This window comes from Halichoeres trimaculatus, unplaced genomic scaffold, assembly GCF_033239565.1.
Source record: "Halichoeres trimaculatus isolate MK-OKI-2021-1 unplaced genomic scaffold, fHalTri1.1 fHalTri1_scaffold_14, whole genome shotgun sequence".
In the NCBI taxonomy this organism is placed as follows: Eukaryota; Metazoa; Chordata; class Actinopteri; order Labriformes; family Labridae; genus Halichoeres; species Halichoeres trimaculatus.
This window is the reverse complement of record NW_027437192.1, coordinates 27,358,322-27,502,500: the sequence shown is the minus strand read 5'-3', so window position 1 is coordinate 27,502,500 and position 144,179 is coordinate 27,358,322. Positions and strand designations below refer to the sequence as shown.

Below are 144,179 nucleotides of genomic sequence, written 5' to 3'. Positions count from 1 at the left end.
GGAGCAGATTCCTTGCAGTGGATGGTGATAAAGTATACAGGACATTTCCAAAACTCCAATCATCTCAAAGGTTATTTGAAAAGCTCACACAGGGAGGCTAACCTAGCTCACCTGGTCAAGGTAAGAGAGAGCGTCCAGCCCCCTTCACCTGAAACAGAAGCTGATCTCTGCTCAGGCAGCACAATGGAGCACATGACAACCGTAGGACAAACAACACTGATACAGAGCTTTCTGTTTTATGTGGTGAGTTTTTCATCTGTCCTCAGAGAACACTTTATTCAAAATGGTATGATGTTTAACGTTTTTACTACACAATGCTTTTTTGAAGCTTTTGAACCCTGCTCCTGAGAACGACCCATATAACAAAAAAGACCAAAACTGATTCTAAAACTAATAAAACTAAGTGTTTTCAAAAAATAAAACTAAACCTGCCTTACAAACTAAACTGAAATTTAAAACAAAAAAGAATAAAAACTAAAGAAAAAGGTAAAACTATAATGATCTTGATATGCAAATGCCCCAAAATCAGTTTGAAGACTTGAACCATTAAACAGTAAAATATTTTATCAAACAATATATTGTGGCTCATTGTAAACACTTCACTACCTTCTCCCATTTTGGGGGGGGGGGGGGTGAAATTCGTCATTATGTTTTAGTAGAATTGAAGCTGTTAAAATTGCCTCCAACCTGGACAGATAATGATGTTATAAACATCATCCTGAAGTTTATTTTAGTGCGGTGAAACAGCCACAAGGCAGGGTGTCTGACTGCTGAAATAAAGCTTAATCTGGTGAAGCAGAAGCAAAAGAAACTGTCTCCGAGGGGCCGTAAACATCATAACAAACACAGCTGATTAATGAATGGTAGCATCTACGACCAGGGAGTGAACACACACATCTCCTCTCATCTATCCACTCTCCACAGGCTCTACAGCTCAACTGGCCCTGCTGATGAAGGGGCTAAAAATGGCCTGCCTTCATCCAGCAATTAAAAATGAAGAGGGCATGATTATCCAACCATTTCAGCCCCGATCCTCTCATCCCGTCCCTGTGGGAAAGATTCTCACATTCCCCCTCTGCAGAAGTTCAGTGTGAAAGAATGAGGAACACATGCGCTGCCATTTACAGTTCATTAACACTGCATATATACAGTACCATCTCTGGGTCTGCAAGAAACACTGAAATAGATCTCTGAGGGGGGAACTGTCAGGCTATTTTTAGAAACTCGTTCCTCCTTTGTTTCGAGATTTAATGCTCATGAGGGATGAGAGCTTCCTGAAGGTGTACAGGAGGGAGGGGACAAAGGTTACACTGAATCAAACTGATCAGCTTTGGTTAAATGACAGGTGTGTTTGTTGTGTCTTCCTCAGCTCGAACTGACATTAATGTTTAGGCTAATCATCAACAGGGTTATAGGGTCATTCTCCCCTCGAGAATTGAGCGCTGAGCGATTAAGTATTTGTACTAATCCACTGAGCAGTTAACAAGTTATTTATCACTCCACTTGTTGAACAAGCACACACAGAACATGTAAATTGAATTTTCAACTCCTTTAACAAGTCTGCCGCTATGTTTTACATAAACACAGCAGGCTTGTAAAGCTAATTCATAGGGTCTTCATTGTTAAACTAGAATAAAACTTGTAATGGATCTGTGAACTGCCTTATCACATTTTGCCGGAGTCTCAGGCACACTATCATAAAGATGTGACTTTCAACAAGGTGTGTGTTTGTTTGAGACCAGGTTTTCTTTGGATAGCTTTTTACCTCATACAGCGGGATGAGGTAAGGTATTTATAGCTCTGCTACTTGTAGCGTGACAACAAGCAAACTTTGTAAGTTTGTTCCATACGTCAGTAGTCAGTAGCGCTACTAGCAGCCCGGTGGTACATCGTATCCATAGACTAGCGTGACAACGAGCAAACTGTCAGTTTGTACAGTATTATAGTGACCCTCCACATGTAGCGCTACTGACGGCCCAATGCTGTGAGACATGTCTGTAATGTGTAACGTCAGTAAATCCTGGTTATGTCCTGCCAGTCATCTACCAAGCAGAGCTAACGTAACCTCACTCTTCATTTTATTGATAGACTCTCAAGTTTGAACAGACCACTGCAGAATAACTGCTGACCGTGGGTTGGAATCAACATTATCACAAACAGTTTAGCCTCTGTGTTAGCCTTTAGCTTGGGCTGTATCAGTCTCCTGTTTATCTTTCTTCTGGTGTTGTCATAGAGACTCAGCCGTTGTCGTAAATCAATCCTGTGTTGCTTGACCCAATCAGGAAACTAAGAAGAAGCATTTTGGAATAACCTGTAACCTGTAATATTGGCGCTGCTAATCCCATTTTAAAACGAGGATTACGACCAGGCATATATCTAGAAGGGAGACTTTTTCAAGATCACTTAGAAACTCCTCACAGCCCCTTTAACTCATGTAGACTATAATTACTTTGAGTTTGATGCTCTAATCTAGATTTATTGATTTAAAAAGAAAGTTGTTTTAACTTTGATGGTGTTGTAGGAAGATGCCATCCTTGAGAAGATGGATGGCTGTTCAGTTCCAATAAATTTGCATATTAAAGGTCTGTGCATTCTGAAGTTTTGTAGAATATTCAGATTTTTTATTGCTGGTTGTTGACAGTTTGATTAAAAAAAAAAAAAAAAACATACTTTTGAAGAAGGAACAGACAGGAATTCTGTTAGGAAACATATACCACTCTTGGAGTTGCTGGTTGAGCACAAACAAACCTGTAGACAGGTAGGATATGGACTTGAAAGGAACAATGACATAACTACAGTTATTGTTTCATACCACTATTTTGAGAAAGAGTCAGACAACACAAGCAAAAATGAAGCATCAATTTTTGTCCCCCTAGGAATTACTGTCACCCCCAACAACGAAAAGGGATTTTTGCCTCTGAACATTGAGGTTTCAAAATTCCACTTTACAAACCAATGTGTGACGTTACTGAGACAATGTACATTTTTAGTAACAACCAACTGACTCAACGTTGTCCGGCTCATTACACAGCTTCCTTCTTGAGAAATCAATAATTCCTCGTCAACACTGATGTGAAATACTTGGTCGTTATCACCGCTGTCAGTCTGTGACATTTCCATCTCCATTTATCTCACCGTGCGTGAAGTGCTCACTTCAGTCACTGAAGATTTCTCTGCTGACGTCTACAGCGTGTGCATCTTCGATTCCTTCTGTTTTCTCTGCAGTTTTTTTATTTTATTTTATTTTCTGCCGCATCTCAGGCCACAGGGGTTGAAAAAAAAAGAAAAGAGAAGAAAAAAAGATAAGAAAACAGAAAATTTAGGAAAAAACAGATGGTTGCATGTTTCATTTCTATATCGTTAACCAGGATTAAGTATACTTAAAACATCTGTGTAAGAAATAATATTTACTGACATAAGAAAATTCTTTCCAGAAAGTTCAGGTTGTTGACAGTTTGTCACCCCCACCCTCTCTGCAGTGTTTGGTACTGAGCAGTTTTAAAGAGTTAGAGAAGGCAGGTTTACAAAAATGAGAAATATATTGATTGGCAAGTTTCAGAAAAGCTGATGGTTTTGGTGTTGTGTTGTGTTTTTCTGTGCTGTTTGTCCTTATGTTTTGGGTAAGGTCCCGGAAAAACACAATTACTCTTACAAATTTGGAGAACCATCAAAAGCAAATTTCCTCCTCTCCAGGTATGCTGGCAAAATTATCACTGGCATTACCACAGAAGGTAATGTCCCTGAAAAATAACCACTACAGGTGTTCTGTTTTTCTCTTAAACCTCTGCTGATTGATTCCTGAAAATAATTAAGCCTTAACTGCTTTTCCATTTCGCAGCCTATCCTGGCTGTTAATGGACAAGAGATTGGGTACACTGAGATAGGTCACCAGCCAATCACAACATGAAGGAGATAACCGTTAAAGCAATCTCACTGCAAAAAAAAATCTAAACTAAACAAGTTTTTTCTTCTCTTTAAAGAAACCTGTGGAAAACTTTTTGTGCTAATACTTACAACATATTTTTTAATCTTTTTGTATACTGAAAATAGCCAAATTCACCTTAAAATTCAATGAACATGTATTATTTTAGGACATACTAAGCCAAAAATCAGACTTGAATGTCATATCCCTGATCTCTGTGTTTTTATCGTGGTGTCTTCATAGAGATTGGAATCGGAAAGCTATGAAGTAGCATTTTGAAATAACCTAGGCTGATGCTGATAATCTCATTCTAAAGTGTGGATTACGACCAGGCATATATCTAGAAGGAAGACTTTTTCAAGATCACTTAGAAACTCCTCACAGCCCCTTCGGGTAGGGTGGAGGAGGCCAAAGTGTGTAGAAAAAGTTCAACATTATGAGACGAATTTGAACAAAGTTAAAATACTTTGTCATGTTTTTGCAACGTGGACGAAAAATAAAAAGAAGTGCATTTGTTGTCCCAGTTGAAGTCTTAAGTCATGCAGATAATGGAATGACATGAATGACTGGTTGCAAATTCATGGAGTTAAATTTTGGTGTAATTTTGTAGCCAGAAGATTTCATCACAGACAACTAAACAGCATCCTCTCTGATAGTTTTGACTGAATGCCAGACATCTGTTCCTTTGGATTGAGCCTTGTTTTTAAAGTTTCTTTATCAGTAGTTACTTTTTTTCGTTGTTCAGCCACAGTAACCAAACCCTTCCTAACTCAGCAGAGACCAGAGATAACACACGATCCCCCCTCTCTGAGGCACCGACCTGCTGGGTGTGGATGCTGTGATTGTGATTCCTTTTCAGGACTTCATACTCAGTTCACAGCACCAAAGAGTATTGAAGAAGGTTTTTATCAGTGGGGGAAAGGCTCAGTCACCATTTTGTTAACTAATCCCACTAAAACACCAAGTCTGAAGAGGCTCAGAAATGCTTGAGTCAGGTTACTTGCGGGTGAAAGTCAGCCAGGAGCGCGAGCATGCAGAGCAGATTCAGAGTTGTGGGTTGGGGTCAGCACAGACCAGCTGAGGGAGGTGATAATAAAATCTCTGCTTGCAGCCCTCCTAATGAACTCATTAGTTAAAACAATGTTGATTAAAACAGGCTGTGTTTAATTGAACAGTCAGTCATGGTTTTCCCAGAATCCTTGAGAGCACAGGGTTGATTAGGGTCACTACAGCAGCCATGTGGATCCTCTCGGCTGGGTCAGGACTGACAGATTCTCGGTACCAGCGAGGCGGGATGTTTCCCACAATGTGTGCCGCAATAACCTCGACATCTCATTCGCTGACAGCTGCAGCTGTGGTCTTCTTTCTGCCATCAGCAGCGGACAGTAATGACACTTGACACGCTCACACACCACGGGCTACGCACTCCCCACGGAGAGGTCGCTTTGCTGTCAAATGGCTCCTGACGCAAGGAGTCAAAATACTGAGCTCAGTGCTTTAACCTCAGCAGAGGACTAGATATCTGAAAAAAAAACTGAAACTTTTCTTGTTTTTATTTACTTTCAGCCACTATGACCACACTATCATACCTGCAAAAGTTACAGACAGGACTTAAAAAACCATTCTGACAAACTTGGAGCTCTGAAACAGGAGCTGTTTTTGCTTCAGGATTCACTCTACTGTCTGATTTAATTACCTTATGTGTTCATTTCCTTTCCCTCTGTGTGCCTGAATGACCTGAGATGATCTGTGTGGTTAAGTTTAGGAAATGCTGTAAGGTGTGAATTAAATTTTAAAAACACAAGTTCATCTGATCACCACATCTGCTCCTGTGGATGTCCTCTCTGTTTGACTCCAACAGCTGCTGGGAACAAGAGAGAGCTGCTGTTTTAGAGAGTGTACATGTTGTAGAAAACAAAATAAGAAACTAAGCAGACTCTTCTGATTGTTTCAAGGGTTAAAGTCTAAAGAGCAGATTAACACAACCACCTCAGAAACAAGACAGGCTTTGTTTATATTCAGTTGCTCTTCACCCTGCATGCTTTGTCTGTCATAAGGTCACCACAAAGACAGAGCACATATCAGTGTGTGAAGAGTCTATTTGGCGTCTCATTAAAATACATTAGTTACATTTTTGTCTGATGCAGACTGAAGGAGAGTAAAGGGGAGAGCAGTGTCTCTTTGTTTTCTCAAAGGGCTCAGTTCAGAGGCATGACTGTGCTCCCTTCCCCGTCCACGCCTGGCCTGCAAACACTGCTGCAGGCTGAAACCTGTGCCACAATATGACACAAACATGGCTTCACATTAACTACAATGAAGAGCAACAGCAATTTTACTGACTTAATCACTTATATTCATTCCCTTTTTCCACCATTTTTTAAAGTTACTGTCCCATAAATATACCATGTTTCACACCCATACTTGTGTTCAGGCAATTACATCTGTACTGTACAAATCCCACCTGTTCTGATGGTGGCAGTGCCAAAGTACAGAGCACTCACAACAAAGTGAACTTTTGGTCTGCAAAGTGCTCATACATGGTACAAGATTCAGAAGCGTGTTCCCACAGTCCAATGTTCCTATGTTTCTTTTTTTTCTTTTTTTTTTCTTTTCTTTCTTTCTTGTTTTTTCAAAATCAGGACCTATGTTACCACAGTTCCCACATTTCTAAAATGTATTTTCCAAAATCTGGTTTCATTTATCTGACTTTAAGAAATGAAAAATAAGTGTTGGGCATCCATAAGCTCTGATTCAGCTGAAACACTTTTCAATCAGCCTTTTTAATTTAATTTAATTTAATTTAATTTAATTTAATTTAATTTAATTTAATTTAATTTAATTTTATTTTATTTTATTTTATTTTATTTTATTTTATTTTATTTTATTTTATTTTATTATTTTATTTCTACTTGTAAAGGCTGTGATTGTGACAATTGCTGCTGCTGCTGATCTAAATAAAAGTACTCATTAAGACCTGATTTTAAAAATGTCCAAGTAATCCGGGATCAAGGGCCTTGAGATCAATGGGAGTGGGAACAAAGGGCTGACCCCCTAGATCTGGTGTTCTGTTTTTTTTTCTGCTACCCATCAAAAATTGCTACTTTGTGGTTCTGGGCATGCGCTCTACGTCATTTGTGTCTCACCTATAATATTTTGGCTCCCTAAGCACTGGAAGCATTATTTGATGGGGGGGCAATTGAACGATCAAAATATGCTCCCTCTACAATTTTGATTAAAACTAATAGAAAACACAATAAAGTTATTTTTATAACATGGTAACTTTAGCTTGATTAGACAGACACAACTATAATGGACGCAGCTATAGGAAAAAGCATTGGTAGCAAAATCAGACAAGGCAGCAAAATCTGGCAGAACACCTGCTCCCTTCAAAGAGCCATTGAACCCATCCCTACATTGAAATGCAGTTTTTGCACTTCTCCATTGTCATTATTTCTCACATCCAGAGGTTACCGCTTGATTGGGACATGTAACATGTACTTACACACCGCACCACCACACCTCAAGGTGCAGCGGTGGTTCAGTGTGTCAGATAGGCTGCTACGTGTTCAGAGACTCTGTGAGCAGGTTGATACGTTCACGACTTTAGTTATTGCTGTACTGAAACAGTTACCAATAGTATCAGATTCTCTTTTTTTATCAAAGATTTAACATTTTGATGTCAACCCTGTGCCTATTAAATTCAAATCAAAAATCTGAATTAAGGAATCTTGTCTTATTTTTACGGTGAGTTACATTCCTCGCTTCACTTTTAAACACCAGCAAACAGCAAATGATGTAATGCTTTATTTAAGTAGCCGTCCTTTGAGATATGTTTTCACTTTCTTCTTAACTGTGCAATTTGGTCTTCAAGAGCTGCTTACACACATCTGGCTCTTTGGAGACTCTGGCTCTCAGAGTTTCTGCTTTGCTGACTCAATTTGTCCTCTTTGTTGTTATTTGACCTGTGATACTGAAAAAAAGCTGCTTCCAAAAAATAATGACGCCAAAACCAGCTCACCCTTAATGATAATTAGTATTTAGAAGACTAAGCTTTACAGAATTAATGAGAGCATAAACTCTGGACCACTCTTTGTTCTTCATTTTCAGTTGTTTAAAGATTCAGATTCAGAGTGTTAAATATTGATAAAAGTTATCTGAGACCACAGGAAGCAAATAAAAAAACGAGTCTCCCCTGAAAGTCTGTATGAGCTGTCAAAAATCTATTTGGAATCATGATGATGGAGATCAAGAGGTAGAGACACCTCAACCTGACATCTAATTCATATGACACATCTGTCATCTATCTACCTCTTAACCATAACTCATACCACTCAGTCATTCCGCAGATTTAAAATCTGAGCTCTTGACTGTACTCCTCAGATTCACCAGCGATCTTCAATAATTGTCTATGAAGGACTTTTTCTCAGATTGTATCATGCTTCAGATTTCCCCTGAAGAGTGTGACTGAACAAAGGAGCAAATTGAAACCTTAAGGATGAATAAAAACATGGCGGGTACAGAGTGTACGGAGTGGCTCTTGTGACACAGCATCAAGTGGATTTGCGTCTCAGCTGAAGGTGTCTTATTTAGAGCAGATTGTTGGCTGCTCGCACAGAGATAGAAATATCACATTACCCATGATAGGGTGTCCTGCCTGCTTTTGCCCTCCATGGGAACTATTTTTTCTTCAAACACCAGAACCTGCAGATACCCTGCCACTCAAACTATGCATATGTTTATCTCCAGTCCATGAACAGACATTACCTGAACGCCATAAAGCAGTGAAGTGCAGGAGTTTGAGATGAAATGTGAAAACTGGTGAGTTAAAATGCAAAAAGTATGATGTGATAGAAATGTAAATGAGCACATTTTGATCCCCTCTGCCGTCTTACCCTGAGCTCTGAGGTGAATAAAGTCTCTGATCTGGTTTTAAAGCAGAGTCTGTATCTGTATACAGACTCAGAGAGGAGACACTGCAGTTAATCCTTAGTGTCACAGAGGGTGGCAGCAGTGAACTAATTACATTATTGATGGCAGCATCTCATTTCCATCCATCTTCAGAGGAAAGAGAAGACGTGTAAGTGAGGTTTGATATTAAGCTCATGTAGATGGACCTTTACCTCAAACAACACCGCTGGGTTTGACAAATGGTCCAAAGTCCTGGTCCATTAACTTTACCAGATTACAACTGGAGCTCATCACCATCACAACTTAATAACCTCTCCTACTCAAAGCTAGGCAGATATTTGAAGGTTAAGGTTGTAAATTTAACTTTACATGGTTAATGAAGGTTTTTTTTTTCTTTTCATTTTCAAGTGTTTTTTTTATTAGTTGAAGTCTTTGCAAGAGCTTCATAAAACAATCTAAAATGACATGATCAGTGCCACAATTGGTTGTTTCTATGGGCTAGTTTTCCCAGGAGAATATGATTCCAATTACAGCATGAAGACCAAAAGTCCCTTTGTTGACAGTACACTGGCCGAGTTAAGCAATGAAAAAAAGGATTTCTCGGATTAACTTTGTAATAATGGTAGACCCAGGAGCTGACCTATCAGAAAGAAAAGGACATAAGAGCAGGAGAAAGCTGTAAAAAAGCGGTATATGCACTGGCAGCAGTTTTTTTTTTTTTTTTTTTTTTTTTTTACATATCTCTATGTTACATTTTTTCATCTGGAAACTTTGCTGCCATTTTTTTTTTTTGTTTTTTGTTTTTTTTTTTTGAATAGATTTTTATTTTTTACAGTGGAGTCCTGTATTTTTACAATTATTTCATGTTGTTCCATGTTTTTACAGTGTTTGACTGTAATTTCACATTATTTGTCTGGAAACTTTGCTGTCAGTGCTTTTACAGTTTTTTACACACACACACACACACACACACACACACACACACACACACACACACACACACACACACACACACACACACACATATATATATATATATATATATATATATATATATATATATATATATATATATATATATATATATATATATATATTTATTTTTATTTTATTTTTTTTTACAGTGAATTGCAACCATGAGTGAGGAGGGTACAGGGTCCAGCTGGCAAAAGGCCTAAAAAAATCCAGGATGTCATTGTACAGATAATTTCTGTAGTTTTGCAGTTTTGTATAATGTTTTTGAAAAACAACAACAAAAAAAAATATTTTAAAGATTAATTAAGGGTGAATAACTAAAATTCAGTTTTTTTTCTGACTGTGTAAAATTACTGAAAATATCTGTAAATATACTAGCATTTTGATGTTTTATAAGATACCATGAAAAATCTGTTAAAAATCACAGACCATTTCCTTAAAATTAAATTTTTTTTTAACAGTGTAGAGTACGAGCTTAAACAGGAGCTAATCTGTTTCTGATAATGTTGATTCCAACCCACAGTCAGCAGTTATTCTGCAGTGGTCTGTTCAAACTCGAGTCTATCAATAAAATGAGGTTACATTAGCTCTGATTGGTAGATGATTGGCAGGACATAACCAGGATTCACTAATGTTACACATTACTGACATGTCTTAGAGCACTGGACTGTGAGGAACACTAAACAGATCTGCTCACCCTCTGGACACTAAATTACATTCGGTGAGAGTCACGTCTTCATAACAGTGGGTGACGGTGCTCATGGGATAGTAGAAAAACTCAATATTTGGGGAGTAGAAAATGTGTATTGACAGCATGAAAGGTTTAAACGAGTATAGACACCAACAGTGAGGTAAGCATGCCTCAAATCTGTAAAACAAACAGGAGAAGATGGGGACAAGTCCTCGTTAATCCGTCTTCTACCTTGTCCTGTTGTTGGGTAAAAAATATGAGCTCAAACACTGTAAAATTTCCAGGCTATACAAGGGTTTATGTTTTGTTGCTTGTACAAAATGTCTTATAAGACTTTATATACGTGCCTCATTTATCTGACAAGTCAAAGAAATATCTTATTTCAAGATATCTAGAGCAAACAAATAAAAGACTGTCACTGCCACTCAGGTAAGAAAACAAAAGTATTTTAGCTTCTTGACTTAAAACGTTTTTACTTTGGGAAACTTGACCAGCATTTTTCCTCATCCCATTGGCTGACTGTTTTAATGTAAGAAATTTCAGGAGGCCTTATTTTCTTTTCATGTTAAATGAAGACATTTTTTCTGGATATGTAAATTGATTATGGTTTATAATGAGTCTAATAAGATGTAATTACTGAAACTAAGATGAAAACTTGTTAATATGTCAGGTTTTGCAGTGTGGTGTCAACCTGCAAACAGTGGATATCTCAGAGATCTCCAAACTTTTTTTGGCCTCTATCCTGTTTATCTCTGCAGCTTTGAGTGGTTCTCTGCAAAAGGATATAGATACATTATTAATCTCCAAATAGCGAGATTCTGTCAGCCAAAGATGAATGATTTCTGTCCCCTAATTGAGGCGTCAGATCAATAATGTTTGTTGCAAATGATGCACATCATATCGTCGAGTGGTTCAGCTGACTTGTTGAGCTGGATGTACAGCACAGGGCTCATGGGTGTTTACCTGTCAGCAGTGAAACTGTGCAGTCCTCTGATCATTTACAGAAATACATAAAAGCAGCAGAGCCTTCACTTTAAATCTGGCACTGCTATACTTTGAGGATATATCCAGGATTAGGATGACAAGGACAGATCCAGCCTCATCAGCTCTGAAGTGTATGAGAGCTCACCCAGGCTTTCCTGTCAGACTCTTTATAGGAGCTGCTTCAAGTCGCTGCAATCAGGAGGCACGATAAGTCCTTAAGATCAAATAAATCACCAGTGACCAGAAAGACACACAGAATAAAATGTAGACATGCGATGTAAAGTCAATATAAACATGTCATGACTGAACATCTTCCTCACCTTACTTGATACAAATCTAGGATGCTCTCTTTGCGAAAAGGTAGCTTCATTTTCCAGCAGAGTCCTCAGATTAATCTTGCTTTTATAATGATCCCACTCTGTGTGTCAACCACGGTCCTGATCTTTGGGCTACCTGAGGGCAGCATGACACGCTGTAAACACAAGGGAGCAATAAGCCAAGTGGCCCTTCATCATGTCCAGCAGACACAAAGCATCATTAGCTTTCATTTCTCCTCCTTAAATAGAGTCAGCACAGAGATAACCTGTGACAGAGGGCTCCTAGTTCTCCTTTTAGACTTATTCAGTGCAGCTGTGTTTTTGTGGGTTGTGTGCAGGGAAACTGTAGATGTGGGGAGTGAAAATAGCTGCCTGAGTTGTAATATTAGAACCTGTCATCTAAACGGGTATTAAGATGCATGAAAGTGCCTCTAACCATCTGCTCTGTGCAATATGTTCTTTTGATTTCAACTCTAATTTCACTTCTCAAGTTGCTTGTTGGGCCGTTGACAATGTCAACACTGGAGTAGCACTCTGGTAATTAAACTAACACGCCAAGGATTATTGTTAATCATTTACCGTGATAACACTGATCCCTCGACCATTCCTGTGCATGTTTGGAGGAATTATCCAAATGTTTTCAGTTACTCACATTCATTAGTCTGTCAGCTGTTGTCCTGGTTGAAGAAAAAGAGCAGTAAAAAAAGAAGAAATTGGGTACAGCAGCACAGACAGAAGGCTGGCTTTCTGAAATACTTGAGATTACAGGAGCTGCAAATTCAGACGACTGCTGTATGGTGGCACACCGTAATCAATCAGTCAAACTCTTTGTTTATAAAGCGCCAAGATCACAACAAATATTATCTCAAAATACTTCCCAAAAAACATTGAAAGGTCTAGGCCTTAATGTTAATAAAGTTTTATCTTATTATCTTATGCATCGACTCTGTCTGCAGACCTGCTCTGCAACACTGGGCGCCTTTATGGTTTAAGGCTAAGGAGATGTGGTTCAGACAGAAGATGGAATTAAACTGTTTGAATTGAGCAAAAAAAAAAAAAAATAGACAAAGAAATAAGTGAACGAGTGAGAGGAGGTCCTGAAAAATAGAGCTAATAATAATCTAGCAAAGGAACCTCTGGGTCTATATTCAGGAGTAAGGGAACCACAAGCCCCCGGAATGATGTAGTGTGCTCATCTAAATGTAAATAGGAATAATGTAGGTGCTGGCCTCGAGTGCTGTGATGCAAAATGTCATGAAATTTGGCTCTATGTCAGAAAAAATGATTATATTTCCACAAGTGTGAACATTTTTGTGATTTTCAATGATTAGTCCGACCATTGAGACTCATAAACTCTTCTTATTACTCAACTTATTTCTGGCACCACAGGGCTGGTAATAAAGAAAGGGCGCCAAAGAAAGAAAGGACATCCAAAATATAATCCTCATGTGTAAAAATGGATTTACTTCTAAAGTTTATAAACCAAATTTCTCTACAGGCCCAGAAGATTGAGGTTGGGTTCACATTTTATGGTCCAGAAACTACCTCTGTGCTCTGAGGTAGATGTCACTTGTGTTGGACCTCTCAGGGAGCTGTGATCAGGACATAGTGTCAAAAACAAAGTGAAGGAACACAGTGATGTTATTTCTCAAGTGTAGATAGAAAAAAGATGATGGACATGGTCTTTTAAGAACACCATGTTTGTGTTTGTGAGCTCAGTAGACCTGATACTTGAGCTCTGAAGGTGAAATGTTGCCTCATACTGATGACTCTGATAGAGAGTTTAACTGCTCAGAAGTTTGTTTTTCCATTTCATTTCAGGATGAACCAAATGACTTCAAGGGTCACAAGTCAGGACTGCTCACATGTCAGTTTAGTACTTGGACTGTGTTACTATGGAGCCCTGCAGTTGAAATATGTGCAGAGTGTGGTTTGGCATTGTGTAACTGCTAAAATATGTGAGGTTTTTCCTGAAAAAGGCATTGCCTGGATGGCCGTATATTTTGCTTTGCTTTATCCTTATACCATAGGGGATGTTGTCTGTGACCTTCTCTTTGCATGGTACAGTTTTGATCTGTATTCATGGTTGCAGTCATAATCTGTGTTCACAGGGTAGTTTTTAGTAGTCAATAAAGGATTTACATGTCAAGACAGTTGAGAGTTCAAAAAATGTGGTCTTTAATAAAAATAGAGGTCTGGACACAAAAGTCAAGAAACAGTGAAGACAGAGGTGAAACAAGGGCAGAAAAACAAGGTCAAACACAAGGGTCACAGTGCAGGAAGACTAGGATCTAAGGATCTATCAACTAAGGAGGCTTGTGATAGTCTGAGAGGGAAGTGAGGAAACACCAGGGCTTCGAAAGAAAGGGGGCTCAGGCTTAGTACACACATAGCCAGGTGTTTTAAAAAATGAAAATATACTGAAAAGTGAGGCGTGGTTTCATGTGGATGACAGGCCTAAAAGTAAAAAATATATGGGGTTTCCAAGATACCAAGCTACATGTGGACATGGCCTGAATGTATCAAGACATGAGTGAAACACATATGGGAAGGACACATTGGCTGTTTCCAAACTACTTATCAGTATGTCAGCGTAGTGTGTAGTATGTGAAAATGAGCGAAATCTGCAGTATGGCAAAAAAATCTCTGATGTCCTACTAATCTGGGAAAAATTTTCAGTCCTACCCAAATTTTGTTTCCAAAATGCAAGACACTGATGTTCTTAGTCTTCTTTTTCTGTTTATTGCAGGCTGCACTCAGGTTTAGGTGAATTACCACTACCTACTGGAATGAGTCGGCATTACAACTACAATACAACAACACTAATGTTGTACGGTCCATGAGATAGAAGTGAAGTGAAGTGAAAAAAACAACAGTAAATCTTCTCACTTCTTGTTATAAAAAAGGTGTGTACTTCTACAAAATTTATCAAAGTACATGTAAACCACTTCTTAAACTTCATCACACAGTACATGGATTATACAGTAGCATTTTCCATCAGCAGTAAAAGTAAAACGTCAATCCATTCCACATTTATTTTTGAGAAATGATATAACTTATGATGTAAGATTAAAAAAAAAACAGTTACAATGATGTTGCTGTTGTATAATTTTAACGCCTTTTCAAATTTTTTCGATTCATAAAAACAGGGCTCTGAAATGTCTCCCTAAATTTGTTGTTTTTCTAAATGAATTTAAAATGTACCATACTTTCTTTAAACACCATCTTACACAGTGCCTAATCTTTTTTTATGTGTGTCCTTTTTTATTGTGTGTTAATAGCTTCTATTTGGCTGAAAGCATGAAACCTTAGATCTGTGGCTAACGGCTAACACAAAGCAGCTCCTGGTGTGGGCTGCATCACCATCACAAACAGCGATACTTACTGGGTAAAGACAGGATGAATTAGGGCTGTGCTCCAATTCAGCTGAGTGAAGACATGAGTTCTGTTGAGTCTGGCGCGTGGTTCACTGTTTTGAGAAATTTTTCCATCTGTGCCGCATGAGGAGCGTCTGTTGAATTCCTGACAGCTCATGGAGGCTGTTTTTTTGCAAACTCACAGCACAATGGTGCTGCTCCAACAGTTTGTGCAGTGTTTTAAGATCGCCAGAAGGCTGATGTCAGTCTCACTTGTCTATTTGTAAAAAAGGAAACTGATATCTTGCTTCGGTGATGCAAGCCGTCAAAAAATGCGATTAAAGGACAGAAAATGGAGCTTTCGAATTACTGAATTGGGATGCAGAGAACAAGGCAGGTGCTTCAACCAGATGGCTGCTGTTTAACAATCTCATTAGGACTCAAACTTCCATAGCATGCCATGAAGCGTCAGCTGATGCAGATTCAAACGAAGTGCAGGAGAAAGGCTTGTTAGGATTCATTAGGCTGTGTTTACAGAGCTATCTTTATCATAAAGAGAATTCATCCTGCAGCTGGTTTGTAGTGTTTTTATCATTGTTCTGTAATAATATGACAAATAGGTACTCCCTTAGTGAAGGGATGGAGATGGAGGATCCATGTTGATGCATCTATTCACAGCTGAACAGATGGCGATCTTTACCTCTACTTTGGCTCTCTGATATGGTTCAAATAATCTGACACGTGATATAAAATACACTCAAACTACCATCTGCTTCTGTGAAATTGAAATGCATCTCACACTCAAAGCTGGTGAATAATATTCTGCTATTTACAAACACTATAGCCATTTCAAAACACCAATATCAATACAAACAAGCCTTCACCAACAAACACAGTCACTATAAAGTCCAAAATTCAAGACACAGTGGTTGTAAAGAGGAATGTGTCGATTCTATATGCACCAACTATAACCAAACTAATAACTGACCTATGAGGTAATAGAGCTCAGTAGTGTTGACGCTTATTAAGTACAGAAGAACCCAAATCCTGCGACTAACTGAGCCCTGAAAACAGACTTAAATTATCATTAAATACTCTAACCTGATGAGCCGTATCTATATGTATGTAAAACTGAAAAAGGATTCATTCCCGAGGACTTAACTGGCTGTTGTAAACCAGATATCCACTGACCCGTTCAGCTGAAGGTCTCCAGTTTACAGGGTCACTCTTACACTGGGAAACACTGGGAGCTGACAGACACATTCACACTATCAGACTCAAAGAATACCTTTGTTTCAGAGTTAATCAATTCCCCTGGAACTAACTTTAGACCAAAGACTGTGACAAATGGATGTAGTCTCCATGATGTTACCTGTCTATTTTGGAAACAGAGTTTTGAAGCAAATTGATAACACTCTCCACACTAACAGCAACAGGGCACCCACCTGTCAATCAGCTGAGCTGTACCTCTGATTAGACAAACTTGATTTAGACAATATTTCCTGCTGTTAAAGAGCAAAAAGTCCCCAAAAAGACTTAAGTGAGGTGTTTTTGTCACTGTCCAATAAAAAATGTGTATCTCCACTATTGACAAATATGACTTTCTACAGTATATAGAGTGTCCACAGGCTCCCCTGCCCTACCCCACTAGTGCTGGGACCTAAATGACCCATGGAAAGACATTTGTTATGTTATCTAAACATATATCCACATCAGTGGCGGCTGCTGGTCAGTCAAGGAGGGGAAGCTCTACATCATAGATTTGTTAATTTAATTAAACATAAAGTCTACCCTCTGTTCCTTTTTCAAGAAAATGATCTGTGACCCTGTCGTACCAACAAGGTGTTTTTTCCAGGGATTTTACCAGTGTTCTCTCAACGCTCATCGTTTTTAAGAAAGGTAAACTCGCTGGGGATCCATAAAAGCCTCCAGATCAGTTCAGAACAACTGAGAAGATGCTCTGGTGGAGGGTTATACTTCAAGATCAATGACTGGCTCATTTTACTGTCAATCAAAAAAGGATTCGGCCTCAGATAGATCATCCAATCATCATGCAGAAGCCCAGCGTCCAGGCCAGCCCACTGCCTCATAGACCACCAGAGACGCTCAGAGTCCGATGGGCGGGACAAACCCCAGCGTTTATCCAACAACAACCACTCTACGCTTCCCCGCTGAAGTCAGAAGATGCCCAGTGTCCAACTGTGTTAAAGCGCTGAGACGCTGTGGGGATGAATGAGAAGGAGGTGGAGCCAGTTACCTGTGATAGGTAGCTGATTCTGAACAAAAGATGAAGGAATTCTAGCGCAGATTTTGTCAATAAAATGTATACTCAGTAGTACATATCACCACTTTTTTTAGGGACATTTTAGGGGAAGCTGAGCTTCCCTTGCAGTCTTAGAGCAATTGCCACTGATCCACATATGTCATATATGTACTAAATACATCTCATCCTGTTGTCTCTGCATAGCAGGAGGGGAATTGTATGTTGTGCTCTGTGTGTATCAGTTTTTCAGGAAAACACAACATCATTTCTTGCAGTAAAGTATCCAGTAGTCCATTATTGCACAGGAGTGCTGAGGTTTCTTCAAACTGAGACCGACTGGCTGATGTGTGCACATCAGTGTTTGACCACTGGCCTTTAGATGATCATGGTTCAGGGTGAAATCACAAGAAAAGCATTGATTAGGGTAATGTGATGTATGGAACCGTAGAATGGTCCAGTATCACTCATTTACCAATGTAATGGGACATAAACGTCCTTTTAGGGCTCGTAAGTACCATCACTCCAGCGTTTCATTACAATCCAAATGTCCTTAACCACTTACAGTTATACGCATAAGGCAATCAGAAATATTAAGTAGTTCATGCATGACTCTATAGATGTAATGGCTTCATTTTGGGTCATATATTTTAAATCACATTATTTTCAGTTTATTTTGAAAGTGAGTGTATGAGTAAAAAACATTTTTCTTTTATGTCCCTGGAAAAAAAATGTATTTTTTTTTTCTTACTAAAGAAAAGAAGTTTTTTTTTCATGCAGACAAAACATGTGTTACATTAGATTCAACTTCAGAATGTGCTGATGAAAAACTTTTTGACCGACTTGTGTGATGCTGACTGCATATTTTTTCAATCTGATGCAAAACAAGAGCAAACTACACAGATAAGAGAAACGGTATGTGCATGTTTGGGCCTAAAAGTCACATGTGGGGATAAATGAGAGGGTTTCATCATTATAAGAACCATTCCTAATTGTAAAGTATTTCTACGTGTCTCACTTTGTTTTCCATTGTGTTGGCAGTTGATTAAAAAAAAAGACAGAGCTTAAGTTTGGAAGCTGAGCAGCAGATGGTTGAGAGAAATTTCCGATGATTAAATGAGAAGTTTTTCATTTCCTGTTTTTCATCCACTGCTATTGTCAATGCCACATCATGAACCTGTGCTGAGGATGGCACCTAAGATTGGTGCGATTATAAAAGAGGAACTCTCTGTGCTTCTCTGATGACTTGATTTTTGGAGCCAGGCTGCAGAGACTCATCACATTATGCAGAGACGCCGCAGCAGTCCTCCGACATAATTGTGCTCAGCAAAAACTCTCCTTTGGAAGATAATTACAAAGACTACGGCAGAATGCAGCACATTACTGAACACTTTTTAATCAGCTTATTACCGTGCATATTGTGCGTTATTATGACTGATAATCACCATTATGTTTGCAGCTTGTAAACAGCTCATATGAATGTCATTAGGACTGTAATTGAGGTTGTAATGATATACACAACAGCTGCTAGGGTTAGACGAATAAGCTCTGAAAGGGTAGAATAAAAGAGGACTTATCTGACTCCTGAAAGCAGAAAGTTTCTCTGTGCCATTTTTTTTGTCAGCAGCACTCGGTGTAGAATCCTTTTAATGCACATTTCAGAAGCACAGCTCCGATCTCAAAGGGAGCAGAAGTTTTAAAAATGAGGCAGAGAAGGTATGTCAGCTTTTCTGTTTGCAGCTCAAAGGCTCCTTTTGAGATTTAGGATCATGAATAAAATTTATTCAAGCAACCCTTTGCTTCAAGAATGCCTGAAAATAAGAGCAATAAAAAACCTTGTCAGGAGCATGTTGCTGACTTTATGGAGGAAGACACCCACTGCCCGACAGCTATTGAAGTAACTATTTCACCTTTTCCCCAGTTTTTCTGTCTTAAAATAAGGTATGGTCAGTCGCTTAAGCAGTATGTTGCTATCTCCAGTATGCAGAAAGCACCTTAGACCAAGGAAAACCTGATCCAAAGTCTGGAGTTCATGGAGCTGTGCTGTCCTGATATTTAAAGGGGTCATTAGAGAGATGGTGAGATGATGAAAGAGCTCACAACAAGCATTTCTCTGCTTTTCTCACACATACAAATACACATAGATGTGCCCCAACTCCCAAATATCATTGTAATTGAGTTTTGTTTTTTTTTTCCGTTGCTAGGCGCTGCCCAAGTAGCTGCCTGTTGCAGCAGCTCTCTCGTCTTTGTCCGTTTTTTGTATTTTTTTTTCTTCTCTTTTTCGTAATCTTTGTATTTGGAGTGGATCATCACTTTGTATGGTTCATTGTTGGCCACGGACACCAAACTTTTTGTGGCTTTAGTGATATTTTTTACTACTTTTCTCCTGTGTTTGTCTGGAGATCCTACATGTAACCATGGCTGCATTGTTTACATGCGAAATTAGCTGTTAGCAGCCTGTAGCATGTCAATGCTAACTAGTGTATGGCCTGATGATTTCCCTCGAGCTGAGGAGGAGGAGGTGAGGAGGACGTGCTGGCTCTCGGATGTGAGCTGGGAGGTGACGACGTGGACCTGTCCTTCCATTCATCGTTGTTGGGAACGTGGGATCTATCTCCAGTGGGATGGATGAGCTAGCCGTGCTAACCCAGCGGCATCGTGCTGTTCACGGACGTGGCTGACGGAGCTGACATTGGACGCCGGCCCCACATTAAAGGAGCTTCGCCTGCTGTGAGCAGACAGGATCCAGGAGACAGAGACTGAACAGGCTGTTGGGGAGGCTCAGTCCTGGACCCTGTGGAGGTGGAGACTGGCTGGGCTGGAGAGTGGTGGACGAGTGGTGGACGGGCTGTCGTCATCTAATTTCTTATGGACCTTTTTGCACTTTCTATACTCTTTCTTACTTTTGTTTTCTTAAATGCTGCGGTGACTCCTGAATTTCCCCTCGGGGATAAATAAAATATTTTCTATTCTATTCTATTCTATTCTATTCTATTCTATTCTATTCTATTCTATTCTATTCTCCAATATGTTTCACCTGGTGTTCATTTGTCAAGTTACAGTATGGAGCTGGTCTTTGTAAGCCAGAGGATAAAACCTCTCACTACTTATGTATTCACTCACACCTGCTTCACCTTCACCTTGCCCTGCATGGCTAGAATAAACTAATGACAAAGATATCAGCATGATCTTTGTAGTGTGAGCCTTTAAGTACATCCAAAAACAGATCCAGACCCAGGCCCTGTTTCATCCAAAAGCACTAAAATGCAGTGGAAAACAATCTGGCTTTGCACGGAAACGCTAAGGAAATGAAAATGCTGTAGTTAGCATGCCAGGCCTGTAGGTGGTGCTATATCTGTCTTGTCCAGAAGCAGCTTTTGTAGATCTCCACCAAAGCAGAGTTGAGCCGATCATCTGGCATGTTGGAGAATACTAAGAGAAGAAGTGATGTAACAGATGCACATTTTGTTAAAGACAGTCAGCAGATTCGGTAGATTCAGCAGCACAAGCACAACATGATGGTCTGTGATGATCATGACAAGGGTATTGTTGTGCTGTTGTATGCGCTTGTGCAAAGCGGGGCGTAATGTCAGTGTTTCCACTGAAAACGCTGGCTTGCTGTTTACATGGCAACGGTGGCAGCGGTGTTTCTGAAAATTTCCAGGCTGGAGGCAGTTTTTTAAAAGTTTGTGTTTTAGGTCAGCTAAAATGACATTTCTGTGTAAACGCAAGGCCAGGACGCAACAATACTTTTGCGTTTCACCCTAAAACTGTTGACATGCAAACGGACCCTCGGGCACACACACACACACACACACACACACACACACACACACACACACACACACACACACACACACACACACACACACACACACACACACACACAAACACACACACACCACACACACACATAAATGCAAACCCTAGAAGCAACTAAGGGGCCGTTTACACAACAGCTGATTAAGGATGAAATGCAAAAACTTTGTCGTTCAGCCTTTCGTTTACTGGAAAACAGTGTATTAGCCGAGCTAATACAGAAACTTTTGAAAAATGGCCTCCAGAGTGGGATTTTTCTAAATCGCCACAACCCCCATTGTCGTATTAACAGCAAGCCAGAGTTCTTGGTGGAAACACTGATGTCACGCTTCACTTTGCGCATACAGACTGCTGTGATGAGTTGTGCTGCTGAATCTGCTGACTGTCTTTTCACAAAATGTGCATCAGTTGCTTTACTTCTGCTCTGAACATTCACCAATACATCAGATGATCGGCTCAACTCTCCTTCGGTGGAGATCTACCAAAAGCTGCTTGTAGACAAGATGGTTATAGTGCCAACTACAGGCCTGGCATTCTTACTACAGCATTTTCAGTCCCGTTTCTGTGTAAATGCAGATTTTTATCGCTGTGTTTTTGCATTTTTGGGTGAAACCTTCTTGTGTAAATGGGGCCTAACGTTTGAGGTCACACGGTCAGTTTTGCACCAGAAGAATGGCCAGGGTCAGTTCGGTGAGTTAAGAAATCCAGATCTTGTGAAGCTCCCATAATGAGCTTGTGCTATTTTTAGGACAGGACAGTTTCATACATTTACAGATAGATCCAGGGATTTCTACAACACATGAATGAGTAGAGGTTTGAATATCTGGCCTCATAGTCTGCGCACCCAGCTTTGTTACTTAATATCTATTTTCAAATAATGGGATAGCTGAATCTTCAATTAATATTCTGCATCTAAAATGTAATAAAGATGGTCAATTCTTACAAACATTTTATCTGATAACTTTCTATTTTGCTGACTGAAAGTTAAAAGACTATTTTATTTGGTGATCCAGCTTCAATTTCTGATCGTTTTCATTTAAACTTACCCTGACTTCACACTGGGGCTCTACCAGGAGGCCTGCAGAGAAGTTTGAGCAGCTGTCATGGCCTCCTTTGAGTTTTGCAGATTCACCAGAAAACGTCTGTTTCAAGTGTTTCTTCCTTTCTATCACACATTTTCCGTGAAGATGGGTTTGGTTAGATTATCATAATGATCAAAGCAAATTTCCCTGTTAAGCAGGAATATCTAACAGTGACACAGATCAGCCTGACTTTGCCAAAAAGAAGACAGTTCACCAGCTTTTGTATCAGCATGGCAGGAAATCGTGTCTTTACCTCCCGCTGAGGTAGACTGAGGACACTGAGGCAGATGATCTAAACAATGAGCCTTGTGTAGCCGCAGAGGATGGAGGAGACTGCGGCTCTTTTAGACTGTCACACAGTGACCAACTTTTTTTCTTTTCTTTTCATTCTCCGTGTCTTATCCTTCCATAAAAGTTATGCACTCAGGAGTGGCCTCTGTGTTGTTTCCCTGCAGAGAGCACAAAACATCCTCCCAGCATCCTGGAGCTTTCACAGAGGTCCATTACTCCATGCTGGAAATAAAGTAGTTGCCTTTAAGTGGGCCTTTGACTCTCTCAGATACTTTCTCCTCCAGAGGGAATTCACTCTGGAGACTGGAGATAAAAACCTCCCCTGGTTTAAAAGAGTACAGAGAGTAATGGGAGAATCAATCTCTAAGAGTTGCTCTTAAGGTTCATCATTTATCTCAACTAATTCAAAGACATGAATATTTCAAACAGCCAACATGGTTTGATTTCACTCACAGTGTTTTAAGACATTCATTTTTCCTGACAGATTGAGCACATTTAGTTCAATTTATAGCATAAACATTGAATTCTTGTTATTTAAAGTTTCAATTATGTCCTCTATCCCCTAATTACAGCAGCGCTGTGAGTAAACAAGGTGGAAACCTCCACTGATTAAAAATAACAACAATGCAGAGGTGTTTAAACAGAAGTTCCTGTGTCTGCATGAGGCTCAAAAAGCAAAGAAATCCACATTATCAGTCATGCTAATGTGCTAATTTTTAAATCAGATATAGAAATCAGACACTGAGAGCAAAATGTTGCTTTGAATCAGGCTGTTAAAGTGTTTATATCTGCTGTAAAGGCTGCTCTTCTTTGAACTGATGTGTTTGAGGTTTCTGGTGCTTCTACAGACAGCCTCAAAAAGCAGATTTCAGCACTTCTGCACACACTTCATATTTACAGACTGGAGGTTGTCACTTGTAAGAAACCCAGGATTTCCCACTTAAACCACAGAATCAATGCTTTTTACCTCCATTGCGAGGGTCTCTCCATTCATGTTATAACTGGTCCTTGAAAACATCCATCCTGTTGACTCAAGGACTCGCTCTGCTCAGTTAAACACAATCTAGTGTTAACACTGGATATTCTGAACATTAGATAGATCTTTTCAGGGGGTTTTTTGTGTTCTTGCCTGACTTCCTGTTTTGCTCGAACTGCCCTGTGATGACTTGATGGGCTGCAGAAATAGGAGGGTGGGCTGAGAAGTTAATAGCCTGACTAGGAAGGAGTTGTGCCATATCGATGAAGCATGATTAAATCCAACATTTTCCGACACTTAAGACACGATTTATTTCTAAATATGGTCAATGACTACTTGGGTTGTTGCTGTGGTAGGACGTCCGGACCTTGGGTCATCTTCAAGACTCTCCCTACCCCTCTTGAATTCAGCTGCCTACTTTTTCACGGTTGATAAAGCTGGAGCATCATCCCCTGATGTAGCAACCATGTTGGCATCAATGTCCTTAGAGGTTAACCTCTTTTTCTGCAGATATTTGATGAAACCACGGTACCAAATTTTATCCATATTCACAAAATGTCTTTGGTTCTACTTTTCAAAGTCCTCAAACATGACATCAGCTTTAGTTATTCTGAAAATTAACCAAGCTGTAAATGTCAGAAAATGTTGTATTTATGCGCGCTAAGTTTCATCGTAATGGCATAACTCCTTCCTGGTCAGGCTATGATCTTTTCAGTCCTCCCTTGTAGAGGTCTTCAGAATCTGCTGCAGAGGGCTCCAGAATGCTGGAGCTGAGAATCAGAGAAACATGATGACCATAGCTGGATTTCTTTGACATGTTTCTGTTTCAGGTTTTATTAAATCAAACCTCACCTGTCCCTCAGGTGTCTCTTGATACCAGATGATCAGTGGTCAGTTTTCTGCAGTGTTAAAGTGCTGCATAAACATCATCAAACTCTGCTTCTGACCAAGGAAAATGTTGTCCATCCGGTAGAGATATGAGGAAAACGCATCAGTTTTTTTTTAATGGCAGGAGTCGGATCTGGACTTTATCAGGATTGTTTTTCATATTTAGACACTTTTGACCTGAAAACATTTGAGCCCAAAATGTTTATTATATCCTGCATTCTGAATAAGTTTTATGCCCCATTTTTGTCTTTTCTGCTACATTTCACAACTATTATCCAGACTTGTGCCCTACACTGTGTTTTTCTGAACACTCCTAGGATAAATACATCCATTGTTAAGTTTCTGCAGAATGTACAGAGCTGTAGCTGTATACAAATAGCCTATGCACAGTCCACATGTAGCTTAGTGAGACCTTAGTCTTTGGTTATGTTTGTGACCTTGACAGAAAATGTAAACCTACAGATAATTGTTAGTTATTCTTCCATAGGAGGTCTGGTCAGCTTGGCTCTTTTACTGGGAAACCTCTGGAGACAGAGAGAATTTGTATCTTGTGATAAAGCTAAATTTATGACAGTTTGACCTGAACACCCAATGTCAGTGCAAGTGTTTCATTTCACAGGAAAATTTTGTTTCACTTTGCTGTGAGAACACCTCAATGTTTGGCTCTGTTGCAGAATTGAACACACTAACATGTCCCTTCAGCTGCTCTGGGCCCTGTTCTACAAAGCAGGATTACTGCCTAGCGAGGTAGCTTTGAGGATAGGTCCCAGATTCCCTGTTCCATGACATGGGATCACTCCTCAGCAAGGCGAGTCTCCATGGCAACATACTCTGAATGGCTAACCTGCTCCGGGGCAGGTTAGGTTCCAGATTGAACTTGGGGACTATAAAAACCCCGCCCACTGACCAATGAGCCCTCACGAAAAAAAGGCTTGTCCGTTCTTAGAGGATCCCGTGGACATCGGAGCCCGCATTGTCCAAGGAGCACTCTGGCGCGCCAGAGTTTTCAGGGACCACACCGACCCACTCTCTTTTTCGGATGTCCACCTTTATGAAAGTTACCGGTTTTCCAGGGAGGGGTTGGTAGTACATGACACTTTCTACAGGTAGTTAAAGGGAATGAAGAACTCTCATTGCCGTAATAAGATCTTCAGTGCCAACACTTCTGTTCCATGACAATATTTTATTGCTCGTATTAAAATTGTGACAGGAATTCATGTAGGGCTCATGTGGGCTACATATCACACAAAAAATGTAAACACGATAGGAATGAACAAATGAATAAATTAATCTAAGAAATAAATTAGGTATTTTGCGTGTTACAGTAAAAGTGCATGGTGAACAGGATGATAATGACACAAAATATTTTTTTTGCACTACACTTACGCATTTAGACTGTCAGCAATTTTCTGCCAGCACTCCTTCCCTGCTTTAGCTGCGGCGACGGTGTTGCTTTATATGTGTGCACGCGCTCATTGCCTAGCTGGATCCACTTATGAGGTTGATAACCAGCGTCGTAAAACCGTGTAGCGAGACCGCTAGCTACCGCGCTCAGTTCAGCGAGGTAGCTCCAAGGCTATCTCGCTAGGCTGAACTTGCTTCGTAGAACAGGGCCCAGGTCTACACAGCCCAAGTTGAGTTTTTCCAGTAATTAAATTATGAAGTCTGATATTGGTGCAGTGGTGGACACAGCAATGTGTACAGGTTGTTAGCTCAGCTCAGTCTTCCCCAGCACCAGCAACTCTTTTAGTTTGGGTTGGAGTTTCACAATTTTAGCTCAGTTGTGCTGTAGATATGACCCCCTGCGTTTTATAAGCCTAATAGCCTCAGATTTACAATATGACTTCTCATTTTATTGACTAAGTTTTTAAGTAAAACTGCAGACACATGATAACAAATCCCCTCAGGCTTCAGACACTGTCAGGGTTCAGACTGCTCTCAGGTTTCCATCAGTTTCCTCAGTGGGAAACGTTCTCAACTGGCTGATGTCAGCTGGTCATAGATTTCTTTACATCTGCTCCAGGCGCAGCAGCACGTGTGCAGGCCTGTCAGACTGCTGTGCAAGAACATTTCTCCGTTTCCTCCAGCTGATTCAGTCCTTCACACTGTTCATGAGATTATGAAAGTGCCCTGCTTTAAAAAGGAAACTGATCATCAATACCTGAAGGTAATCCAAAAGCACATTCCTGTGTCTTTTGTGACCAACCTTGATTAAAGTCAACCTCAAAGTCCCTTTGAGGGCTTTGACAGGGATCTTTTATACATTAGTCTCTTCATATTCCACATTTAAAATGAGATTATTTGTGCCAAAAAGTGATCTCTAAGTATTATTTCTCTCTGACTATAGTCAGGTCAGAGTTTCCACACTGTAAACCTGGAAAAAATGAGTTTCCTTGAAAAATGCTTCTAAACCGGTTACCTTAAAAACCTAAGTGATGAAATAAGTTAAAACTCAACATCTTAGGGAGTTATGATTATTATGGAATATAATTCTACTGAATGTCTTTAATCAAATAAATCTGATGCCTATTTGTTGAATTTAAAGTATTAAGTAATATTAAAAAATTGTTGCATATAACTGTAAAGTATAATGAGTTGACCTTACTCAAAACTGAAAGATGTGATATCAATAAATAAGCCTTATGAATTAAGTAAATGTAATAGTAAAAAATTAAAACAGATCTGAACAACTAAATTTAATAACATTTTAAAGAACAGTCGGGTCTCATATCCACAGCACTCCCTCTTCACTCATGGTTACAAACACTGTCACAACAAAAATCAGCTCTAATTTCATAACTTTAGTAACCGTGAGTGAGGAGGGAAGGCAGTAGATATGAGACCCTGCTGTTCATTTAAATAATGTTCTTCAGAGGGCACAGGTTGTCTGAGTCCCATGGCACTGACTGGTGGTCGGTGCTCTATGGCGTGGGGTCATCTACCTACCAACTTTTACAGTGTGCCGAAATGTTAATATATTAATAAATGAAATGCTTGACTGAACCATCATGCTATCAAGGCCAATTTTAAGATGAAGAGTAAAAAGATATATTATTATATATTTACTTTTGACATAGTCATAGAGCATGGACAGCTGATTAATGCAACAAGGGACACAGACAGCTGGTCCATGCTGTGGCGCACAGACAAACAGTCCATGCCATGTCAAGCACAGAAAACCTATGCCACTGCTGCACGTCTAAAAGTTCAGCAGGGTCTCATATGGACTGCGTCCCCTCCTCACTCACGGTTACAAGCAGTCACAAACTAATGATTTTGAGTTGTGCTTACTTCAACAGTAACCAAAGTTAAATCTAGTCAAAAATCATCAGTGTCAACCCTGAAAACTCAGATATTTGAGTAAATTGAACTTACTAACAAATCTTAAGTTTTCATAGCTTAATTCAATGGAGTAATTTGAAATTTGGGGTTTACAGTGCACCAGATGTGTCTCCAGCCTGGCTCCGCTCTACTACAGCACAGGATCAGATAGGTTGATATTCAAATCAGTGTCAGTTCAAAAGTAGGCAACATAAGTGGCAGTGGGTGCACCTGTGATTTGTTTCATTTATGTGAGGCGTAAAACATATCTGTAAATAATCTAGGCTGCTTAATCCAACCTCTTTGCGCTCTGTCCCTCACTCAGGACCCAGATTGTTTGCTGCTTAACCAAAATATGTCATCAGACACATCCTAATTCACTTTAAAACAGGGCCGGAACCAGGATTTCAGTTTTGGGTGGGCCAGACAAATTTTGGCAGGGCCTCAAGTTACAAAAGTTTTTAGATCATTAATCTGATTGATAAAAAATAACTGACATTATCCTACTGTTACTATGTGTGGTTTTGAAGTGGATTTGGTTGCTTTTTTCACCTTTAATTTTCATTTTTACATTAAAAGCTGTAAGAGCATGGACATTAACCAAGGTTAAATGAAATAAATAAAAATCTACTGTCTTTCCCAAAATAATGTTCTGGTCCCACCCACATGAAGCTGGGTGTTTCATAGCTTCTTTTTTCAACACGCTAAAAAACATGGCTCATTTTTACAAAGACCAAGCATCTAACGCTACCAAACTGACATGAATTGAGAAATTTTACCATGCTCTTTCCAAACCAATTTAAAAACAAAATAAATGTAAAGATTATTCAAAAAAAGTTTAGGGTGGGCCTGGGACCTTTGGGCCCACCCATAACTTCGCCCCTGCTTTAGACTGCATTTTAGGTCAAAAGTAGGGTCCTCAAAGTCTGTAACAGTTGCAGGTTATAATTTTGATTTTTATAACTTCTTTCACATTAACATTATCCTCATTTTATAGATATTTATGCATGTTTATGCCACATCCGGCCTATCACACTACCACTCTGTTTTTATGATGCACATTTATTATGAAATGTGACACTTAGTGTGGACTTACACCAGGGTGTGCAGTCACGAACACAAACATCCATGACCCATAACGTCCTGACTGGTCATCATCGTACAGTTGGCCTGTTTACAGCCTGATGTTTGAGTGTTAAAAAGGGCACACTTCTGCAGTTCTCACTCCTGTTTACATTTTAAAAACAGAAATGAACAACTGACGGAGCAGCTCTCTAAGTTTTGTTGCTTTTTTCAGCACAGTGTGAAGCTTTTTGCGTTAAACTGCTAAATCAGACGTTTCGTCTGAATAGTTTTCACACACTCTCAGAGCCTGAGTGATGGAGGAGACACAGCTGTTGAACCTTTTTAGATTGCAAAATAACTTGTTTTGAATTTTAATGAGTGTAAATTTATATTCAGTTTAGTTAGTGTCTCTGTTTGTTGGTTTTCTGCCCTGTCTGGAGATGGGTTTGAATAAAAGAGGAGAAATGATAACAGTTATTAGCACAAGCTCTTAAGAGATTAGAAACCTCTGTTTTTTTATCAAGGAAATTAGATAATCATACATCTGTCAGCTAGAAAATCACGCTGGAATTCTGACTTAAATGTCTTTCAGGGGAGAGCCTAAGACTTCAACAGATATGAGAAAACATGGTACTTGATCAGCAAAAGGAGCTCAGCATCGTTTTTTTTTTTTTTTTTTTAAATCTGAGAATTGAATGCGATGAATGTGACATGAGCTGTATGTTTGCACCTTCTTTTGCTCCTCCTGTCGGCACCATGCCTCTCATTACTGCTGCAGCACTTCACTCTGTGACAGGACCATTCTTTAGATGCCTCTGTACCTTCATTAAAGATGCAATGGCTCACAGCAGAGACAGGAAAAAACAAGGTACAAACTGTTTATTACTCAGCTTTAAATGAAGACTGCAGGTATGTGCAGATACCATTATTGGTATCTGTTTTCAGGGTGAAAGTGGATTTGGATTATGTTGTTCGTCTTTGCCAATGTTGTAGCAGTTATTATAAGATATGAGAACAGACTTTATCAAATTATAATTGTACATTAGATTAAACTAAGTCATCTTACCTATGGCGCTGCAGCCTGTGAAGCATCACTTTTCCTGTTGCCACATCAATAATTACGAAGAAGAGTTCTGTTTCCTCATGTAGCCAATAAATCTGTCAGTGCCCTCCTCTGGTTGTGTCTCCTTCCCCTGGCCTCTCTCTTTGTTTGAGGCTCTTCCTGTTTTATTCAACACAAGCAGATAAAACATAAAAGGTTTAAGCTTAAATTTATTGTATAGTCATTAGTCTTTTACCGCCACTCTGCTAATACCTCCAGCTCCCATGCAAAAGTGTGGTGAATGGCAGTGTTGTACATGGATGAGTTTGACTGGATTTTCACAGTGTGGGTCAAAATGACCGGCAACATATTCAATGTAATTTCTTTTTTGACATGATACAAGGGTTAAATAAAGGACTCTTCAGCTGGTTCAGAACACTGCTAACCTTGCAGAGCAGATGGACCTGCCTGATTCAGTTTCTGAAATCCTGCAGATCCATCTTGCCAGGCTCCACTGACCAACGATTTCACTCGGCTAAATTCTAACTGGCCCAATCAGGGAAGAGAGGCGGGAGAGGCGGGAGCTGCAGGAGCAGCGGAAGTGACAAGCAGACATGACGTCAGCAGACTTTCGTACTTGTCGGCGTTCCTTCGATTCTTAAGTTAACTTTGCAAAAACGGCTGCAGTCGTCTAACGCCATTATCACAGCTGTTTCTCGTGTTCCTGTAGTTGTTCATCTATTGTTTCTCATACCGTGGCTTGATGTGGATTGGTCTGTGGTGAGTGTGTCAATCAGAACGGTCATCCAATCACCAGCTGCTGATTTTTTTGAAGGTCCCACCTCTGAAAACAAATCCAAAGAGCTGCTACCCAGATGGACTAGTGAAATATTTCCATGGCGGGTATATGAAACTCTCCGTCTGGTGCGTCAGGTCAGAACGCTGCAGCTCAGGTACTTATGTCTCTCCAGCAGTGGCAATTGCTGTAAGACTGCAAGGGAAGCTGAGAAGTATCTATCTATCTATCTATCTATCTATCTATCTATCTATCTATCTATCTATCTATCTATCTATCTATCTATCTATCTATCTATCTATCTATCTATCTATCTATCTATCTATCTATCTATCTATCTATCTATCTATCTATCTATCTATCTATCTATCTATCTCAGCTTCCCCTAAAATGTCCTCAAAAAAGTGGTGATATGTTCTGCTGTGTGTACATTTCATTGTCAAAATATGCGCTAGAATTCCTTCATCTTTTGTTCAGAATCAGCTACCTATCACAGGTAACTGGCTCAACCTCCTCCTCATTCATCTCCGCAGCGTCTCAGTGTTTTAATACAGTCGGACGCTGAGCGTCTTCTGACTTCAGAGGGGGAGCTTAGAGTGGGTTGTTCCACTGTGGAAACTGGACAGTCATTGGATAAATGCTGGGCTTTGTCCCGCCCAACGGACGCTCAGTGTCTCTGGGGGTCTATGTGACAGTGGGCTGGCCTGGACGCTGGGCTTCTGTATGATGATTGGATGATCTGTCTGAGGCTGAATCCCTTTTTGAGTGACAGTGAAATGAGCCAGTCAGCGATCCTGACGGTTGAGACTCTGTTTCCCTCTCTATCTGTCTGTCAACTTCTCATCTTAATGCTCCATTATAGTTGCTGACCATACATCTCTCCGGGAGTCCCTGAGTTTGTTTCTCTCCTCCAGGCTCATCTCAGGGCACCAAATCTGGTCAGAGCAGAGGAATGAAGGCTGTCCGGTGAGATCCTCAGACACAGACTGGAGGTCTAATTTTAGAAAATGGTGATGAGCTTTGCTTCATGTGGGACGGACTGATTTCAAAAGGAACACATGCTGACTCTGTTACCATGGTGACCATAATTCAGCCTGGATGTCCTCTCGTTAGACAACATTCCTATTAGAAGAGGACGAACAGATGTTAGGAATCAATTGTTGTGGACTAGTAAACGCTGCTTTGATAGAAAGTGTAGAATGAGGATCAGAGAGAGCTCAGAGAAGAGGGTGGGTCACCATAGCTGAGCTCTTGTCCTCCTGTCTGTATATTTAATGCCGTAAAAACACACTTGTTTGATCCCAAAATCAATAAATCTGATAGTTAATCTACGTACAAATACTTCATAAGATCTGGCGTCGGGTATTTTATATAAACCATAAGAAATAGTGATTTCTACATATTTGTTTGTGAATTCAAAGAGCAGCAGAACTCATATTTCTATCATCTCTTTGGAGTCGTTTAGGTGCAAATGATCCAGTGTTAAAAACTGAAGTAATTATATGTTAGTATTGGTTCGAGTTACAATTCCAATATTAATAATTTCTTATGGAAGCAGAAAATGATAAAACAGTAAAAGAGGGGAAAAGCTGTGAGGTGAAAGATAAGCATTTAAGGGAGTTTTCTGAATTTGAGGCATTTTATCACTGTCATTGAAGCAGAAAAACACTGAGATGACACGGAAATATGATGTGTGGCATTAAAACACAACATCAGGCATGTTGTAATACTTTTATATGTACATATTCAGATAGTATAAAGTGATCAGAGAGACTAGATCTGCTCCAGATGTTACATTTACTACATAATATCTGATGTAATCCTGCGAGGATGGTTTGAAATATCTGGCACAAACATCTCTGGTTTCTGAGTATTTTGCACTACAAATTAGCTGGTAAAACATAGCCCCTCTTCATTTATTTCATCATCTCTATGTGAACAGAAATGAGCTCTGAAGAAAAATTGCAGGCGATAACTTTCTCCTAAATTGTGTTTTTTATTTAAGCTAAGCGTCCAACTCATATCTCTAAAACTTTGTGTATAATCCAGGTCTGTGACTCTCCCTGGTCAGATAGATTTCTGCAGCTTCATAATGAACTTTTATCCAAACTTTGCCTCGAGTAAGTCATTCAAAGACACAAGTCTCAGTGCATTTGCTCCCAAATTGCCATCTGCAGCCTGATAGATAACAGAAATATGGTGCGTGTTGGTTTCAGAGCTGCAGAATTTGCTGTAAGTTGATACTGAAAGATACACACTCTCATTCAGAACATCAAGGCAGGAAACTAAAGTGAGACGGACAGGATGATGTAAAAGTCCTGAGGCCAAAATATTCCCATGTAGATGCCGGGCTTTCCTTCCTAACACTCCACAAAAAAAGCTGGCCCATTTGTCTTTGTCGGGTTATTTCAAATTAAAAAATGGATGAATAATTGATTTATTCATTAGCAGGATGTGACACGCGGTAGAGTTAATAATACGTAATCTCTAAAAATGGGTCGGACAGAAATTCCCCAGTACAGTAATTCATCATGTGGGTCAGGCTTTACATCATGCTATTAATTCAGGAGGGACAGAACAATTGTTCATGAAGTGAAATATAGAACAAAAGGTCCAGGCAGCCATATATGAGGCAGGAAATGAGGTTCACGAGGTTCAGGAGGTTGGGTTTGGTCAGAGTTTGTTTTCTGTTCTGTGTCCAAGGCGTCAGAACAAAAAGACAGCATGAGCCAGCTATGTTCAGATATTTGAAGATGTGCAGAAGAATTTGTGAATTGAATTTAAAGTAAATACAACTTAATCATTTATTCTAATTGATCAAGAGACTTTAACATCAGTGATTCTTCAGCAGAAATGATGCCTGGAAATAGTCAATCCAAGAAGGAAGTCCAGCTTGTCTCAGCTCTGACTGTTGACACTGTGGCAAAAACACAAGATTCCATTAGCTCTCCTGAGAAGAATGTCTGTGTTGTGTCCAGAGCTGTTAAGAGCATCTCTAAGCTGACAATTTGATCTACAAATTCACTTCAACTTTAAGTGGTAGTGAAAGCAGCAGGAGTGTTCAAAGTTAAGATATAAGAAGGGAAGTTAAGGTCACAGAAGAAGAATTGGAAGAGGAATGAAAATTCAAAAGATACATATCTGAACAAGCCTTGCTCACCTTATCAAAGGATGCCTTAAAGCTATGGTCGAAGATCTGAAACTCAGTTTGGCTGATGAGACACATTTGAACCCCCCCCCCAGTAATCCAAGATCCCGCCCCCCTCCGTCATCTTCCTTGTAACACACAAGGTAGCTTTTTCAATTGGACCGGCACGATCAAAACTATGAATTAGCGGGGTGAAGCGGGTCTGGTGTTGCCACTGCCAGCTGATCACAGCAGAGCCGACTGTGGGCAAGGCTTTACCTTTCTCAGCATGTCTTCACCAGCTCAGTATACAATGCTAAAGATGCATGGCTAACATATACTAATATCTATTGACAGAGTCTTCAGTCCCAAATCCCTCTGCAGCTTCTTCCACCGGTCGTACATTTCTCCAATATTCAGTCTCCGTTAGCACCTGCATCACTCATAAATCTTCCCTGCTTCAGCCTTTTCCTAGCAACTTATTTGTTTTCTTCCCTTTGCTGTGGAGGGTAACAGTGACAGATTCCCGGTTTTGGTCTTCTCCGGCTCCATGACACTTCAGTAGCTGAGCAGCTAGCTGACGTGAGAGGGGTAGTGGGGAAGGACGAGGCAGGACCATGGGTGGGACGGTGTGGAGCAGGGGAGACAGGGGATTGGATGGACTCACGCACAAACTCGAAAATATGGGGAACAGCGGTTTGGATTGGTCAAATATTATGCTGTTTTGCAGATGATGTACTGAATGGATTTTTTTCTTCTTTTTGCTTTTTATACTGCGTAGATCTGACCATCGGACTATAACGGTCTCATAAATGGTGTTATTAATAATTACCAAGCTTCCAAATTGTAGACCATAGCTTTAACTATCAAAGCGCTCGGGCTACATCTTGGGAAGTTACAGCCCATTTGGTGAAAGCTGAAAACAGGCCTACTGTTACAGGAAAAATGCCCCCCCCCCCCCCCCCCCCCCCCCCCCCCCAAAAAGGGCTTTTTTCCAAAAGTTGGACCTGAAACCTGGTTTTGAGAAAACCCACTGGGGATGCTCCTAGGGATCTCACAGACACACCCAGAAGTATCGGTACCCTCGGGCTATGTCTTGCAGAATTACAGCTCATTTGGTGAAAGGCTCAAAACAGGCTTATTTTTCCCAGGAAAATGGCCTGGTGAAAAAGGCTTTTTTTCTGAAAGTTTGACCCGAAACCTGGTTTCCAGAAAACCCATTGGGGACGCTCCTGGGAACTCACGGATGCGCTCTTGGAGTTTTGGAGCGCCCGGGCAACGTCACACGTAGGGTTTGTTTTGTTTCCAATTTGAAGCTTTTAAAAACTTTCAAAGGGAAAGTTAAACACAGGTTAATTCTCCATCCGTTGTATAAACGAGTTTAAGTTTCCACTTTGCTCTTCTTCACATTAATCATATGTCCCCTCAAGGACGGCAGGATGTTTCTTCTGCTGTATGAAGGAGAAAAGTAATTGCTGTTTAAACTTTGAGGAAAGGTTAAAAGTCAGACAACTGTCCCTTCAGGAAAGTGTTTACCCAGTTACTATCATTTTAACCTCAGCATAATGGCACTTTGTCCCAGACTGACCCCTCTTACTCATCCTCTCTGCTGTAGTCATCCCAGGATTGTGGTCTTGACAACAAAGTGAAAGACCACAGTAGGCTGACTCACTCAGGGTCAGGAGTCTCCTGAGTGAACACAAAAGGCTCTGAGGAGAGACCTTGCCTCATTTAGGATGTTAAAAGTCCTCCTCAAACCGAGACAACGACCCATTTCCAGAATGCAATAACTCAGCCAATCTTTAAGGCTGAGTCAAAAGAAACCCCAAACTAACACAGGAATCCGACAGCAGAAAAAAACAGTGATGATTATCTTTAAACATACCAACATGTACATGATTTCCCCTCTGCTGACTCTGAGGATGTTAAAGCCTCTTGTGTCCCTGTTATCACTTTAGATCACTTCAGTCCTTCCTGACTGCTTTGCTTTCAGATAATCAGCACTGATCCTTGACCTCTGACCTCAGTCAGTTCTGATATTTGTTCATGCAGTGGTGCTTTTGTTGCTCTTGGATGTGAAAACTGTTCTGGAAATGTGCTTCAAGGCAGAATGCATGACTAGCTGTGTACTGACACCACCTGCTGGCAGAAAAGTGAACTCCAGCTCCACAGTTCAGTTTTCATTCCAAGCTGAAGAGTTTCTCATTAATATAATACTTTGAAAAGGTAGTTTTTGAAATAGATTTTATTTATGACATTTTGCTGCTTAATCACATTTCCTATGAGAAGTGAACGCATCATGAGCTGCCATTCAATCCAAACACCTGAGTGAAGCAGAAGTTCTCTGAAGTTATTACTCATGACTCGTCATTTTCAGCTGTCCAACTCATAGATGGTGTGGTCGAACTAAAAGGAAAATTATACATGTTTTGTGTATTTATAGAGTAGAATATATTATTACTTGAAAAATAATTCTTGTTTGTCATTCTTTCTGAGAGTTGCTTATTAGCTTGTCTAGTCCAACCTCATGTGAGGAGCCTTCAGTTTGTGTCAGCTTTAGCGACCCCCTGTGGACAAAGCAGAGTATTGAATCTTTCCCTTCATGTGTTGTGGTAATATTTCTGACAAAATTCTCACCCGTCGCTTTTAAAAGTCAAATGTTACAGTTATTGTGAGTCTTTACCGTCAAAAAACATAAAACAAGACTGTATTCATGAGTTTTATCTATCACATGGTGTTCAGTGCAAACTATAGAAACACCAACTCATGACTGCTGTAGTACAGCAACTCCTATGCTGAAAGGGGTAAAGGGTAATTTTTGTGAGATTAGACATTGGGAATAAACATTTCAAACCAGTGGCTGACAAAATAAAAACACTTTGATTTGATCCGTTTTAATTAGGAGCAGTTGCCTCCAAAAATTAGTTGCTGCCTCTTTAACTCCTGTTAGATAATTACCTTGGATCTGCATAAAAGCTTTTTGTAGCCAGAAGCCATTCATAATGAGAAAATGTTGAAATGGGGCCTACCCTGAAAAATATCACAGGTGAGGGTTAGTTCCCTTCACTCAATTTGAGCAACTGTGTAAATAATTTCAACATGTTGGTGAATGCTCAGTGAATATAGATTTCTCGATTTTGTGGAACAACAAGCATCATAGAAACATGAAGAGAAAACTAGATTACTTTTTTATTTAATGTTTGCCTATTGAATTCTAAAGTTCTTGAAGAGTTTTCCACAAACAGGAGATTAATTATTCTACTAAAAAAAATCAGCCAGTGAAACTCTGTCGTTCCAGAGGCTGATCTTCAGACACTGGCCAGGCACAGCGAGGCGTTTGTTCCTCCAAAGCCGAATGAGTTTGAGACAGCGATACGCCGACCGTGAGTCTGCCATGTCTGTGCCGTGCACGGGACATAGTTCAGGTCAAACTCCGGCTCCGTGCGGTCCAGGTTCAGAGTCGGAGGCAGGATTTTGTGGTAGCAGGCTAAAGCAGTGAATGCTGCCTCCAACGCCCCTGCCGCCCCCAGCAGGTGTCCTGTGGCCCCCTTTGTGGAGGAGACAGCCAGGTTCTTCAAGTTGTCATGGAAGAGCCTCTTGATGGCAGCATTTTCAGCAGCGTCACCCAGAGGTGTGGAGGTTGCGTGAGCATTTAAGTAGGTGACATCGGTAGGTGAGATGCCGGCATCTCTGAGCGCTGCAGACATGCATCTGTGGAGAGAGGAGCAGGAAGTTAAGTTTTGTTAAATTACAGGTTGCTTCAATGTGTATTTAGATTGGACTGCAAAAAGTTTAAAATCCAAACAGATAAAAACCTGCACTGGAAAACCTATATCATACCATTTTAAACAAATTAAAAAGTTTTTAAATTATACGATTTTTGTTATTGTGACTAGCAGTAGAAGTATTCATTCACTGTCATAATCAAAAGATAGACTTGTTCAAATCTCTTGCTTGTTCGTGAAGTAAATGAGCCTCAAGATTTAAGTTATTTTGCTGAATTATATTTCTTAAAATCTGTCATTATATGCAGTGGGGGAAATAAGGATTTGATACATCACGGATTTTGCAAGTTTTCACAGTTACAAAGAACGGAGAAGTCTGTAATTTTTATCCTAGGTAACCTTCAAATATGAGAGAAAAACAGTAAAGGACACTGTATGACTTTTAAATAATAAAATTTGCATTGTATTGCAGATCTCCTCCAGATCTTTCAGGTTTTGGGTCTGTCGGGGAGCAACATAGAGTTTCAGCTCCCTCCAAAGATTTTCTATTGAGTTCAGGTTCAAAGACTGGATAGGCAACTCCAGGCCCTTGTAATGCGTCTTATGCAGCCACTCTTTAGTTGTCCTGGCTGTGTGTTTCAGGTCATTATCATGCTGGAAGACCCAGCTACAACCTATCTTCAAAGCTCTTATGGAGGGAAGGAGGTTTGTTGCCCGAAAAAACTTAGGATACATGGCCCCATTCATCCTACCTTCGATACGGTGCGGTTGTCCTGCCCCCTTTATTTCCACCCCCATGTTTCACAGCTGGGATGGTGTTCTAGGGGTTGTATTCAGCTTTCTTCTTCCTCCAAACATATCAAGTAAAGTTTATACTAGAAAGTTCCATTTCGGTCCCATCATACCACATGACCTTCTTCCACTCTTCCTCTGGATCATTCTGTTTTACCATTTTAAAATTCATACACTGAGTTTTTTCTGGATTTTTATTTATTTATTATTTCTCTCATAGTCGAAGTGTACCTAGGCTAAAAATTACAGAATTCTCCGTTCTTTGTAAGTGGGAAAACTTGCAAAACCAGCAAAGTATTAAATACTTACTTTCCCCCACCGTAGGCTGGAGCTTAACAAAAGCAGATATCTCCTGTGTTTTCCCAGATCTTACAACTTGTGTCATTTAACTCATTGTTCTGTTTATCAGGTCTGCAAACTTTGCTCTCACAGCAGCTCAGTTCCCAGCTGTTTTCAGATTAAACACTCAGATAAGCCCACACAACAATTATATCTTTTGAGAGCTTATCAACTGCTTTGGTGCACGACCTCTTAAAAGCAACATCATTATGCAAAGTCAAGAGGAAAATTGCCTTTTTTAATCAGGTTGAATTATTTTAGTGTGGTTTCATTTTATTAAGTACTCTCTAAATAATATGGATTCATTGTAATCATAGATTTGAACAGACTGCTGAAATGTATCCAGACAGAAAGCACTCTGATTTGTATTCTGTGAAATTGAAGCCCAGTGTTGCCTTTTAGTAGGGAGGTTCTAAAATATAACCAGTGGCTCAAATAAGCTCCACTTAACCAACGAACACCAAGTCCAGGGCTTATCAACACTGAGCAGGACATCAGCAGCCAGGACTGTTTGTTTTTAAAGAGACTGTGAGGAGGATCTCTTTGAAATGGATTGACACCTTTGGTGTGCACACTGCCTGCTCCATCACTCTCCTGTTTATCTTTCTTCTGCTCTTCTGTCTTTTTTCTGTCTGACAGTTAGGCTCCAGTGTCCACCATCACTACAGAATTAATCACAGAAATTATTTTCAGCAGGCCGGCATTGTCATAGAAACTGCAACATGCTGTAAATCAATCCTGTCCTCCCTGACTCAACCAGGAAGCTAAGAAGTAGCATTTAGGAATTATCTCTTTCATAATCACTTAAAATGGACTTTCCCAAAGTGGTGCGTTCACCCCCTGCGGTGTGCTAGCTGCCACTAGGGGGAGCTCGATGTAGGTTTAATGGCAGCTAAGTGGCATTATTTATTCATATTGTACCAATAAATGAATACATAAATAATAAAATAAATAATTCAAGCACTTTTTAATGGAGGTTAACAGTTTATGGGCAACCATACTTGACTTTCAAATATTATTATTGTCATTATTATATTCTTCCTTACTGTTATTCTCCCCTCCGTTTCTAACGTGAGAGATCATTAGGCCCATTATTGTACATTCTGTACTGGTTAATAGTAGCTTATTTTATTAGACTTGATACTGTATACAGGGTATAAATACTTCGCCTTTTCTTTTTTTATGTTTCGAGCATTGGTGGTGCGTCGGCTACGCTGGAAGGTAAAGGGGGAAAAGTTTGGGAACCACTAACTTACAAATTCCTCATAGTCCCTTTAACAGTAAACTTATCATAATGTAGCTTCCAATTTTGGATCATTTACTTTCAGCCCTGGACTGAATTGTACTTATCTTAAATCATTTCATTGTATTGTTTTCTTTTGTTCATTTAATGGCATTTATCAGATCCTGTAGTATGGGTTTATTGTACTGGTTTTATTTTTATATTAAAGTTATATACTACCCTCTTTCCACCCACTGCTGTGGTGCTAAAGGTGCTGAATGAAAGAAGAGTTTGAACTTGTATGAGTCACACACACACACACACACACACACACACACACACACACACACACACACACACACACACACACACACACACACACACACACACAAGTGTAATGAGTTATAAACTTATAATGGAGATGGTTACGTTTCGAAAATTGGATGCCACAGTTAAAATATGTCTCAAGAACATCCAGCAATCTGGTGTACATCAACCAGGGAGCGTCATAATAACCATGACTTGAAAGTGGTTTTGTTACTGGTTGAATGATCGTTGAATTGAAGCAATTTTTTCCAGACATTTTTTTCTTCATTTTGCTGACAAAAGTTGGTTGTAAGTTCAAAACTTCTCAGAATTTTTCTGCATCCAACAAGACTCATGTGCACTGTCTGTATTTGCAAACAGTACACATTTGATAAACAAGTACTTCAGTGTCTGGACCTTTTGAAAAACAAATCTGGATAAAAACTTCACTTTTTTGTGCCAAGCATGAATATTCTTCTGCCTGTTTTACATGCTGATGATCCTTTGAGTGCCTGTTAATTGCTTTTTAATTGCTGTTCTTAACATGCTGAGGAATAGAAAAACCCAGATGAGTCACCTGAACGCTCCGTCTCCATCCTCAGTGGGTGCTGTGATGTGACTGGCATCCCCTGAGAGTCCATACCCCAGGATTTCTGCATACATCCTGGCACCTCTCCTCACTGCGTGCTCCATCTCCTCCAGGAGGAGCACTGCTGCTCCCTCTCCCATCACAAAGCCCTCCCTCTCCGGGTGGAAAGGCCTCGACGCCTGTGTGGGGTTGTTGTTCCACTTAGTGGCCAGGGCTCTTGCTCTGGCAAACCCGGCTATGGACAAGGGTCCCACACAAGATTCTGTTCCCCCTGCTACCATTACATCAGCATCTCCATGGGCTATGAACCTAGCTGCATCACCTAAGGCATGTGCACCTGTGGTGCATGCTGTGGACACTGCATGGTTCGGACCCTTCAGCTTGTGTTTGATGCTGATGTGACCAGCAGCCATGTTGACCAGGATGCGAGGCACAAAGAAAGGGCTGACTCTTTTGTAGCCCTTTTCTTTAAACGCAGCAGATGTTTGAGCTATTTCATCCAGAGACACCATGCCCATGCCAACAGCCACCCCAGTGCTGAGCTGCTCCTCAGGGGTTTCTGGGTACCAACCTGAGTCCTCCAGAGCCAGCTGAGCAGCTCCAAGGGCCATGACCGTGGCTGGTGACATGCTGTTGATCTCCCCACGAGAGGCAAACCTGTCCTCTTTAAACTGACCTGGTTCATCTCCTCTTGGCACCAGTGCAGCAACTTTACAGGGGACAGTGTTAAACTCCTCTGAGTCCAGAGCAACAATCCCACTCTGACCTTTAACCAGGCGGTCCCAGGCCAGAGCTGTCCCTGTCCCCAGAGGACAAACCAACCCTATTCCAGTGATAACAACCCTCCTTCTGTGCTGTCCAGAGCTGTGGGGTCTTCTTGAGTCCTGGTTTGAACAAAAAGAGACGCTCTTTAGAAGAGCTGGCCTTATTGATCTCAGATGAAATTTAGTCCATAAGGATAGAGACAGAGCAGACATGATGTAGTCTTCCTGAAGTTTGACAGCGGTTTCGCAGCTTTGTTGAATCCTCTTTTCAAGTTTAATATTTTCAAAAAAAGAAAAATTAAAATATAATTCACTCCAGGTGTCCTAAAGTTTGTTATTGCTTCAAACTGTGCCATCAAAAGTCAACACGACCCTGCAGCGAGAAAAACGACTCCATCATTGAATCGGCATGTTGACATGTTTAGGCAGCTCCTTGGAACGCCTGATTGTTTTCAACCTTTTAATGACGAATAAAAACTTTTATTATTTGTATCATTTATTTTTGTATTATTTAATAAACGGTCGGTTGTCAGGGCCAGTGATTCTCCCAACACCAGAGTGACGGGTAAGATGCTAACTTCAGCGTCTTAATAATTTTTACGCTCCGAATATGAATCAGGCGCCCGAGAGGCAGCTGCTGCTCCTGTGGACCCAAAACAACTAGCCATAATAACACTGTTAGCATTAGCCATTATAGAGTAAAGTCTCATGATCTTGAGTTTGAACAAGAAGTGCAATTATGTCTGAATCCCCTGCAGTCACAGCTTTGTTTGAGAATCCAAATGAAGAATTTCTCGACGCTTCAAAGTTGTTATTGACGTACGCAGACAACATTTTGAGGTAAGGCTGTGAGCTTATGGACGCAGTAAAAGAGAGATGTGTGGGAATTTGTTTGCCTAACTGCTGTGTTTCACGATCAAATGCATGTGCTTCAGTGGATGAGTTAATAAAAATAACAGAAGTTAAAACTGTTCACCAGTGCATGTTAACCAGCTGTGCCCATGCACAGATAAATGTCATAGTTTCTTTTGCAAACAGCGCTGAACCAAAACTCCTTCACATGATGTGGCACTTCTCCTTTTCTCTCTGTGTTGTGCAAACATCTTTCTCATAATCGTCCGAGATAATTGTTGTTCCAATCCCCAGGGTGCTGTGGTTAATACGGCACTTAATTGTCAATAATAATGTGCACCTCTGATAACATCTTGATGATAAGTGGGGTAATTATGCTACTAGTACACAAAACAAATACTCCAGGTGCCTCCAAAAATAGGAATATCGCGGTAAAGTTTGATATTTCCCCTCAGTAATGTATATATAAACAAGTTTTTAACATGCAAAAAAAATTCTATGTCAATTCTCAATTCTTAGAATAATTTATGTCGAGTATGAGTCTGTTTCTTTTTGAAGAGACTCTCTTTTTGAACAGGACAAACAATGAGTGTTCTTTACTCTAGTTAAGAAAACGTGCAACCACAGCCATGGGAAAAGATGCTCATATGATAGTTTATTTTCTAGCTGCTCTAGAAAATGATCTTAAACATCCTCAACAAGAAGGAAAAGCCACACAAGCTTATTGCTGAAAAGGCTGGCTCTTAACAGAATGCTGTATCTAAGGATATGAAAGTTGACTATGAAGGATAAATGAAGGTGCACAAGCAACAGAAATGGCTGCAGCCTTTTGAGGAGTGCCAAAAATAGTATAGAACTTCGGCTTCAGAAAAAAGTGAAGTGAGACTGATGCCAGTGTCAAAATAACTGCTAAACGGTTTTCTGACATTGATACTAGGTGCTTATTTGGTCAGAAAAAAAAGACAGACTACTATCAATGCAGTCTGGGATTCAATAACAATGGCAGTGGTCCAAGTTAGACATTTCTGAATTTGATAATTGGAAACTCTGGGCTTCTGGTTTTCATAAGCTTTACGCTTCGATAATGTAAAAACAAAAGCAGACTTGAGACATTTAATTTTACTTACCACAGATAGAAAAAAATATATTTGAAAATATTTCACCATCTCAAATTAAAAAAGAGCAAACTTTTTATCATATTTGTTTTTAATGAGATTGACTCTAATGATGTTGATGGAGTTAAAGTAAATATTAGTTTCTGATTTTTTTGGCCCATAACTCACTGATTTGAACAAAGCCATATGCTCGCTTGCCACAGAGGTTTGAAACATGTATCCAAAGCCGCACTTTCCTATTCGATATCACCTTCCTTCAGGTATCCCAATGAGGAGAAGTACAGATCAATCCGTATAGGAAACCCTACTTTCTCCACCAAGCTGCTGCCCATCAAAGGAGCTGTGGAGGTCCTCTTTGAGATGGGATTTGAGGAGGTAATAAGTGTGTAACTGTCATGTAGCTGCAGCTGTAATCTGTACTTGTTCTTTGTCTAACACCCAGGGTCTATTTTTTCCATCTGTCATTGACTGTGGATCAATATTGACACCTCTGTGCCACCTCCCAGGCTGAGACTCACCTTGTATTCCCCAAGTCTGCATCAGTGGAGCAGCTGAAGCTTATCAGGGAAGCCATTGCAACAGAGAGAGATCAGAGGCTTCGGGGAGGGCAGTCTGCACAGCCCTCTGCTCAGGCTGCAGCAACCTCCTCCTCAGCTTCAGCACCACAGGGATTAGCTGCTGCAGCCCCCAGTTACCCACCTGTTGCACAGCCATCATCCTTGGTAAACATGTGCTTCCTTTTTTTTTTTTTCATAAATGCAGCCTATCTGAAGTATACTGCAGTGGTTTTATATAAGTTGACATACTTCAGCACATTTATTCATGTCCGTCCTTAATCTATGATACATTTGACCTATTTTATGCTGCTTGTTTGTAACCCTGGTGCTGTCTTTCTCTAGGAGAACAGTATGAGCTTCTTTGTGACTCTTCAGTCCAACTTCCAGCATGTGATGCTATATGAAAGCTTTGAGATGCAGCAGAAAGCCCTAAACCTCATCCCTCACCAGCAGATATCTTCTACTGCTGAAAATAAGCTAAAAGAGGCAAAAAAGGCAGATCCAGGTAACGTCCTTTGACTCAATGTGAACATTTGTTTGGCCAACACTGAATGCCTGACCCTGTAAAACAAGAGAGGAAATCCCCTCTAGATGGTGGTTCAGAGATACCAGCTAACTTGTTTTCTTGTTTTTAGGGTGTAAACTTGGAAGAGAAGACATGGTGGTGCTGGAATTACTCAGCTGGTTCAAAAAGGACTTCTTCTCCTGGGTGAACTCTCTGCCCTGCAGCCGCTGTGGAGGAGAGACCCAGAACTCCGGCTCTCTCAGTCCCACCACAGAAGACCTTCGATGGGGAGCCCAGAGAGTGGAGAACCACTACTGTCAGAGCTGCCAGCTCTCCACCAGATTTCCCAGGTGTGTGTGTAACTATAGTTCTATGGAGGACTCTTGAGTTAGTTGTTGCTAACACATTCAAAAAATGTTCAAAAGTTTGTCCTCAAACAGTCCAAATGTGTGCACATAAATCTCACTGATAATGACAGCTGCCACTGATTTTTCAGTTATTGTTCATTTCAGGTACAACAATCCAGAGAAGCTGCTTGAAACCAGGAGGGGGCGCTGTGGGGAGTGGGCCAACTGTTTCACATTATGCTGCAGAGCCATGGGCCTCGAGGCCAGATACGTGTGGGACAGCACAGGTGAGTACGACACTGACGGATGTGGCTTCATACTGGTTTACTTACCTCTGTGGGCTTCTGTTTGGCATGTTAGGAAAGATTAATAGATGAAGTGAATATTTGTCTGTCTCAATAAGGTAAAACAGGTCTTCCTTTCCTTAGAAATAAATAAAATGTCCTTCAGTTTGTTCATTATCCCTTCTAAAAAAATATATCCCACTTTAGATCAGTGATGTCTCATATCTATTTTTGATACACAATATCTTTAACACAACCCTACAGTTTCACTGAGTCTGCATATCCAATTTTGTTTCTATAAACCATGCCACACATTTTGCCTTTTCTAGAGGAGTAGCCATTTTTTAGGCTTTCATTTAACAGAACCCCTTTTATCAATTCCTGAAATACACAAATGTAATCTGATTAAAAATATTGATGGCTACTGAGTTCAGAGAACAAGTCTGATTAATATATCTCATCAATTGCCATTGTGATATACTTTTAAACTGTAGAGACTTAATGCACACCCCATGTTTCTGAAAAAAAGTCAGAAGTGTTTTTATATCCCCTCATATGTGGGTATTTCATTATTTCTTTGGATGATCAGTGGTTCTTTGGACTTTAGAGTAACAAATTCAGTCTTTTTTGGTCTGTGTCCTGTATTAGAGGTTAAACCCAGATTTGATTGCAGTTAACAAATGAGCAAACACTAAAGATGAGTGAAGATTCAAAGAACTTGTGTGTGGGAGAATTGTTTTAGTTATTGTATTTGTAAATTTTCCTCATTGTGGTTTTTATGATCTCCATATTTCTCACATTTCATCCCTCTGTTTGAGTAGATTTCTGCATTTAGCATAGATTTAATTGAGGTATTGTGCAGTTGTGATAAAAAAATAAAGTGCAGGAATAAAAATCAGGTTTCTCAGGAGTTTTTAAGGGTGATGACAGGTTTTCTCTGAGCTAATGTTTGGTTTTCTCCCCTCTTTTTTCAGATCATGTGTGGACAGAGATTTACTCATCGTCTCAGCGTCGCTGGCTGCACTGTGACTCCTGTGAGAACGCCTGTGATAAACCTCTGCTGTATGAGGTCGGCTGGGGGAAGAAACTGGCCTACATCCTCGCTTTTTCTAAGGACCAGGTGGGACACATCTCACTGACTCAGACTCTCACACTTCTGATCTGTACCAGCATGTATCCATTTCAGCTTTAAGTTCAGAGTTTTGCATTTGTGCTTTTTAGATATCAAGTGTTTAAAGTGTATTTTTTGGTTGGTTGCGTTTATTGCTGTAACATCCCTTAAGTTAATGTCTGATATACATTGTATTAATCAACAAATATGTTTTCTCATTGAGCCAATTATCAGAGGGAGATGCTATTCATTTTTTTGTGTAGAAATAAAATTTCTTTCCAGTCAAAAAATCAGTTTATGCACAATGTTTTTTGCAACTGTGTGTGTCTTTTTGACTCAGGTGGTTGATGTGACCTGGAGGTACTCCTGCAAACATCCAGAGGTTTTGACAAGGAGGACCAGGGTTCAAGAGGCCTGGCTGCTGCACACCATCAATGGTCTCAATGCCTCTGTAAGTGAAGTTGTGAAGTTTGAACTTGCATGTCAGACTCAAGTTCTGCAGTGAATCTGATGTGAACCACCTCTGATCTACTCTGATCCCACAGAGGCAGCAGGCTCTGACTCCAGAAAGGAAGAAGGAGCTGACAGAGAGGCTGCTGGTGGAGCTGGTCGAGTTTATCTCCCCAAAGAAACCAAAAGCAGGTGAGCTTGGTGGACGAAACTCTGGATCTCTGGCCTGGAGGTTAGCCCGAGGGGAGACCAAGGCGGCTGATACAGACACCTCTGCACAGGTAAAGTCTTAGAGCTGAGCTTAATCAACCGTTTTGATAAACGCTCATAGAGGATGAATATAAATCAGTTTTGAACTCAGTAATTTTACTCATCCTAGCAACAGACCACATGAACTTTTGAAAATGAAACACCAACACGCCTGACATCCTTTGTAACTGCAAACTGTCTGCTCCACAGGACTGGTTATTTCAGTCGTGAGGAGCAGAAATTTCTTTTTGATGTCAGAAAATCTGACATCCGATCAATAAACATCTAAAAACCATTAAAGAAAAGCATCGAGTGAGAGCTTCACAGCTGTTGTTGTCATGTGTTTGGCTGATAGACATGTCGCCTTCTTTTAGCTGATGTCATACTTTGCCTTAATCAATCATAAAAAACATCACTGTTAGATTATAGAAATGTTTTTTCCATCAGCTGTAAAAATAAAAATCCCTTTCAGATTTATTTTCAGTAAACAACATCACTTTGGTGTCAAATTAAAATTTAAATGTGGTGATTCTGCTGTGATATGATTAAAAAAAATAATTAAAATGCAAAGATCTACCTAAAGTTTGTTTTGTACATTTGTAATAAAGGCAAAATATAAGCCGTCACCTGTAGCTTCATTATATGAAACTGAAAACCAGAGTAGTATACTACAAAACAGACTCAACCGAACAGCCAGATTACATACTACATGCAAAAGCAGTAGGCAGTATGCAGTGACTACTACATACTTTGGAAACCAGCCTATGACAGATGACTAACATGGTCACTGATCTCCTGCATTGAATTTTTCTGCATTTCCCAATTTTTTTTTTGATGTTAGTGAAGACTGACTTCTGTGCATCTGTTTTTTTTCCCAGGCGGCAGGTTTCGTATTTACTCCCACCGAGAAAGAGAAGTGTGACAGGTTACTGCACGTGCGCTACAGCTCCTCCAAAGACCAGTACTGCCGAGTGTCCAACAATTGTGAGCTGGTTCAGAGCTGGGATCAGTGTGTGTGGAGGAAGAAGTCTGTGTTCAGAAAGCTGGAGAGCGACTGGCAGATGGTGTGTGTGTGTTACTGTTTCATAAACAGAGCCATATTTTTGAGGTTTTCTTTAGAGTGACATAATAATGTGCATTATAATCAATTAAAAAAGATTTTAGTGCTTATAAATATGCTTACTAGCTTGTTAGCTTGCTGCTAATAAAACTGACTGGGTAGTTTTGCATGGGTGAAAGTATTTAAAGAGAAAAAGAAAAACAGTAGTACAGAAAAAGAGCAGTTAATTCTTAGATGTGAGAGCTCAATTTTCTGACATGATGTGCTAAGAAGCTAATGTCCAAGTTGTGGAATAAACTAGCCCTGCAGCTTTACTCGTCACCAAGCCACTTTGATTTTCTGAGCCCAAGATGAATAAATCATGTAATTTACCCTTATTGAATACAAAAACACTCTTATTCTATTTCCAATCCTCATGAAAAGTTGACTTTTCTGCATCTTAAGAATTTGACTTAGAACATTGTTCATATGAGGGTGGTGGTGACAGTTTTGTAAAGTGACAAACAAACACAAATAAATGAAGCAACCAGCAGCAGATGAGTTTTATCCAGATTTTGTTTCACCCCTAGGCGTACATAGCCCGAACAGAAGGCTCCTCTCAGGGAACAATCAGCTGGAAGTTTGACTTTGCTCCAGCGGGAATGAAGATAAAGTCTGCCTCCATCATGGCCAGCAGCCAGACCTTCCACTCTGGGAGTGTCTGCTGGCGCGTGCAGGCTGGACCGGTTACCACAGAGTTCTCTGGAGGTGAGCTTATGTTACAGATCATCTTGATGTGATTTTTGAAGACAGCTCCTGTTTTTGAATTCCCTCTGTGTTTTTGATCCTTCAGACGGGAAGATGCAGCCGTTGCAGAGTCTCACTGGCTGCTCAGAGTTTACGGTAGAAGCAGGACTCAGTGGAGGAGAAGGGGATGCAGCGTGGCAGCACTCTCAGCTCTTCAGACGGAGCTTAAAGGAGACGGAGGAGTCTTCATTTGAAATCCTTGTCCACTTGGAAGAGGTTTAACAGGTTTTTCTCTTCAGGAGTGGAGCCAATAGTTATTTCCCCTCTGTTGACTGCTTTGACAAGTTCAAAGCTCAGTGTTAGGGTGATGGTTTTGTTTTAAGACAAATCAGTGCAATATTTTATTTACACTTGAGTCAGGTCTCCAGGGTTAGGAAAGGAAGTGTTCTATTTTTTAATCTTACAGCAAGGTTTTTTTGGTGCATTCACGTATCCCTTTACAAAATTCAAACCAGTCAAGGTGGTAGCCAACGAACAGCTCTGGATCTGATACACTTGTTTTTGTTTTGAGTCTAATAGCTTTGAAAAACTTGATTTTTTTGGCTGTTGGTCTGTGTCTTTAGTGATTAGGGTTGTGACAATATTAGATTTTCCCCTCAGGATTATTCCCCACAAAGATTCATCTCAGTCTTCATAGAAAACTAGAAAGAGATTAACTTACAGTCAAATCAAAGAACCAAAGTCATGCCTTCATCCATTTCAAAGTAATGTTTTATCCGTGCAGAAATAGCTCCCAAAATGGCAGTTACTTTTGTTGACTGTTGTTGGAGCACCTCACTTTTCATTTGACAAGTCCTTCCTCATGATTCCTGATTCGATATCAGCCACACACTGCAGTGAAAACTAGCTACCTGGTTATTAAATCCTCTTTTGAAGCTGCTGCTTCTTTGTCTATCCTTATTTTTATGGTGGGAGGCATTTAGAGTGAAGAACCACCACTCTGAGCCAGTTAGTTTCAGGGTATTCGCTCATTCTTATTTATGACGCTATACCATTAGTTCTTGATTTAATAAGACTGTTAACATCAATACCAGTTTGTTGAGACAGCATGATCAAGAAGCTTTCCTGGAATCTGAGCCCAACACAACACTGCAGGTCAATGTTAAAAAAACACTTGAATTACCCTTTAAAAATGTAAAACCTGATAATACATGATTCAAGTCCTTCATCTCCTTCGTATCACCGTGGACAGATCTCTGCTGCACTGCTCTGCACTTTGACTAAAGAGCCACGATAAGCAGACACATTCGGCACAGGGTGAGCCTGTAAGGAATGGTTTCCCTCCACTGTGAACGTGTGTCTGTGAGTTTTGATGCTTGAAGACTTTCCACACCGTGACGACGTCTGTGTCAGGCTGCTTCAGCTCTCTCAGCTGTTTGAAAACTGGAGCTCAAACTGTAGTTGGCTTTCTCACTCACTTTTCCATCCAAACACCAGGCGAGATCTCTTTGCTGCTATTTTGTGAATCTCACACACACACACATAAACACCTAACATTGAGGTTTTGGGGCATTTTGACTGAGTAACGTTTCATGTAAATCTTTATTTTCTCTCACCGTGATTAATATTTTTTACAATCCAACACTTATTAAACTGAAAGGTACCAACTTTTAAACCTTGTTTCTGCTAGCCAGAGAAATCTGGATCAAGAATTGTACTAAACCTGCTCTGAAATTAATAACTCAGCAGCAGAAAGGAGACCAAGATTTAAATAAAGTCGTATTTTTATTTTTTGAATTAGTTAACTGCTTTTTGATTGGTCGATGAAGGCTGTGGTGAATTCAGGTTGAACAGTTCTGAAAAAATAAAACCAGTGATCATCTGATTAAAGAAGCAGGAAAAGAGATCATTTTTTTCTTTTTTAATTTTTCTGTTAAGTGAAAACCTTTTAAAGGATTGAAGATTGTTAAAGAGTAAAAATCAAACATTTACTTATTAAAAAGTTGATAAAGACAGGAGTTGTGCTTGTGTGTTTGTATTATTTACAGCCTGCGTGTCTCTTTTAGGATATACAGGTTTCACCCCCAACCACACGTCTCCTCATCTTGGCAGAGGACGTTTGGTCTCTAGCTGAGTGCAAAGCTGAAGCTGCTTCTTAAGCCCTCTTCCTCTTCTGAGGCTGGTCGACCTGAGTCAGGCTGCTTCTGGGCCGCTGATGATTTCTGTGACAAAGAGCGTTTGGTTAGTCATCCAACGGATACTGCTAGAACCAGTGTTGGGCAAGCTACTTGGAAAATGTAATGAGCTAAGCTTCCAATTTTTGCCTGATTGACTCTGTATAATATAATAACTGTGAAATTGATATAAATCGAGGTTCAAGGTAGTTGTATTGTCCATTCTGTCAAACACATAACACATACAGAGGATTGAAACTGTGATGCTCAAAAGCCCAAGGTGCTGCTGTTAAAAAGAGTGAAAATTCTGTAAAAAATTAAGAATATGGAATAAAAAATAGATGGTATTTAAAAATGTAAGAATATCAAGGATAAAAGAAACATCTGTTAAAAAAAGGTCAGGCAATAGAAAACAAAAAGGTAGGAATACAAAGGCACAGAAAAGGTAACTTTTTTAACATTGTAATTTCTGAAAATGGCTGGATGGAGTTGTGTGTAAATCATAACCACAAGGGTGCATCTGCTTGGTCCCTAGGGTCATCCCCAGTGGATTTTCACAGAATTGGGTTTGGGTCCAACTTTAGGAAAATATGCAGTTTTTTGCAGGCTTTTTTTCAGGGCAAATTAGGCCTGTTTTTAGCCTTTCAGCAAATGGGCTGTAACTCCCTAAAATGTTGCACGAGGGCTCCAAAACTTCTAGGGTGCGTCTGTGAGGTCACTAGGAGCGTCCCCAGTGAGTTTTCTTAAAACCGCGTCGAGGGTCCAACTTTTGGAAAAACGCAGTTTTATTTTGGCTTTTTTTCAGTGCAAGACGGGCCTGTTTTTAGCCTTTCAGCAAATAGGCCAGAACTCCCCAAAATGTAGCCCGAGGGCTCCAAAACTTCCAGGGTGCATCATGAGGTCTCCAGAAGCATCCCCAGGGGGTTTTCTCAAAACCTGGTTTCAGGTCCAACTTTTAGGAAAACACAGTTTTATGCGGGCTATTTTTCAGGGCGAATGAGGCCTGTGTTTAGCCTTTCAGCAAATAGGCTGTAAATCCACAAAACGTAGCCCGAGGGCTCTGAAACTTTATTTATGCATTCTGCACAAAGTGGCTAAGTTGTAAAAAGTGACTGATGTAACCCTGGGTGGTCATCGTCCAGAGGCAGAGAGTGTAGAGAGCAGAAGTGGTAAAAGCGGCAGAGCAGGCAGTGTTCAGCTTCCTGACAGCCTGGTGGATAAAACTGGCTGGTCCTGGCTTGCAGACTCTGCAGTCCCCTCCCAGATGGAAGCAGGCAGAAGAGGCTGTGTGATGGGTGGGAGGCGAGAGGGGTTCAGATCTTCTCAGTTGCCCTCACTGAGGGATGAAGGGTCTTGCAGCAGGATGCAGCGCAGGCTCTGTACCACACAAAGAAGCAGCTGGTCAGGACAACCTCTAAGGTTCCTTTATAGAACGGGTGTGTGCTCTCTGGAAGTCCACAACACTCTCCTTAGTTTAGTCCACATTCAATGAGAGACTGTTGTCTGTGCACCACCCGTCCAGGCAGCTCTCCTCACTCCTGTAGTCTGCTACATCTTTGTTGCTGATGAGACTCACCACAGTCATGTCATCTGCAGACTTGATGAAGAGATTGGAGCTGTGTGTCGGTGGGCAGCCATGAGTCAGCAGGGTGAAGAGGAAGGGGCTCAACACACATCCTTGAGGAACTCTAGTGTGATATGGTGTTGGATGTGTCAGTGCCAACCCGTCCTGCCTGTGGTCTCTGTCAACTGTGTCGTCATAGCGATGGAGAACTTAAATCCCGGATATCAGCAGCCACTAGCCTCCCTACATCTCCTTAAAAAGTTGAAGCCCCGACAAATTTTCCAACCAAACCATCATGTATCATTTTAAATGAATGTAAGACATTGTAAGGCCTTAATTTTAGAAACATGAATGTGCTCTATGAGGATGTGCGGACATCCTGTATATTATTCTTCACTTAAATATGAATATTAGAGCTGGGACCTTTGTAATAAGTGTTTATAACAAAATTTAACTCCTTCCTTCTGAATCATCTATCCAGCATATAAAGCAGATGAAACCTGTGAAAGTGAAATTTCAAAGTAAACAGTTCGTATTCTACTTCTAATTTCCTTAGCAGGAAGTGCAGTTTAGTTGGTAATCATCTAGTTTAGCCTGAAGAGAAGTGAAATCAAAGATAATGAGGAAAGATGAGAGGCAGTCATTTCATTTTTATATTTTTTTATTGAAAAATGTTACAAATACTTTTAAGTGTTCAGTGCTCTGTTTCACCAAAAATGAAATGATTTTAAATTGAGACTGGCTTTAAGCTTCCCTTCCGTTATCATCAGTAAAATGAAAGACACCATGTGGACATAACATTCCCACTCTCCTAAGAATGCACAGATTCATCTTTTCACAATAACTCTCTTAAAGTTGCATAAGACTTGAGGATAGTAATTCTTCTATAGACACAATGGTGTATAGTTTGAACATATCTGATTTTATTTTAACAAAATTATTTAAAAAATGTGTTACAATGTGCAAACTTCAACATCCTGTCTTCAGTCTGTTTTGGCTGGTTCCTGTTCTCCTGAGGGGATCTGATAAAACCCCCCACTGCAGGACAAGGAGTTAGCGTCACAGCTTTGCCGATATGGACAGCAGTGCTGACCATCCGCACAACACTGACCCTGCATCATGACAAGGGTTGATGTTAGGAAAAAACTTCAAGAACTGAGGGCTAGATTTCTGTTGTAAAGGTGTAAGGTTAGTTTGTGATACACACCAGTTGGTATGGACAGCAGTTCCACTGGCCATTGAGTCCTCTGCAGCAGGACTTCCCTGGAGCACAGTAAAACTTGGAATCACAGCGAATGACATAATCTTCACCGACGCCGACCTCGGCTTCTGTCAAGGCTGTCATTGGTGTCTGTGAACAGTCAACACAAATTGATCATTATTCTTTAACAGTTATTGAAATTACAACAATGAGCACTTATGTTCTACTGAAATTAAAGCAACAACAACATTTTTCTTCCAATATTTGATATTTTACTCATTTTACTTTTTTACTTTTCCTTGACTAAATTCAGTCCAGCTGGGCTTTACATGTGAGAATTATGGGGTATCTGTTTCAATGCTTTGTTGAGGAGTTCATTCTCTATCCCAGGTTTGACAGGAAAAAAAGATTCCCCAAGACTGATTGCCTTTCTGTTATTTCTTTAAGCTCTGTGGGTTCAGTCAACAAACAGAGAGTAGGTCTGCAGCAGAAAGAACACAGAATCAATGGGTGTCTTCTTCTTGTGCTTCTTCAGGTAGAAGCAAACAAAAATTACTACATGCCCATCTATGGCATTAGCCTGAGATCATCTGAGGGCTCTGAGGTCTGGATTAAGCTTGCTCTACATGTGGGGGCACAGAAACAGGAGCAGATTCCGGGTGTTTCTGACAGAGGAACAGATACTGGGTGTTTTTAACAGCACATGCTGATTGAGCCACTTTGTTATAAATTAAGAAAAGTTATTTAACTAAGTTACACAAGCAGACAAGAGATGAAATTTTCCATCACAGCATGTAGACAGATCCCAAATGAGGTTTATGGTTTTCTTGTGTCCTGACATCACTACTTTTACAAAACCATAAAAGAAAAAGAAAAACAAAATATACAGTAACTTATATTTTAGTGACCTTGGTGTGACACATAACCTCAAACATGAAACTGACATATTGTCAGTTCCTTTGTAATTCTTTGGACTCTGATGAATCTACACCAAATATTCTATTTCATTTTTTCCCATCGATTCCCAAGCAAATTATTCGACCGAACTGCTTTATCATTTTTCAAATACTGAAAAAAAAGGACAAGTGCCCAAAAACAGTGATGTAAAAGTATTTTAAAAAGTCAGCTTGGCACTGAAATGAAACACATTATGTGTGAATGTTGTAAGAGTTACAATTTTTCTCAGTAGATTTGGTTCATTTCTCAGATTAGAATTGAAATCCTCAAAACTACTTGTTCAATCTTCACATCATTGTGTCACTTGTGCACATCAAAAAAGCAGTTTCTCATTTTTTAACAAGTTGTAGATGCTTTGGGACATCCATGCACATGATTATGTACAATTATGTGCTGTTTTCTACATTATCAGGTGTTTTTGTCATGTTAATCAAAATGGATTATCACAGGTCTCTGTTGAATAGTCTCACCCCTTACAACATTTAGTCATTAGCTCATCACATAAGTCTTTAAATGCAAAAAGGTTGAACAAGTTATCATAATATGTCAAATATCTTTCCACACAATTCCATTAGACTGCTTTTCTAAACCTGTCTGGATTAGTAAATTGCCCCCTGTTCAGTCTTCAGTCTTAATTTCACAAGTTTTTAGAAAATAAGAGAATAAAGTTATAACCTTTGATTATACAGCTGTGTATTAAGAAAACGCTGCAAATACAGGACATTGTTTACCTATCAGTTAGCTTGGACAACAGTTAAGGCGGTATTATAAATGCACTGAGAATCCTTTTACTGGGGTCCTGTGTCACTTTAACTGTGGATATTTGTAAAAACGATTTATGAAAACCATACTGTGTTGTTTTTGTGTTGTATTCAGAAAGTCTCCAAGAAGTATCCTCACAAAATGACCTCCTGTGTTTTAAAGAGAGAAAGTGACCAGGGAAAGAAGAATGGGCTCAATCACATTGCTTCAAAAACACCCAGTTCCCCTCAAAAGATGCAGTTATTTTTACTCTCTGCAGACTGTACACATGATAATACTACTACTAATAATAATAACAATAATAATATTATAATTCATAACAATAATAAAACATGTTTTTGTGGGCGCCTTTCTAGACACTCATGGTCACCTTACATCACAAGTATAAAAACAAGAACAATCAATTATATAAAAACAACAAACAGCAGAAGTGAGGATGGCCTTTATTGACCTTTATTCTGTGGCAGTGGGAAAAGACTCTGTCTGCATTGTTAGATTGCACTGTCAACTGATCGCTTAGCAAAGCCCACAGAGGGTCTAAGATAAACTAAAAACAAACAAAACAAAAAACCCTCAAAGCTGAATATTTTTTGTCAGATTCCCACCACACCCACGCTATAAAATTAATGTTATAAGATGCTCCATGTTAATTTAGTTAAGTGGGGTGGAGGCTAAAATCTTCCCCTTCAAAATAAAATTCAGGTTTTTCCTAGATTCAAAAATTTGACAACTTATGTCTCATGAATCCATGACTTTGATCCTAACAATTTGCTAATTTTATTGTAAATTTCAACTTTTTTAATCTATTTTTTACCTACAAGGTGGCCCTCCAAGCCTTCAACTTTTCATATAAACAGTGTAAAATATTATCTATCTAAGGACTTTTCTGCCGCATACAGAAAAAAATACATTTACTGTGACACCCATACCTCTTTCTGGATGCTTTTGACCTCCTTGGTTGAAATGAGAGAAGCTGGAACAGAGGCTGGTTTTGGGATGAAAGGGTATGTTAGACCTGTTCTCACACAACGCGTGAAGGTGTAGTCACAGTCAAAGCCATATGGACAACAGTGGTAGCCATCTCGGCAACACCTGCCCTGCAAGAGACAATACAAAACAGTAGAGAAAGGTCACAACAACGAGAAGTAACCGCAGACCAATCATAGAAACTGTTTTGAAATCAAGCCTGGGTCAACGGGCAGGAGAGGGAACTCAATTTGAGTCATGTGTTTTATTGCACAAGTGTGTATGTGTCAACTCACAGGAGAGTATGGGCAGCAAAACCAGGCGCCTGTTGGGTGTCTGCAGCAGGTGGTGCCATCAGGACAGTAGTGATAGTTGTCACAATAGACGACTGAACTCTTATCTTCACCTGCTGTTTCAAGCTCTTGAGGGGGGGATAAAGGTTGAAGAGGAGCACTTGGTTTCTCTGCAGCCTCCTTCTCCACTATGGGCATGCTCCACCACGGCTGGTAGGTTTTCTCACACATCTGCGTCACCATGTTACAGCGGTAACCTGAGGGGCAGCAGTGAGCCAGGTCGGAGCAACACACAGCCTTTGGACACACACAGAGACCAAGTTAAGAGGAGCTGGTATCTCTCCGGGTGAAATAAGCGTGTTTTTTGCGTTAGGTGACTTACTTTTGGATACGGACAGCAGCTGTATCCACGTGGAGTCTTGCAGCAGGTGGAGAGGTCGGGGCACATGTTTCCATCAGGACAAGTGATGTAGCAGGAAGCAAAGCCCACCAAGAACAACCACAGGGTTAACCTCAACATCTAAAAAAAAAAAAAAAAAGAAGAAGAAGAAGAAGAAGAGTGAAATAGAAGTTTTATATCTATAAAATTATAACTGTGTAAGATTTTTCTTTCCAAAACTGTAACTCTTAAAAAGTTACTTCTAATAATTCCTGGATGTCTTTCTAGATTTAAAAAATGCGCACTTCCTCTGACTTTCAGTTTCATTTTAGCGTGTGCGCAAATTTCACTCAATCCCAGAGCACAAAACCATCAATGATAAAGGTTACAAAAACATTACTGGTATTGTATGAATGATTTAAACATATGTTACAGACAGAGGCAAGAAATTATGCTTCTTACCGTACGAGACGGACTGGTCCACTTCCTACTGTAAATCTCCCACTTCCTCTATAGTGAATCGTTTTCACCCCTTTTTTTTATAACTAAGGCTGGATCCTCCCAGTTGTGATCAGTGTATCCCACCTCTTTGTCTTGTGACTTTCACATTAAAACGATTTTTTGTAGACCTACTTCATACCTCAAACCTGGATCTTTATGGTTTGGGTAATCATTGTAGGACAGACTGTAAACACACAGTGAACATGAATCTTTTACGAGTTGAAAACAACCTTTGATACTCACTGACAGGTCTGATCACACGATCTGACTGTAAAACTTCATTCAGGAGGCACAGACAGATGAAATATAAAGGTTTAAGGGGTCATCAACACTAAACTTTAACTCAAATTTATATTTTCATTTCAGATTACAGGTTAAACTGAAATTAGAACATATGCACGACAAAAAGGGTTAAAGTGTTTGAACAAGAGACAATAGAAGCTGACAGCTGTCAATGCTTGTTTCCCCCACATAGAAACTAACCTCAAACTGCATTATAAGGAAGTGAGACAATGCAAATGTACATCTGCATGATTATTACTCGACATACGAAATTTTAACTTTTAATGTTTACACACACCAAAATAAGACATACAATAAGAATGGTACCAGCTTTAAAGGCTAAAACAATACTTTATTAATGAATTCCCGTTTTGTACACATTTACACTGCAGTGTAACAATTCTTGGAACAGTTATCCCTTGTATAAATGTCAACTGTGCAGCTCACATTTCTTATCATAAATCCAACTTCAATATGAGGCTGGCGAGACATCAGATCAGATCATCATGCATGACACAGGCACTAGCACAACAGCCTCATCTAGCAACTAGAAATGCAATGTGTTGGGTATGAGGCAGAGAGTCACTCCGAGAGGGCCAGCATACTGAGGGTGAAAGAAAGTGCCCGTCACATAAGGATCTCCAGCATGAGCTGGGGGGAAAGGGTGGTGGTGGTGGGACTCAGTGAAAGTAACTTCCATCGTGATGTTGAGTGTAACCCAAAGAACAATCATCTTTTATAAGCATAGTGGTAAGGTAAGAACAAAGGGAAGGTAGGGACCAGCAGCTGCCACTGTGAGGCCTCCCCTCAGTCTCTCTTCACTCAGCTCACTGAGCTTCAGCGTTGAAAGTGTGACGGTGTCGATGTCAGGCTGGATGAAGAGGGTTTTTAAGTCGAGGGCAGAGATGACACTACTGGTGATCTGTCACACAATGAGAGAACTGTAAAGCTACCATTGTCAGTTGAGATCAGAGTCTGAATGTGACGCTGCCTTCTTTTTCTTTCTTCGTCCGTGCTTCTTGTGCTTCTTTTTCCTCTTCTTCTTTGATTTGTCCTATGAACATAAAAAGGTATGGCTTACAAATTGCAAGTGAAGTTCTCCTTGAGGAGAAGCTGAACCTTTCTGTTGGTGATTGAAGCACTCATCATGTCCAAAGCTAAATCTATAATCCAGATATGTTTGAAGGTGTAGCTCTGATATGTCACTTCAGGAGACATGCTGCTGCAGCTTTATTATCCGAGACTGTTAGTTTTGAAATAAAATCAATATAAACCGGGCCAAAACCAGCAATCAGGGTTCTGAGGTTTACCAACCTGCGTATGAACTTGTTTATTATTTAATCTTTTCAAAGTCTGGTTAAAAAAAAAAAAAAAAAAAAAAAAAAAAAACTTTTTAAGAACAGTTTTTATTTCCTGTAAGAAACAGACCTGATGGAACGGATGGAATTCAGGAGAAATGTTGTACACTTTGCAACAAAACAGAAAGGCATATTTTTAGTGGTCTGTTATTCACCCAGTTGTACTGTCTATCTTCCACCTGAAAAACAATTATCCTAAAATGTGTGCATTCTGACCACTTTTGGTACATCTATGAGCCAGATTAACAAAAACTGGCTTAAAATACTTACTGTAATTTTCTCCTTCTCCTCACTACTTCTCTTTTTTTTCTTAGATTCAGCCTGCAGAAAGAAAACAGTTTAAATGAGGACACACAAAAGGAAGTCTTGATGTACAGACAGCTCTAACCATCTCTTCTGCTTTAATTGTAACGGTCTTTTTATTGCAAAATGCTCTATCAGCAATCGTAGCAGCAGCGGGAAGTTTTTAGAGGAAACAGAAAAGTCATATTTAGACAGATTGTACCTCTTACTGACAGCTTGGAAAGCAAAGTTTGGCTTTTACAGTAAGGGCTAAAATATGTCATGTGCTTTTGATTTTTCTTTTTTTAAAAGCCACTCTGGAGCCTTGTTCTGCCAAGGTACCTCACCTCACCTCAACTCCAGCTTACTGCCCGACCTTCAAACAAACCAACATAAGTGAATTCTCAGAGACTGTTACAGAAGAGACTGTATCAAACAGAAAATAACTTCCATTGTAAGAAGGGAACCTCACATTTTATCAAAAATCACACAATTTTTTAGATGTCTGGCATATTAAAGTAAGTTAAATAAAACAAAATATTTAATCTCCTTTAAGCAAACATAACAGTTATAAAACAATATTTGAAGGGTCAACAGGACTTTGTGTCCATTACATTTATAAATCAGGGTGCAGTTGTTTTTATGTCAGGTGTAAATGAAGAATAATGCAGTCTTTCATGTCCTTGGTTAAATTTTAACCCCTGACCCGTCTTGCTCTGTTTTGATGGATCACTTCCAAATCCCAACGAGGAAACTGTACACTTCATTTTAAGGCCTGACGGGGAGTCTTTGGTTTGGGTCTCTGTTCACTCTCAGGCAAAGTGAGAAGTCATTGTGTAACCTGAACTGAACTTCCCAGAATTTGTCAATCTATAGTTGCGCTCATACTACTCAAATTTGAACCAGACTTCAGCAGGTATCACAAACAGGCATGGCATGTCAGAGTCAGCACAATGAAACACAGAGAGCACTGCTACAACTTAAGGGGCTTTTTGGGTTTATGTAAGATGTTTTGGTCCGTCACAGCCTTGTAACACCCCACTACGGTTAAAAATGATTATTGAGAGATACGCTCGCAGCCATCATACGTCATGGATAATACACGCTGTCTGCGTGCTCGTGCATAAAGTGAACCGTGCTGAAGCGTACCAAAGCAGAAAAGAGAATTGTGCTTAAGCACAGCACATTTATGGTCACACTGGCCAAACAAACTGGGCTTTGGGGTTGAAGCGCGCTTAAACACGGTATGGGTTTGCCAGTGTGACCCCATCCTAAGGGTCAACTCGAGGTCAAAAACTCTTATCTGAATAAGACTGAACAACAAAGTGAAGCTGTTTGAACAGTAAAAAATGAAAAAAGCAGGCAGACTATTTGACTATTGAAAGAGTTCTTTCATAAGAAGTTATTATGAGTCTAAAACAATGTACTGAAAACACTTAGTACCTCTTCATCCTCAGAGTCTGCAGACGACTCTGATGATGAGTCTCTGTAACTCCGCTCAGCCTTCCGTTTTCTTTTACGGCTCCTGTCGTTCTGACAAACAGAAATTTCACATCACAAATATGTTTGTTTTCACAATGCCTGGATTTCAAGGGTGTAAGACTCAGCTTGAAAAGGAAGAGTAAGGACAAACAGCACAATAACAATTGAAATCGGCAGACATTGCTTTAAATTTATACACATTCTGCAAAAAGGAACTAAAAAAAATGATAACAAGAATAATTCACCTTGTCTTTATCCACTTCTTCTTTAATCCTTTTCTTTTTCTTCTTGGAAAAAAAAATATTTAGTTAAAATATACCAACATTTAACTTTTATACATCCCCTCCTGACACAATCACACATGTTTGATCTATTTATTCAATGACAATTCAAAATAGTTTTCTTTAGAAAGACATTTCTTGTCACTCGGGCAGTGTCATTTCATTTTTTACTCGACACTTTTGGACTACAAAGTTCCTGCAGTTCTCCTCAGGAGAGTCATGTGATGATGTTGTGACATGTCTGTCACCTGATTTAACAGCATCACGAGACTCTTCTGAGGACGACTGAATAAAGTCTGAAGTTGAACTATGCCAAGGTAAAAAAATATCCCATTGGTCTAGTTACAAGAAGTGTTTCACTATATTTGTAATGAATCTTACCCCAAAGACATACGTATTATAATATGATAATTTTCCAACACCAATTCTACCAAATCCAGCATCACCAAGCAAAGCCAACGTAACCTCATACAGTTCTGGACGATTGAAAAATAGCATTAAGAAATAAACCATTTTGGCACTGATAATCTCATTCTAAATTGTGGATTACAATTAGACATATAATTAGAAGTGAGACTTTTCCAGATCACTTAGAACTCCTCACGGGGACCCAACAAAACATCTGTCTGGAGACTTGGAAATGAGAAGTTCAGTCCCTAAACTTACCCTTGATAAAACTTTTTTGATTTAGTAGCCAATCACCACTTACTTTTACTGGTGCCTTCTTACAGTTAGCATGTCTTGTGTTTGTCTCCTCTTCAGGAAAAATCCAGAAGATTCATCATGTGAGATCCCTCATTTGAGTGTGCAGACTCAGGAGAAGCTAAAATAGTAATACTGAAAAAAAAAAACAAAAAGAGGAAAACCTTGCTTTCAGCATCCGATTCTTCCTCTGAACTGTCTGATGCTCTCCTGGCCAGTGACTTCCGCCGTTTCCGCCTTCTTTTCACGCTCTTCTTTTCATCCTGAATAAAAACAGAAATGAAATCACCAAATGCGACGCTTGTAGCTGTAGAGCATCAAGTTCCCAAAAGCAGCTGTTAAAACTGAACATTAGTGTTTTTACCTCGTCTTCAGAATCTGAGGAGGAGCTGCTGGAGGAATCAGAACTCGATGAGGAGGAGGAAGATGAAGAATGCTTGACCAAAACACAATGAAAGCAAGGTTCATTAGACTTGAGGTTAATCACTTGTTTTGGAATTGGAGCACCACAGTTAAACATCTCTATAAGAGACCATGGAGAGACAGGCTCAGTGTGCATGAGGTCAGTGTGTGAAACATCAAAAGAGTGGAGGTCTCTCCTCACCCTGCTGGATTTCTTCTTCTCTTTCTTCTTTTTCTAAACACCAACAAAAGCAAGAGTAAGATTAGATTTTAAAAAAGTGAGATTTCCCCAAAAATGAAACGAGAGTGAAACAATACCTCTTTTTTCTCTTTCTTCTCTTCTTTTTCCTTCTCTACTATCTTTTTGTCTTTTTCTTTGTCTTTTTCACTTCCACCTAACAGTTTCTCTCTGTTCTTTGCCAGTTCTTTCCTCCATTTCTGGAATCAAAAGCAAAAAATGGTGAGAAAAGTATCCATCAACTTTTGTCCAATGTTCATGCTTCACAATTGTGAAGTTAAAAGTAGTGTTTGAAATCAAATTAAATGAACAAATCACATGACACGCATAAAATCCAAAGTAAGTGGCATCAATTAGTAAAGAATGTTAAATCAATAAAAATCTCCAAATACTTGGTACAAACATACATCGTTCATTTTGTCCTCAAAGTCAGCCAGGGCTCGAGAGCCCTTCTTCTTCTTTTCCAGCTGCTCCTTTAACTCCTCCCTGGAGAAAAAAATATAAGTTCAGTGGTATAAAAATAAGAACAGAAAACTTGTCTGGAGACTTTTCACCCTGACTGTAGGCAATGATTTCATCAAGGGTTTACAGAAAAATGAATGTTTGAAGAATCATCAGGTGTGAGATTTTAAAGTCAGAGGGGGAATCAGATCAGGTTTATCTTGTGAGATTCCACAGAGTTCGCTGATCTATATATACCTATGTAAAACATTCTGTATCTGAAACTCTTCCAAAATATAATATCAATTTTATTTTGGGCAAGACAACCCCAAACTCTATTCAGTATCATTTAAATATGATACATGGGAAAAGCACATATATGCCAACAGACTGATTCAATATTTTTCATTTCTGGTAGGGGACCACAACCATTATGAAGACAAGACAAAGCTAAAACAGCCAGTCTGCCTAATTTGTAATCAAAGCATTAAAACTCTTGTAGACTCCAATCTGAGCCCTTGATCATCTGAGGCTGTGCTGTTGGAGAGTGCCCCCTGGTGGTAATGTTTAAGTACTTTTCAAATCCATTATTACCCAATTTCCACAGAGGGGACATGACAACAGAGATCAACAGATCAAATCATCAGGATAAATCTAAACAGAAATAAACATCAGGTGTTAATTGCTCTGCCCCTAATGTTGAAATGTGGATATTCTGTGTGCCTTTCATTAAGATTGATGCAATGTTTATGAAGACAATACAAAATCCTGGCTTCCAGTGGCAGCTCAAATAAAATTCAGAGCTCTTCTGACTTCCATAACATTTACAAGAACGGCTCTTTCCTACCTTGGATCCCTCATCCAAGTCTACACTACTTCTCACCCGCTACCCTCTGCTTGTGAAAGACGCCTGGTGCTCCAGGCCCAGCGCAGCTCTTAATCACTAGCCAGACTCTTCTCCTCTGTTGTGCTAAATGGTGGTATGAATTACTTTTTACGTTTAAGAGATGTCTGAGACTCATTTGTTCAGAGAGCACTTAGGTACTTAATCTGAGCCTACTCCTCTTTGTCCTCAGGGGTTGAATGAGTCAGAAGGTCTCAGAGCAATTAGTCATTATTAAGCACCGATCACTGAATATTGTTCAAGATTGAACGATACTGTTGCTGTGATTTAACAGCCATAACTATGGTTAGTAATGGCAACATTATTTTATATGACAAAACAACAACAACAACAACAACAAAAAAATAACAATAATATATATACTGTTTTTTAAAACGGCACTACTTCTTCCCTTTGATGGCAGCACCTGCAACCAGATAACTTAAAGCACTTTGAAGAACTAACTAAGAGTTTCCCTTTGGCTAAAATCTTGCTTGTGTTGTTTTGTCTTTGGACAAAATGCAGGGTTAATTTCCCTTCATAACTGCATTTCCTAACTTGCAAAGGACATTTAAAATGTATTGCAGAGAGTTAAACCATATCCAGTATCGTTTTTATGCCAAAAACATCCCCCTTTATTTTAGATATATGTTGCTTAAAATGAAGTTGTTCTTCCAAGAGGCCAGGCAGCCATATAAAGGGGTACTTCATACTGCAGTCTTTCATCCCATGAATGCAGGGTTGTACTCAGACCAGACTGCAGATGTGAGGCGGCAGCCTTTTTCATTTGCAGGGAGCCGATGTGTCAGCAAAAGAAGGCCTCTGAGGAGGTCAGTGGTTTACTCACCATGTTGGTCGAGGTCTGCTTAAGTAATCTTGTATGGACGGTCCAGCGTTCTGTACCGGTCCTCTGGCTCGTGCTGCAGCAATTGGGTTAATATAAGCCTGGAGAACCAAACAGTGTTTAATGGGTAGTTCAAGTACACCCAAGAGCCAAGTCACTTGGCACTGGAGTTAAGCAGGGTAAGTATGCTGTTAACAACAGTTAGTCTACAATATAAAACAACTTTTTAAGATCATCATTCTACCCAGAAACAAGGAAAACAGTACAGCCGCATATGAACCACCGGTGAAATGAGATTATAAATGCATGTATTATCTTGTTATGTTTTTAAGCACCCTTTCAACTTTAACAGACAATGACAGGGAGATAGGTTTTTCTTAAGTTCTTCTGCACGCCTCTTATTTTTGTACCAGCGATAAAAAAACACTGCGCAGCCTTAACGCGTCAAAACATTTACCAACCCGAAACGCGCTAAGCTGCTATGGTTAGCATTTGGACTTGTGCGCAGCTGCATGAGTAAGGACCAAGTACATACAGAACAACCCAGCTGCGACACGTTGGGGCACAAAAAATATTAAATATATTTTCTCTGAAAGAAACATTTGGAGGTGGGAACGCGAGGCGGCAGATGCTACTGTCCAGGCCTGGAATATATATAAAAGCGGAGGAACACAGCACCCAACCAGGGCTAATTGCTAAGCTAACGCAAGGTTCTGCCATTAATTTTGTTTACGCGGTGCTTCTTTAACGTTCTTTGTTTATAAATACTTACCACTCGATTGTCTCTTTTGCCCATGTCGAGTCAGCATTTGAAAATAATATATCCAAAACTAGTAGACACCATAAGTGCTACCTTGCTAGCATTAACCTAGCTACCTCGGAGCCTAATCACAACCTGAGCGTTCTTCTTCTGCTGCTCTTTTTTCTGTGAGTTGGCAAATAGTCACATGATGCATCAGCGCCACTAGCTGGTGAGCTATCGGTTTGTCATGTTTTCATTACATCAAACGAGAATAGCTTTCGAAATAAACTATACACAGAAAAAGTGTCTCAATATTTTTTAATGTCATTGTAGCTTTATATCAGGATATTTTTCTTTATTCAATGTATTGCCTTACTTTACGCCCTGGCAGGCTGTATAGAGCACTATGTCAGCACTGCCACAGTTTTTTTTTTTTCTTTTTTTTTTTGTATATTTGTGCTTTCTTTACTTGTAAACTGTGGTAAATGGAACAGGGCTTATATAGTACTGTTCTAGTCTTTTTGACCACTCAGAGCTTTTTACACAACTAGTTTCTGTCACCCATCCAAACTGTATTCACACACTAATAAGATGGGAGAAGACCATCAATTCTAGTGAATACACATATTTCTGTGCCCTGTTGGTCAGAGGGGTGTGGATGGGTATGGGCAACCTAGAGTTCATTGCTCAGGACACTTCAGCTCAATGACTCTTCCACATAGCCACAGCTGTTACTTTTGATCTGTCTTATATACTGTTCTCTAAAACAACGTTTAATATTGGAATTTTCCCCCTCAGCAGTTTTCTCTAAATACTTGATGTGTTCAGTGCAAATGTCCCTTTAGTTCATATAGTCTTGGTTTGGTATATGCCCTGATCAAACATGAATTAGACTGATAAAACATTAGGAGATATAAAAATATGTGTTAAAATGTATTCTATTGCTTGGTTGAAATTAATAGACTGTTATTGTTGCATAAAATACAACAGCAGTGAAAGTCCCTCACTACTCGCACAAATGGCTACTCATCTACGAGAACAATTCATTAGATGGTCAAAATGAGTCCACAACAATATTCTCAAAAAAGCTGCTTTTATTCAGTTGGTGTAACACAATAATAGGACACCAATGCCTGCAATCATACGCAAGTATAATGCCATGATTGTGTTTTATCTAGCATCCATCTCAATATGCTAAACACAAAGGTGACACTGGAACATGAGTGTAATTTGACTTTAAAGTTGGATTAAGCAACAATGGTTTAAACACAGTGAAGCTTCTGTAAGTATAACTGTTAGGTTAAGTTTTGTTTTGAGACTGAAATGTGTTTTAACCTGGTTAGTTTATGAAAGGGTGTACAGTGATTGCATGATGAAACTAAAGCAGTCATCGAACTGTAAACCCCCAAGCCCTATGCATTTGGAGCTTTCATTGTATTGTATGCACCACTGACACCAGATATGAGTCATGTTATCAATACAAAATCACACAGTGCTTAGTCAAGCAGACAATTATACATGATCTATATTGTTCTCGCCATCATACAATCCAAAGTAGCTGACAAAAACAGTTATCTTTCAACAGTAATGACTACAGTAACATAGTAAGGTTGATAAATAGGAATGACAGTAGACTGTGATCAATGATGTGATCGTGGAACAGCTTGAAAGGAAACCTGAAAGAGTAGTGATGTGGTCAGTTAGTAGCCCAAAGATGTGCAAACTGAGTCCGAAAGAACTGGACGTCTGTTAAAGAACCTGAGAGAGCTGGAGAGAGTGTGTCTGTGTGTGTGCTAGCAGCACTACCTGTTCAGAAAACGTAAACCAGTGTTAAAATATGTTACTGTTCTGCAAGAACTACAAGATACAAAAATACAACTCTGCATAACTTGCTCTTTCTTTGCTGGTAATGACTAAACACGACGGGACACGATTGAAAAATAAAGAGTAAAAAACGTACACAAAATATTTGTGCATTATTGTAAAGTTCATAGTCACTCTCAATCCGAAACACATTAAAATTCATCAAGCACACACAGAGTCCACCAAACATCTCCAAAAGACAAAACACTCTGCCATACAACGTTCCACTGACCCTCACTACTCTACATCTATCCATTTTACAACATATCTATGGGCTGACAATGCACGTATCAAAAGTTTGCTATCATTAGAGCTTGTACTTAGCACTACAGACTGTACAGTACCAATGCCTATCCCCAATACATTCTTCACTTTGTCAAACTACTCTTACACATATTCCATCCTCATCTGGAGTTGTTTTCATTATTGTATCAATGTTTTATCCCCAGCATCTTCAAAAGTAAAAATAAATCAAATAGCAACTCGATGGAAACAAGTATATAAGACTTGTCAATAAAATTAAAATTAAATACAAAATAATGGCAAGCTACTTTGTGCCGAATGTATTCTTGTGGAATAGTGCTGGTGGGAAATTTATCCACCTATTGCAAGCCTGTACATTACTGTATCATCAGGAAAGTAAAGGATCATTGTGTTTTAAAATGATAAAAGTCTGTGGTGGCTAGCTACAAGAACATTAAAAAGCACAGATAGAGTGGCAGGAACATTTTAGAAAAGCTTCTTTCATCATTGTCTCAGCGCTGATCAGCCCGTTATGAAAGGCTCCTTGAAGAGTGCAGAAACCATTAGAATCCCGCTACTGGTCTGCAGTTCCCCAGGACATCCTCAAGGTGGCAGCAATAAAATAGGTGAAGAAATGGAATGATAAGTCACAACATGGCAGTGAGTGGCTGGCCTGTGATGCCCAGTACTGTTTCAATAAGGTGTATACGTGAGCCTGCTTATGACAGTGGTGGTGGACACGCTAAATGTCGTGTACGTATCTGAGAGCATGCTGGTTCTGTGTGTCTGCTCACTGCACGAACAGAGCGAGCGATAAAGGCAGGTGAGGTCCATGGTGTTCACACAGGCTCCTAACGTGGTCCATTTCCCCCCCCCAGCAAAGAAGGGCTCCTGCAGGACTGAACAACGGTCACTGGCCTCCTGCTCACTTCAAGCAGACAATGTCTGTTTGCATTGTTTACAGTCAATCATAACAACCTAAAAGCAGCAATTACAATCCATCAGTTCATGGGAGGAGGAAAGCTTTCGTGCGTTTTTCAGGAGGTGTCACTCTTTTTGACACAATTTTCAGCCTCGCTTTTTCTCCTCGAGCTTTGAACAATGACAATAAAAAAATACTGGCCTCCTTAGTGTATCTCATGTTTGTTTTTACGCATATTCATCGTTCATTAAGCTTTTTTGACACTGATTAAACACACAAAACATTTTCTCAAGTCAAAGAAAAAGTATCATCTACAACTTAGTCCAAAAGACAGTTCCAGGATCACCCCACATACTTGTCTCTATTTGGGGGTTTAAAAATGACTGATACTTTGCTCATTTCAAATAAAGAAACAAGGCAAAGGGATTCAGTGAAATTTGAAACAAGTATGAGGTAGGTCATCCTAAAACCGTAAAGGACAACACTGAGGGTTCCCTCTCTGATGGAAGATTCTTTTATAAACGTGGGACTGAAAGAAGGCTTTGTGTAAGTAATAACGAGCTGTTATGGAGCAGTCTGTTAAGGCTCTGTGAAGATAGAGAATTGCGGCATCTTATTGAAGGATTTGAAGGAAAACTCTACTGCCGTGTTGGGGGCAAACTTTTCCAAAGCCGCACACTAAAAGTTCACACTATCAAATAACCAAATAATGATCCAGACCTCAATCCAATTAAGTGGAAACTGTCGTTCAGCGAAGCTCACAATGCAGTTTGACAGAGGGTTGAGCTCTTTAGCAAGGAATGAAGGAAAACTAGAGTATCATATGTGCAAAGCTGCTGCAGATTAAAGTCCATAAACTCAGAGCAGCCGCTACTCACAAGGACTTTCAGAATCTCTACAGATTTCTTTCACCTCGACTTTAAATCAGTTACACAGTGTCAAACAAGCCTAATAAATTCGAATTTAATGCAGTAAAAATAATAAAGCATGAGATAGACAAAGGGGGAGCACTGTAAATACTCTTTATAGACAATGCATGGGGTTCAAAGTAAAGGAGGACCATCAGGCTCTCCTCTCCTCCATGGTGGGCTTGTTGCTGGGGATGGGCTGGGCTGCGTACACACTCCTGCTAAGGCTGTCCACGCTTTGAAAGTATGGGTGGCTCAGTGCTGCGAAGGCCGATATCCTCCTTGAGGGGTTGAAGGCCAGGAATTGCTACAAAGAACAGAAGAGGGGAAAAGAGTTAGCCTTAGAGAAAAGCATATATCAATTTGACTTTCTCCTGACAGCATCCTCCACTACTCACCATCAGGAGAGTCCGTCCCTGCTCATCCATGTCTGGAACCAAATCCTCTATTGGCTTAGGGGGCCGGGGGGTGAAGGCACTTTGTGGTAGGGCCACTTCTTGGGGCCAGTCTTCTGCTGAAGGAACCCCGACAACGCTGCAGATGGGAAATGAAGATCATCAGTACTTTCATCCGCAAGAATCACTGGACTCTACTGTGCCTGCTTAGCATAGCTGAAACATCTGATGGTTAAAGGTATTTAAGATCCCCTAATTTTAACAAGAGGGGCTTTAAACTGGTCAAAACAAATGATCCAGGAGCTTTAAAGAAGTGTCTCGCCATGCAAAATTTTATACAGTTAAACATGAGACCTCAGAAACTGTAAGAGGGCACACAGCCAGTAATACTTACTCAAAAATCTTTCCCAGCTGATCAACATCTGAGTTTCCTCGAAATAGCGGTCTAGGAAAGAAAAAAAAAACAAAGTTTGACTGGGGCTGCTGAAACATTAACGTTTCTTACGACCTCGTAAACAATACTGCACACCAACCATAGAGCTGCAGAGAGATACAAAATTCATTAATCCTCTTCTCATCAATATCATGTAAATCTGAGTCCTAGATCCCACAGCACCCTGCAGATGAAACAGCCCCAAGATATAAACTTTTGGCTGGAGGCAAAGAGGAATGTGTGACTCTGATGTGACCGTGTGAAGAAGCCACACACTACCAGCTCCATCTCATGTCAGGACTGCGGAGCTGTGTTGGTAGTACCACTGACAAGGGGGGGTGGGGGGAGGAGGGAAGGATGAAAGGAGGGAGGAGAGCAGCAGCAGGCCTGCTGGTGGTTCCTGTGGCTTTTGGGCCGTCTTTGGATGCCCGTGGGCGGCCATGCCTGCGCTGGCACCCGCACAAATTCCAGTAGTCATCATCGGCACAAGGCTGCCGGCCGCCGCACAGAAAAAGGCTTTTTATTCCTTGTGTGTGTGTGTGTGTGTGTGTGTGTGTGTGTGTGTGTGTGTGTGTGTGTGTGTGTGTGTGTGTGTGTGTTTTGCTCTGTGTGTGGAAAGTGGGAGGGAGAGGCGTGTGAAAGAAAAGTTGGATTATTCTAAGAGGAGTTTGAGAACTAGACCTTCCTGCTGAAGCTCTGAAAGGAAACGAGGAGGTGCCGCTGTTAAACAGTGTACTTCTCTGAACGTGCTACCTCCAAAGTTTAAGTATATGATGTTTCACGAGGAGAAGAGAAGACAAAAGCTGCTTTTTGTCAAACTCCACCTGTTTCAAACTGATCAGTCACCAGCAGATGTCAACGTAGCGCAGGACAATGCCACATAGGTGCACTCGTGTGCTCTGAGGCCTCCACGCAGCTGAAGTGCTCCCCTCTCAGCTGGAGTCAACACACTGGCCGGTCACCATGTGCTCCCTGTGTTTTCCCACTTGCAGGAAGCTTTGCATAGCTTAACACCCACACTTTCCTACAGACACACAGACTGGGAAATTACTCACACAGGGGTATTTTCTTTTCACGTTTTCACTGTGATAGCAACCTCTCTGTCACATGCTATGGCTAGGAAGTGGAACTGACAAACAGACTCTGTTTGGATTATTCTCAACTTGTGCCCTTAACTAATTGATCTCACTGTGTTCCTGTATTGCCAAACTCTGCTTTTAACATCTGACTGTAAGCGAGGATCACACCACTCATGCAGGTCTTTTGGGGTGAAGCTATGTGCTGAGGTTTGAGAAGCCATCGAAGATCAGACCAAACCAGTTCTGACTGTTGCAGAAAAAGAAAAAAAATCACCTACAGCAAAGTCATCGTGCCAAAACAAGTAGGGCTGATAATTCCAAGAGGTCCATTTTTAAACCTGGAGTGGTTTGTTGGTTTGTTAGATGGGGGATAACTGGATTCACATGGAGCCAGCCACTGGCATGCACACAGTCAACAGGGGAGTGCAAACGCTCATGTGCACACAGTCAGGATGGTAAGGTTGCACAAATGTGCACACACACACACACAAAGACTGGCATGTGCACATATATTCACACACATAAAGTGGTGGAAAGGACTAGGACAGGGTTGGGACAGGCAGCTGAGTCACACTTCCCTTAGTGCCAACTCTGTCCCCTATTCCACTGAGACAACCTCTGGAATGTGTGTGTGCATGTTTGCACGTGAGAGCGTCAATAAGTCTAGGTGGAAAACACAGAGAGGGAGAGAAAAGAGAAGTGTGTACCTACGTGTGTCTCCACTTATGTGTGCCAGTTTGAACAGCGCAGACATGAAAGTGTGTCAAGTTTGGTGTGTCAAGCCCACACACACACATGCACACACATACACACACATGCAGACACATGCATGCGCATTTGAGGATTTATCAATCGAGTTGCAAACTGTGAGAAAGTCAACACGGATGTGGGGCCTGTCCCGGACCATTAACACGACTCGTTCAACCTTTTCGATTGGAGGAATGTCAACAAGCAGGCGCTCTCTCTTCCCCATTCACTCCTACTGTGACTCACCCCGACACCATTCCAGTCATGCAGATGCAGACTTGCATGATATTTGCTCAAATTCCTTTGACGGCAAGTTCCCAACCACTCTGGCAACAGTAGATACTCATTAGGAGAGTTTTTTTAAACAATGCAGGTCTGATGATGAAAGTGCGAAGCAGAGGACGGGAAACTTTGAAGGTTTATGAGTCACACGAGCAAATGATTTGAGGCTGGATTTGCATTTTTCTGACCTGCAGCTTGAGGTGACAGGGTGAACTGGGGTTGTCTGTGACATGGGGCTGACAGATGAACCTGCAGATGTACTGTTTCAGCTGAGATACCAGCTATTCTCAAAGTAATTAAAGCACCTGTGGGCATGTCTGGTTCCTTGTACCTGAGCTGTCGACGATTATAATCTCCACTTCAACAGAACTGCAAACCAATAAACAGTGTTTCTCCTCGGCTCTTGTTCTGCACTTTCCTCAATCATGCTTTCTCCTGCCTTCTTTCACTGCTTCTTCCAGGTGCCCTTTAATCTCTAACAGGTGGCCTTTAAAAAGCCATCTTAATCACCTGCAGAGAGAGACAGAGGGAGAGTATGTTCTGTTCATGGCCATCAAAGGACTCTGCTTCTCCTTCCGCCTCAAGGCAAAGTTGGACAGGTGCCAGATTGTGAAAACACACACACACACACACACACACACACACACACACACACACACACACACACACACACACACACACACACCAAAGCTTTTTACAGCTTATTGTGTCAGGGTGAGAAAAGTACCTTTCCCTAGACGACAACACACACACATACACATACACACACCTTTCTGCTATCAGTAAAAGGATAGTCAATCTCAGATTGTGTCTGCTATTTAAGGATCCCATTATAAAACAGGATGAAGCAATGTGTTACTCTGCACTTTCAACTTTTACAATTTACTTTGTGCAAGAGACTCAAATTTTATATTATTTAAAAACATTAATCAACCCTGAAATTAAAGGCCACCCAACCTCCAGACATTTTGTACTCCATTTTATACTGGAATAACTGAACTGAACCCTTTAACTCAACACTTGGGGGATGAATATAAATATGTTTATTTATCGTCTTCCTGGCCAGTGTGTTATAGTTTTCATTTTCCCAGTGCAAAACATTCATGTTTTTAATAATGATAATAATAATAAAAATGCACGATTACCAAGTAATGCAACTCATGTAATGTAAGTTTGAGGGGGGCAACTGAAGAAAAATAATTTAGACAGAAGAACCTGACAGTGACAAAGTAGCACAAGCTGAACGCAAAAAGGAAACAAAGAAAGATCTTTTTAAGTTTTGTATTTTGAGACAAGATGGAAGGTGGTTGACGAGTCTGCAGAGACTGTTGCACTCACCTGAGATAGAGGACATCACAGATTCAGATGTGGTAAGTACTAAACGATGTTTTGACAGTGAGCAGGAAATTAAACCCTACTTGCTGCTAGCTAGCAACATGTATAAGCCATAGGGGAAGCTGAGGCTCAGCAGTAAAGTCGTTGCCTCTCAATCGACCAGTTGAGGGTTTGATTACAGCCCCTGCAGTTACATGCCGAAGTGTCCTCGAGCAATAAGACACTGAACCCTGAATTAGCTCCCACTGTTGGTCAGTGGTGTATGGATAGGTGTGAATGTGGTAGATAAGCCCACTGCATTTAGTGGGTGAATGACGCTAGAAGTGTAAAGCGCTTTGAGTGGTCAGAGAGACTAGAAAAGCATTATGTAAGTACTGGTCCATTTACTGTTTACTGTGCATGAGACTTGCACTTAACTGGGCCTAACTTATACCTAACTGGGCCCAGGCTCACCCACTTCTTGGCTTGGCCCAGCCAATCAAGCCTTGTTAATACATTTAGATTCCTTATTTTTCAGTCAGTCTGACCATCTTTGTTTAAGCTCTGTGGCTACCATAGCTAAATGCTTTTATGCTGTTTATGAAATTAATTGTGCGGCCAATCAAATTTTATTAGGGTGTTGCAGGTTTATTTCTAGCTAGTCACAAACTGAATGATAAACATGGTATGTTCACCATCTTTTTTAAAGAAATGGTTCATTTTAACACAAATTTTCTTCCTGCATTATGATTCTGGACATTGTATTTACAGATATGTTTGAGCTTGGGGAAAGCAAACCAAAGTGCAGTCAGTAACTACACTGGTCCTGTACATGCTGTCCTGTTTCGCCCTCTTTGGAGCGTTTTGTATTCTTCCTCTGATCACATATTGCCATAGTTTTATTTGTCTTATACTCTATCCATTATCACAGAATTCCTGCATTGTTATATTTTTATATTTTTATTGTATATGTGTCTATTTTAATATATCCTTATATCTGAATCATATCCTGTGTCACCATACCAATCCAATGACATTGCACACATCTTCACCCATGTTGGGTATATCCAGTATGGTTTTTTGAAACAAGTCTGACATTTAATCTCAAACTTAGCTCCTAAGGAAGACATAAAAATTCACCCCATGAAGAAGAAAGTTGGCACTTTTTCAACTGTGTAAACATAATTTTTTTACTTCAGTATCTGTACAAAACTATTCATAATTCTTAACCTGGGGTTAAATCACTTAAAACCCCATGTATTGTTTGGTCACTTGTTGTGACTTTTATAAAAATTGAACTTAAATATCAACAAAAAATTGACATGCTGCTGATGACTTGTTGATTAACTGAATTGTTGGTTCTGATCGTAAGAAAGGACCAGTGTATAAGTAAATTAAGTATGAGACTAAACAAAGATTGTTTAACCCCAGATTCATGGTTGATTATTAAACAATAAAATAATATAACAAAGTTTGAACAGGGAAGTTTGAACGCATGGCCTGACATTCACCAGCAGTCTAAAAAGACGAAGGGGGAAAAGATACAACAGTGCTTGGTGGTTTACAGTGCAACACTCTCTTCACCCCGTGTCACCCCTGTGTCACCAAAGTCTTTATGTCCCCCCTGAGCCTCCTGCGCAGAGCGTGGGTTGCTGTGTGTGGCTGTGTGTGTTGGGGTTTGACGACGGTTGCAAGGAAGGAAGCATAAATTAAAGACAGGGCTGCTCCTCCTGGCACTCAGCCCTACCTCAGAAACACTGTTCTTATCTTCTGGAGAGCACACAACTACAGGCTGGCTGAACCCCAACTTCCTGATTATTACAAGGCAGTTATACACACCACCAGGCAAAGATATTAATCCTAGATTGATGTGTTGATGATTTATATGATGATTTTTCATCATGGGCTAAAAACTCTCTTCTTTCACCATGGACATGTGGTTAAACCTTTCTTTTTTTGGAGAAATGGTCCGTTATTAGCTTCGCTCTCCAGTGTGCAAAGTTCGTTAGACCACAAACTGACAAATACCTACACCAAGAGGCAGAATCTTGACTCGTATTCAGCAACCACAGCAGGCAGCCCATCACAACTGTAATGGTTTGATAAGCCAACTGAAACTTGATTGCCCACAAAGCATCTGACAGGTGTAATCAGAGACGTATAACACCCAAATAACTGATGCCCACAAGATGTTTGCCTTTTCACACCTCAAAAACTCACTGAAAGGGAAGCTCTCTGTGGGTTTCTTTAAGAATTAACAAGAAGACTAAAATCAGTAAATAACAATTTACGCCCAAAATTCAGAAATAACTCATCTTCTTTTTTGACTTATTTTTCATATTAAAAACTAGAAAACAAATAAAGAAAACACTGCCTTAAGCAGATACCTGCTAAAAATAGCCCAGGTCACAAGGATAAATGCATGTGAATATGTGTGTACACTATGTTTACATCCTGTGGGTCACCCATCATTATCTGCTCTTTAAATAGTAAATGTGGTAAACCCATCAGTAAAGGGTGCAGGTATTTCAGGCATGACCTGTGAAAACCTCTGTAATCGAATAAAGGAAGGCGTGGAGAGGGACAGCACTGTGTGGTACATGGCTCAGCACAAACATCAGATGGTTTAAATGGCTTCTGATTCCCAAAATGCCTTAAACTTTCTATTAATGTGTAATCTATGAGGAGTATACTGTGCTGGGGACAGAAGAGATACTAAGCTGTGAATAACATCTTGTGGATAAAAGCACAACAAGACCAACGTGGGATCTAAGTAGGCTTGTTTGTATGCAGCAGACGTGCTGATGCAGGTTGCGGGTGTGTGACCGTTGATTTTTATAAACATGTTACACCACACTTCAGCCTGTTGCTAAGATGCGATGCTAAGTGTGATACTGAGGGTGAACAATACAGAGAGCAAGGAGGATACTGGATTAACTGGATGATGATTGAAGAAATATTGTAGTCACCCAGATTTTATCCCTGCCCGCATGCCCTTTATGTTTCAACACAGAAACCAACAGGTTTGGTGTTGTGCTAATGAAGAAAGGGAAAGGAAAACACCAGAGAAAAGGTACTTTACCAGAGGGACAAAAAGAGGACAACAAGCAAATGAAGGATGCTGCTGCATAAGCTGTTGTGCAGTTTATCAACGGGTGTGCAGAATGCTGTTATAATTGTTCAATTGAAAGGCACAAATTGTGATTTTGGCCCCAAACCTGATGATGTCCATTAAGAGTGGTAGAAAATATTGTTGAATAGCAGTATCAAGATTTTTGTTTAACAATTTTAAATCAGGATTTTTGTTCAAAAATCTTCTTTTTTTTGTTTTCTTTTTTTTTTCATATGAGTCTTTCTGTATAAGTTGGGTTGGAAAAAAGTTGTGACGTCAGATCCCCTGAATAAATCCTAAAAACTGACTCACATGTGATGTGCATTTTGGGGGAAAATATGGCTCCTGATATCGTCTGTAGACATTATTATTCAACTTTTTCACATGGTCTGGTGGTAGAAAAGCAAACTAAAAATTTAGAAATTTGGAAGAATCATAATTTAAATCGAATCAGCACCCCAAAAATCATACAAAAATTATATCAGGGGAAAAGCATATCATTCAGCCTTACTGTCTATGTGAATGAGTTGGTGTAATCGTTGCCTCAACAACATTTCTTGTCATTCACAGACATTATTTTTTATCCGTCCGACACGGTACGTCTGAAACGCTCTGAAGTCAGAGGTCAGAGTTTTCAACTCAGAAAACCCAGACCCTCGAGTTGTTTGGAACGCAGCATAAGTCATCAGATAAGGTAAGGTCTTAGTAGCTCTCACCTTCTTCTGAACATCTCTGCAAAGATACAGCCGACGCTCCACAGATCCACTGGTGTAGCGTAACTGGACTGGAGCAGCACTTCAGGGGCTCTGTACCACAATGTCACCACCTACAACAAACAAAACAGAAGAAGTTAGTATTGTAAATGAGGAGGTGTACACAGGTGGAGTCATTTCTGGATGTCGCTGGATGTCACATGTATGTCATCAGATTATGTGTAGCCAATCATTGACTTCTATGCCCCTTACCCAGACTACATTTATCTTTAAAATACATTTCCCATCATGCATCAACAGCTTCCACCTGAAATATAAAAGCATTAGTCATGTTTTCTGTTTTCTCCCTCTGAACTCTATTGGGAGCTGTGAGCACATGCGTGTAGTCACAACCTGCAGGAAAGCAGTAGCATTGTTAGCGGCAACAGCTACAGTGGGGAAAGCCTCCAGACAAAACTCAGTGACCCTTAGTAAGAGAGTGGACTAGTTCCAGGTGCTTTCCTTAACTCCAGATTTTTCCAACAGCTTCTGGCAACAGTTCTTCTCCCAGGCACTGCAGAGTGCTTATCAGGGACTTAAGAGTCAGAGGCAAATGTTGTAAGCAAAAGGAGTGCGCTGTCACCCACACGTCTTTATTAAATGGATTGGACTTGTGTGGGAGTACTTGGAGGCGATACACTGAGCTTTTAGCTGTGTTCACGCGTCTGCTGGTGTGATATGAAAGCTCTGGTCTTCATGGGTGTAGACGGCTAATTCTGAGCCAAACAAATAGAATCAGGTCTTCTTTAAAGTGCTCAATATCCCCACAGAGAAGTTTGAGTCACTAAGTTGCGTAATGAAATGAGAAGCCATGTTTCTGCTTGTTGGATGGTTTCAGTTTTACGTGTTATTCTACATGGTCCATCACATTACTGTTATGAAGACAAACAACTAGACATGTTCACACCAATGGGTCATTTAGAATCATTATTAACCCTGAGGGCCATGCCTTTGGACAGTGGGAGGAAGCGGCGTACCCACAGGGGAGCCATGCACGCAGGAGAGAAGACGCTAACTTGACTCAGACAGGCCCAAGCAAAGGTCTGAACCAGGAATCTTCTTCCTGTGAAGCACAGCTGCACTCCTTGCAGCCTGATCTGCAGTGCAACAGCTAAATATCAGTTTGCAAACATGTGAATCATTGTATCGTGACTTGAACCACATTACTGGGTTAAAATTAGAATTTAGTTGAAATCACGGCAGCACTTTACCCTTTAACCTTAAACTTGAATTCTAAAACAAATCAGTCACCAGAGACTGTGGAGGAATGAAAAGTTCAGTCACATCTTCCCCTCGGAGCTGAATGACACTATTAATAGAGCTGGGGGCTGCTCTTTGCAGATGTGCTTACTTTCTCATCTCCTGCTTCCTGCTTAACTCAAAACATAAAGGAAGTTGAGGCTAGTTGGCTGAGATGTGTCAGCTGAGCAATGTGACCAGAAATGAGACATGCTCAGAGAATGAACAGACTGACTGTTTGGGTCATTGAAGATTTTTCAGAACAGAGAAACCTCAGAGAAAATCATGAATGGAAGTGGCACAGCTGCTGATACAGCCAGGCAACAAAATGTCAGTCTTTTTTTTTTTAAAGCAAGATAGAAAAGTTCAGGGCTGTTTTTTTCTGGTGACTCCATGGAGGAATTACTTCAAACTTTCCTCCTTCAAACCTTGTGACAAGTGTTGAGCCAACCTGCAGTCTAACACATCGTGTGTCAGACCGAGCAGTGATGCATTAGCGACAAATGGTCCGATAAACTTCTTTCCGCAGCTGCAGACTCGTGCACACCAAGTTTATAGCATAGTTGAGAGTGAGGGGCTTGTATGAACATGTGCACGCGCACACACACACATATGCAAGCAAGCACACTCACATACACGCACACTTAGCGCCTTCTAGGAAGAACCACAGACGTTGAGCTCAGAGTACATCCGCTTTAGTGCAATGAAGTTATTCGAAAACCTGCCCACAACTGCAGATTCAGATGTATCACTCACGCTGCACCTGCAGATGCATCGGAAGAGAGATGATTTAAGGTTGAGCACAAACTGAAACAAGTCCCTTTTGGTTACACCTACAGCTTACTTTAGTGTCTAATGAAAGGTGGTTTCTCAGTTACAGTTGTAAAGAAATACATTTCTTTATTTTTCTTATATGTTTTTTGTCAATGAATATCACAACAGAAGAAAACTCACATAAAATGAGTCTTCCTTTCAGAACTTTCTCACTTCCCCACTTGGCCTATAAACACACTACTCAAGGCTTGCCAAGCAGTTCATGCTCAGCACTTCTGACTCTGCAGTCCTCACTTCCATCCATCCATCCACCTTCTCTCCTGTAATCCCATGTTCCCTCTCTATAAAATGCATCCCCCCTCACACTCTGTTTCTTTAAGCCCCCTGAGTCTGTAAAACACACATCCACAGTGCAGTCAAGTCTACAGTTGCTTCGGTTGCTGAGTCTCACACACAGCTTCACACTCCAGAGGATACATAGATGTCTCTATCAAGTGAGTCTCAACTCTTATACCTATAAGTCTGCCATGCTACAAGTTGTGGTCTGAACACAAGTTACTAACAGTTTTCTCAGAGATGACTCTACAGACACATGAACTGCTGTAAAAAAACAAAAACATTCCCAGATTGCACTGTTGTTCTGTTTCCTCTTCTTCTGACCACGTTTGCATTCCTTCTTCCTTAGTCTCTCTTTCTCACCCTTCTCAATCTTTGTTCTGTTTCACATATCCCCTCATTACACACTCCTGCTCTGCCTCCTCTGAACAGGCTGAATGGAAACAGAGACACAGGCACAAGAAAAGTAAAACACCCCCTAAACTGTGCAACACACTGTTTTACCCCCAAGTCAGCTGCTTTGCATTTTCAGTCTGTGTCTGCCTATCTCACACCCTTCTTCTGCATGGTAACAGAAAAGCCAGAGGAGGTCAGATAAAGCAGAGGAGAAAAAAAAGTTGTGTGTGTGTGTGTGTGTGTGTGTGTGTGTGTGTGTGTGTGTGTGTGTGTGTGTGTGTGTGTGTGTGTGTGTGTGTGTGTGTGTGTGTGTGTGTGTGTGTGTGTGTGTGTGTGTGTGTGTGTGTGCATGAGGCTGACTCCAGATTAAAGGACAACATTCTGAGAATTCCTCTCTGCTGAGAGCATCCTCCCCCTCACCACCACTCTCCTCCTCCTCCTCCTCCTCCTCCTCCTCCTCCTCACTGCTGCTCTCTGCTCCCCGCTCCGCTTCAGGGAGGAAATGGCTTCCTCTGCCCCAGAGGACCTCCAGACCTCCTGTGCCGGACCTCCAAGACTGCCTGACTTGCAACATCCGGACCTGTGCCACCAGCTCAGTGCGTGTGCAGCCGAGAAGAATGGCAGGCGGGCGCATGCATGTGAGCGTGGGGGCGTTTGGTTTGTGTTATGTGTGAGTACTCGCACGTGACCCAGTGAGCACCTGCTTTTGCCTGGATTCACGTGCTCTATTTCCAAGTGCTTTTGAGTGAGTGTGTGTGTGTGTGTGTGTGTGTGTGTGTGTGTGTGTGTGTGTGTGTGTGTGTGTGTGTGTGTGTGTGTGTGTGTGTGTGCAAATGTATGCAAGATATCTGCAGCATGTGTTTCATGTTTGAAGGATAATTCCGGTTTATTCAAGCCTGGCTCTTATTTTCATATTGTGTTGGCTATCGTTCCTGTTGGTCATGAAAAAGTGTACTCTCTGGGTCAAAGGTAACTCGTGAGATGAACTGGCATATATCAGTAAAAATTATCTGACTGTTCAGAGTCAGATTTTGAATTTATTTTTCAGCATCTAAAGAGCATCTTTCTGGTAAATTCAAAAAAGTTTGCTGTGGTACTGTCAGTTTTGAAGACTGTTGAAGCAAAACCGTCAAACCTGGTGTACCTTGGCACTCACATTTCCTTTCACAATGCTAACAGGGACAGTCCTTGATAGCATGTCACCTCTAATGTCTAATTTCCTGTTTTTCTCAAGCTGTCCTACACAATCAAGATCAAGAGAAAAAAGGTCAATAGCAATAAAAAGGTATTTTTCAACAGTTCGTAAGAAATGGGGCAAGCCAAACCCACAACTGCTCTAAAGATCATGCTTTTAACTGCTCAGTCAAACTGGCAACCTTTACTTGCACAGTTAACCGTGGTGCTGGTATACAGGTTGGTTTAATTTTTCAGGGGACTTAAGCTAAGTAGATACTAGGTGCTCAGGCTAAAGGTGGGCACACACTACGGGATAATGGGGCTGATTTTCGTCCTGATCTCCTCCTTACGATCAAAGCCAGCAAAGACACGATTTTCTGATGTCTGCAAATTACACCATATGTGATTTTTCTGTGGTGTGGAGCATGTTCAGAGTGATTTCTTCTGGTTGGAACCGCTCTGAAGGCCTCCGATTGACAGATTGTAGTTATTGAACATGTTCAATATTTGGGACTTAAAATCTAATTCATACAGCTCATATCCCTGCCATCTCCACAACTTTCTCCATAATCATTTTTTTTTTCCCGAAACAACTATCATTGCTTTTTCCCGTCTGACCGTCATGTTTGTTTACACTGAAGTCACGACTGCGAGATTCTGCTGAAAAATCAGTTAGTGTGTGGTGTCCTCCGGAGTGCAGGCCATACTCTTTAAGATCAAAAAAAGAGAGAAATCTTGTGAGATCTGTCTTTTGTTACCATCAAGTGTGTGCTCTCTAAATGTGTGAAGGTTTAAAGAATCCTGTAATGTGTGCCAGCCTTAAGCTAACCAGTAACCCTCGTAACATGTTTATATAAGTAGCCAGACAAGATCTTCTTTACTACATGAAATGGCTTGGAAACACCATATCTTATCTTTTCAAACTCTTTTTCTGAACTGCTGCAGTTGAAGAACAAACATTAAACGACTCCTCTATATGTTGTTGTGTAAAACCACCGGAGGTCTTATCAAGCTAATGCAGCCTACCTCTGCCACCTTAACACAAGCACCTTCCTGTCACTCTACATGTGTGACCTGAAGCCATGAGGATGACTGAGGCAGGAGCTAAAAGCTGCACAGCCAGAGGCATCGGGGCTGATGGGACTTGGCTTGGGGCCTGTATTTACATTCTCCCTCTCTGAGGAAACCCAGGATGAAAGAGCAGCGCTGCACACACAGACACATACCTCCTGCACACACATGCACCCTCACAGATAAGTACTTTGGATGCACTAAAGACCAAATAACTGCTGTAATTGCATCAATGAAAGCATGATTGGAGGTTTTAACTTTCGGCAGTCACTGAATAAAGAGAAATAAGAGTGCAAGGCACTTAAGTCTCAGGTAAATGGCTTGCCTGTTTCATGCTTTAAGTCTTAGGCTAGAATTTGATTACATTCCTGAAAGCAATCCACCACAAATTAAAGCCTTCCTTTGTGAATCCAAGGAAGGAAAACAGATAAAGGCTGCAGAGTGTACATGCAGGCCACATATGGGAGAAGCAGAGCGGATGTTATAATAATAAAATGAACAAAACTATGCACTCTGAGAGTACAGTGGAGCTGGAGCTGTAATGTTGTGTCTCCAGAGAGGCCCCCTTTCGTAGCTCTAGCTCTAGCAGTCAGCCATGTTGTAAACACCATTATTTCACTCCTCCCTCACTTACACTCTTTCTTTCTCCTGTTCTACAAAAAGGACAATTTACAGTCCCGACAATGGAGCTTCACAAAGCCAAGAAAGGAAACAAGGACGGAGAGGCAGAAGAGATTCAAAAGAGAGATGACAGAGGGGGAGACAGAGCTTCAGGAGTGTGCAAGAAAAGTGCAAGAGCAGCACACAAACTGTATACAGTAAAACAGAAAAAACGGGCAGCACAACTGTTGCCAAAGTATGCACAGTGTACAGGAATGCAGCATGGGGCCCTCGGCGAGCGAAACAAAGACAGCACAGTCAGTGGCTCTCCCTCTCCAGTGCTACCACATCCGCACATCATTAGCTGGAAAATTCCTGATATATGCTGTAATTTTTTTTTCCTCTCTTTCCCCTCCTCTTCCTCCTGCCGTTGCTAGAACAGACAAGGCTTCAATATCCAGATGCCGGTGTGTGCACACATGCACCACACATAAACCAATCAGGAGCCCTTGTTTCTCTCCTTCCTTCCTTACCTTACAATTAAAACAGCTAGGTGCAGAGTGTGTGTGTGTGGTGTTGTTTGGGGTTGGAGTGGCAGACCCTTTAGAGGGGGCACATGCATGTGTCTATGCATGTGCAAACAATGGCAATATCTGTCTCAATATATATACGTACAGTTTATCCCTGTTCCTATTTCTGTGCATGTGTGTGTGTGTGTGTGTGAGGTGTGTTTAATTATGTCAGATTAAGGCCAGCCCCTTAGCTCCAGCCGGCTGCAGTCAAAGCACAGAGCATGACTTTTCCTTTTTTTCCCATGCAGAGCCGTTTGAGGAGATATCTAAACATTCCCAGAGTGCGCTGCACGTGCTCTCCTGCGTGCAGTGCAAGGGTTTTCCCCCACTCCCTCTTCCTGCTGCTGCTGCTGCTGCTGCTGCTCTCCTCTTATTCCATCTGTCTGTCCAGAGTGGAAACACACTGTCTGGGAAAGAAGAGCATCACGGACATGACCATACAACTCATCCTTGGTCACTGTTGGTGAGGAATGTCTGTTTCACTGGAGTCCTCTCTTGAGGTCTGCAGCAGATCCAGTGACAGAATGTGACTGATGCTGGCATGTCTGCTGAACTTTAATGACTGTGTGACTCTTGGGATGTACCAACATCAGCTGGGCATCAGTATTAGTCAATATTTGGACTGCATCGGATGCTTGGACTCAGCAACACTGATGGCAAACTCCTTGCACTCATGTTTTAGTCTCCTGCAAGGATTTTGTCGAGTACACATAAACTTTTGGATGTTAAACTTGAGAGTTGAATGCCTGTCATCATAATTCATTTGTGATTTGTTTTATTTTAACATTTTTTTCCAATGACGTCTGCATTTTATCTATTTTAAATTTCCTGTTGAGCAGATCGCTGCTGAGTTTCTAAGTGATCTTGAAAAAGTATCACTTCTGTATATATGCCTGAGCGTTATCTATTACTTAAAAGGAGATTATCAGTGCCAAAAAAGGGCAATTCTCTATGCCATTTCTCAGTATCTGTGGTCGGGTTGTCCAGGACTGGAAAAACTAACAATATACAGAAGTCCCTTTGATAACACCATGCCAGTAAGCAAAGCTTGGTAGTAAGAAGAGAGATCTGTGTTTTTCTCTGTTGAAAACGATTCCTTGAATTTATTTTGTGGTAAGAGTAGCATCAGAGTGAAAGAGAATAGGGACGCAATGATCCAACTTTTCTAGTTCCTATACTGATACCAGTGACAAGCGATAACCTGCATGCCATTCTGTGGGATAAAACTGGTAATGTTTTGGGTAAAAGGCAAAAAACAAGTCTATGGAATTACTGAAGCTTATAAAATATCTAAATGTTTAACAGCGATACAAAGTTTCAGAATGAACAGAAATTGCTATTCAATTGTCAACTTTTATACCCTGTAGACTGGTAATGCAGCAAAAAAATTAAGAAAGTGCATCAGAGGTAACATTTCAAATCAAGTAACAAAGAGTTCCAATAAAAAAAAGGCTTAGAGCACCCATACAGATCCAGCTTTGAGGGGCATATTTAGATACCGGATACCAGGATCTGTATTGGTGCATCCCGCATAGAGAACAGGCTCAAGACTAAAACACGGGTTAAACTGTTTCTGATAATGTTGATTCCAGCCCACAGTCAGCAGTTATTCTGCAGTGGTCTGTTCAAACTTGAGAGTCTATCAATAAAATGAAGAGTGAGGTTATGTTAGCTCTGCTTGGTGAGGGTGGAGTTGGTAGATGAGATGAGCACCGGTAGAACATAACCAGGAATCACTAACGTTACAGACACGTCTCACAGCACCGGGCTGTGAGTAACACTAAAGATAGCTGGTTGCTAAACTACAAACAAACTGAGTTTACAAAGTGTACTTGTTACCTTTCAAACAGTAGCTCTTAGCAGCAGCTATAAGCAGCTTTTCCCCAAAGTCTCAACCAGAAGGTTTGATCCTCCAGTCCACACTACCAAGTCTTCATGCAAGACACTGAACCCCAAAGTGCGTGTGATGGAGTAAAGCAGTGGATAAATGCATACAAATTGGATTAGTTAATACTCATTAGCACTTTAAAAGGCATCCTCTGCCATCAGTGTGAGAGTGTCACATGAACGGGTGAATGTGACAAGCAATGTGACAGTGGTCAGAAGAGGAGAAATGTGTTATAAGTGCTGTGCACTCAGTACTTAAGGCTTACCGTGGGCAAACAGCCAACATCAAAAAACATGTGGGTTGCCAGCTCTGAAACACTTTGTCTGCTTTGTCATCTCTGTAGCATAATGGTCAGTAATTGAGAACACACCAATCTAACACTTTCCCCTCACTTACACGCACATACTCTGGTTTATAGAAAAAAAACAAAAAACAAAATGAAAACACTACCATGACACAAAAATCCAGCCTCAAAGGAGTCTAACTGTTCTTGGGAGGTTTTTGTTGTAAAGGCCCATCATCAGTTTGAGTACAGGCAGGAAATCTGCTTTCAATTTTTTTGCTGTCGTCTGAGATATGTCCCTCTTATTCTGGTTATCATAGTGGGGAGGCTATGAGCAAGAAGCAAAGCAGGGGAATAACTGGGAGAAAACCTTTGATCAGGTAACAGCTCCCCTAATCTGCATGTCTCCACAACATTAAAATAAACAGTATGCTGCCTGCTTCACAGGATGTAAGAAGATGCTTGTTTTAGCCGATGACTACTCAGAACAGCAATGTGATGATAATTGATTCATCGGATCTTATAAAAAGAAATTCAGAGCATTTATTTACTGAGAAAAACTTGAAAGAGCCTATCTGAAAGACTTATAAAGTTCCCCTTGGCTGCGGTGTAACTCAATAACAGGCTCACTCAAGATAAGCTCAAAGAGAGGACACAAAAACATTTTCCCCACTAATAAGCTTATCTTGTCATCTTCCCTAAATCATGGCAGTGCCTCAGTTTATTTTGGGTTCGAGCAAGAAAAACAAGAGTTCAACAACAAGACATAACATAAAAGTCTGGTGGTATTCCCCTTAAGTTTTCTGAATCCAATTTGACAAGCAACGACATGCGCATGACACCCATAAGAGCCGACGCTAATGGGCTTCATGGGACCATCCTGCCAAACTGGAAAACAAAAATGGCTGCCAAGGTGTGGCGAGCATTGTTCCAGTATGGAGGCCATCCAAAGTTTTGTTGAACTGTTCTGTTACTTTGTTGAGTTGACTGACTGAAACTTATCTTGTGAAAGTTCATCACCGTCATAATATCCCAAACAAACAAGACAACCAGGCGCATCCCTAGAGGAGTTACACATCCTTTCACCAAGTCACTAATAGGGTTTGAAACTGATGTGTCATTGGAGCTATTTCTAACTTCTATGCTGAGTTTGTTATCACTTCAGCAAAAACAGAGTTGAAAGTTAGTGCTTTATACTTCAGGTCAGTTACTGATGAGGCTCAATTATTTTTATTCCTCAAACTCCTTCACTCGTATTTGCATTCAGTAGAGGTGTGAAAATAATATTGATACGGCACTATATTGTGATACTATAATCTGTCATAAAATATTGCTATTTCATCTTTTAATATCAATATTTTTCTTACATAAAAATTCACATTTAAGGCGAGTACAAAGTACAACACGTCTTCTGCACCTCCACTGCTGTAGATGGCACTGAAGAGCTACTCCACTGTACGTTGCCCATAAATTGTATGATAAATTTAATCTCAAAGTCTATTCAAAATATTTCACTCCTAAACTTGATGATGTGGGTTTTGATTCAGCAAACATCAATGTTTTCTCTCTGTTCTTGGGTCAGTTAGTTTAAATCATTTGAAGTTTATTTTTTTACTGTGTATAAGACTGATAAAATAATAATCAAAACCATGTTTTGTGCAATATTAGATTAACCAATAATTTCTGTGTAACATTAGTTTAATGTCACAGCAGTTTAAGTGAAAAACTTGATGCACTTAATATTTTTAAGTTTAGTATTTGTATGAAACACTGCATCTGACTTTCGTTATTTCAAACACAATGAAATAGAAAAGTTGTTTTCAATCAAATAGTTAAACAGCGTAGAATATCACAAAATATCACAAAACCGTGATATTATTGTATCGTGACCTAAGTATCGTGATGTGCATTGCATCGTGAGGTTCCTGCCAAAACTCACCCTAGCATTCGGTATATCATCTGTTGGATTTTCAATTCATAAAGTGTATCTAAGTGTTGACTAGTGACATTCATCATACAAAACGATTTCAGCATGTCTGCAGACTCCTGGGTTGCTTTCTGCTGCAGCATTCGTCTTAATTTCAAACATCAGAAGAAACAGTTTTTCCCTGAGGCACTTTGGCAGGAATGGGATCTAGATGAGATGGACCAAAAAAGCCCCTTTCCACTCTTTTCTGTTTTGTCAGATTAACCCATCTGCCTGTCACTCACGAGAGTACAATGAGCCCAGAGCCTGACTGGGGTCATTAAAAAACCATCAACAAAGCAATAGATCTCCAGGGACTGCCAGGGGCAGCCTAATCTGGACCCCAGTACCGACCCAATGGGTGGTCTCCCAACCTCCCCCTCTCTCAGAGGGTGAAATATGTGCAACATGGATGTTGGGTTGGCCGATGGGGGCCATCAGTCACATGCAGCCATGCGTATGCAAATGCAGTCAGACCTTGTTGCTTTTTTTTTTTTTTAAACACTCTCAAAGCACATTTTTTGTCAATGACATACGAACAGCTCTGCGTGTTGCTAGGTGAGAAAGCAAACTCATTTCAAAAAGAGAAGTCTGAGCAGTGCTGGTAAATCATCAGCAGAAAGTACAAGAGTGCTACTTTCTGTTAGTGACACTGGGAAGAAAAAGAGGAGCAAGGGGCTCTTTTTGGCTGCTTTATGCAAATGTTTCTGCGCTGGTCGTGTCATTTGAAAAGTGTTAAATGAATCACTTTGAAAGTGAGACAGAAGTGTCTCGTTTGCTTAAGCAACAGCAGTTCTCCAAAGCCCATCTGTCTGCCAGTAACAGTGGCATTAAGTGACTAAATAAGCAACTGCTGGCCTGTTGCTCGTCTGTTGGGCAAAGGGGAAGATCCTCTTAAACGCTCCGTGTTTGTGTGTATGTGTGCTGCAATCAGTGTAGATTATCTGCTTTTATTAGCAAGAGGAAACACTGAATGGATGAATGAACATGTGTGTGTGTGTGTGTGTGTGTGTGTGTGTGTGTGTGTGTGTGTGTGTGTGTGTGTGTGTGTGTGTGTGTGTGTGTGTGTGTGTGTGTGTGTGTGTGTGTGAAATGATAGGGGGATTCCAGAGAGAGGGGCATTAATGGAGCAGCAGAGATCCTGAGCTCACGTTGCTTCTTTGCACTTCAGTCCATGTAGGCGCAAACACACTCACTTAGCACATGCTTTCAATCTCATTTCTGAGCACCAGTACGTATAACCAAGGAAGGAAATGAGTCTGCGTGCATGTGCATGAGTAGTTTCGGGTGCTCTGGCACTCAACACTCAAGGTGAATTCCCTGATAATGATTGTAACCTCCACAAAAAAAAAGTGCTCAAATTGAGTCATAGTGAGGTACATCGTCGTCACATAAACTTAGAGTGAAAACACACACATGCACGCACTTACACACACACACACACACACAAACACACACACACACACACACACACACACACACACACACACACACACACACACACACACACCAAACACAGATTATTGTGTAATATTTCCTCAACCTTAACCTTTGGAGAGTTACCTCTTCCCCTCAGAGTTAGCCAAGTATTTTGATCAGTCAGAATGATACTTAACAGAAACAGGAAAAATACAGACTGCTTTATCTGATTGGTAGGAGCTCCCTGTATAAAAAGGCTGAAAATGACCACGGCTGACATATGCACAGAAAAAATCTGGACCATAGTTTTTAAAAGTGCAACGAAACCGACGAACAACTTAGCTTGTCCAGATGTGCGCTGGACTGTTATTTTTTCCACTGCGGTGTCTTCAAGAGCTTAAATTAACTTTGCTTTGAAGGAGTTGTCTACAGTATGATACAAATCCAGATAATACGACATTGACAGAATAAAAGTCAGCTCTGGTTTGCATAAAAGGGAGGAGCAAACGCTCTGTCCACTAGTCTGGATGCTCATCTCTGGTAGTGCAGTGTCAAAGGCTCAGATGCAGGAGTCAGTGTCTTTTTACTCTTCCATAACGGATGTGTCTTTTAATGGATGAGGAGATGCTGTATTAGTGGATAACTTCGACTTTAAGGTATGATGTGTTGAAATTAGATTATTTAGCGATATCTACAGGCCAGAGTCCAGATGGAAATGCTCACCCAGCTTGTTGGTAGAGTTGTGTGTGAAGTTTGAGAATGAGAAGCTTTTGGGATGCATGGTCAACACGATCCTCCATTCGTTCAGTATTTAACGCCAAAGACTCCAGTGGATACAAATTATTTGTGCAAAATAACTTCTCTCTTCATTCCCTAAGGTGGGTGTACACTACAGGATAATTGGGCTGATTTTTGCTCCCAATCCCCCTCTTACAATCAAAACCAGCAAAGGCCGATAATCGGATGTTTTCAAATGATATCATGTGTGATTTTCCTGTGGTGTGGGGTGTACTAAGAGTGATTTTGCCTGGTCGAAGCCGCTCGGAAGGCCTTCGATTGAGAGATAGTAGATAATGAACATGTTTAATATTTGAGACTCAAAATTTTGTAGTGTGGGGCGCTCTGAGAGGAGCCAAGCAGGCACAGCGTGTAATGTCGTGTGTCACAAAGTAAAGCCAATCAAGACATTAGCTGACTCAGCTGACTGGCCAAAGAGGAAGCAAAAAATCAAAAACTAAAGACGACTTTACTTACCAACAACTCGCATTGTTATTCATACAGCCCATATTCGAATCGTCTCCACAACTTTTTCCTTAATTGTTTTTTTGTGTGTGTTTTTCTTTTTTTTTTTCTTTAAGTTTTAGAGACACCCCCCCCCCCCCCCCCCCCCCCCCCAAAAAAAAAAAAAACCATCATTGTTTTTTCCGTTTGTCCATCATGTTTGTTTACACCAAAGTCACGTTTTGCTACCCAAGATTCGGAATATTGGTTGTAGAGAAGCGGATACTTTGCTGAAGAATCTGTTAGTGTATGGTTTGCTCCGGAGTGCAGACCACACACTATAAGATCAGAAGAGAGAAATCTTGTGCGATCTGTCTTTTGCGTGAAGGTTTCAAGAAGTTTTGGCCAACACCCCAAGTCTACGTACCTCTTCCTGACACAGAAGGCAACACAAGTAATCTGACGCGCACGTCCTCCAAACTGTAACTTTGCATCAAAACGATACAGACCATTAGCCCTTTGGATGGGGCCCTGAGCAGAATTGAGTTTCTTGTCTTTAAAACATTTTTGGAGCACATTAGCTGTGTTGTAAACAGCAGCATGTGTCAGATTCAATTTAACAAGGTGTGAAAAGTGAGCACAAAATGTGGTGGCTGGAAACAGGTGATTATACAGATCACAGTGCCCTCACGTGTTGTGGAGGAAAATTGCACATTCACGCAGAAGTATGCATCAGCTTTGACAACCTGGGGTTACTGCAGTATAAACCAGGTTTAACATGCCCAAACCGACCTGAGGCCTCAGGACCAATAAGGCTGATAAGCAACCTCTCGAGGCCATGGGTAGAAATATCTGTGAACATAAGGTTCAATGAAAGCTTCTTTTGGTAATCAAAGCTCATATCAAGGTAAAGAGCTACTGTTGCCTGCTTCCTTAATCTCTAAAGTCTCATCTCTTCCTATTTCAAAGTCCTCCAAAAACTCTTTTCAGTCTCTCTTTCTATTTTATCTGGTCATCAGAGCCCACAGCTCAACAGTCAGACATCAAAGTACCGACAGTGGAAAGGGAGGGGTGTCCGTCTCTTCTCATCTGTCCCATCCCTGTCTGCAGCGGCCACCGAGGGATTCTTGAGACAGACCGCAGGGGCCCTTGGCTCTCATTTTACACAGAGAAACCCTATCATTTGGCCCGGCTCTGTGGAGCTGCTCACTGATGCCCTGTAAGTGCCCGATACGTCACTTAAGACGCTTTTTATCTAACTCTCAGGAGATGGGAGTTCAAGGCAGTGTGCCGATGTGTACGTTGTTTATGGAGCCTTGATGAGACTGGCAGCTTGACATAACGAATGATTTCAGTTCACAGTTTTCATGACGTTTACTTCAATCGCTGTGTATGGAAAAAACAGTATTCTGATATCATTGATGAATCAACCTTGATTTTGATCATTTCTATTTCTGCTAAGAAACGAAAGTTGCGGCTGATTTGTGTTCATGTTGTTGGCTCACACCTCTACAGAAACCATTGAGATGGCTCACTTCTACTTTTAAAAAAAGGTAGTTTGAGTTTGAGTTTAAGATGAACTCCAACATGTATCCTTTTGGATAATTTATAGGGAAGGGCTAACCAGGTATCAGGTATCGGCTGAAGGCTGCCGATACCAGCAGCCGATACTCAAGGCAAAAAATTCTTACTTCAATTAAGTCCTCGGTGCGAGTAGTTGGCGCTACATTGTGGTCGTTTGACACCGCGGCACATCATTTGTTTCAGGTCCAGTTCAGAAGACATGAATGAACCAGAGGGAGATAACAGTTAAACTGTTTTATTTTAAATCGTGAACTCAGAGAGTTGTTTGTGTTTTAGATTGGATTTAGTAGCAGAGTGACTGTACTGTCTTTGTTCAAAATGGTCTGTAACTGTTAAATGAAATTTTCTGTATCAAAAGTAGCAGTGGTATTGGTACTTGGTATCAAGAAGAAGTGCTCATGCAGGTATTGCTCTGAAAAAAACTGGTATTGAACATTTCTGATAAATTAAATCTCTGGTTTGATTTCTTGGTTTTTAAAATCCAGAGTACTGATAACTGTAGAAGATTTGTATCCCTAAATTAGACCCCATGCTTCTATTTATTTATTTTTGGCAGATTTAATAATAAAATGTCTACAGTCTTTGTGTTTTTCTTGATTTTGCTGTTTGAATATTTCAGCTCCATCAGCCTTTGAAAAACAATGTAACCATAAATCTTCTGAAGTTAAGAATAAAACCGGAAAAGCACAAAATAGAGGGTAAAGGTTTAGTTTTCAGTATTAGTACAACACCAAGTTTTGTCACAGCTAGTGGAAAAGAGCGACTCTCTTGTTGCATCAGAGCCTGTGCACTTTATGACATCACACATTTATACTTAAGGTCATGCAGCATTCCTCTATCAGGTCTATTTCTGTCTGTGACCCAGTTTAAACATCCTGCAACCCACTTTGACTCTCCCTCCTCATCAGCTGGGCTCGCAGTGTTTGTTTTGAGTCACTCTGCCGAAACTTTGGGATGAGACTAACTGAGGTCAGAGGTAAGAGCGTCACAACTCACCACTGAGGTGAGCGCCATCTGGAAGCTGTAGATGCGGGCTAGACCAAAGTCAGCCAGTTTAATCTGTCCCGCGCTGGTCACCAGGATGTTTTGGGGCTTCAGGTCACGGTGAACCACGCGGTGTGAGTGCAGGAAGTCTAGCCCCTGGAGCAGCTGGTACATCATATCCTGTGAGCAGCAAAGAGGGGAAAAAGAGACAGGAGTGGCTTATTTTTGGCAAGACAAGCACAACAATTAAATGGCACAGGAGGAATGAAACTGATCATAGCACAACACAAAAACACAACATAGTATTCTTGTAAAACTTTGAAGGCAGATGGCTTCATGTCTGCACATTTCTATGTCAGAATACAAATTAATTCTTTCACTAAAGCAGGAAACAAAAGGCCTGAGTGACAGGAGCCTGCAGTGACGAGTGAAGCATCGAGGCAGAGACGCTGTGGAATGGGGGGAGTTAACTAGAGGAGGCCTGTGACTTTTCTTGTCGACTGTAGCAGATGTTTGATAACCGACACACTCTCACACACGCACACACACACTCTCTCTCACACACACACACAAAGAGAGGCCCTGCTCTGTAAAAGCATGGCTCTCTGTTTCTCAGCAGCTGTCCTGCTTCAGTTAATCAGCCCTGGTTGTCTTTTTTTATGCCTCAAATCTGACCTCAGAAACGGCCAAAGGCAGCGACTGCCCTGGTGTCACACAAGCTAAAGATTCTTCACTGGTGTGAACAGCAATGAACTATGTGGAAACCAGCTTAGACTTGTTCTTTTCAACTGAAATACTCTCAAACAGGTCCTGCACCTGTAAACAAATACAGTTCATTAACAAGGGATTGAGGTCAGGTGGTTTTGGCAGAGCTACGGGTTGGAGCTGTTGAGAAAAAAAATCATGTCTGGGGAGATCTCTTTCAGGTCAGGGCCCAATCACAGACAAAAATGAATGCATAAGAGGATAGTCAAGATAAAATGTAACTTGTGGGTAAGCTACGCAAGTTGAAAGTGACAACCTGGAGAGAACAGGTATTAGAGTATTTGTGAAATGTTACAAGCAATGCTGGTGGTGGTTTGTAGCAATCAGGGCTGTGCACCCCCCTCCAAAACACACACACTCCCTCCGCCAAGACCTCACAAGTGACATGGACCTGAGCCCGCAGTGCTATTCACTGGCCGACCAGCTGGTGAGTGAGTCAAAGGGGTCTGCACACTCAAGCAGAAAACATTAGCAAACGGCGCGGGGCTGGCTGCAGAGCTGGCCATAGAAGAAGGGACCGGGTGCCACACACACACACAATGCTGCTGAGATGGGGTGTGATATGTGTGTGTTGTCTGCGTGTTTGTATACACACAGTGTCCCCCTGGGTTGATGTGAATGTAGTATGTGTGTGTTTACTCTTGTGTTTGTTTGAATGTGCACTTTGGACTGTGTACGAGTGCATCCCAGTGTGTATGTGTGTGCAAGCATGCATGTGTGTGTGTCGGTGTGTGTGTGTGTGCCCTCTGACCAAGGGCAGGCAGGATGCATAAACAGACCTTCCTTTTTACATCTCCATCCAGCCATGACCCAGCGAGGAGGGCAGCAGACAGACAAGGCCATAGGAGTGAGGCAGGCAGTTGGTTATTCTGTGTGTGTGTGTGTGTGTGTACATGTGTGTGTGTGTTCTGGGGGGGGGCTGACACAATAGCAGCCCCCCTCCCACCAGTTCCTCTCTGCTTTAAATAGCCATTTCACCGTGCTTCCTTTCAGCAGCATTTCCTAGTAAACACTAATTATCTCAGAAGTGTGACTCTTGGACAAACACACAAACAATCTTGGCCCCCTTTGGCCCAAGTGTCATCACCTCTGCTGCATCAAATACTGTCACAAATAACTTCATCAACTGTAATCAGCACAAGAAGGCTGCATTTCCAACAGAAAACCCTACATTCAACATATCTGAAAGAGATAAATTATTATAAAAGGCCAAATTTAATACCACACATGCCCCCAAAAGGTGATTCCAGTGGCAATAATAAAACTTGACAAGTTGTTAGACAGAACAACCAATTTTAGTGTTAAAGTACAACATACAACTTGGCCAAGAGGAAACAAAATCAGAGAAAAAGGCATCAGATCTGACCTCAAGACAGCCAGGGGGACTTGGGGAAAAAGTAGTCAGCCCTCTGCAAGATGCAGTCAAAACATGGCTTTCTGAGCGAGCCTCCTTTTCTGATGCAAATGCACCAGAGGCAGCCATATTGTTTATTGTAGCCAGGCACAATATGGGACATCTGCCGGTTAGCGTTAGTGTAATTCCCTCCCCATGCTTCATTAACCTCCCCCTTTATGGGCCCAGAGAATAGAGCTGTGGAAGCTTGGAAAGTGGTGGTGGTGGAGGGTGGGTGAGACCCAAGCGCTGGCCCGGCGAAGGAGCGCCGAGGCCTGAGCAGGCCGGCCGCTTGATGTCCTTCCAGCTCATTTGATTCCTGGAGGAGGACCTCTTTCATCAATGACCATGTGGTGGGTCTTGAGTCTGAGTAAGGCAGAGTGGGTGGGTGGTGGAGGGAGGGTGGGGGGAGTATGGTTTTGAGGAAAAGTATGCCTGTCGTATTTGGTCCAGGGTCTTCGGTCGAGAATGGATGTGTTTTCTTAGTTCTGCCACTTTCTGAAGTCATGTGGTATAAATGAGTGTAAATCAAGCTGCTGGGGGCACAAAGCGGGGGGGTCACTGTGCCGTGGCCACTGTCCTAGAAACAACAGGGTATGGTGCCTGTGTCATCGCGTCTTGCCATCTTTGTTCTTTTGTCCCCTCAAGACTCTTAATGTATGGATGAGGGGAGAAAGCTGAAGGAGGAGGGGTCTATAGGGGTCACTATGCTTCTTAAACAATGCTTGTTTAATTGTTGAACAACTTCCTCTATAGTTTCCCCTAAACTGCACCAATGTCACAATTCAAGGGGGGAACCAGCGAGTTTTGTAACTTTCTGAAACACAAAATTTTGATGAACCAACCAGAGCTAAAGAGTGAGGTGAGACCTTTGAGGAGCAATAGACAAAAAAGCTATTTAATACTTTTTGGGCCTAGTCTTAATATGTCTCTCAGCTTCTTTTTCAAATTACTACTGAACTAAGCACTGCACCATGAAAGCCTCTAGAAAGGCGCTATAAAATGCAAGATGAGGGAATTAAGGCTCTCAAACTTGGGGATCAAGTCTTTGCAGTGGAGTTGATGTGGACATGGAACAAACTGATCAAACAATTTATAATGATAAAAAAATAAATCTGAAGATGCAAAAACAAGAGTTTATATTAATTATTAAAATGAAAACTGCAACTTGTTACTAAAACCCTCTCCTGATACTTGCCCGGTCTATCATTTATTGATCATGCTATCTTTCAAGCTTTAGACTGAGGAGCTCAAGGTTTACCATTTACATCCTGCAAACAAAAGCAAAGTCAACAAGAAATCTGATTTGTTGTTGAAGTTTTTAAAATTGAAAACCGTGTGTCTTACGTCTGTAAAACTGTGTCTTATTGTTGCAATCCAGTGTCAGTACTTGAGTTCAAGAGAAACACTTGGAGCACATCAACATATCTGCTTCAGTAAAAACCCTGAGAAAGCCTCAGGTGCGATCCACCTGACTCATCTACGTTTGCAAATCAACACAAAACTTGAGCACAGAAACCCAGCCCTGGGGTCAAGAAACAACTGTTACTGTAGTCTGTAAAACTTCTCTGTTTCAAACATGACACTCTAAACTGTGAGGCCCCTCTGTCCAAAAATAGAGATTTCCTTTTCCAATACAGGGCACGATACATTTACAGACCGTGGGGTGAAAGACGATAGAGAGATTTAGAAGAAAATGCATGTGGGAAAGATAGAAATAAAAAAGAGGAAAGGACTGGTGACACATCCATTTCCGACCTCCCGGCAAATTGGAAATTAACCCTCAGTTTATTTTACGAGTTGGAGAAGTTGGTATTGTGAAAGTTTTTTAAGTAGATGTTTAAGTCTGGTTCTTCTTTGCTGGGACACTTCTTTTTTTTCTCCATCTGTTAATGCAGAGTACACTTGAAGGGAGAGGGCAGAGTGAAAATAGAGAAGGCAGGGAGCCTCTAATTTGGAGCCCATCTGCCACATGTGCTGCCCTCCAGAGAGCTCTGATACCTCTGATGTTTGAGGGATCTTTACTCCGTCCTCTGTGTCTTCGGCCAAGAAGACTCACTCAGTACCATACAGACACAGCTGTGGTCATGCAATGTCCAACCACAGAGGATTAGCAAACAGCTTCCTTTAAATTTGAAATAGACACAGCAAGTAATTTACCACTTCATTTTTATGACATATTTGTCATGAAAAACTTTTCTAGATCAGATTCCTTTCAACAGTGATCATTAAAACCCTCAGTTTACATCATACACCATTCACCTCCCTCTGTGGTGCTCGATAGCAACTGCAATGGTTACCTTGATGGTCTCGGGTGGTACCCCAGGATCAGGGGCCTTCTCCAAGTAGGTGGTCAGGTCCTGGTCCACGTGCTCAAAGACCAGAGTGAGTTTGGTTTCCCGGTCAGTCCGAGACACTGTGCACACATCAAACAACCTGAAACAAGAGGAAGAGGAGGAAATCAATATTATTGATTCAATGTTGGTCCACTCTGCTGAGTCAGCTGCTACTAAGCCTCTGACTACAACCTGTGGGACTGAGCGCAGCACGTTGTTAGCATTAGCTCAGCCCTGTAATAATCATTGAGCCTTTGAATTTGGAGTTATGAGAGGTGTTTGATTATATGTATAAATGTAGTAATTAAAATGTGACCTTTAAACTCTAACATAATGGTTATGAGAAGATATATTGTCCTTGGAGGGTTATTAAAAACTCATGTTAAACGTTTTAGGTTAACAGTACAGAAAAAACATTAGATATTGTTGCATAAACATGTGTTGTTACAACTTGGAAAAGGAAAAAATGAAAGCACTAAATAATGGTACCTTACTCACAGAAACCTTTGAAAATTTCACCACAAGAGTTCAAGAGAACTGCTTTTCAGGTAATAAGCTAAGCACAGACCACTCCTAATCCTAAATCAAAGGTGTGACAGGACATCAAAATCCACTGTATGAGTAATTACAGAAACTTGCATGACACAATGAACATGCTTGTAGGCAAGAACATTGATAAGCTGAAAACAAACCCTAACAAAAGGCTCCCTTTTTGAAAAAACTTCTGAAGACTCTGGGGCATGAAGACCACCAAATACAGGCGCTTATGGCTGTGTTTCACTAGGCAACAAACTAAGGCCAAGAATCCAGATTATGTCAGCAGACCTGCCAAAGCAGGCTTTGGTGAAAAGCTGAAAAAAGCTTTCCAGAATGTCCTCTTCAAAGAGCTGGGGACCACAAGCAGCATTCCTCCAGCAGCACTATGACAACTCCTGATGCTCTCTGGGAAGTCGAGTGGACCCTGCGTGTAGCTGCTGGAGAGGCAGCATCTTTCTCACAACAGCAGAGGAGACAAGGAGCCATGAGGAGTCTCCATCAGATGAATGAGGATGAGACAAGAAAGTGGTGAATAGGGTTTACTGACTGATTTGAAACCTGAGAGTCAAAAATCTTAAAAAAAGGGAGGTTCTACATGACAAAGCACAGCCTATTTACATCTCTATCCATTTATTAAGTCAGCAGAAGTTGCTGTGTAAAAATCATATTCTGCTGTGCCTAAGCTTTATCTTTAAACCTAAAAACAGCTGATGGAGCAATTACTGACACTAAAAAGAGAATAGTTATGATCACTGCTGTACATGTTAATTGATAAGAATCCCATTTCATGTCTCGTCTAGACTGTAAATCTGCTTCCAACACATGTTCATCCATGACACAAACATGCTCATCTGCATAAGCCATTCAAAGTAGAAGCATGGATCAGAATAAAAACCAAGAAACTCCTTTATTCCACTCTGGTGTTGGACGTCTCTCCCAACAGCCTAGTAATCAGTTGACTTGGAAACACTGGAGAAGATGCAGTGAGTGAGAGGCCATTCATTCAAGGTATTAACACTGTGCATGATGTCACAGTGTAGACGGCGCCCTCCTCTCCAAGCGCTGGGGTTAAACGCCCCTCACAGCTCGATTGTCGGGCTACAATGGGGGCTCTCAGCAGACACTGAACATATGGAATGAATAATGGGCCTCATTACAAACATCCAGGGGTTGACTGGAGTCAAATAGAAGACCCACAATGCATTGCTCCTGATGGTGAGTTTCTAAGCTACGGAGATTAGCTTCAGTGGAGGAGAGCAGGTAAAGTACAACATAAAAAATGACTCACGAAAACCTTCCTGCCAGCTGACGTAAGTCTCCTCTAGTGAGGACAAACCCATTGTGAAACCAATAAGAGAAAACCATTATCCTCCATTATTCACAGATTCACTGGGGATGTATTGTCAGAGGCACATGGGCTCCAGACTGTGCGACTGAAACGTCCATTTAAAGCGTCCTCTACAGCCCTAGAACTCTCAGTATTCCACAATAAACCGCCACCAAGGTCAGACCTTGGCATGTGCCAAAAGTTTCTGAGTCATGACCTCTGAGTGAACAATTCATTTCAAAAGTGAAAGAAAATGGTCTCCACATGCACAGCAGAGGACAGATGCTCTGAAACTGGTATATATCTGACCGGAGTATTTTCAGTAAATCCAGTGGTGATGTTTTGTTTTGGGGAAATCCCAACAGTGCAGCTGAATATTGATGATAGAAACAGAGAAAAAAAACGGCATCAAATCTTTGCCAGACTTCTAACAACTTGTAACTGAAAAATTCCCAAATGAGGTTTAATCACATTGGTTATCTCAATTAGCCAAGCCACTCTAAATACTGACATTAATTACTGATCTCAGGAACTACTGGCACATCTTGAAACTAATTTCAGCTCTTGGATATGTTGATTGAAAGGACTACTGTTTCTTTTTGTGTATGTTTGATAGTTTGACCATTTTATAGGACACACTGTTTACGCTAACCAGGTTTTGGAGGGAGGCTCTTCCACAAAACATTAACTGATTATCTAAATTTGAAAGAAAAATCTTTGTATTAGACCTGGTTTATAAAGTCATAAAGGATTGTTACTCAATGTTAATTTGCCACATACAAAAGTTTTGTGATTTGATCTCAAACTGGAAAAACTCTAAATGTTACAAAGATAGCTGTTTTGATATCACATCAAAAAAAATAAAAAGTTCCTGTCCTTTTGAAAGAGCTTTTTTGTAGGTCTATGTTACCAAAATATTTCTAGAATTTCATGCACTATCTGTGCATTTTAAACAGTGAAAAGGAGTTTGCTTTCAAGGATTCATTCCTCTTCTTTGCACCTGTCTAACGAAAGAGATGGGTGTATTTTTGAGTTTCAGTACTTATTTGATGCTGCCAATGAAGAATCTGGACAGTATGAATTTGATAGTAAAAAGTATGAAACCAAAACAAGCTTTTACCAAATAATATTTGTCCTACTGCATGATTTGTGTGTGTACGCAACTTAAAGTGAAATCAGATTTTCTATTGGTTTTGACGGTTGGTCATGCAAACAATTTGATTATAAAATTGTGGTAGTTGCTTTTTTGCACAAATAACTTTTAGATTGTAATTTTTACACACGAGCAACCAGATATGTTGTTTACTTAAATCAATGTAGACTTACTGCAGAATGATGGCCAATCTTTTAAGAGGTCAACTCTTAAAATATGTACTTACAGGTTGATGTATGTCTAGAATGCCTTTAAAATGTATGATAGTCCTTCATAGCATGGAATTTTAACCAGGATAAATACAGCATAGCTGATTCTGATTAGTTTAAAAATAGACCGTATTCAGAGAACAGTCTTTCTAAAAGTATGCACAGGTTCAGAGCATGCATTCAAAACATATCCGCACCATTTCCTGTTCTGCTCTGCAAGTGAACGATGAGTCTATTTAAAAGTGCATGACAGGATCAAAGGGATTAGGGCTGACCAATAATTTGGGAAATCTATTGATGCATGCTGTCAACCACAGTGGAGAGAGTTGGGATTCCCGACGTGCGACAACTGCCTATCAATTGTTTGAGTGGCCAGTTCTTATGCCACCTGAAGCCAACAGTGAAGGGTGATTTCTGAAACAAAAATGGCTGGGTATAAATGTAGGTCTAACCTAAAGGTCAACTAAGGCGGCTAGGTTGCCACCACAGCACATCAAAAAGGAAGTTGCATGTCTTTGTCTTGAACAAAAAGTTCTGCCACTTTACCCCCCCCTTCTCTCTATCTTAAACACACTCACACTCATGCTATAAAACACACACACACACACACACACACACACACACACACACACACACACACACACACACACACACACACACACACACAAGGTTACCCACCTCTCCCCTCACTTACCTGACAACATTGGGGTGCTCGAAGGCTTCAAGCTGCCTCAGTACCGCCACCTCCCGGATGGTGGAAAGAGGCATACCCTCTTCCTCCGTCTGGACTCGAACTCTTTTTAGGGCTACAAAGCGTCCCCCGTTCTTCAAATCTCTCGCCTTGTACACTTTCCCATAAGCTCCTTCTCCAATCTCGGCCACAGGCTCATATTGAGTCCCAGCACTTTCTCTGTCCATTTTTGCTGATTTTTTTAGTTCCTCGTCTCTTGTTGAAAATATTGCGGGGAATCCCGGCGAGGGTGACGAGCCAGATAGTTTCTCACAAAGGCATATTCACAGAAAAAAGTTGGCACACGCAATGCCTAGATGACAGGGAGACACAGATGGAGGAAGACACCATCTTTGTCAAATGTGGTCAAATTTTGCTCCAGGTAAGCAAGAACAGGGTTGTCATCATGTTTTATTCCGACTAACAACACAAGAGACCCGTTGCGTCCAAACTTCCACTCCTCCTCCTATTACGCATAGCAACTCATGTCCTCCTACCACAGACAAAAAAGTGAAATAATTCAAATAAAATGTGTTTAGCCACTTTTTTAATCTAGATTGCGAATAATAAACTGTCTCGCGCATACAAAAATTCACTCCGCGTGCAATGTTGTGAATCTCATCAGTGCTGTCTTTCTGACTAAAAGAAATAAAATAAGAAAAATATGAGAGAAAACAAACTTAAAGCACAAATCGTACACAACGAGCCTTTTAAAGCTTTCGAAATGGAAAAAGCTAACTATAAAGCGTCATGTTTTATCAAAGTGCGTGCATGAGGCGACACAAACTGCGAGCACGTGGCTGTCTGATTGCATTGTCTGAACTTCCTACAGCAACAGTCCATTTAAAACACAGTAAAACCCAACTTTTGGAAAAGAAACCACTGTAAGTGCATTAAACAGTACATTATCGGAGTTTTAAAATGTTTTTCACCAACCAAGACGGCTTCTTGTAATTTTTTCTAATTTAATTGCGCGTGGGCTCAAATTAGCTAATTAATGTGAATTCTAGAATGTCGGAAATAGATGTTTTGGGTTTTTTACAATGTGGCTGTGTTGCAAACTAACATTTACATTTCATCAATGTAACTTTTGCACAATAATCTGCATAAATATTCACGCCATGAGTGTTTACCTTAGTTTATGGTGTCAATAAACGTCGGCATGTCCGATAAAACGCTGAGAAGACACTTGAGTGTCGGATAAAATGTCCTGCACCAAACGCATCACTGTCCACTGTCCTCCATGCGGGGGCCACACAGGTAGTCGGACGACGCAGCCTCTAACCCCCCATCCCTCAAACTACACCAGCCCAGGCACAGAGACACTCAAACGAGGGAGGAGGAGGTGGTGGAGGGGGGGCAGTACGAAAACTTATACACACACACTCTCACTGCAACTTTGTGGGTGGGGGTGTCGAGGGGAAGGGGGTGTAGCCTGTGGGGGGGTCATAGGACAAAGGCAAACGCGTGATACAGCCCTCTAGAACCACGCTCTTCTTTGGATTTTCTCCTCTCTTTCTTCTCCCCTTTTTCTTCCATATATCCCCGGATAGGCCCATGCCACCGCAGCCCCGCTCGCCTGTGTGAGCTCCGTCTCTGCCTGGCTTTCCCACGCCGGCTGAATGTGGCCTGACCCCCTTCAGAGAGGTTTGACACGGAGCGGGGACATTTCCGCATTCCTCCCCGACTACAAAGGCTCACCGCCTCCTTTTTGCTCTCCCTCGGCCTCCTCGGTGCTTTACCATTCATAGTCCTCTCCGCGGGTTTTGTCTCCCGTGTCAAGCTCGGGAGCACTGCGGGGATCGGAGAGGGGAGAGAGGAGGTGCGTTGGATGGACGGCCACACTATCTATCTCCCTCAAACTATTGAGGAGCTCCTGCAGGAAACAATGCGCCAGCGGGGATGCGATGTGACAAGTTCGCCCTAGGTGGACCTGAGGGGTCAGGTTCAAGGCCCGAAGGCTCGATCCGTGGCAGGGGGGACTCCTCTGCTCGGGTGGTCGTTTGCATCGAGGCTCATGCTTTAAGAGAGGTGACCACGTGGTTCTGGATGCTAAAAGATTAGATCTGACATATGAAAGCATATATGATCATAAACGTTAGATCAATCTTTGATTTATCGGGAAAAAAAAAATTTAAAGTGCACATCATGTAGATAAACAACAGAAAAAGGAAAAAAAAAAAACTTTTTTTCACTCATCTTTTTTGACCTTTTTGACCTAACTCAACTCTTTAACTCATACTGAAACCTTCAATAAATATTAAACTAGGATCTAAAATGGATTTCAATTAATCTACATTTAAAAGTCATTTTAAAGACTCATTGAATATCAACAGTTTAAATATTTAATGAATTCCTGAAAGTATAAAGAAGTTTTTTTCTGTCTTCTCACTTTATGAAAACTTAAATAATTTACTTTGTTTTAATATATTTTTGTTTATTTAGCTCCTCTATCTTTTTTTCTTTTCCTCCCTTTTTTGTCTAATATACCCAAATATGCTAACTATTGAGAACCAAATTGGGTCTAGACGTTGAAACAACACTTTTCTCTCTGTAAAGATTCTATAATCCCTTACATAAAGTTTGTATTTATTTATTTTTATCCCTTTCATGCTGGACACGGTTTAGACATGACAAGACTTGATGTCAGATTATCCCAATGAATAGCCAATTACAGGCGTGTAACCCAGCTCCATTATCATAACTTCATTGAAGGCGTGTTTCAGAGACGCTCAGAGGATCAGAGGAAGGACATTCCTCCAGAGCTCAGATGCAAACTTCTTCTGCATGCTGCAAGTTGGATTCTCTGATTTACATTGAAAAGGTTAATTCAGGGGAGATAATTACATGGAAGAATGTAAGCTGGTGTGCCCTTCAAATTAATAGGTAACCCCAAATTTAGGATATTTGCATCACAAAAAAAGAAAAGAAAAAACAGACAGTGAATCCCACACCAATTACTGTAAATGTAGTTGACATTTTTTCACCATCATTGTTCATGTGAAATCAGCTCTGAGAGACGACCCCCCCCCCCAGCTGAATTCATTGACATGCAGGTTTCATGTTTGTTTGGAGAATTAGTCAATTAGATCAGATATGAGCAGTTTAGAGATATATGAGAAACACGCTTGCTTAAAACAAACACAACACCACAACAGACATAGATTAGTCATTTATCTGACGCATACAGGTTTTACGCTTACTGCCGTCTGTGTGTGTCATGTTTTTATCTTGATGAGGCAATTTTGGAGAGTTTTTAAATGAGATGCAGGAACAGGATGGTCCGATAAAGAACATCCTGTTCTGGGAACAACACGGTGACCAAATATTTAATATTTAATCTTCTGCTTTCAAGAAGTTGGAAATAAACCTTGCAAATGTGGATGAAATTTAAAAAATGGTTAAACAACCTTTTAAATCATCTAGTCATAAATGATGACACTTTATTCTATCATCAAACATCTTTCATTTGAAGTAACACTGACTCATTTCATATTATGACACTTTACTTCAAACTTTTTACAAGACACAGACTTCTTTTGTATTTCCAGCCACAAATTATTGCTCAAGATATGCTCATATGATTTATTTACTTGTTTGCACTGAAGTTTCATTTAACAGTTACTTTTAATACAAACATGCAAGATGTGTCAACGTGTGGAAAAAAGGCTCAGTTTTTGACACTTTAAGTTCTGCTTTTCAGAATTAAAGTAAGTACAGTATCATCTGCAAAATGTTAGAGTAAAAGTTAAAATATGGCTTACTGGTATGCAGGGAAATTGTCATCGTTAGATCTGTGTTTTAAGTTGGAAAGTTCATAACACTGTTGTCGCTGATGACTGGAATTAGAAAGTTAGTTTCCCCAACTCAAGAGCATGTTTTTTTTATGATTGAGAAAGCTGAAAATGAAGCAGTCATCAGCAAAGATGTTTTCTGAATTGGTTGAACAAATGCTCACACCAAATGTGTGAAAAAAAAATCAAAACAAGGTGAAGGAAATCTTTTACCGAGGAAAAGTCAGAGTCAGAGACAGAATGAAATTAAAGCACCTAAACCACGGTGAGACAAGTGATACAATGAATGAGTTCTCTCAAGGGCTGCACGGTGGTGCATCGGTTAGCGCTGCAGCCTCACAGCAAGAAGGTCACCGGTTCAAATCCCCACCTCGGCCGGTGGGTCTTTCTGTGTGGAGTTTGCATGTTCTCCCCGTGCATGCGTGGGTTCTCTCCGGGTACTCCGGCTTCCTCCCACAGTCCAAAAACATGCTTACCAGGTTAATTGGTCACACCAAATTGTCCCTAGGTGTGAGTGTGTGCGTGCATGGTTGTCTGTCTATGTGTCAGCCCTGCGATTGACTGGCGACCAGTCCAGGGTGTACCCTGCCTCTCGCCCAATGATTGCTGGGATAGGCTCCAGCCACCCGCGACCCTGTAACAGGATAAGCGGTATAGAAAATGGATGGATGGATGGAGTTCTCTCAATTAAATCTGTGAGCTAAGAAAATCTTGATTGTCTTTCTTCTTCTCCTTCTTCTTCTTCTTCTTCTTCTTCTTCTTCTTCTTCTTCTTCTTCTATTTTTTCTTCAATTTTTAAGAGAGAGAAAGAGCTTGTTGAGAAATTATTAAGTGGTAGAAATAAAAGATTAGTTTATTGATAGGTCTACTGATTGATTGTTTTGCTGTTGCAAGAGTTTGTTTCTTCTTAATCTTTGCTCTTTAATAACATTTTGGATCAATTAAGCTTTAACCGTTTCAAATTCTCTAAATGAAACCATGTGGGAAACATAGGGAATTAATCAGGTTCAGGGGAAACTGCTATGGCAGATTTTTGATCCATAACACGACCAGAAGTCCAACAAAGAAACTGATACATTCAGGGTTTATTCTTGGCTAATGTGTCTAATCAATAACTTGAACATAACTGTTCAAAATCTTTATCTGAATATTTTAATGCAGCTATCAACTATATAAATACAGTAGCTAGCTTGTCTGTAGCAGTGTCAAATGTGCAGGGACAGCTCCTCACACTTTTTTCCCATCCTGAAAAGGGGTTTTGTCTTTTTTTCTTTTTTATTTCATGGGAAAAAAATGGAAATCAGTGAGTTGAAATGATAGTTCTTCAGGAAGCAATGAGCTGTTTCCGATGTATGAGCAGTCTACATGTTGAAATAAACTAGAAAATACTACAGCAAAAAAAAAAAAAGGAAAAAAAAAGGAAACCAAATGATGTACCTATAAACTTAGGCTTTGTGTGGTTGACATTAAAATGTGGAAAAGGAGTGCCAGTCCTGTTTATTACCTTTATTTATAAACATTTTAAGATCATAATTTTTGATTTTAAAGCACTTAAACTGAAAGCTTCATCTTTAGCGTTTCTGTCTGTTGTACACAGCCAGCAAAAAAAAAAAAACAATGAACACAGTATGGACATTTTATCACAGAGTCGGAGAAAAAGTGTTTTTATGACATGAAACAGTCAGGACCATATGCTTAAATTTGGAGTGATGCATCTAAAACAAGCATGAATAAAATATTCACTCATTTAACCTAACAAGTAGCCAAATGCCGCTGTTTTTTTTTACCAGTTGGAGATGATTTTTACCCTGTGCTTCTATTTCCCAGCAGCAACAGATTCAACCAAACTTCTCAGCCGCAGTTTGACCAGCTTTGTCTGAACACAGGGATGATGAGACTAGTGAGACTGAACCAAAACAGAAGGAGACAGAAAACCAAAACAAAGAGCTAAAAGAGACTTCAATTTGTGCCTACAGCTTAACTTATTTTTACTGATTTAAACCAAATGAAACCAGGTCACAGTGATTTCTCAGTTTTAACTCAGAGCAGCACAATCAGAGGACAATAAAAACCCTACTAGTTTTGAGCATTTCAGGAGTCCAGCTCAAACTTTCCCTTGGACTCTGAGATTTGGAGTTCTTTATTCTTGTGTGGCTGGATGTGTTTGTCTTTGTCTTTAAATCTGAGTATGTGTGTATAGTTGCGCGTGGCAGCTGCTGATCAGACCAGCCAAGAGAGAATTAGGGCCCTCCTGAGGGGGACGGGAGAGGCCAATGAGGGACAGGTGACTCCCAATCTGTCCCAGATCTCCTTACACACACACACACACACACACACACACACACACACACACACACACACACACACACACACACACACACACACACACACACACACACACACACACACACACACACACTGCCTCTCTCTTTAACACACATGTACAGACAGCAGGAGAGATTGATCGTAGGCGTGTCTAAAGGTACACATCAGCAGATGTCACACCTGGTAAGAAACCTGATCTAGTTTGTGATGTTGGTTTAAAGTTCCCATTTCTATTGTCAGGATTAAAGGCATCACCCAGACCGCAAAGTTTCACGTGAGTCAGGTGTGATTCATCCATCAGCGGCTTAATATTTAAACCACATTTTGGGTGTAAAGATGGCACCCAGCTGACAATCTGAGTCTGTTTTTGGTCCTCTGACTTGATTTCCTCTCTTCCTCTTTCTTGTCAAGCTCAGAGTGTGTGCATGGTGTGAAAGTAAAGCCCCTTCTCTCCACTCTCTCTGCCTTGTCCTCCTCTTCTCCCTCCCGGCACCGGCCCCCCAGACACAAGCCTCTTTCTGTTGGGGCATTGCCATGGCAACCAAGCCACTAACTTGAGGAGGCGACATAAAAACCTGCTCTTTTAGGGGGACACAGGAACACCTGCCGCCTCTGCCCATCGGGGAGGGCCTGGGCTGGACGCTGGGCCACGTGCAGACACACACTGACATACAAATTCATGTGGTCTCAAACACACACACACTATCACACACAAAAACAGAGGATCAGTGTAACATTCAAATGAGACCTCTAGCTAACATCTGCTCCCCTTTGGAAGCTTATTTATCTTCCAGTAACATCTCAGGTTGTTTGGAGACTTTCTGAACTCATGTTCTCACAAAGTGTTTCATAGAAACAAAGAACTCATTGTTGATAAGTTTCATGGTTTCAGGCTCAGACACATATTCTTCCTATTCTAGCAGTTCACTTTTATTTTTTTCCCACACAAATGAATCCAGTGATGCGTAATCTTCACGATCCACCAGACACATGGTCAGCTGAGTCATCCGCTCATCCATTCTGAAACATCCCTACCTGAGAGCTTTTTGCTGTCAGCTGACCCAACCTTCATGCCACAACTTCACATCAGAGATAAGCTTAAAAGAAGAACAACAAAGGGTGCAACTCTAGACAATTGTGCTAGGAAATACAAAACAGTTAGCATTAAATTACAAAGCTAACTAGCTAATTACTGACAAACAACAATGGTCTGCTTTACAAATGACTGAATCTACAAAAGATTATTGGGATGGAGGTAGGTGCATCATGACAGGTTAACCACATAAAATTACCTTCTCTGTCATTGTGCAACTTTAGCTTGCTAGTGCTAGCTTGTGTGGGACTGTTAACTGGTGGACAATCAAATCGGAATCGAAAATGGCTGCAATCACTAACTTTTTTCTTTTCTGTCCTTTTTGTTTTTGTACTTTCTTTGTATTTTTGTTTATTGAAGAAGTTCCTGTCAGGGTCAGAAAAAAATCTAATAGATACTTTCAAAAGTACCAAAATAAATAGGCTAGCATATCCAATTACAAAGTTATGTGGTAGAAAAAATAAAATAAAGGTGGAAAAAGCATAACCTGGTGCTTAGTTCCTTTTAATTTACACAGCGCACATTTTGATTTGACATTGCAGATTGTGTTGACATTGCCTCATGTAGTGTTCCTGTTGGCCATGACTGTGTAGTAGCATTTAGCTAACTCACCAAGGTGGACAGCAGCTAGTTAAATGTTGTCAAACACACCTGTATGCTTCCTGGTAGGAGAAAACAGATACCTGTGTTCCCTCACCAAGGAAAACTACATATATTTCATTAGCTTTGATTCGTTTAGCTTAGCCTAACATAAACACTTAACAAAAATGAACCAGTGAACAAGAGGGAGATTGAAAGAGTGTTTAAACAGAGTGTGAGATTGTGGTTTTGGTGTGACTGGATAACAGTTACTTAGAACAAGTGTCAATAATGCTTAGCCCCTTGGCTTTTTTTTTAGCTTCATACTTCTCTGACATAGTATGAATGTACTGATATCCCATCTAATGTCATACTTTACGGTGTAGTTATCTCAGGTCCCAAACAGCAAAATGCTGACACCCCCATTAGCATGAACACAATGCAGTTTGACAAGAAGACATAGTTTAACTCAGGGTTGTTTCCCCGAAGTTATACGTCAGACTTGTCAGTCAGCTGTCATTTTTCTGAAGACTGACAGGTGAATCTTCATCAAACAGACAGGTCCTTTAAAGCTCCGACAGCCCCCTTTTAAAGGCCCCAATCAACAAGTGTCAGTTCGGGGTCAGCTGCCAGCCTCCTCCTGTCTCAGGCGGAATATTCTGGAGGGACTGGTGAGTGAACCTCTGGTGCCTGGCTGCTGTTCATTAAGCGTATTAATGATTAACTGAGAGTGCTATTGTCCCTGCGGGCCCAGCTGTCCCTCCTCTGCCGTTGATCCACTCTGATGCCTCTGGGCCACTAAACTGGCTCCATTCATGTGATAAAGTGACAGCTGCTCCTCACATTCCCCAGAAAATTAACTGCAGACACAGGAAACACAACTTCAGAGTATATAAGTAACATTTGACAGATTTCTTTTGTCTATGTTTCCCTGAAGGGATTTGTTAGTGATTAAAGAGTAGATCAGAGGGATTATTTCAAGCCTGTGCTGTAATAGTTACAGAAGCAGATGACAGTGTTCTGATAATGTCTGCTGTGCTGATGCATAGTTACCTTCTCGGGGATATTAACTCAGACTGAAATACTGTGTATTACATGTAATCAATTAACTCTTTCTGGGATGAGATATGAGAATGGCAAGCTATTAAATGTGTTATCTTTCCTAGTAGGATTTAATTTTATTGCGTGTGAAAGTAGATACTGGGAAAGATAAGGGCTGTTGTTTAGAGAAGACTTTGATAAGATCTTGAAAAGCTACCGCTAGTAATAAACAAATAAAATAAAATGATTACTCAGATGGTAATCTACATACATGTTTCTGTGAACTTGGCAGAAATGTAAAGCTTTTTCTTTCACTTATGCTTCTGAAAGATACCAAAATTTAAAAAAGAAAAAGGTTTACTGTGTGGACAATTTTCACGTATGCATGTTCTCCATAAGGCCCTGCTTGGTTTCTTCTCACAGATTTTATATCAACAGAATACAATGAACAATATCAGCAATCAGAACTGGTCATCCTGGGTGCAGCTTTTTTATTTTCATTACACCTGCAGTAAAGAAATCAAAGTCGTTTCATGTTTCGGTGGGAGAGACTTTAATAGCACTTTAAAACAGGCCGCTGGTGTTTTCACTCCCATCTGCGGCTCTTACATCAAGAAGATTTGTTATTGTATCACCTGGCAACACTTACCCTGCCTTCTTGTCTGTAATCAGTTGAGTGGTCAGAGATACTGTATGCGCCTGCTGTGGGAATTATGGGCCTGTGTTACTGCACAGCACATGGTCTTACTGCGTACAGTCATCCTCGTACACTCATGGAGACAGGTGGGATCTAATTACCGCTAACATGAAGGTTGTTTTCCACCTCGCTTCAATTAAAGGGTTTCTTTCTGTCTTTGTTTATGGTTTTTGAACAAGCAAACACATACTTTTCATTCCACTTTTTCCCTTCTTAGATCTGGACATTGTTACAGAAACACTCAACAGCACTAAATCACAAAGTCCAGTCTTTCAAGTCTCATAAGAAAAAGTTTTTCTTCAGCTTGTTGGAGCTGTTTGTAGGCCTCAGTCATGATTTTTCAGGCTCTAGTTGGCAGCGATGTTGAGCTAACTTCTCTTAAGTAGTTACAGTGAGTAAAGGTCGGTTAATGAGCACCAATCTTTTTTGCAAACACAGATTTGTGACATATTTCTTAATGTATTACACAAAATGTTTCAGCGTACTGTGATCCACAAAGTGGCAGAGCGACAACCCTTCAAGGTTTGTAGCGGAGAGACAGAAACAGCCAAAACATCTTCTAGAGCTCAACCAGGAGCAGATGCCTTGATTTGATCAAGCTTGGAATTTCTATGACATGGATGACTGAGAATCAGAATTACTTATTTATTGAATGAATTTGCACTTTTCATCCACTAAATTGATAACACAAAGTGATTAACATACAGAAAAAAATAATTAAAAATAAAATAAAGTGACCAGACAATCCCCCATAAACAAACACACAAACCAATCCACACCCTAATCCAACCCAGACCGCCCAGTGCATAAAAAGAACACATCACAATTGAAAATGTGTGCTCACAAACTGAGGAAACACTATCAGGACACCTAATGGGGAAGATAGAGCAAGATGTTAAAACTCAAGATAAGAGACCAAACCAACCACATTGAAAGAAATCAGTAAGATAATAAAATACTAAAAGATGAAATCAGTAAAAGAGAAAAGACACAAAACTAAAATTTAAAAGTACAGTTTTAAAAAGCTATTAGAAGCTGTGAAGTAAAGAACTAAATAAAAAGATAAACAAGTTTAAACAGATAAGATCAAAACAGAGATTTTATTATACATTATTAGAATGAGATTACTTTAAATATGAATAAATGAAAAATAAAAAAAATAAATACATAAATAAATACCCTCACAGACATACAGTTGGCCTCTTAGCATGGAGGACGGTCAACTTGTGCTGTATTTTATCAAGCTTCATGTCATTGGCAGTGGCGTCATTGAATCAACACTTGGATTGAAACAAGCAGTTTTAAAATTTCATCTTACTACAAAAAGATACACCGGGAGCTAACACAGATGCAGTCCTGCTTTAGGCTCAAAGAAGAGAGCTGCGATTGTGACTCAAACCTGTGTGTCGTTTTATTGTAGATGTCAGGTGACAAGAAAATAATTGAGGGTGCAAGCAGCTAGAAACAATTCAATCAGGAAAGACTAATAAGGAAGAGAAGACAAATAGTATGAGTGACCAATTTTAATGAAACAGATAAAGAATTGATGAGTGAAAAAGTCTTTGGCGCTTAGACCCCGCAGGAAGTGATCGTTTCAGGAGCATGAGGAATGATTGATGCTCCCGTAAACTTCCCCCCGGAGCCTAGACACTGGTGGTGGTGAAGAAGTGTGATGCTTGAGTTGAGACTTGAGGGATGACCGAGGCCTGATGGGGTGGTGAAGGGGTGGAGGTGGGTTTGAGGACCTTTTCGCTGAATGACAGCTGACCGGCTGCAGAGAGAGAGAGCATATTTAAATATGACAGCTACGACGGATTGGCTGAGAGAGAATAGGTGACTGACTTTGATTGGGAGAAAAAGAGATGAGAGGTGGAGTTATGAGGAAGTGGTTAAAGACAGACAGAAAAGGGGCATGCCAGGAAGATAGTCTTTCTGATTGAACTTCCGCTAAGCTTCATTTGGCTTTGCAAGCGATGCCCCAAAAGTTCCAGGTCCTTTGTAAAGTACTATCCCAGAAGCAGGGGATTTCAGAGGGGAGATTTGCTACCACAGAACTAAATTTAGACCTTGGTGCCTGCTGCCAAAACGTACAGAGTTCCTGGAAAGGTCCATCGTTCTTGCTGTTGAAAACCCTCTCAGTTCTTCTTACCCTATAGGAATAATTAGGACTTAAAAACATTGTATTTCTGCATCAGTGCATGCAAAGTAATTGTGAGTTTGTAATAATTCCTGTAGGTAGACAAGTCACATTTTTTACCACCTCTAAATCTTCAGAGAACTCACATCTCAGAACTTTTGCTTGACAGCCACAATTGTTATTGGAAAGCCAATAAAAGAGGAAAACAACCATACATTGCAACAAAGAAACACTAAAAATCTATTGACCAATGTAAAACTTCATCACCTTAAAAAACAACACCTCTCCAGTGTTGGAGTGGTAGGGTTTTTTTTTACACAACAATGCCCTGAGTCCTGTAGTCTCATACAGTGCCCATGTTTGTAAGCACACACATGACAATTAAAGCTGTTGAACAAAACTTTGTGGAACTCAAACCCAACCAAACCATCCCTTTTCTTTTGAAAACCGACAAACAGCCACTGGTTTGGCTTGTTTGTCTTCACACCTCTGACTGATTACATCACCACTGTGGGTGGTTAGTGGGGTTATCAAATCCAAATACCTCAAAACAAAGGACTGCCTCTATTCACTGAGAGTGTGATAGGCTAAAACCAGCTGTTGAACCACCCCTATCCCTACACCTTTCTTTTCTGACAGGGCTATGTAATCTCATACTGGTGCTACGCTCCAGTGGGAAACATTTTACCATGAAACTGGCAAATGTTTGGCATCACAGTGAGGATGTGGGGCAGAAAACATTACGTTGAATATTTTTGTGAATAGTGGTGTCTCGCACAAGAGAAGTCAGTCGCTAGTTTCTGTGAAGTGACGAGAAACATTCACACCTTCCAGGGTGAGGAGGAGGTGGATGTGGTGGTCTCTGTACGAGCCAACGGTACGTGTGTGTTTGAGCATTTGGGGGGGCCTGGTGTTTTGACTTCCCATGGCGATTCCAAAACACAAAACCCTGCTTTCAGGAAATGAAAAGCAAACCTAGAGCTTGTGTATGACATTATGCATCTGAATGTCACCTTTTCTTCTCAGGTAACTGGTGTAGCAAGGACAATATAACCCCTTTACCCTCGGATTGGTGCGAGCGTTGTGTTGTTTTCCATATCCTGCGCTTTATGACTGTGTGAAGCAAAGCCGACAAGCACAGACCTGAGCAAAGGGAGTACTGCCTTTCAGCTTGGGATTCTGGTCTGTATTAACAGCCAGCAGTTAACTGCTGCAGAGAACATAGAGGCCGCTGTGTCCACTCAGCTCTGAATGCATGCACGTGCACCCACCCAGAAAAAAACACACACTAGTTTGGTTTGTGGCGATGTAAACACCTATTTGTCAGAGGTGTGTGTGTGTGTATGTGTGTTGAATGAAACACTGTTGGGGAATTCATTAAAGTGCAATGGAATAACTGCAAACTTTCATTTGTCTGGTTAACATGGGCTTTATACTGTGGGGATATTTGACTTAGTCATGTCTGGAAGAGACAATTTTCATAACTGCAGTCTGGTTATCTGTTTTTCTTTCCCCTTTGTCTCAAGGAAGCTGTTTTCTGAGTAAGAACTTTATTTCCAATCACTCCAAAGAACCCTGACAGATACTTAGATAATACATCTATGTGTTTGGGTGTCAACTATGTAAACACAACTGCTGAGAAAGTTTTTTATCAGTGCTACACTTGCTATTCACAGATATGGTGTCACATGTGTCACAGAGAATAAGAACTTTGCATTTTGGCTTTGGAATAAAGAAAGAAGTGATTCTGCAAAAGGTAAAGACAAGGCAGGAGGGAAAATGCATGTGAATTATGCAGTTGTTTACCTTCAGAATGACGCTGATTTCAATGTATGTGGGTGTGCTTTAGGTTTTTGGGTCTCTGACTTGTAGCAGAAGAGGATCTGGGTTGCAAGGCAGCAGGATTTGACATCGGCTTATTTCCTGTCATTGACTGGGTCACATGGCAAGTGCGTGGGCCGAGATAGTGGAATGCGTTAAAGGGGTGAGGCTCTTGCCACCAGACACACTCACACACACACACACACACACACACACACACACACACACACACACACACACACACACACACACACACACACACACGCACACACACACACACACAGAAAGACAGTCTTTTTAACTGTATCCGTTCTCCTCTTAAGGAAGACTTAAAGTAATAAAATTTATAGAAGCTTGTTTATATGTTTGTTTTGGTGGACACTCAAAGTCAGGGATCAGTTGTGCGTTTTACACACACACACACACACACACACACACACACACACACACACACACACACACACACACACACACACACACACACACACACACAGTGTTTAAAGTTCAGAATAGAGAATGCTGATGTAGATTCACATTGACTCCAAACCCACGCAGTCCGGGTCAAACGTTGGGCCCATGAAGTCAATGTGCTCGTCTGATGCAGAGAGAGATAGAAGGGTTCAATGGTGCAGCAGTAAAAAAAAAAAAAGAAGAAAAAAGAAAGGAAAAAAAACTGTTGTTCACATGCAGGCATAAGGGAAAACATGCGCTGCACACACCCACACACACACATCCATGCATGCAAATACTCGGTCTGCGTGCACTGTGTGCGTTTCAAACATTCTATGTTTCCCACTGTTATAAATCTTTTTGTGTGAATGAAACTTTGTCATCCAATCAAATCACTCACAGGCCTTACAGACTCCCCCGCCTCTTTCTTTGCTTCCTGACTTCTCCTTTTTAGACCCTGCCCTCTTTCTCTTCCTCTCTCTTGCTTCTATTTTCTCTTTTCATACTTATTCTGTACTAATGCAAAGTTTCAAGGCATTTCAAACTTTCATCCATGGTGTACCATCATCTCATCAACAACTTTGTGCAAGAGTGCATGTGACCATCAGTGCTCTCATTCCCTGTGAATTATTCCTAAACAAACCTTTATAAATAGGTGTTTCAAGTCATTGATGTATTGATTTTTAAACATTAGCTGTGGATAAAGATAGACCAAGCACCTCCACTTCTACAAAAGTGACCAAAGCAGCTCCACAACACGCATCTGAATCAGGGGCTGTGAAGTGGGGATTTGCTGAGGATCTCCTGTTTGTAACACTCAGGCCTAAAAAGGTTTGAAAGGACGGAACTATGATGAAGGAAGCCATGTCCTGAGATTTCCTTGATGAGTTTTTTTTTGTTTTTCTAAGTCTGACTCGTGTCTCATCCGTCAATATGATGGCAGGCTTTATGACTTGCATGCAACAAGTCAGCAGGGGGCACTCCAAGTGATGTAGGCTCACTTTGGGTAAGTTATCATGTTTCCCATCTCCTTCTACCGCTCTTTAGTCTTAATTCGTCTTTACTCTATTTCAGAGAGTTCTGGTAAGAACTCGACTGGAAGCCACCAGTATATCACAGTAGTCTGCTTACACCCTATATGGCCCCACTGTAATGAAAGCTCCAGACACACACACTCGCACACATGCACACACACACATCAATGAACGCTCATGCACACAAGTTTGCCAATGGTGTGGCCTTGATGTGGGCTGGTGTGCTGTGTCTGCTCTGAGTGTCTGCAGCTGGAGGCCAAGGCTGCTGGAGGATAAGGAGGAATGAAGGAGGAGACGAGGAAGGATCAAAAGAAGAAGAGGAATAAGATAAAAAGAGTTTGTGGAGAGTTTTTTGGGGAATAATTATAAAATACTACTCAGTGCGCAACAATGAATAAGAATAGCTGTTTAAAATGGTGGTGATGATGATGATGATGATGATGATGATGATGATGATGATGAGGGGGAGAAGGAGGCAAACAGTCCAGAGGATTAGAGCTGTGGTGAAATGTGGCAACAGTCTCAGACATGAGCTGTGAGCCTGAAGATGGAAACTGTGACATGTTTTAGCACACCAAGAGGGCCCCCATTTGAGACTCAGTGTATATGTGTGTGCGTGTGTGCATGTGTGTGTTTGTGTGTGTGTGTGTGTGTGTGTGTGTGTGTGTGTGTGTGTGTGTGTGTGTGTGTGTGTGTGTGTGTGTGTGTGTGTGTGTGTGTGTAACTCAACTGCCCTGTCCTGGTTTTAGGGCAGACCAAAAAAACTCCACCAGGCAACACCAAGCTCACTCACTGAAGTACAGGACTGGGACAACCTGGTCCACTAACTCCATTTAATCCACTGGATTAAATATGTCAGCTAGATCCTGTTGAGTGGTTCAGTCAGTACAACTCTGAGACAAACACTGGTAGTGATCAGGGCTTACGGATTGCAAAATTTCAATTTAATTAAACATACCAAAACCACTCCCAAAACGGACATGTCATTTTATCCGTACTGCCCCTGTCGTGACCTTTTATATTTGGACTCAGTATCTTGATGCAGTCGGATCCTTCTTCAAGCTCCCCTTTTAGCTGACAGTGAAAACTCAAAATATGAAACATCATCCTCCTCCGTTAGTCTTTCTCAATATCCCCTATTATTATGTCAATACCATGTTCCCTTTTCAATGTAGACAACAACATTTGTTTATGCCTTTAGCCTTAGTAACGAGTTGGACACCTATCTGAAGAAACATGAAGTCAACTTCTTTGTAAAAATAAAATTAAAATTAATTCAAAGACAGGTTGCTGATTCTTTTCCAAGCTATTAAAAAAAGGTCATGAAGAATTCATTCCCGCTATAGCCTAATGTCTCTATAGCCACATTTCGACCAAGCAGACCGGTTCGGTTCGTCTCAGTATGGCGCGCATTTTCCGGCGTTTCCACTGATTTATCCCGGGACAAATCCCTAAAAACTGAGACGAGGCGGCCTACTTTTTTGGGACCCTCCCGTATGGGTGCCAGACTGAACTGATCTGCTCTCGGAAGGTGGAGCAACACACTGCAGACTGTTGATTGGTCAAAAGAATCATCACTTACCCCGACAACAGCTGTATTTCTCCTGGCGGCACACAGACTTCTCTGAAACAAAGCTTGAAAAGATTAGCCTTTAGCTAATTAGCCTAATTAGCCTTTAGCTCGGGCTTTATCACAGGGGCTAAAGTGTTTGTGCTTATGTTCATTCCAACCCACAGTCAGCAGTTATTCTGCAGTGGTCTGTTCAAACTTGAGAGTCTATCAATAAAATGAAGAGTGAGGTTACGTTAGCTCTGATTGGTAGATGACTGGCAGGACAGAACCAGGATTCACTAACGTTACACATTACAGACATGTCTCAGAGCACCAGCCTGCCAGCTGCGCTAAATACAAACAGCTACTAAACTACTTACAAACTGACAGTGTTTACTTGTTGTCACGTTAGGCACAGGGTATCGATGTCGCTAACATATAACTGGCTACTACAACTGTGTAACTGTACTGATATAAATACCTTACCTTGGCACGTTGTATCCAGTAAAAAGTTGTCTTGAACAAAGAAAATTTGTTTCAATCCGATCTCCATTTAATTCCAAAACTAACACACACCTCACTAAAAGTAATTTACGACAGTGTGTGGAGTCTCCAGGCCAGGAGGTGGCGAGGAAGTGCAATTAGAACAGATCCTCCACATAGCATCTTTAGAGACAAAAATGAGGTCTGAATTGCTTGAAACAAGTGAAAAAAATCTGCTCATGAGATAGGAGAAATGTACTCATCAGTTTTCTTAAAATCAGAATAATGATTTAATACAAGTAACTTTTCTCTTATGTTGAATTTGGCTTATGATCAGTCTAAAACTTAAAACTTGTGATAAGATTTACAGGTTTTTTTTTTTGTTTTTTTTTTTTTTTTTGCAGTGAATACAACCATCAACTACAAGATGCATCAGAATACTCCAGTAGTTTGATATTTTGGATTTCATGAGTGAAATTAAATATGGAAAACAGTAAGTTCAAAAAATCTGATTCTGTCTCACAACATCAGTCCTCTTCAAATTAGAGTCTGTTGCAGAGTTGTTACTGTGATGGAAACTGATGAGGTTTAAAGAACCAGAAGCCACAAAGGTCAGTAACAATGGTAACAAAGCCATGTAGCATCAACTAAACAATGGTGAGGTTGATTAAGAAAGCAGAAATCAAACCTTTAACCTTTTATTGTAACCTGATACAGCTACTATCAAAAATTCAAAGCAGGCAGACTGCTGTAAAGCTGATGTACTGGCTCCATCTACAGGAGAGGAGGAAACATTGCAGGATCTCCAGACAGAGTCAATCAAGTACAAAAATGAAAATAGCTCTGGTCTAAGATAAAGAAAGCCCATTTAAAATGTTAAAAATGACACTGTCACTTCTGCGTCTCATTAAACCAGGATCACTTGGACTTAACTTTTTCCTAACCAAAGCTAAATCTTCCCAACAAAGTCCCAAATTTTGTTTCCAAGAATCTAAATTAACATTTTTGTGTCAGCTTTTCAGATCATGTGATGAGGCAAACAGATGCTGTATTCATATCTTAGTATATATTCTCTGTCTTTATTGGTGCCATCACCAAACTGGGCACCCATTAACACAACCTACAATGGCCTAATTCATTCATATAACCACTGAGCAGTCCAGTCCCACGTTTCACTGTTTCCTTTCAGAGCATGACCACGCAGAAAGGAAACTGCGTGCTGAAGAAGCCTCTAAAGAGGACATGGTTTGTGTTTCACTGATTGTGTTGTTTTGCAGTGCATGATTTTTTTTTTCCTTTTTTGTGCATCTTTTCTGAGCATTGATTTTGAGAAAATTTCATTTGAAAGAGATCGGAGAGGATGCAGCTGTGCATACTTACTCTTCTTGATTGTGAAGTGTTTTGTGTTTAAAGCAGAAATATATTAGAGCCAACTTTCTCTTCTTTCTTTCCTCATTTTGTTTCACTTTTGGACTCATGGAGTTTAAACTTTCTTGACTTTCATTATGCCGTCCTCAGGGCTAAAAATCCCTGAAAATGATATCAATGTATATCTGTCCAACGAAGATGAAAGAGCGTATCCTGCAGTTGTCTCTAATGTCAGAACAATATTCTTCTGTCACTAACTTCTGTACTCAAAAATTCTCTCAGAAATTGACTCACTGATCCCTGAGCGGGCCTTTAAGTTAACCAAACTGGTGGTTAAGATCTGTCCGTTATCCTGCTTTTGTCTTTGTTTCGCAGCCTGAGGGAAACAGACAGCTGCAGTTTTATAATGTAAAGAAACTGTTTCCATTCTGCTCTCTGCTATCCATTTACAGCTTTGTGTCTCAGTTTCTCTACGACAGAGTGAAACCATCAGCCTAAGGGGAACTCTGTGTGTTTGTGTGTGAGTGTGTGTGTCTGCCAGGTGGACCTCTTCGTCTTCTTCCTCCTCCTGGTGTCACATGGGAGGGGCCTGTGCTGCATGCAGGCTAAAGCTAGCTCTCTCTTATTTCCCTGGCAAATGTTGTCACCACAACCAGTCACACTTCTCTCCTCCTCCTCCTCCTCCTCCTCCTCCACCCCCGCCTCCTCCTCCTACACCTCTTTCTCTTCCACTCCTGACTTCATCCCTCTCTCCCAGTCTGCCTGACACTAGTTTCACATATCCCAGGAGGATAAGATGCCATGGAGGCCACAGGAGGGACAGCGCTCTATGTCTGCTCTCTTCTCTTCTTCTTCTTTCTTACAGGTGAGAGTTGCAATGTTGCTGTGGAGGGATGTTCTGCTTGGCTTGTTGTGTGCTGTGCTGTGTTGGTCTATGTTGTGTTATGTTGCTGCAGCTATAGCTGTTACTGTGGTTTCTGTGTTTGCTTGATTTACGGGGTGAGATGAGGGAAGTTTTTCTTCAGTTTCAGTCACTCATCTTTGAAACTTTTTGAAATTATGTTCTTGGGGGTTTGGGACTGGGAAAGAAGGTTGACACTGATGAACATGGTTAAGAAATGTAAAAAAATACAAACCAATTAGAACATGTGAATTTGTTTACTTTTGTTTTATTATTATTATTATTATTATTATTATTATTATTATTATTATTATTATTAATGGGGATTGATGTGTGGGAAATTTTGTGCGACAGTGAAGAGTTCAGGTTTCAAAATGTAAAGAAAAGGCTGAGTTCAAGGTGTCTTGCTGCTTGTCTGACTGCTTTAAAAATTGTTTTTTTTTTAAAGGGTTCAGGTTAGAGACTGAGTTATGACATCAAACTGCGAACTTTCGGTAAATTAATCTTGGTTGGTATATATATATAAAAAACAAACATATTTGAGGACTTTGACTGAATTTTCAGGTCCCAAACCCCAAAATGTTGTGAGATAATTGTTTCTAAGGATAAAGACCAGATAACCGTTTAAAGAAAAAAACAAAACAACTGCCTCCTAGTAACTGGAAGCAACCAAATAAAGGGCTAGTGATGCATATTTTTTGTGTAATATAAAGTGAACTCCTGCTCTGATTTAAAAACATCTTGTGCTACAGTTGTCACTGACAGACATGGTGTTCCCAGCATTAGTCAGTTAATATTTCAGCCCTGTGGATGCTGCTTTTACAGTGTGTTTAGTGTATTTTGTATTGTTGACCAGAGTGATTTCATAAGATAAGCTCTTCTCTTGTTGGCGTCTGTATGTCGGGACACAAAGAGATGGTCAGTGGAAAGCAGAAGTGACACTGACCACGGCTCAGTGACTCAGGGATAACAGACATGAACCTCATATGACCAATAGTAACTGACATAAGAGATATAAAAAGTTCCTCAACATGAAGCACTCAGCTCTAATGTTTGTATCAACAATGTTCTTTAAGGATCTCTACTCATCTTATCTACAGGACCACAGAAGATGGAGGTGGTGTTGGTACACACTCCATGAGACTTTATTTAGTGTCCAAACATCTCAGATGTGTGTGTAAGGGTACAGATAAGCAGCAGGTGCTTCTTGGTCTGTTTCAATGTGTGTGTGTGTGTGTGTGTGTGTGTGTGTGTGTGTGTGTGTGTGTGTGTGTGTGTGTGTGTGTGTGTGTGTGTGTGTGTGTGTGTGTGACCACTAAATGAAGGTATCCTCTCACCTCACACTCCATTGTTCTCTGCATCACCATAACAATATGTGCGTTGTTTTGGGGACAACAGCGAAGGAGTAAGCTCGGCACACTCCTCCTCGTTCTGCCTTTTCAGCTGGTGTAAACACAGGCACACTCCTGCTGCTGCTGACCACACTCACACACACACACACACACACACACACACACACACACACACACACACACACACACACACACACACACACACACACACACACACACACACACAAACAGACAGAACGTAGCCTGCAGGCTTCTAAGAGAGGAGCGTGTCGAAGGGCTGTCAGCCCTGCATGTATTATTTAGGACATAACACCAACACATATTGAGTCTATTGTGATGAACAACATGGGCAGCAGTTAACAGGGACCTGAGTGACACCCGCCGTGCGTCCCCAGGGAGGAAATAGAGGTGAATTGGTCAGAGGGGGGAGGATTGGGTGACAACAAGAGATTAGAGGTAGATAAGTGATGGGATGTCTCACTTTAAAAGCAGAGCTCAAAACATTTTCTATAAGTTTTCCCCTATTTTTATATCAAATAAATATCTATTTTTTCAAAAATGAATAGGTTTAAACCGCAACTCATCTGTCATTCATTTGTACTTTCATTTCCATTAAGTCTTTGGTTTTACTGAAAGGGAGAAATGGAAGCTGCGCTGTCAGAAGTGAGACAAAAGGACACAAGTAAGAGGAAAGTGTGAGGTTTCAGTAAGTTTGCTTCACAGTAGCACTGCCTACTCACATGCTGCTGCTTCACTCAACCTGGCATCCACACACAGTGGCTCACTTTTCAAACTTCAAACTGACAGAAAAACTCACAAAATAAAGTTTGAAGCTGTCAAAGAAACTGTGAAATGATCCTTCTAAGCTGACCTTTCATATCACAAAAAGGTTTTAAGATCACATTTAATCATTTTCACAGCCAACTAATGATTTGGATGAAGCCAACATCTTGAAATCCAAAATAACTGCTGGGGAAGGATTTTAGCCCCTCCCACTTTAAATGTTTGAGTTTCAAGCAGGTTACCAGAGAATAAACCGTCTTAGCAACAAGCGAGCACTTTTAACAGGCAGCAAGGAGCAAAGTGTGATAAATCAACAGCTATCGAGTGATTTAAGACGGGCCCAATGTTTGTTTTGGGACGAGTTGGGATCAAAGAGACAAGCCTCGTCCTTGTCTGACAAAAACACTGACACTGCGTGGTGAGCTTGGTCAATATTAACTCAACTGACTTTCAGGTCCTGCTCAATGTGACAACTAGGATATAGATCATAGTGAGACCTCATTTCTAAAAATTGGTCATTGTGTTTATATATATATATATATATATATATACTTGAACTTGAGTAGTGTTTTATACTGCAGAATACAAACATGTTGACCACATAGTTTGAGGATAGCCTGCCTCATTGCTAATGGTAGGGTTGACTAAAGTAGGTCACATCAATGCAAAATTATCTGATTTAGGCTGTTTTACAACCAGTCAAAGTGTCCTCAGATTTGACAAAAGCACAATATCACATCTGTCTTCATTTGAGTGTCTTTCAGCTCTTTATTTTGGTTTTACATGACCCACTGATTTACCAGCACCTCACCTACTAGCAGTAGGCTGTTGTTTACCTTAAAACTGTGGGAAACATTCTTCTTAGCCTGCTCAGCACTTTGTGAACAATTTATGTAGTTTTGTTCAGAGGTTGGTTGAGACCGAAATTGACTTTAAAAGACAAAACGTTTGTTGAAACACAACTGAAAATTCAATTTCAAAGAAACTTTATTTATTCCTGAGGGGCAATTAGAGGCTCATAGAGCAGCCAGTAAGCAATGTAAACACTGTAACAGCTGTAGACAAAGAAAATGAATGACAATGAGGCAGCATGTGTGATCTATTTCAAAAGATTTCTCTTAAAACAGGAAACAAAGAGGATAGGGGAACACCTTACATTGCATTTAACAAGAACATCATCTTTGTGACGTCACCCAGAGGTTTCTGAAGCATTTTTCTGAATGATGGCAGCTGCAGTAATGACGGTGCTATACCAGCTTGGCTTACAGTCAGCTTAGAAAAAGGCAAAGAGGCTTCCAGCCCTCTTGCTAACAGGTGTGTACTGCCCAGTTAGCAGCCATACCCCTAATTTTGCCCAAATGAGTGAAACCTGTAGCTTTAATATGCTCATAATGAGAACACTGGGTAAAAAAATAAAAATAAAAAATACAGATTGTAGACAGATAGAGAAATAGGCTAATCATACAATAGAAGTTTTTGCACCAGGCTGTAAACATGTCATTCCTGCTGAAAAAATGGGAACCTCAATATGTGTGCCAATGCGACCTAATAGGCTTTGGAGCCAACCCCAAGTGGACACTCAAAGAACTGCAGTTTGTTGCATTTCTGCAGTGTCTTAGTTTTCATCTTTGGAGGTAACCACTTGAGAAAATCTGGTAGAGGGCTGTGAGTTGGACTGAGCCAGGCTTGCACCCAAGGTTGATGTGCTTTTGATGGTAAACAAAGGCAGTTTGCTGACATGTTAGAAGTGTCATAAGGGCATAGTATGTCAGTATTGTTGTCCATCCCTCAGGTGTCAAAAAGGTTGTATCTTGATTGCTAGATCTCGGTAAAATGCTGTCATGGAGTTACAATTTCTTTGCACTGAGTCTGCCATCCCACCACAAGTTACTTTTAGACTGATGACTAACACTGTCCAAGAGCAAAATGCTATGATTCTGCATTAACTCTCTTGTCTCTGCCATTGTGCTCCTCCTCCTCTTCTTCAAATTCAGAAGTCAGCTCTGAGTACATCCACATCCCCACTTTGGTCCATCATGGTATTGAAGGGAGGTCCCTGCTCCTGTCTGTTGAGACCCGCTTCTCCTTGGACGAGGTGGAGATCCAGGGAACTTGGTCACACACCAGGCCTAGTGGGACCAGAGCCACGTTGGTGACGTTCACCAAAGAGTCCACGATCACTGACATGATGTACAGAAACCATCTCCTTTTTAGAGAACCTAACGTTTCTTTGCTAATCCGGAAACTAAACCCAGATGATGAGGGGGATTACACATTGGACCTCAACATTGAGTTCCACAACAAGACAGGACTTGTTATCAAGGAGAAGAGGACTGTGCATGTGACAGTTGATGGTAAGTGTCTTTGTATTTTGATGATTTTATTGATTTTATCTGCTGACTTAACTCTTGTCAACAGAAAAATTTATTTGCTGTCTTTTCTTCATTTCCACAGTTCCTGTTTCATCTCCGGTCATTGAGAAGAACCCATCTTACGCAGTGATCGAGGACAAGTCGAACGTAACCTTGTCTTGTTCTGTTGAGAAAGGAACAAGAGTTGTTTTCCAGTGGCTAAGGGACAATGTTGCACTAGGTCCCAATGACAGATACCACTTCTCCAAAGAGAATTCCACACTGTTCATTAATCCTGTACGGAAAGAGGACAAGGGAATGTACAGCTGTGTGGCCAGCAACCCTGCCAGCCCGGGTCGTTCCAGCAAGCCTGTGGAACTCAACGTCTACTGTGAGTATAAGCTGCTGATGATGTTTCTGAAATGTCTTTTTCTTTTATTGCACCAAAAACACCTGAAATTGTAGGTTGAGACTTAGTTCTGTGTTGTTCTATTGGGATTTGTTTTCTGGGGAATATGGATTTTCTCTGTTTCCTTGTTATATGGGGAAACTGATGATGAAAGCAGCCTATTGTGTCTGACACAGTGAGCATTTTCTGGAAGTGGAGTCTTGGTTAAAAAGCAGAACCACTAAAGAGGTGACCCCAGAATTCACAGGCACAACCTCTGTGAGCAAACAACAGCTTTTAAAGTTCACAGTGTACTATAAAGCAGTCAATCAGAGGGTCAATAAGATTTCTGGTGTGTGATGGTAATCGATCGATACAGTCAGATGTTTTGAGATGCAAAACTTGAACTGGTAAAGTAGCAACATGTCTGAACTGACTGTTAGCTTAGCTTGCATTGGGATTTCAGGTTATGCTTGTTTTATGCTTTTAGTTCACAGCATCCTTTTAAAAATTTTTCTTTATTAGTGAAATAGTATAACAACCAGTAAAAATGTGACATTTGTGACAAGGAGGTAAAGTAGATTAACAGACAAAGAAAAGACAGAGAAAAAAAAAACACTTGGGTCTAAGTGGTAAAACGCCTTCTGCATCAGCTATTATGTTGCATTGGTTACTGCACTAACAGCACTCCCCCAAAAATCACTGAACTTTTGGAACTCCGTTAGTTTCACGCCTACCTAAATGGCTTATTAAAATCAAGAAGGGGCGGGGCTTCTGGTGTCAGTTTTGTACGTATTTCTAGATGAGAGCTGCTGCTAATGCTACAACAGGTTACTCTATCTATCTATCTATCTATCTATCTATCTATCTATCTATCTATCTATCTATCTATCTATCTATCTATCTATCTATCTATCTATCTATCTATTTTTTTTGTTCAGGTAGAATTTCCTCTTGTTGATCAGATTTCAAGTCCAAACAATTCCTGTCAGTCTTTCGTGTCAGAGTTGTGAAGCATGTTGAGAAAACTTTCTTTACCCAGCACTGGTTAGAACTGTCGAGAAACCTCTAAAATTGTGGTAGTCAGCACAAAAAATGTTGATGATGTACACAGGCCCTTGGGATGAATGCCTTAATTTTCTCTTAAATAGAAAAGTCTATTTAAATGTTAGCAGTTTACAGTACTCTGGATACAAATGGTAAAACCTTCATTCTTCTAGCTAAGTTGACTTGCAGTAACCGTGATGGTATTCTCAGTTTGTGCTGGTTTGGTTGCACTGTGGACAAAAGTAGGTCAACTTTGCCAGGGAATGTGAGAAAATACATGAAGCATATAGTTAGGCCATTCAACTGATACCTATCCCTGCAAGCTATTTTTGATTTTCTGTATGGCACTATATAGAAAGAGTCCATCTTTGATGTTCATGGTCTTGTTTGCTTTTGTGGGTCATTAAGAAGCGCCACTTCTCACAGAAGCTCCTACTTATCTCCAAAAAAAAAAAAAAGTTAGGTTATTTGATGTTAGATATTAAATGATAACTCCATGTTTGTGTTATTTACACCCTTATTTTCTGATGCTTTGGGGTCTGACTTGCAAGATGTAAAGTCTTATATTTAGAACAGATGGTAATATTCATTTTATAAATTAGGTGTGTTTTCAGTTATTCATACTGAGTATACTGTTGGGCACTGCAATCTTTTTTTAAAAAAAGTGACTCCCACAGTAAAATAGCAACTAAGGAGTTGTAGCAATGCGCATTGCTCATGTCCCACAAAAAAAGTTACACATGGTTTAAAAGTAAAACATGGCAGCTACCACAATTACTCAAAACACACGAACAGGTGAAGTAATAGTGGCTACATCCATTTTTATAGCCAATGGGTTAGTTGAGCAAACTCCTCCACAATTTTATGGGGAAAATGTTCATTATGAACCGTAAAAACGATAAATAACAGCAAAGGTAGGTCAAAAATTAGACTAGATATGTCATGCAATGATTAGTCACAAATCTGAACTCATAAATAAATAAAACTCAAGAATCAAAACTCAGAAATTCAATGAAGCAAGAACCATAGAAATTATCTCAAGGTATAACTTTTTTTATTCATTTATTCATTTTTACAGAATTCTTTGACTTTAGCCATCTTATTTGAAACTGATTCACCTGATTGTGTGATGTACTTGTCACCAACCTTCTGCACCAAACCAAAGTGAGCTATAAAGCAAACCATGATCTGTTATTTTACTCTGACCGTGTTTTTGCACAGTTCTTCCAGAGAGCAGGTGGAGGGTTGTATGTAAATGTATGTGAGGGTAAACTTTTTCTGACTGCTGAGAGCACGTGGCAGATCAGGGACATTATTTGCATGGGAGCACATGCACCGCACAGAACTCCTCTGTTCAAACTATAAAGTGTGTGGGTGGGTGCACTGACAAACTGCTCTGGTTTTGTGAGTGTGAGTATTTAATCTTTCCATGAATTCATTTGAATGCAGAGTAATTTCACGTAACTGTCTTTTCTGTTCTGATGGGACATAAAGGAGTTCATACATGTGTGACAGGCAAATAACTTCCTTTCTTTCTACCCAATTTATCTTTATGTTCTGTGCAAGAAGCACAGGTTGAGAATTGGAACAAAATCTTTAGGACTGAAAGTTAGTATAATTCAAAAGGATCCTGCAGAAGGCAGACTTACCATTATCTGTTTGATTGGTTTCGTGTTAAACCGAAGAGTTCCAGTTTCAGGCAGTCATTAACAATATCGTATATTGGAATTGTCTAATGATGGTTAAGTAATTGTGTCAATTTGCCCTTATAAGTAGAACATTTCCTTATGACCAAACTGCAGCTTATTTTATACTGCAGTTTTACTTACTGACATATTAAATTTCGATTGGCAGTAGATTTGAAACCAGATAAGACAAATGAAACATTCTTTTTGCATTTAAAATCTGGGAAGTTACACTTTCATATTGCAATTTCAACATGTCCCAGAGCACGGGTTCCTTCCACTGATGTGTATGTAGAAATCTAGTACAATTCGTAAACAAAAAAACATTACCATCCAGGGCGCAGTTATTCACATCACCTCATACTCTGAAAACACGTCATCAGTATTTACATTTTTTATCGATACAGTCATAACATTCCTGTATTTTGAAAAATGTATGTAAAATTTTCATTTGTTATGCTTATTGCACTTTTTAACACTTTTTTAGTAATTTATTTAGTTAGTCTGGATATTAGTCTAAATATTTTAGTCGAGTGAAGGATATGAGGGTTGTATTAAAAAAAGACAAAACAGCATGTATAAATGTAAAGATATACCCTAGCTGACTTAGTATGGTAGATCATAAAGGGTTAAAGCTCCTGTTCATGACCAAAGACGTAGCTCCTGTCTCTGTTCTTCCTTTTAAATTGAAACTCTTATCCAGCAGTCTTCAACAGACAGATTGTAACTCACATTTTAATTTTTGCTGTAGAAAAGCAAACAAAGCATACAAACTATTCCTTTGATTGATGCCTCCACGGTGTCATCATTTTAAGACAGTATTTAAGGAATATAGAATCCATTCTCAGTAATGGCCGTCCTTACTTTTGTAAAAAAAAAAATATAGAGAGGCTTGAGGATTGATTCTACACTGTTTCATAACCTGCTGAAAATCACTAACAGGAGCTTTAAATCACCTATAGCATAAACTTAGTTGAGAGCTGGGATGATATAGAGAGACTCTGTCACTAGGAAGAAAACCCTTTCATTATCCCATTTTTATTTTTTTTTACTTTTTCTTTTGTTAAAGTTCCTCTTCAGCTCTTAATTTGAAGGGCAAGAACTAATCTTCTATGTCACCACCAGAACTTTTTTGTTATGTCGTGGACTGAACCTTTGACCCTGTGGACAAAATCTTGAGTCCCTGCTGCCCCTTGATGCATTAAAATGAGGCAAACTTATGAAAGTTATGGTTTTGTATAATATGTAAGCCTCCCACCAGCAGTTAGCTGTCATGTTTCCCTGACCTAATGCCGGTCTCTGCAGATGGCCCCTACAACCTGGAGGTGAACTCAGGCCAGGGCCTGCGGACAGGCGAAGTGTTCACCATCAACCCGGGGGAGCAGGTCTTCTTTGAGTGCCAGGCTGATTCCAACCCACCCAACAGCTACGTCTGGATCTCCAAGAGTCACAATGCCACTCAGGTCATCACAGAGGGCCCGCGGCTCAAAGTGTGCTTGTACAGACTCGCCCAGGCTGAGGAGTACCTGTGTAGAGCCTTCAACAATGTGACGCAGAAGCAGGACGAGGCCCAATTTACTCTGGTAGTAGCCAGCTTAGGACCAGGTGGGTAGGAGGTGGAACATGGCAGGAGGGAGCCGAGCGTGGGTAGATTTTGGGAATCCTTTGAGATAAACACTTTGTAAACAGTGTGTCACGCCAAATGCAAAGGAGGTTTATGAGCTATGGGAGATATATCACTATTCCTGTCAATGACAGACAAACACCATGGCCAGCTTGGGAACAGTAAGGCAGATAAAAAACAAGTTCAACAATGTGTGCACAAAGGTGAAAAGAGAAAACGGGCTAGGGCTATAACATGAAATTTACATGGCCATTGAGAGCCTATTTTTTAATCTCTGTTGCTAGGTTTCTGTGCCTGCAGCATGTATTAAGGTTCATTGGCTGGGAAAGCAAACAAAGGATGACAGCTGTTGTGTTTGTTGACTAAGTTTTATAGCATGCAGTTTCTGTGTGCTGAATGTGACATTGATATGTTGGCTTGGTGATGCAGATTGGCTGATAGGCTGTGCTGGAGCTGGTTATGGTTTTAGATGCTGTTTACAACTCATCAGAAATCACTATGGTCTAAATCTTTACTGGCATTGAAATCTGAAAATAATCACACTGTAATAACCAATGCCTTCTTGCTTTCATCAAAAAAGTTAGTGCTGCAGTCGAATAACCAGTGTCTGACTTGTCAAGTGACCCGTCTCTGCTGAAAAACCTGTAGTTGAACTGAAGTTCACAGGTGAAAAGTTGATTTGCTTAGCCACCATTGTGTTTGTTTTGTACAGCTCCTTCTGTCCTCAAATCCAACAGAATGCATCTGCACATACATTTGTTTGAGTATATTTTAAGTGTAGCGGTGCTGACATGAAAGGTGTCTCATGTAATGGGAACAACATTTAATGACATAATAATAATAATAATAATAATAATAATAATAATAATAATTATTATTATTATTATTATTATTATTATTATTATTACAACTTCAGGACAGTGACCTTTCTAAATAAATGCATAAAACTCCTCAAGTCATCTATGTTGCTTTCCGAAATTTCATCCAATCAGCTGTTGGAAAGATGTTCTCAAGTTGTGCTGGCACATATCTATGGCTTGATATGAATCTTTCAATCTTCCTATGGCTCATAGAAATCACATTTTATCTAACAACATTAAGGCGTTAAATCAACAAAGTTAAAGCACTGTGTGTTGTCGATCTCCTGATGGGGAGACACACTCATTGATTCAACTGGAGGGATCCTTGCAAGTGTCTTATAAACCCCAAAATACCTGTAGCCCTCCTTTGTGCAATATCTTGGACACACCAATTGAGTCGGTATGTTACAAACTGATGGCAGCTACTTGCGAGGCCCGTAACTTTAGCATCTGTCTTACTTTTCTTGTTTAGCACTGAACAGATCTCTGTTCAAGATTGAGCACATTCAGACCTGAGTTAGTAGGGTTTGAAATAAGGTCAAGTCAAAAAACTCACGATTCTCATTTGACTAAAGTAAAAGTCCAGAACTGAAATACTATTGCACTGAAAATAGTAGTGCTAGCTGTTTTTTCCTTACAAACTTGAGCACACTCACTGTTTTTTTTTTTTTTTTTTTTTAACAATTTGTATTGAGGCTGAATGTCAGCTCCTTCAAACTCATGGTTTTGATGACTTAATGGTGAAGTTGAGAAAAAAATAATTCTTTGTAAGTAATGTTTGAGTGCCCATGTGCAAGCGGAGTCCTCGTGTTTGGAGCATAATCTCTTCTCTTGCTGTCGATGGGTCAGATTTAGCTGCATTTTTGTTACAAATAGCACAAACCTCATTAAATCCAAGGGAACCTCGAGTTTACCTCACTATATGAATGCTAACATTAGCAAGTCTGATTCCTATGGGTGTGTCTTTCGCTCATTTATCCACTAGATTTTTGGATCAATTACAAACTTGAAATGTAACCAGTTTAACACTTGATGAAATATTTCAGTTGAGGTGTTTTGCTTATACAGTGCTGCTTCTTGAGTCAAGCTAGCATGGCAAACAAAGTTAACGTCAGTGCTGTTTATCAACAGGAAAAGAGAAACACACCCAGGATGGCAGCTCTCTTTCCCCCCTGGCAGCCATTACTGTCAGCTCTTTGTTCATCATCGGCTGTATGCTGCTGTTCTTCCTCAGGAGAACCTGCCATCCAAAGAGAGGTGAGCTTGATTAAAGATTTCTCTGCTGCTTCGACAGAAGGTGTCTCCTAGCGGTAGTGAACTCCTGTGAGTTCAGCCTTTAAAGTCAGTCCTCTAACCTGTTAAACATGTTCTATGTTTGAATTCATGCACCAGACGATAACATTTAACAGCTTAGTGGGCTGAGACCTTACATGTGAGCGGTTAACATTTATGTAGCTGGCATGAAATGTCATTCAAATTAGAGATAAACAAGACAGCGTAGCTTCTCTGTTTGAGGTTATAATGGATTTGTTTTGTATAACCCTTTCTTCTTCTCTCTGTCCCCTACCATCAACAGTTCTCATGAGTATTTATAACAGGTAAGGTTATAACAGGTTATTTCAAAGAAATCTTGATCATTATTTAAAATGTATAAGTAAAGATATTCTTTCACTAACAAAGAGATCTGCCTGATTTTGCAGACCGCTTTCAGAGCAGAAACGACCACATCGTTCAGGTAAGGTACTGCTTGAGAACATTTACCATCACCCACCTCTAGCCATAAACATTGCACATACAGTGTGCATTCATTGAAATTAAAATGTACACATCTTCAGGTCACGAGGATGCAACAGAAGACTTTGGTATCTATGAGTTTGTGTCCATACCTGGGAAAATGGAGTCCGCTCAGGTATTTCACATAATAAAATTCAATCCTGTTTCCTGTTGTTGAACTGTTGTGGTCAGTATTCAGTTTCTGATTCAACTGTCCCGCAGGCTTCATGCAGATCTCTGGCTCGCCTTGAGTCGGTTCAGGATATGCACACCACCATCTACGATGTGATCAGACATGTTCCTGAAACCCCGACTCACAGTTTGCTGAATTAACTCAAGTTTCGGCGCTACTTGCGGTGATTCCACTTGAAGACTCTTGTGTAGCTTTATTCTCTTAAATCTCTGTTTTCAAAGCCTGAAACTGGATTTGAAGGCCCATTTTTTTGCACAAGGGATGAGAGAGACTTGTGACCTGATCATGCACTGTTATGTCCACACTTTTGGACAGATTTTTCATGTGTTTTATGGACATTGTGATATGAAGGGGTATGTATGCCTTGAAGTTAACCTTTTTTCTGTGAATATATGATTGTGCTCAAAATTATCCTCCCATTTTTTTTATAACAAAAAGGACGATAACCGCGATTTTATCAAACCAAATATAATAGTAGTGTCTAGTTGTACATCATTTTGGAGACATTAAGAGTTACCTGATGGTGTTCTAACTCTTCACAGGCTGATTAATATTCAAAACGTGTAATTTTGATAATTAAGATTTTATTACTGTTAATAATATTATCGTAATTTAACATTTCCATTTAGGAGAGTCTGTTTTGTGAGAAGATGTGTTATAATGACTGCATTTTCTTGTATGTAATGAAAAATATGTGTAAATATTGTACATTGATCATACTGCAGATTCTCTATACTTATTCTATTCTTATGTATATGTAATTCTTGTGTTTGTCTGAATCTATTTATTACTGCTGAAACACACCTTTTTCCTTACAAATGTAGCATTTCTTCTGCTCATTATCAATATAATGAAATGCTAAAATAAGAAAGATAATTATTGATTCTGTACAGTTTGCATCCACATGTATGTTTTATACTTTAGTAAAATATAACTCTAACACTCTGAGTCATTCTTGAAGTTGTGTTTTTTCGCCTACAACCACAAAAAGACACCGACTTCTATCAGCCATTTATGCATTTAAATTGGTACTTTTAATGTACTCTTTAAGAAATTGGCAGCACGGCTTGAAATGAACACTTTTTCACTCCCAGATCCTGAAAAAATAAGAATCGTGTAGCTGAAGCCAGCAAAGATGTTGGTTCTGCTGCTTCACAGTCAGTCTTTGTCTGATGTCTTGGCTGCGATCTCCCTTCCCACAAGTGTTGCGTTCTGAGTCTTGAAAATGGAGCGTAGTGCCTGCCGCTCTCTCTTCGCTCTGCTGGATGGGTATGCTTTGTACCTGGCGAGATCTGGAGATGGGCAGCAACAGACGGATGGTTCACCATGTGGCAGAGTGCCCTCCACCTGCTCCTGCTGACACCTTGTCACAAGTAGATAAAAATGAGCATGCTTATTAGCTTCTTTGTGTGTTTACTTAAGGAGACAGAGAGAGGAGTAAGCAGAAGATGGATACAAAAAAGCACCAATACAAAACAATATTTTGATGAGTGTAATGAAAATCTGTTGACAAAAATATCACATTATACATTAACAGCTTGCTTTCTGCTATGATTCACAATGTTACCAAAACGTGGTGTGATCCTCTCCGTGCCACCTCTTCTGTTTAAATTCATTTTAGAAGCTGCAGCACACAAACGTGTACAACCAGTAATGCTGAAACTTTTCAACCGACAATTAAGGAGGAGATATCTTTTTTTTTTCCTACAGAGGAAAATCGTGAGTTGGCAAGGCTTTAACATAACATAGTATTATGAAACTACTTTCATTCTGAGTCATAAAGTGCTGTTGTCTTGATGCTTTCTTGCATAACAATAGGCAGTTTAATAAATCTTGCTCTAATTAAAGAGCATGAAGTGGCCGACTGAGTGTGTTGTGTCTTCGTGATGGCATCTCCGGGTAAGGGTTGCCATCTGTTCCGTCTCTGTGTGTGCTTAAAGGGAGGCGCTGCTCTGTGGATGACTGCCTAACAAACAACAGAAGAGTAAATCCACCTGAGGAGATTGACCTCACCTTCATTTGACTGGGAAATAGCCTGAGGCATCATTAACCAGGAACTAGAGCTCACAGCGCCTGTTGTCTGTTGCATGCTGCCTGCTTTTAACCCAAAACTGAACAGATTAAAACACTTCAGAGGGCAAATAAGGCAGATAAACTGCAGGGCATAACGCTTTTTGTAATTAGCTGAAGCAGTTAATAATGCAGAGCCAGGTCTGTTTACTTTGCAAAGATGAAACTAGGTGAACTTCATCATAAATGACATCAGCCCATGTGACATGCTATGATCACTCCTATAACAGTAAACAGTGGAAGTGGTTTGTCAATTATAAATACTGCAAACAAAAAGAATTAAATATTGTTCATTTCATCTGTTTTGAAACATACTGATAGCCATTTAAAAAGTCCCAGAAGCTACAACATACAACAATACTCATGCTGTAGCATTGAGTTGAAACCACAAGGTCATAGCTCCAAATGTTAAGCTTGCAGAACTTTTTCTGTTACATGCTTCTCTATCTCTATATTTACATAAATAAAAATGGGGAGTGAAGTGTTATTCAACAGGGTTATTTCAATGTTTAAAAAGCGTGGATTGAAATGTTGAGTGAGTATGGCACTCTACATTGCAAGGAATTACATGTGAGTAATACATTTCAAGTTGGGGTGTTAAAGGATGCCATAATGACTCTATGGATGTTGAAAAGGATAAAATACAGGGTTAGTAAAAGTTTTTAAAAAGGATTTAACAAGGATATGAAAAAAATATGAATTAAAGACTTGGTTGATGTTACAAATGTTGGACTGGAGTTAGTAAAGGACATTATGATGGTGTAATTGAGGGCTAGTTAGAGATATAAGGTGATATAAGGATGTGATTAAAAGGTTGTTAGTAAGTTAGTTATAAATAGTGGGTTTAATACATAGACTGTATAAAATGTGGACATAGTCTCACCAACGTCACACGTCTGTTTCTGAAACAGAAAATGAAGCACATCGGCTATAGCGGCCATATTGGTAGTGGCAAGGGCTTCGCCTACAGCTATAGGGCGCCTGTCGGTCACGCGACCCTCAGCTGTGCCTCCTATTGGGGGAGCTCAGGATCTTAATATCCTCTGAATGGCCGAGTTAGAAAAAATTCACTCCCCGTACAGTGGGTGCTGATAGTAAAATTAGCAACTCAGACAGGAGACGTTTTGCGAACCAGGCTGTAAATAGATTAATTTCTGCTTTGAAAACATTTTTTTTTGGCTTGGTGTGTATGTGACTTCAGCTGCTTCCGGAGCCAGCCTCAAGCAAACACTCGAGAAACAGCAGATTTTAGCACTTCCGCATTGTCTCATACTCTTAGACCAGAAGTTGCCGCTTGGTTTAATAAAAGGCTATGCCAAGGATTTCCTGAAATATATATTATTTTGCAAGTTAGGTTAAGAGTGAAATTAAAAAACCCTTGTCAAGGATATCAAAATTATAAGTAAGGGGTTTGTTTAGGTTGTATTATAGGGTAAGCAATGTGCTACGGGTTGGATAAGGTAATTATGAAAGGGGTTAGTCAAGGGTGTAAAAGGGGAAATTATTTAAAATTAATTTATTGTAATGACGGGCCTGTTAGTGATTTTTTTTCTTTTTAGATTTATAGGGGTGTAGTTGGATGGTCAGTTTAGGCTGTAATAAAGGCCTTGTTAATGGTGTTATAATTGCTATTTAAGGTTGTAATAAATATAGCAGTTGTTTTATCAAAGAGGTTATTTGAAGGCATATGAAAGGATTTGTTAAGGGTGCAGGTTTGTTAGTATAAAAGCTTTGCTTATGCCTCACTAAATGTTTTATCCGACTAGTATTAAAGAAAAGTAAAGAGTGCTATAAAGGATAACTTTACAGTTTAATACAGAGCAAGAGGATTTTTTGATAAAAGAATTCATTTAAAATGCCATACAGGTTAAATAAAGACTTTTTGAACTTGGTAGTTATTAGTGTAAGTAAAAGGTCTTATAAAGGGTTTGGTAAATGTTAAACACTGAGTGTAACGCTAAGTGTCATGAACGAGGGAATAAAAGTTGCAAAAACATTTGAGTGGAGTGGCTGGGGTGATGGAGGTAAAAGGGGAGTAAGAGGGTCAGTCAAAATTAAAGTCTTGCATTTAAAAACATCGGGCAAATAGAAGTGACAAATCATTCAGAACAATGCTCCCTGTCAGTGTTGTCGTAACAGTACATACCATATATCTATTTTTTTTTATCAATGGAACTATAATATTTCAGCATTTTAAGCCTTTCAGCTATTACATGTTCCATTTACAATTTGATTTCACTAAAAACATGCAGCGTGTGGTCTGCTGTTTTGATTGTTTACACCTGTAGTAACTCCTTTTCCAATGAAGAATTCCAAAATATCTCACCTGCCCACACCCATCTTCTTTGTCACTTAACAGTAAAACGGAGCAAATGTTTCTCCAGACTTTCAGTTTCTATTAATGTTAAATTACCACCCTCCAGTGGCAGAAAGCAGCAGCACATGCATGGTAAATGGTTGATGGAGTGCATTCATGTAACTCATCTTCCTGACTTTTAAAGTCTTATTCACACAAGATGTCACATTCAGTCATTTAGGCTGCTACGTTAAGTGCCGTTCAGTAATAACAGATTCACTTTCAGTATACTGTCTTGCCTATGGACACTTTGCAATGAAGACTGCATGGGATTAACATTATATCCATCCCCCAGTTTCTGAATGTGAGAAACCAACTACCACAAAAAAAAAAAAAAAAAAAAAAAAAAGTTTGGGGAGTTGTTCACAAGATGAATCATCTGTCAGTCAGATCATACAACACAGATGGTAACAATACACTCACCCTCCACTTCATTAGGTTCACCTGTTCAGTTGCTCGCAAATACTAAAATCTAATCAACCAATCACATGCTAGAGACTTTGAATATGGCATGGTTGTTGGTGCCAGATGCTGGTCTGAGTGGACTTGAAATCTTACAGACAGGTTTTGAACAGACCTTTAAACACTGGTAACTTTTTCTGAATTACTCTGATTAATCTATTGATGGGAAAAAATATCTTTAGTGAAGAGCTAGGCCTGGACCTTGTTTAATGTGCCGTACTTACCTGAACCCTGGAGGGTCGAGACACAGTGCTTCACTTATGACCAGATCTAAATACTTCAGCTCCTGGACATTGGTGTAACCTGTAGACTCCTGCAACAACAAAGAACAAAATAAACATTCAGCATTGAACGCCCAAAGCATTATTTACAGCCATTGACAGCAAAGGTTCCTGGGTAATAAAGTTAATTCACAACAATCCAAAAATCAAATTCTTGGGATCAAATTTCTGCCTGAAAAAAAAAAACAGTTAAAAAAAAAAACCTTAATAACTACAAAAACACAATATTGATGTGATCATAATAACATGACTCTAACATAGTTGCAGGAGCAGATTATAAATGGGGTTGTTTACATTTATTTTTGTTTGTAATTGAGGTCATCAAGGGTGAAATTCTTTATGAGAGTGGGACCTTGTTAGTGCAGGTAGGTGTTTCAACAGTTTTTTACCACTGTACATTGAGGCAGCATGGTGCTGTGGAGGGGTGGACAAATATTTGGTTATTGTATAAGACAAGTTAAGTTTTTCTTATGTAAAATAAATAGACTGACTATTGAAAAGTAAACAGAATGGGGGGAATTAATTCATCAAAAAGGCAACAGCAGCACCTCAATTGTTATCCAGGTGTATCACAGGCACAAAAAGCATAGTTAATAAAAATTTAAATAAGCACTGAGATTATAATAGGAGTGTGATACAAATAGTGAAAAAAAGATGAAAAGTGAAGACACTTGGAAAAAAAAAATAAACCTTTATTATTAATATTAAAACAATATATTGGTTTTTAAGTCAGTGAATTTTGTGCTGAATACAAAAATGTGTGTTTCAGGAGTGTGAGTGTTCTGTGTTACTGTAGGAACATGAAGGGGATCTGCTCTATATGTGGATATAAAAGTCTCACCTAAAGTTTACAAATAAATTATATTTCATAAAGATAAAGAGAAATAAAGATAAAATATACTTTATTGATCCCCGAAGGGAAATTCATGTTGTTTGGCTCATCTTCCGATGAAAGAATTAAACACTCTGATGGCTGCAGGGAGGAACGATCTTCAGTATCCCTCGGTCCTTCAGCGCACAGAGGTAAGACGTCCCCTGATTCATATCAAGTGAATATACACACATTTAAAAATGCTTGTTTATATTTTCTTAAGGTTCTGCCTGTTCTGATGAATACAAGCTAAATCCTTGAAGCAAACCTCTGTTAATATTTATTTCATTCCACTCACTTCACTGGCTGTTTGACTTTAATTTTGTGTAAGCAGTAAAAAAATGATCTGGCTTAAGTTTGTGGATTTCCTTTCACTTGAGTCTAACCCTACCTCTATACGTTCTGCCTCTCCTGCTGTCTGAGCTGGAGAACTAGATACGTGATTGCTATGGAAGGAAAGAAAAACATTTTAAGCTAGATTTAAATATGTTTTTATCATGCCTTTAAAGGGTACGAATGCAAAGAAGCAGTGTACAGTCACAGCTCAGGCTGTAACCTCGCTTTTTTACAAATCATCAGTGTTTAAAGTAGACTTCCAAGTATTGCTTCATTACACGGTTATTTAAATAATGTTAAACATGTGAGTAATCTCACCTCTCCTCCTGTGTCAGCTCCATGTTGATATTTTAATGTTGTCTTCTTTATCTCACATTATCTCACACCTAATAAGAACGGTCGGCTCCATACTGCCCTCCTACATTCAGGATGGGTTCATCACCAGTTCACTAAAAGAGAGACGCTTATCCCACTTTCAATATTTGAATTGTCCAATCAAAACTCTTACTTTCTACTTAATAAAATTTATGTTTGTATTTTCTATAATAATTGATAATTTCAATAATTGTACATCAAGTAATGTTTTGTGCTGAATGTGCAGGGGAATGTAAACCAATGGAGTGGACTTGTGTAAAAACAGGAGGATGTAGGAAAAGACAGACAGCTGATTATGAAAAAAAGGAGATGGAGAAGGGAGAGAAGACTGAGACAGGAGGAAGAGGAGAAACTTAGACTAGAAGAGAGACAAAGACAAGAGAAGAGGACAAACTGGGACTGGAGGTGGAGAAGGAGAGACTGAGACTAAAGAAAGAGAGACTCAGACTGGAGAGAAGACAAAGACAGGAGGAGGAGGACAGACTGAGACTGCAGGAGGGAAAAAAAAAGACTTCGACTGGAGGAGGAGATGAAGAAAGAGAGACTGTGGGAGGGGAAAAAGGCTTAGACAGAAGAAGGAGGAGAAGTGAGCCTGGAGAAGGAGAGACTGAGACTGCAGGAAAAGAAGGAGGACAAACAGGAGATGATGGAGAGCAGAAGGAGGAGGAGGGAGAGGAGAATGGGGGAGTAGCAGGATGAGAACCAAAGGGTTGTGGAGGAGAAGCCTGGAGGAGGGGCATACTCTGGAGAAGAGGAGGAAGAGGAAAAGAGAACCATCGTCTTCTTCAAACCACTTGAGCTCACAGCTACAACTGTTCCAGTGAATGCAAATGCAGCAGTAAATGCAGGTATGACATATAGGGCTCTAATTTTGTGGCACAGTGCAGGGGGCGCAAGCCTGGCGCCCCCTGCGCAGTGCTAATTTTGTGCAGCTCACCACCTTGCGCTGTCAATTTGACAATTTGGTAGACTGTCTGCGCAGAGATGGGTGTGACGGCGCGACAGGGGGAGGTGTCAGCAGATTCATGTTGGCGCAGTGACAATTTTGTGCCAAAAAAGTGTGCTGAAAGCTTACCAGCTCCAACCTGGTCTATCCTCAGCACAAAGCGGAGCGCACCCCACGCAGCTGTAATTTGGTGACAGGCGCGCATGAGCGCATATGTCAACAAAGCCTCAGAGGCAGGTTTCCAGAGTGTCGGGCACATTTTAATGCAATAAACAATCACAGCAATCATTATTTAATGTAACCGTCTGAACCAGCATAGACACTTAAATCCATATTAAATGTCCCGTCACATCTGATGTCGGATTAAAGCCATTTGTCATTATGGAAAGTTAACCTGACGGCAGCTGGAAGTTTGATGCACATCTTACAATTAAACAATAAACAGCCTTAACATCTGATACTGAGTATATATCTGGCTTCTCTCTTTTCATTTGATTCAAAGAAAAGAGGGAGAGAAAAGAAGAAGAAAAAAGAGACAAAATAAATGTATGTCACTCAGGATTTACCCGTGATTTCCCATATTTCTCTGTTTTAGTCTTTATTTTTAACATGATCTAAAAAGATGGAGTACATTATTGTAAGGAGGATGAGGTGGAGACACTGGGAGAGTATACAGTATATCACCAAAGCTTCTGCTATTTGGCGATGACAAACCAGGAGTGCAGGTGGATCAAAAGTTTTCTGAATGGATAAGCCAGCTGTGTAACTGTCTCTTCATTTTGTACTCCTATTAATGACAAAGGAACAGATTTAATCTGTCCCAGGAGCTGGCCCACACAATGACGCGCTTCGTGTCCTCCGATGCGCCCCGCTGTCCATTCTCCTGCTGCAGGGACAGCGGCTCTGACCGTCTCTGCTATCGGGTCTTGAACAGGATAAGCGGTTCAAAAGATGAATGAATGCATTCTGACATATTGCATCAGTAATTACAAAACAAACCAGCCTTTTAATTATACCATCAGAAAAATAACGACTTTAAGGACAGGTGTGCTAGGTCAAGGGGTGGGCAAGAAACACAAGGGCTCCTGGTGGCCCTGGTGGTCCTGGGTCCTAGCGGTCCAGGCAGTCAAGCTTTCCAGGGCTCAAATGTGGGTGCCAATAAATTAAATCAAAGGTGAAAAGTTATACTTAAAAAAAAAAAAGTCAATTGAATTAGAAATTTGATTTCCCAAAAAAAAAAAAAAAAAAAAAAAAAAACAAACAAACAAACAAAAACCAGAATGGTTATTAATTCAGGCCTACTGAAAATCCCTCTATTGAACTGCATTTCTCAATAAGCTGTTTCATACAGTGGCCCTGAAAGCTCACTGAGCTGCAACTTAAGGAAACACATGCAAAAACACAAAACACAAGTAAATCAAGAAAACATCTTCAACAATTACACAAAATGTGCGCAGTATTTAGAAAACCCGCTGCAAAGACCACAACACAATGCATTAGAAAAACGCACTGCAAATACACTAGAAGACAACGGAAGTATTGCCAGAGGACACTTAAAGAAATGCACATCCGTCGACACTAGGGGCGGAGCTAGAGGGGAGGCCCGGGTAGCACTGGACCCCCCTGGAATCTCAATGGGCTCCCCAGGTGCCACCCCAGTTGATTGACATGCCATGGCACCACATGTCTTGTTGAAAGGAGCCACGTGCATTTTTTGACGCCTACAATTGCTGAGTCCCTCCTGTACAGTCGCCACAAAGAGCTGTAATACATTTTACTAAGAGAAGAAGAAGTATCATTGTGGAAGAAGAAGATTATTGAATTGAAACTAGATGCTCAAATGGCAAAATTAGACGGTTATCTGGAGAGTCTAACAGCAAACTGAGCCAAGTAAGGATGAGAGGAGGAGGAGGATAATCATCAGCGTTGGACAGCGAAATCTGTTTTCTAAAGTAAGTATTACGGTGCTTTCCTAACTGTTTAAAGTCACTTTTGTTATCAAATAGGAGATTGTCTTGCTATTAGCTATGGGTACCAAGCTAACGTTAACATTTTTTATCACATGGCGTCTACAAATAACCCGCGTCAGCTTGCAATGGCTGCTGAACGTCTACATTTAAGTCAAGCTGTTTCATATATTTACATATTGTACAAATGATGAAATGATGAAACAGCTGTTTCATGCTCCGTTGACATAAATGACATGACGTGAACATGCTGGCTACACAGTGTCAACTTGCTCAACAATTTGGATATTAAACACAGTTAACAGTGGTCTGTTTCTATTTTTCGTCATAGTTTTTCAGAATAGAGTGAATGGAATGAAAAGGCAGGGGGATAGGATACATGACTGCTTTGTAAAGAGAAGCAAATAAGGCAGTAAGACTGACAGACCTGGCTTTGGCAGCAGTAGTTGTGGAAGCTCCCATCCTGAGACTAGTCAGGAGAGGGAATGTAAGGCAAAACCCAGTCCACCATGCCTAGGTCAGCGCACCTACAGGAGCAGTCTCATTCTCAGTTCATGATTTTTGGTTCAGTTTTAGATATTTTGAATTGTGTATTACTGATAACATGAGTTGTTTTTCAAAAGTAGCTGCAATTTTATTTTGTTTGAACTAATATTTTGTACAATGTAGATCCATCAAGGGAGGACACAGAGGCCTCTGCTTCTGACGAGGATGATGGTGAGCCAAGCCTACAGCTGGTCTCCAGCACTGTTTTCTCCCAAGAGGACCCAGTGTTAGATCTACTTATCTGAAACCTGCTAGGTAGCTGCAGTTATTGTCTTAAAGCCATCTGGAGCCCTTAACTGTGTTTCCCTTACCATTTTATTTGTATTCCAGATATGTCAAGACCCAAAGCAGAGGGTCCTGTCCAGCCGTGTCTTAAAAAATTCCCTAGAACTCAGCATGGAAAAATGAAGAGGTCATTAAAGGGGCCATATGATTCTGATCCCTGATTTGATACTAACATATAATATAATAAATTTGAAAACAAGACCTTTCACCCCCTGAATTTTCAAAAAATTAGATATTGTATTTTTTCTGATATCCTAGTACGAGATTTGATGCCTCTGAAAATAGGTCATTGCCATTGGCCACGAGATTTCGACCTTCGTGACGACACGAGGATCCTTTCTTTTTATTGCAGTAATCTGATAAAGCAGCTCCTCCTCTGTGATGTCAGTTAGTCACACAACCACCACCGAGGGATACACCCACCAAGAGCCGAGTATAAACGTATAAACTTTAAATGTTACAGTAGTTTTGGAAGTTTTGGCAAACAGCAAACTTGCTCGGTCTGCACCATTCAATGTGGCGATTTTGTAAATACTGCCATACTGCAAAAACCACCCCCCTGGCTCTACCACCTCCGCCCCTCTGATAGAACTGACCAATCAGAGCACAAAGGGCTGTGACGTTGCGAGGTTACTGGAGGTCATTCTCAACGAGATCTTCAGAATGGCCTAAAATGAGGATATTGAGAACGCTATTGTGGGGCAATGAAGGAACTAAATGACTTGTACTGAGGGCAGAAATGCTTTACAGGCATCCTAGTCTGGCATAGTGAAAAGGAGAAACAAGCATGATATGTT

The 144,179-nt window shown here is 40.4% G+C and overlaps 6 protein-coding genes across 7 annotated transcripts; 2 read left to right on the top strand and 4 right to left on the bottom strand.

The window, feature by feature from the left end:
* Positions 1 to 36,086: 36,086 nt before the first annotated feature.
* Positions 36,087 to 41,985, bottom strand: oxsm (3-oxoacyl-ACP synthase, mitochondrial). Its single transcript, XM_074686827.1, has 2 exons — positions 40,782 to 41,985; positions 36,087 to 37,531 (listed from the first exon to the last, which is right to left on the bottom strand). The coding sequence occupies exons 1-2, from the start codon at positions 41,768 to 41,770 to the stop codon at positions 37,129 to 37,131; spliced, it is 1,392 nt and encodes a 463-aa protein (XP_074542928.1). The 5' UTR covers positions 41,771 to 41,985; the 3' UTR covers positions 36,087 to 37,128.
* A 222-nt stretch (positions 41,986 to 42,207) lies between these two features.
* On the top strand, positions 42,208 to 51,058 carry ngly1 (N-glycanase 1). Its single transcript, XM_074687629.1, has 12 exons — positions 42,208 to 42,397; positions 43,785 to 43,899; positions 44,031 to 44,246; positions 44,424 to 44,586; positions 44,717 to 44,936; positions 45,099 to 45,220; positions 46,192 to 46,337; positions 46,669 to 46,779; positions 46,874 to 47,059; positions 47,906 to 48,091; positions 48,657 to 48,834; positions 48,920 to 51,058. Exons 1-12 carry the CDS (start codon positions 42,297 to 42,299, stop codon positions 49,093 to 49,095), a joined length of 1,920 nt encoding a protein of 639 aa, XP_074543730.1. The 5' UTR covers positions 42,208 to 42,296; the 3' UTR covers positions 49,096 to 51,058.
* Positions 51,059 to 53,194: 2,136 nt separating this feature from the next.
* On the bottom strand, positions 53,195 to 57,701 carry LOC141803179 (progranulin-like). Its single transcript, XM_074687112.1, has 6 exons — positions 57,572 to 57,701; positions 57,113 to 57,250; positions 56,734 to 57,027; positions 56,401 to 56,568; positions 53,759 to 53,902; positions 53,195 to 53,663 (listed from the first exon to the last, which is right to left on the bottom strand). The coding sequence occupies exons 2-6, from the start codon at positions 57,248 to 57,250 to the stop codon at positions 53,535 to 53,537; spliced, it is 873 nt and encodes a 290-aa protein (XP_074543213.1). The 5' UTR covers positions 57,572 to 57,701; the 3' UTR covers positions 53,195 to 53,534.
* A 530-nt stretch (positions 57,702 to 58,231) lies between these two features.
* On the bottom strand, positions 58,232 to 65,745 carry fam133b (family with sequence similarity 133 member B). Of its 2 annotated transcripts, none has more exons than XM_074687613.1 (11): positions 65,578 to 65,745; positions 64,809 to 64,906; positions 63,045 to 63,123; positions 62,718 to 62,837; positions 62,602 to 62,634; positions 62,362 to 62,433; positions 62,162 to 62,260; positions 61,260 to 61,301; positions 60,976 to 61,065; positions 59,521 to 59,571; positions 58,232 to 58,946 (listed from the first exon to the last, which is right to left on the bottom strand). In XM_074687613.1, the coding sequence occupies exons 1-11, from the start codon at positions 65,599 to 65,601 to the stop codon at positions 58,851 to 58,853; spliced, it is 804 nt and encodes a 267-aa protein (XP_074543714.1). In that variant the 5' UTR covers positions 65,602 to 65,745; the 3' UTR covers positions 58,232 to 58,850. The 2 variants fall into 2 exon arrangements, with proteins under 2 accessions (XP_074543714.1, XP_074543715.1); XM_074687614.1 differs by having other exon boundaries at positions 58,233 to 58,946; positions 61,260 to 61,298; positions 65,578 to 65,743.
* Positions 65,746 to 66,640: 895 nt separating this feature from the next.
* Positions 66,641 to 103,495, bottom strand: cdk6 (cyclin dependent kinase 6). Its single transcript, XM_074686755.1, has 8 exons — positions 102,690 to 103,495; positions 101,521 to 101,869; positions 97,565 to 97,700; positions 93,119 to 93,286; positions 77,562 to 77,671; positions 70,273 to 70,323; positions 69,882 to 70,017; positions 66,641 to 69,790 (listed from the first exon to the last, which is right to left on the bottom strand). The coding sequence occupies exons 2-8, from the start codon at positions 101,742 to 101,744 to the stop codon at positions 69,638 to 69,640; spliced, it is 978 nt and encodes a 325-aa protein (XP_074542856.1). The 5' UTR covers positions 101,745 to 101,869; positions 102,690 to 103,495; the 3' UTR covers positions 66,641 to 69,637.
* A 17,092-nt stretch (positions 103,496 to 120,587) lies between these two features.
* hepacam2 (HEPACAM family member 2) lies at positions 120,588 to 133,525 on the top strand. The gene is made up of 9 exons (XM_074686934.1): positions 120,588 to 120,795; positions 124,961 to 125,320; positions 125,421 to 125,708; positions 129,743 to 130,042; positions 132,053 to 132,178; positions 132,498 to 132,519; positions 132,622 to 132,656; positions 132,757 to 132,830; positions 132,917 to 133,525. The coding sequence occupies exons 1-9, from the start codon at positions 120,732 to 120,734 to the stop codon at positions 133,025 to 133,027; spliced, it is 1,380 nt and encodes a 459-aa protein (XP_074543035.1). The 5' UTR covers positions 120,588 to 120,731; the 3' UTR covers positions 133,028 to 133,525.
* Positions 133,526 to 144,179: the final 10,654 nt, after the last annotated feature.

Coding starts and splice junctions, on each gene's coding strand:
- hepacam2 (XM_074686934.1), top strand. CDS start 120,732: ATGGAGGCCACAGGAGGGACAGCGCTCTATGTCTGCTCTCTTCTCTTC. Junction 125,321..125,420: donor TGTGCATGTGACAGTTGATG/GTAAGTGTCTTT, acceptor TCATTTCCACAG/TTCCTGTTTCATCTCCGGTC. Junction 125,709..129,742: donor TGTGGAACTCAACGTCTACT/GTGAGTATAAGC, acceptor CGGTCTCTGCAG/ATGGCCCCTACAACCTGGAG.
- ngly1 (XM_074687629.1), top strand. CDS start 42,297: ATGTCTGAATCCCCTGCAGTCACAGCTTTGTTTGAGAATCCAAATGAA. Junction 44,247..44,423: donor TTGCACAGCCATCATCCTTG/GTAAACATGTGC, acceptor GTCTTTCTCTAG/GAGAACAGTATGAGCTTCTT. Junction 46,780..46,873: donor TCAATGGTCTCAATGCCTCT/GTAAGTGAAGTT, acceptor CTGATCCCACAG/AGGCAGCAGGCTCTGACTCC.
- LOC141803179 (XM_074687112.1), bottom strand. CDS start 57,250: ATGTTGAGGTTAACCCTGTGGTTGTTCTTGGTGGGCTTTGCTTCCTGC. Junction 56,569..56,733: donor TTTGCTGCCCATACTCTCCT/GTGAGTTGACAC, acceptor TGTCTCTTGCAG/GGCAGGTGTTGCCGAGATGG. Junction 53,903..56,400: donor TCAAAAGCATCCAGAAAGAG/GTATGGGTGTCA, acceptor GACTGTTCACAG/ACACCAATGACAGCCTTGAC.
- fam133b (XM_074687613.1), bottom strand. CDS start 65,601: ATGGGCAAAAGAGACAATCGAGTG. Junction 62,838..63,044: donor TTGAGGACAAAATGAACGAT/GTATGTTTGTAC, acceptor TTTTGATTCCAG/AAATGGAGGAAAGAACTGGC. Junction 58,947..59,520: donor AGGAGAAGGAGAAAATTACA/GTAAGTATTTTA, acceptor TTATGTTCATAG/GACAAATCAAAGAAGAAGAG.
- oxsm (XM_074686827.1), bottom strand. CDS start 41,770: ATGTCTGCTCTGTCTCTATCCTTATGGACTAAATTTCATCTGAGATCA. Junction 37,532..40,781: donor GATGGAGACGGAGCGTTCAG/GTGACTCATCTG, acceptor CTCTCTCCACAG/ATGCATGTCTGCAGCGCTCA.
- cdk6 (XM_074686755.1), bottom strand. CDS start 101,744: ATGGACAGAGAAAGTGCTGGGACTCAATATGAGCCTGTGGCCGAGATT. Junction 97,701..101,520: donor GAGCACCCCAATGTTGTCAG/GTAAGTGAGGGG, acceptor CTCTTGTTTCAG/GTTGTTTGATGTGTGCACAG. Junction 77,672..93,118: donor AGATGGCGCTCACCTCAGTG/GTGAGTTGTGAC, acceptor TGTTTGTTGTAG/GTGGTGACATTGTGGTACAG.